At 38.9% G+C, this 144179-nt stretch overlaps 6 protein-coding genes across 8 annotated transcripts in view; 2 read left to right on the plus strand and 4 right to left on the minus strand.

The window, feature by feature from the left end:
• Positions 1–19697: 19697 nt before the first annotated feature.
• Positions 19698–91768, minus strand: LOC135461840 (mucin-like protein). Of its 2 annotated transcripts, none has more exons than XM_064739087.1 (34): positions 90758–91768; positions 75177–75203; positions 71716–71826; positions 66839–66961; positions 66038–66169; positions 64898–65023; positions 63839–63964; positions 63099–63215; positions 60660–60782; positions 59121–59230; positions 55246–55539; positions 52298–52517; positions 51294–51522; positions 50530–50705; positions 49013–49103; positions 48033–48117; positions 46172–46345; positions 44805–44979; positions 42996–43271; positions 41456–41614; positions 40003–40191; positions 38164–38349; positions 36615–36740; positions 36329–36451; positions 34585–34715; positions 33315–33370; positions 31640–31788; positions 28462–28596; positions 27966–28085; positions 27463–27532; positions 26848–26897; positions 26515–26602; positions 23947–24103; positions 19698–21421 (listed from the first exon to the last, which is right to left on the minus strand). In XM_064739087.1, exons 1-34 carry the CDS (start codon positions 91173–91175, stop codon positions 21293–21295), a joined length of 5001 nt encoding a protein of 1666 aa, XP_064595157.1. In that variant the 5' UTR covers positions 91176–91768; the 3' UTR covers positions 19698–21292. The 2 variants fall into 2 exon arrangements, with proteins under 2 accessions (XP_064595157.1, XP_064595156.1); XM_064739086.1 differs by having other exon boundaries at positions 23923–24103; positions 90758–91767.
• Positions 56003–57348, minus strand: LOC135482381 (piggyBac transposable element-derived protein 4-like). The gene has a single exon (XM_064762334.1). It carries the CDS (start codon positions 57332–57334, stop codon positions 56003–56005), a length of 1332 nt encoding a protein of 443 aa, XP_064618404.1. The 5' UTR covers positions 57335–57348.
• An 11718-nt stretch (positions 91769–103486) lies between the features above and the next one.
• Positions 103487–116856, minus strand: LOC135482034 (uncharacterized). The gene is made up of 13 exons (XM_064761856.1): positions 116752–116856; positions 114895–115025; positions 114560–114745; positions 114251–114305; positions 113587–113694; positions 113014–113061; positions 112102–112256; positions 110991–111054; positions 109080–109227; positions 108593–108650; positions 108010–108081; positions 105344–105419; positions 103487–104538 (listed from the first exon to the last, which is right to left on the minus strand). The coding sequence occupies exons 3-13, from the start codon at positions 114639–114641 to the stop codon at positions 104478–104480; spliced, it is 927 nt and encodes a 308-aa protein (XP_064617926.1). The 5' UTR covers positions 114642–114745; positions 114895–115025; positions 116752–116856; the 3' UTR covers positions 103487–104477.
• A 198-nt stretch (positions 116857–117054) lies between these two features.
• Positions 117055–122037, plus strand: LOC135461392 (uncharacterized). 2 transcript variants are annotated; one of them, XM_064738461.1, is made up of 4 exons: positions 117101–117146; positions 117557–117615; positions 118020–118158; positions 120494–122037. In XM_064738461.1, the coding sequence occupies exons 3-4, from the start codon at positions 118029–118031 to the stop codon at positions 120616–120618; spliced, it is 255 nt and encodes an 84-aa protein (XP_064594531.1). In that variant the 5' UTR covers positions 117101–117146; positions 117557–117615; positions 118020–118028; the 3' UTR covers positions 120619–122037. The 2 variants fall into 2 exon arrangements, with proteins under 2 accessions (XP_064594530.1, XP_064594531.1); XM_064738460.1 differs by lacking the exon at positions 117557–117615 and having other exon boundaries at positions 117055–117146; positions 120494–122035.
• A 447-nt stretch (positions 122038–122484) lies between these two features.
• On the minus strand, positions 122485–138174 carry LOC135461843 (uncharacterized). Its single transcript, XM_064739088.1, is given in 12 exon segments — positions 122485–126328; positions 127034–127147; positions 129176–129400; positions 129587–129755; positions 130256–130389; positions 131236–131339; positions 131645–131872; positions 133170–133272; positions 134088–134943; positions 134946–135396; positions 135658–135942; positions 137905–138174. Coding segments are annotated over 11 exon segments (3729 nt in total). The 5' UTR covers positions 135927–135942; positions 137905–138174; the 3' UTR covers positions 122485–125252.
• A 1733-nt stretch (positions 138175–139907) lies between these two features.
• LOC135477193 (WD repeat-containing protein 37-like) overlaps positions 139908–144179 on the plus strand; it is a 22207-nt gene continuing 17935 nt past the window's right edge. The window contains exon 1 of the mRNA XM_064757354.1: positions 139908–140018. The gene's annotated coding sequence lies outside the window, so the exon portion shown is untranslated. The remainder of the gene's footprint in view (positions 140019–144179) is intronic.

Here is a 144179-nt window from a genome sequence, read left to right on the forward strand (position 1 = left end):
ATACCACACATATTCTATTCATTTAGCATAACAATAAATTTTGTTGAATATAATAAAGTACCTGTTTATGCACCACAATGACTCATGAGCCTCTCCAATGTGGTATGCTCTGAGTTCAAGCCCAGCTCATACTGGATTCATCTCCGGTTGTACGTAGGAAAGCCTGTCAGCAACCTGTGGATGGTGGTTGATTTCACCCTGGCACTGCCAAACTTCCTCTCGCAATAATGCTTGACGCTGCCGTATGCGCGAAATTTTTCAGTGTGGTCTAAAACACCAGTCCATGCAATAAGTCAACATGGGATATTTTATTCTATTATTAGATAAATATCTCCAAAAAATTTCTTTTAAATTACATTTTTCAATTTTGTAATCATAAATGATAATGTTGTGATCATATTAGCGTAAAGGCTACAGCTCTCCCTAAAACAACACAGAGAAAACATACATTAATTATAAATGAAACTAAATCTGCTCCAGGAATATTGCTCCTAAGGCTTGGCTAATTACGTGTAGAAATTACATGACATAACTTAATTCAAAATTGTGATGCTAATATTAATTTTCACCCCCTAGCGGGAATAATGACTTATTACACATCAACTTACAGTTGATGTGTAAGAACCATCAGTTGCGAGACGCCTCTTATATTCACAGATGAATCCGGTTTCGTCAAGTCTTAATCTTGTTTTAATCAAACAAACAAACCGTAACAGATAAGTTAATATACACTAACACACGCAACCGGCGTAACCCATGAAATTTGGAGCATTAATCTTGAAACGTAATCGCTAACCGTAGTTATATTTAAGAAACTGTTCTAATCGTAATCGCTAACCGTAGTTATATTTAAGAAACTGTTCTAATCGTAATCGCTAATCGTAGTTATATTTAGGAAACTGTTCTAAACGTAATCGCTAACCGTTGTTATATTTAGGAAACTGTTCTCAACGTAATCGTTAACCGTAGTTATATTTAGGAAACTGTTCTACACGTAATCGCTAACCATAGTTATATTTATTAAACTGTTCTACCTGTAACTCTTCCGATGGCCACATGTAGAACATGTAACAACTGTCAGTCTAACATGAGACAAATACCTCAGCGCCGATAGCAGTTTGTCTGTTGATCCACAGTCCGAGGCTTCATATCCAACGTCAATATTTTCCAGATTAGGAAAAAAACTAATAAAGACTAATATTTGATAGCACTGATCGATAAACAGTGGATGGGACAAATAGCAAGGATCAAAGATCATACCTTAAAATGCTACTGGAAATTCTGAAGACGTTTCCTACCCTTTTTATAAAGTATACACTTTATTATGTTTATTAGGCAGTTTAGCTTGGCAAAATAAACTTATTTCTCCTGACATGTTTTACTCTCATTAGTTTGATTCCACATACAATGTAGTTGTCAACTTACCGCCATGCTGGCAAAACTTATCCAAGCATAAAAAAGTAATCAATGTAGAGCTATTATTTACTAGCCCACTTTAATACCATTGTTGACATTGATATCCATTTTTCAGAAAAAAAAATTACAATGAATTAAAGCACCTTTACCGAAAATATGACAAACTGATATAATCAAGGGTTCTCTACGTGACATGACCAATTTTTTTTTGCGATAAAACTATTTATGAGAGCAAGTTAAATTAATTGTCTCTTTAGAAATGACTCTTTAAAGGTCTTAGGTGTGATCCAACGCAGGACTGACCCTGGATCTACCGCCCCCGAAGCGCACGCTCTACCAACTGACTATCGGAGCAGTACGTATGGTGATCATAATATGAACAACTGTCTATGCAAAAAATTCAAATATTATTGTCCCCTCTCAATACCATTTCTACTGTTTGAGAAACTTGTTTCATTTATTTTCCTTTGGCGTTTCTGGCTGGTCTATCATACGTTATTTAATGATAAATGACAATCAGTTATATCATAAAATATAACACAACTCTGTTTATGACCAGTCTTAAAAATATTCGTTTCCAGGGTGTGTAATGGATGTATTGATTTCATTTATTTCATTATTATCACATCTCGTCCAATGGGGTTATGCATTTGTGAGATTTCTGTTTCCATGAGGACGAGCTGACCTCAATGGCTACCTTACGGTCAGAGCAAGCTGGCCATACATCAGCCCTAGGTCGGTGCCTTAATGAAGACAGTAATTGGATAGAACGTTATTACCCTGCGCCTACGCAGGTATACGAGTTGTGTCCCGGGAATATTCCTTACTTCTCTGCCTGTCAAACCCACTATACTGATTATTTATTTTGTTTCTTAATTTAATTGTTGTTAATCCCATGTTCAAGAATTCCCCACATAAGCGATGAATATTAGTTTTACGAATGAAGGAAGACCGTATTGCCCGACGTGAACCAAACACTATTTACTAAATACTGATGAACTTTCCAACACTTCACTGTTGACTTATTTAAACGTGAACTGAATTTCCTGTCCACCAAAGTTTGACTGAATGTAGAACCAGTACATCCTTAACTCACTGACGAAAACACTGACACAGAATACCGGGTTTCTGGGGTTTACCGGACTGAACGGTGTCCATTTGTGAGATTGATTTGTGCCGCTGTTTGAGACGGGGTATAACAAACACAGTAAAGGTCCAAAGTGTCGCTAACACTGATACTGTAACCGAAAAATGAGGTACTTTGTACAAAGCCCATAGATGTCATAATTCATCATAAACAGAGCAAACTTTTAAGAACTCCAGTGCCAAATCTAGTAACTAGATGATGTTAAAACAAGGTGTATTGTACCCGATTAGTTATCACCGGCTTCGTATTATCACCGTTATTCTTGGCACGCTAGCCGATCGATATGGTAACAGTTGTTTATGCGATCATTGGTGTCCAAACCATATTTTTATTTTTACAACAATAACACTTGTATTTCAGTCATTGACGGAAGATTTTATTTTAATAAAGTATTTTTATTTGAGATACTTTTTTCTGATTTTTCTACATTGCGTAAAAAAGGCGATAGTGAATTGTCATAGCAAGTTGTCATGGAGCATTATATTACGATAAAGCAGCTGTGCAATGAACAAGAGAATGCCACGACCTTTTTTCATACTTGTAACATCACAGTGGCGTTCAGAACCTCGGGGGCTTTTTTAAAAAGTCGAATTCATTTCCTCGTCTTTAAATATGAAACAGTGTGTCCAGGCCTTGTCACCGGTTTATAGATCACTCTATAATCCGTGTAGGGTATATTCTCTCTATTCCATTACAGTTCTTTTGTTTATTACACAGCACAGCGATAGCTCTGGAAATATAGGGTAAAAAACAGATAAGTGTTCTGGAATTGGGAGTGCTCGGAGAATTCACACTTCCTATACCCCAGATGATCTCAAGGATGGGAGATTGTGGTGTGCTTTCAGGACAGTTACAACCCAGCAATATTTGTTAAAGGTCGCCATTAATTCCCATACACGACTTCCGGGGTTCTCTGATTCAAACTCGCGCAGTTATGGAATACATTCCTGTAGTTGTACCATCGTTAAGGTCAAATATAGTTTCAAACATTGATGTCCTACGTCTTGACGAAAAAGTGAAAAAAAGGCATTTTGTAGTATGTAACTCTACTATAGAAACATAGGTGTTTACTAAAATGTTCAATTCAAAATATTTGTGTTGCATGATTTCAGAAAAGAATCGATAATCGTTTCAGATGCTAATCGATAGGAATCGATTACTGATTTCAGATCGGAAATGGATTCGCATCTCTAGTGTACAATACGTTGTGATGGTTTCTGATTTGATAATATTTGACCCGTCCATTGATGGGAAAAAACATGATCAGTTTTTTTGACCTAATGGTTTTATTGGATACGTTTTCCGGTTCTATAATAATACTTTTCTTGCCTAAATGGTCAGTTCGGCTTACACAGTCGAAGTTGTGCGGAGAAAAAGGTTACATCCTCTGTGCGTGAAATCAGCCTTCTGATTTTTGTAGGCGTCAAATGGATTTCAGAACTTAAGGGGCCGTTTTTATACAAAAATCCTCTCCTCTCCTGAAAAGTAGAAGCAGTGTGTTTAACACCATCAGAAATGTCACCGAGTTATAGTCAGCTATAGTTTCAAAGATTGGTGTGCTATGACTGAGACTCCTCAGTTAGCAGTACGTAACCCAACTGTTGATGCACAGGTGTTCGGGTTACACTTTTCCTTCAAAATATTTCGCCTTGTGTGGTTTCAGATACGAATCGATAATCGTTTGAGACTGGAATAGACAATTGATTTTAAACAAAAATTGATAATCGATTTCAAATAGGACTCAACAATCAGCTCAGATAGAAATTGGCAATCGATTCAGATAGGAAACAGATCATTCCTTTGTGAGTATAGCACTTTTCTAATGTAGAACCCGTTTGTGATGGTTTAACCCGTCCGTTGACGGACAAAGTGTCATATTATTACAGAACAGCTGTTGTGCCTCAGTCAGCAGGAGGAGACTGAATTGGTTTTGTTTACCTAATGTGCTGCGTTTTCCGGTCGTACAAAATAGTCAGTATTAATTGCGAACTTTTCCCACAAAAAATGTTCAACTGAGCTTTTGCGAAAAAAAAAAAGGTTACATCATCTATGTACAGAGGTAAAAACGGTATGATAATCTGACAAACCCATGCAGCAAGTGTGCTAACATGTTCATCAGCTGTTCCATCTATTTTAGGAATCGCGAAAGATCATGAAAAAACTGTGCTATTGATGAGAAAAAAATCGCATTATCATCTATCCCATACTTGTAGGCATCAAATGGATCTCAGAACTTAAGTGGCTGTTTTTATACACAAATCATCCCCTCTCCTAAAAACAAGAAAACGTGTGTCGCAATCTTGCAGGAAATCTCACTGATTTAGTGGACAGTATGTAATGTCGTAGTGATTTATGGAACATTCGCTAGAGCAATACACTGGAAACCAAGATAGATGGTTGTTCTCGGCGTAAAGCTCTGCGCGTTATGATGCCTTACTACATAACTATACACCCTTGATAGATCTCATTGCAAAAGTCAACGCCTGCTTTTCAGCAGAGAACCTGAATAATGTATCATTACCAAACTTCTCCACGTAACTCCCAAATGCTGGAAATCATCAGGAAATATGAAATGATGCAGCAGTTGCATAAGCATGCTCCTTGAATTAAAAGTTCACCTTATTTATTTTATTTACTTGTTTGATTGGTGTTTTACATTTTGCGGAACCCGGAGGAAACCCATGACCATCCACAGATTGCTGTCATATCTTCCCACTTATGGCCGGAGAGGAAGCCGGGATGAGTTGGACTTGAACTCACAGCGATCGCATTGGTGAGAGGCTCCTGGGTCATTACGCTACACTGGCGCGTTAAACAACTGAGCTACGAAGGCCACAAGTCCGCCTTAATAGAACACACTAACTTTTTTCCGAGTAATCTTGTCCTGTACAGATCTGGAATACTTGGGTACCATCTGGAATACTTGGGTACCATCTAGAATACTTGGGTGCCAAGTACCATGACACAGTTAACGTTGGTCCTCTTTTTACACAAAACCATTAACGTTGCTTGTAATCCTCATAAATATCGATGTGACCGATAAAGGAGATAAAAATGAACCAAAGGGAACGAATGTTGTTTTCTCATGTGTTTCCGACGTAATTGTCCATATCGGATCTTTTATGCCATACTATGTATACGTTTGTTTACATGGACAATGGCAGTGAAAATTTGCTTATACCTAGCAGGAACTCATCTGAAATTATTCAGGGAGCATTATATAAAACATAGTAGGAGAGCTCTCGCAAACTATGCCATGGACGCGAAAGGGCCACTGTATCAGCTTCCTCTTATTCGTCACAATCAAACGGATCTCAGAATTTCAGGGGCTATTTTTATATTCTCAATTTATTTTCTCTCCTGTGAACATGAAATGTGTATCCACAGATGTGGCGTATTTCGGACAGTCTATAAATCCCGAAAGGATTCATGAAAAATCCAAAACGGCATTAAATTTGAGGACAAGATTATTTAGGCTTTATGTAATGCCGTGAAGGGCAGAATACATTATTGAATACAAAACAACACAAAAAAGGCTTATTTTGTCACATTTTGGGGGATATTTTCACCACTTCGACATTTACCCAAAGTAGTGAAACTTGCTGGTAGAATATTTAATCTACCCATTGCCATGACCTAGTTCACGATGACAATACTTTCCCATAGAAGCCATTAAAGTTCCTTATTCACGACTCCCTAGCTGCCCATTCTCCTCAGTAACTGAGCTGGCACGCGTATAAACATACTGACTTGTGCATCTGTACCCATTCTGCTCATCACATTATGTCCGTGCCTCCCGTCTTTCGCCACATTTCTTCCATCCAACATACATACACCACTCCGGTTATTTCGACTCAGCATAAACCACTTCAGTTATTTCGACTCAGAATACATCCATCCGGTTATTTCGGCTCAACATTCACCATTCCGTTTATTTCCGCCCACATACACCATTCCGGTTTCTTCGAAACAATATAAGCCGCCCGGTGTCTTCCACACAGTATGTTGACCAACATGGTATACATTTGAAAAGAATTTGAAAAGGACGTTGAACGATAATAATAAATTGTGTAGTTTGGAAGGATTTTGTATGATTTTCTTTGGATTTTTGTAAAATTTTGAAAGTGACGTTGAACGATAATAGTGTAGTTTCTTTTATCTAAATGGAGAGGTTTTCTGCAAAATGACACATCATTACCGCACTCGCTGACAATTATTATCTGTTCAATTGATTCTAAAAATTGTCTCTTTTCTGAGTTTCTCCTACATTGCCGTACTTCAAACTCTCAAACTCTTGTGCTCCTCATAGCACAAAAGTGTTTGTGTTTGCATTCGTGATTGATTTTACTCATAGTTCTAAGAACAGTTGTCATGGGGGGGGGGGGATTTATTACAGAATTTCAAGAGTTTATACTGAACACTTAATACTTACACACTATATTTTTGTGCTATCAGCGGATTTGCCTTTAAAAAACGAACACAAATGTCGTTGTGTGTTGTGGTGCCTACGGAGAAGCCTTTCTATGTCGAATGCTTTTATGCTAAGTATAAACGAAATGCTGGGTTTCATCAAAGTCATACCACCAAGAACATGTGACAGGATAATATATGAACCAAAGAGTTCACAGCCATTCTGGTGGGCGTTAGCCATTTAGTAATCATTTAGATTTGTGGCCATATTCTCCTCGGCCACACTCTGTCTCTTGACGACAGGTGAGCTCCGGAAGATGCTCTGATAATGCCCTAGCGACAGGCGTCTTGAGATGTGAGATTTCCGATGTCTCAATCTATTCAGTCGCCATCGACATCTTGTGTATTCCTGCAACAACATTCCTTCCCTGTGTTTACATGTGAGCAGTGATTGTGAGGTGTTTTAATTGTCATATACCTTAAAGTAATGTGAATGAAAAACGATCACCTGTCTTCATCTGACTTAATTCAGCAAACATTTAAGATGTGAACTTTCCTAAAATGTGAGTCTGGCTTAAGCTGCTCCAAAAATATTCTTAAATTTAGACTATTTCTGTGATGTTAGAATATATTCTGTTATTGCAGCTGAGTATTCTGTTAAACATACATGTATCACACACATTCTGTTAATTTAAGTGTTAAGTTAAGTATTAAGTGGATAGTGCAACGACTGGTTGACCCGTATCAGTGTTATACCTTGAGCGGGGCAGGTTACTTGCCTTCGATAAGGAGGACTAGACAAAAGAGCGGTGGAAATCCGTCCTGCAACAAGGAGGCACATTACACGTACATGTACTCTAAGGACTCCTTTGTCGTCATATGACTGAAAAATGGTTAAGTACGACGTTAAACCTCAAGTACTCACCCTTCATTCACGCCATATCAGAGTGCACCACGTACTGGTCAGTCGGGTTTATCATGCCGTGCATGGCGCTCCAGTGTGGCACTGCTGCCAATGTGTCGGGGAGGTACCGATCTGGTGCGAAGAGAGCCTTTACTAATGTCACACAAATAATGATAAAAGCGATGTTAAACAATAATCAATCAAACAAACCGTGACACATAAGTAAATAAGTATATAGACTGAAAGATTACATGAAGGAAAACGTTGCTTACGTCAGTGCCTCTTTTATGAAGTCTACACATTATTGTGCTTGTGAGGTCAGCCATTCAAGGATATAAGGATATAAACTTAGTTTTATCAGGCCTCGTTCTGGTGTAATTTTTAACAAATCTCAAATTCCTGCCAAAATTTACTTGCACAGGTTGATTTCGCTCAATCGTCAACAAATCTCCAGACAACACGGGAATACTTAGCCAATCAGAATAACTGAATCAGTGCAGAGTTATTATTTCCTAGCCCACTGTAATATCACTGTTGACACTGGAATGTCTTTTTAAAGAACAAAATATATTACATTAATTCAGGTTTACTCAAAATATGACATACAATCAAGGGTTCTGTACGCGAGATAATTTCGCCTAACCCCGATGTCCTCTGATAGGTTTCACGATCTGGCAGCCTGTGTGAGATTTTTACGATTCCATGTGAACTAGCTGACCCGGGATGAAACCTTACAGTCTACAAAAGCTCACCATACGTTTCCTTTTACAACTAGACGCCCCAGTCTATGTGTTTCAATTACAAAGCTGTTGTCCAGGGTCTAAAAAAACAAAACATTCCTCACAGTCAGCCATATCGGTCGGGTTAAGCATGCCTGTGTAATGGATGTATTGGTTTTATGTATATAATTAAACATGACTTCTCATCAAAGCGGTTATACGCGAAATAATTTCGCATTACCATGGTGTCTGACAGTTTTCAAGGTTTTCTAGCCGATTTTGTGACATTTCTTCGATTCCATGTGGACTGGGTGACCTTATGGGAAACCTTACGCTTTATGTAAGCTGGCAATACATCAGCTCCTAGAGAATGGTGCCTTAATGAAGACAGTAATTGGATAGTACGTTATTAACCGCGCCTACGTAGAGAGAAAGCAATTACAAGTTGTGTCCTGGGCCGTATTTATTAAAAGTCTTCGGACTTGAGACAAAAAAGTCAAACACAGCTGCAATTAAAATGTTTGTTTAGGAAGTTTAAAATGTATACCCTGATTCTGTTCTGCAAAGTTCTTTCTTTTTTCAGACTTGGGCTTTTCAAGCGCTTGCAATTTATAACTTAAGTGTTAGGCTGATTATAAATACGAGACCAAGACATATTCCTGACTACTGTTAAAAAAACACCATGGTGATGTATTTATTTTGTTTCTTTAGTTAATTATTGTTAACCCCATGCTCAAGAATTCCCCACACATGCGATGAAAATTAGTTTCATGGATGAAGGAAACCGTATTGCCCATTGTGAAGCAAACACCTTCCACAAAATATGCTGACGAACGTTCCCACACGAGACAAAAGTCATATTGTCTACAATCTACAGCGAACTTCATGTATAACAAAAGACAGCACCGTCGACCGCTCTTTGCTAACATAGCCCCAAGAACATTCGAAGCAAGGGTCTTGTCCTCAGCTTGAAATAGCCTTTGCATCCGTATAACAGTGCGATGAGCTTTACGAATTCTATGTAACGGTAAATCTAGGTTCTGGACAGAACAGATATTCTCAGGACAGAGAATGCTTGTGTGAGGCCGAGTATGGGAGTCATCTGGTCGTCTGATTGTTAATGAGTGACACACACAGCTGACAGTTCCTCGGGTATTGACACAGTACACATTCTACCTCAAACAGTTTAGGTGTCAGTATAGTGGACGTACAGGCTTCACGATCAAATTAAGGTACATAGATCACTTAATCCTCCAGTCTGAACACATGTGTCATCCTCTGCGACGGAGAAACACGATTTGTGTCATGCTATACTCGCTCTATTTCTAACGGTGTGAATAAAGCACATAGCTCAGGTAACCAGACATCATAAATAAACACATTTCAAAACAAGGCAATAAAAAACACACACTCACGAAACCATAACATCCCTGGCGACGTCGGTGATCTATTGGCCCACCTTGTTTTTGGATGGTGTACATGCAGAACGCCACTTTTGTAGGCTATGGTATGGTGTGATTTATCGATATTCATAGATATGGTTTATGAATGTCGATTATTCCTGATTAAATGTTAATTTTACTCACCACTCCCGTGGGCGTTCTCAAAATAAAAATCCAAAGAAATTCTCTTCATAACATTTACTGTTGGTTACCCCTGAAACCTCCCCATAAATAACAGATACGCAAGAGCAATCTACAGCTAGAGATGCTTGGACACGTTTCAGGAAGTATACGTTAAGCGCGTCTGGCGTATCTTCCACGACATCACATTTTGAACACATACACTACCACGGTCAGTGTGCTTGAAGAAATGTTTAAACTTGTAGAACTTGCAGAACTATGGGCGAGCCCTTGCCACCTAAGTATTACCGACACAGAAGTATCATGCCGAAGGCTCCAGACAACTCATCCAGTCACATCATAATGGCACCGGGCCAACCAGTCATGTTTCCTCGCTCCAACCTTTCAGTGCTGAGCGCCAAACGAGGCAGCAATATGTACCATTTTTAAAGTCCTTGGTATGACATGACCCGGGTTTGATCCCAGTTTTACCGACATCGAGTCTTCGCAAATAAAAAGCTAGACAATTTTTCTGCATGAACTACTTATATTCCTTTAGAGCGTGTAAACGGTATCGAAAATGTTTAGACGACGTTGTCTATAATGTACAGTAACTGTTTACACGACGTTATCCAGGAACTAAGTAAACTGTTGAGACGACGTTGTCCAGAAAAAATAGGAACTGTTTAGACGACGTTATCCAGAAAGTACAGGAACTGCATGTTCAGACAACGTTATCTAGAAAGTATTAAAGCTGTTTAGACGATGTTATCCGGAAAGTAATGGAACTGTTATGACAACGTAACCCAGAAACTATATGAACTGTTTAGACGACGTTATCCAGAAATTATATGAACTGTTTAGACGATGTTATCCAAAAACTATTGGAAATGCTCAGACAATATTGTCCGGAAACTTTAGGAAGTGTTGACACTACCTATATCAGCCGACTCTAAGGCCAGAAACACCAGTCAAATAAACAAATGACACATTCAAAACGCAGAAAGGCAGACTGTAGATAGATTCGAACAGTTTCATAAAGCAAATGTTGCAACACTCAAAGAGCTACTTTTGTTACTCTTGTATACTCTTGCGTTTTCGTCAAGATTATTGGTATTGTTATGTACGCGGAAATTGTGTAACAAGTTCTTATTTCCAGACATAGAAATGGTATCTTGAACGTTTTAAACTGCCTCCCTGTGGCAGTGTAGACACAAAGTTTTACATGATATATCATTAACAGGAAAATTTCCCCTGAGACTGCTGAGGTTCATCAACAAGACGGAGTGAAATTGTTTTGTCACTACCTACATATGTCAAACCACACTACATGGTCAATTTGCTCTTCTGCCTGAAATCATTTGGCAACACAATTTCATGTCACCGAACAGACGGTATCTAGCGACGAGAAACGGTCAGCTGGGCCGATGGCTCCAGAACTGTTACCCACCAGCTTCACTGATCGATACACAGTCAAATTTATACAGACATTTGCACAATGTAATACCTTGGCGAAAGATTATTTATTGGTCTGTGTTTGGTGTGTTTTGTATTACACCTTAACCAGAAAGCAATTTAAACATTACGGTGGTGTTTTCAGCCCTTACCACACAACACAGCCTTTACAACACAACACAGCCCTTAATACACAACCCAGAAAGGAAAACGACGCGGTCAAAATTATTTCATCTAGAGTTATATAGTAAAAAAAATCTTGCTTATGGTGATGAAGTATTGTAGCAATTCTTTTTTACACTTTTTGCGGAATTCTTCAAAATAAAACAAGCTGTCACGGTAACAAGACAGGGAGTCTAACCAAAACGTGAAAATTTTTTATTAACAAATGCTGATTAAATAGTTCCACGTCAGGACACAAGTGGTGAGGCTAAACCTAAACATGCCTACGTGCGTCACACAGGCTCGAAAGGTCAAGTTTGACTAGAGGTAGCAGGACTGTAAGGCGAACGAAGCGAACGACGCATGCCCAGTAGCTCATTAATTTGGCAAGTTCATTCTGACGTCATGAATTCTTGTCTTGGCCCAGAAAACAGGAAGTCCTTTCATACGAACGGATCGATTCAGCGTTTATGCTACAAAGGGTGGGACAACAAATTGTCGTGTGTAGACTTTCGTGATATACGTCTTCACGTCTCCGGCCATATTTCAACGCGTCTCTATTCATCTTCAAAGCTCCACGACAGAGTAATACAACAATCCAAGAGTGCGAATGAGCATCCGACAAAAAGGCGCCTACATAGCACTCAGGCTTTCCATTCCACGTGTTCCGATCCCAGCGTAGGTCATATCCACATAATAGCCAACTGTCGGGCTTGGCACCAGATATACCAGTAGTCTTGAATTATTTGTGAGGGAAGCTATCAATCACAAAAAAGAAGACATTTTACAAATGAAAGCCGCTCAGCCTCCGATTATACATTTGGAAATGAGAAACAAAAAGTGTGTAATCCTGTGTACTATGCTGTCCATGTCTTGTTAGTCTTCTATATTAAGCTTTTTTAATGAGGTAGGTTAAGATGTAAATTTTCCTCAAACTTCCGGCGTAAACTAGTAAGACAAGTGTTCATGGCGTCCTGTGCAATGCTCTTGTTTTTACATGTAAATACTACATGTGTTTTCCTTGTCTTTGCTAAATGTAGAATGAGTGAATGATTGGGGATTAACTCGGCACTAGTATCTTGCAGTCGTATCGTGGAGAAAATGTAAGTGCCGGTCATAAGTCCTCTACACTTATTCGATGAACACAAACATTTGAGTTTCACGTTCGACCACATTTTAGCTAACTTATTTTAAGGATTCTGTGATGCATGATATGTTTCTCTGTAAATTGTTTGTTTTTTGATTGATCTTTCACGCCATGGTCAAGAATATATAGCTCATACGATGACGGCTAGCATTATTATGTTAGGAAACCGGGCAGAGCTCAGGGGAATCACACTACCATCCGTAGGTTGCTGATAGAGCTTACCACATGAGTTTTCGGTTTTTTTATTGATTATTTATTTGATTGGTGTTTTACGCCGTGCTGAAGAAAAATTCACTTATACGACGACGGCCAGCATTATGGTGGGAGGAAACCCCCGACCATCCGAAGGTTGTTGTCAGATCTTCCCACGTACGGCCGGAGGTGAGGCCAGCATGAGCTGCACATGAACTCACAGCGACCGCATTGGGCTAAATGAATTTTTAAGCGCGGCGTGGAACGCCAATCAGTAATTTGATATTATGATACGAAGTGAACGAGCGTACTACACGTTTCGGGCAGTTTTATTCCGTTAACTAAACGTACACCTGTTTTGTACACCTGCGGATGGTCGTGGGTTTTCCCTCTGGCTCTACCCGGTCTCTACGGTCTTCCCACCGTAATTCTGGCCACCGTCGTATAAGTGAAATATTCTTTATGTACGGCGTAAACACCAATCAAATAAGCTTCACAAGGTTCACAAGTTTTATACATGCCCGTCACACTGGGTGTTAACAATCAAACAGAGCTTATCTCCGAAGTCTGTCTGATTCCTTCAGCATTAGTACAATCCACAATCCATCATCATTTCAGACCCCAGATAAAATCTCTTTCATGACACGGACCACATACGTCATAGTGTAATTCCAACTGATTGAGTGGGTATATATAGGCAGAAATGTCCTTCACAAGATTCGCAATATACATGTCCAGCGGACACAATAGCTCAATGTGTTATACATCAGACAGGAGTACGGTATGAGAATAAGACAGAAAAGCTAGATTTATCAAAAAGATGTTAGATTTAACAAAAAGTCAGTTAATTCTATTATTGCAACAGATTATTCTGTTGAATATATCACACAATTTCTGTTAAATCATCATAGAAATTGTATTAGACTCTATCAGGATATTATGTTGAATATTACACAGTATTATGTTATCGTAACAGGATACATTCTAGCATCACTCAGAAAACAGACTTTCTGTTAAAATTAATAGATTATTTTTTTAGTGTATACACGTCGTACTTTAGTGATTACTCTCAGAAAACATGTGCATTTACGTTCCGAACACGTACCGTGAAAAGAAGCGGAATAAGTACACCAGTACACGGTTTTAAAGAGACTTACCAGACAAGCAAGGCCCTGTTACACAAATACGTCACAAGATGACTGCCCATTAGCGCACAGTGCGTTTACGTGACAGTACGCAATGAGCTTGGTCTACATGCTCCACCGATAAAGCTTACCACAGATCGAACTGAAGACTTTAATACAGATGCTACATATTAGCGGCACCACCTGTGCTTTCATTGGAATCGAATCCGACCGTAGCTTAGATTAACCTACCAAAATATTCGCAAATGCTGTACCGTCTTACTTATGCAACCATGCGAGTTACACTCAAGCTGGGTGCATCATGAATTGTTATAGATCGAAAGATTTATATTCATCAACGTTAATTGACGTTATTTCATAAACAACAAAATTTTTTTGACAATTCGTCATTCTCAGACAATCCTAATCTTTAAATGTTTTGTCCTACGTCTGTTCCGTGTTCAACAAAATAGCGGAGAACTGGACTGTAAAATGTCTATTGGCAGTATACATATGGAAGGAGATGAACAGGATCTTTGCGCACATGTTGGATTTGTATAATGAAAACTGGACCTGGTAATTTCAAAGACTCGCCACTTACAGCTGACAACACGGTAATAACCGACCATCAGTTATTAACGCCATTAACATGATATTTGTGATCGCAAGATTTTAGATCCTTTCAATTATGACCAATATTCAGCTGGCTCTGGTCAGAGGTAGTAAGTAATATTTCACCACAAACTATGTCCTATAATAGGCCTGCCAGATGCCTTGCATAAATACCTGCATTACCTGGAGAAACACGTCCAGGCTACAATAAGTGTAAATTACCCATGTAATAGCTGCCACGGAACACTCACGTTATAAATGTTCTTCTCGTGAATCAAAGCGATAGGCATGTAATTTGTTTTAACTTCATGCAATTTTAATATATAGACCTAAAACATATTTCACCCAAATCTACAGCTCGCCTTTCCAACAGTCTTCTCAACGAAACTGTCAAGCTTCGTCATGGAAAGCCAATGGAAACCATTAAACTCATAGAGGGGAAAAACACTCGCTCTTCACTCTGAAATTTTGTAAATCGTTTACTGACCCCAAAGAAACAATTGAAATTCCCTTGAACCCAAACTAATGACCAGACCTTAAAGAAAAACATTCAAGTTTGTCACGGTAGAATATAAATCGTCAGGAAACTGAACAAACTCCCAGAGAACCAGTTACCAGCAGCTTCTCTAAGAAACTTTACAAAGCAACGCGCCAAAAGGATACAACCCAACTTTATCGCTAAACAAAATAAACCGTTAAGAAAACAATGCGTTGCTAAATCTTAACAAATATTAAAGGCCTAACAAAAAATGTTCACAAATGCCTGAAAAAAAATGCTACTCAAATTTGGTTACAGAACCTTTAAATTACCACACCCTTCAAAAACCATCCAACTGCGTCACGAAACCATACAAACCACCAGCCCTAAATCTTACAATCCACCACAACCTTAAGAAATCATCCAACGTCGTCAACAAGTTGCATTGTGTGGGTCTAATATTTGATCTAGTGTCTGGAGAAACCTATCACAATTCTCCCGATTATCATTACGTCTTGCAGACTAAACCACTTTGGTGCGTCCTTTCGCAAAAATAGGCTAATTGGATTGTTTTGTGTCTGATTTATCTTGTAACAATTAAGCCCTGGATATCTATAAAAACTCGCCAGTTTATTTATTCACATTCGCGGTTGCTGTGACATGTATACAGTTTTTCCCTCAACCAATTACGAACAAGTTCTCAACGTTTCAGACACTAATTTTAACATTTTACATGTAATCTGAAAGTCCTGGTCTGCAAGTTGAAACAAGTTTGAATTTGAATGAACGGGTTCATTCGAAGGGAGATGAAAGAAATTTAAGTGGAAATCTGGAGGTATAGGAAAGAATATTTAAAAGTTCAGCCTGGACACATCTGACAGACGCGTGTTTAGGAATAAAACCAATTTCAAAACATTCAGCAGACTGAACGAAAAAAACGAGAGCTTAATGGTTACCCGATACAAGGGCAATAACTGCGTCGTGATATCGATTCCACAAAACAATTTCCACTACAAAACATTCACAATTTCGCCTGCACGCTTTTGTTCTTCATCCGCGTATTGTGCCCGATGATGTCGTGCCACGAATAGCCTGTAACAGGGGCCTCCCCATGGAATTGCGGTTGAAATTCACAGAATTATAGCGACTTGGGCTGCTCACCTAGTGTGTCAATTTAAGGCTGTATCACGCTCTACGGATGTACTCTGTATCGTGAGGTGTGTAAAACACATTCTGTTAAAACACCCATTCATTAGGATTACTCGGCATAAGACAACGTTAAGTGTGTTCTGGATCATCAAATCTTGTTTTGGCCAAGTAAACGAATAAGATATATTCAGGTGATAAAATTCACACCAGGAAACCCAAAACACTAACAGTTGCTGAGATCAAGATATGACATACGCAGGCCAATAGGTCAGAACACTACTTACGTGCCAGGAATGAGTTTATCATGTTCGCCTCATAAACCTCACTTAGTTGCTCATGTACTCCGCCATTTATTCACCAACGAAAGGAAAGTTATGATCATGAGGAGAGGAAACTGCAAGGTCAGGGAATAAAAGGGAGAAGACGTCGTACTTAACAATTTTTCAGTCACATGACGTCGAAGACGTCCTTGTCGAAGAAGCGCATGTGCGTGTAAGGTGCCTCCTTGTTGCAGGACGGATCTCAAACTCTTTTATCTGTTGCTGCTTCACTGAAACGACTTACCGAAGGCAAGTGGCCTCAGATCCCCATTAACTTTCCATAAATGACAATGTTAACGTTTAACGTCTCAAACATTCCATGGCCAATGAGTTTTGGTGCATAACTGACCCAGCCTGTGAAAAAGCAGTCACAAAAATCTGGACATAGTTTGACCATCAAAATCTGGACCTTTCTATACGGGCAGTTGGGAAGGGTGCATAGCAACGCCAAGGGGACGTCACTCGCAGCCTCATCACCTATCTCCGTGTGTCCTCTCGCCGTGAATTTCAAACTTTCATCATTATCACTCATACCTGCCTAAAGCGGAGACAATTTCCACCATTTTGATACCAAGCATGCACCTGTACATCAAAATGGCAGACTTTACACCAGAAAATACACAGAATTACGAGATATGGAAGTGTTAATTTGGTCCCGATTCCTGTCAGGTCCCAATCCTTCCTATTCTTATCCTTCCTTTTTTAAGATCTTAAGTGTGACCCGACCCAGGATTGATCCTCGACCGACTACGAAGCGGACGCTATTGTCCTGTGGTTAGAGGAAACAGTTTTAAGAGTAGCGGAAACAGTTTTAAGAGTAGAGGAAAGCAGGTGAGGAGAAGAGGAAATTGCTCATGGAGTAGAGGAACCGATCAGGGGAAAGAGAAAATCGGACAGGAAAGAGAAGAAAACTATTTAAGGAATAGAGGAAATCAGCCAGGGAGACTAGGAAACTGGTAAGGTGGAAGAAGAAATCGTCCAGGAAAGATTGGTTTAGGAGAAGAGGAAAATCGGCCAACAAGAAAGTCAGTAAGGAAGAAGAAGAAGAAATCAACAAAGGCACTGACAGAAATCGGTCAGATAGTAGAGGAAACCGACCATGGAGAAGATATTGGCCAGGGAAAAGAGAAAACCCGTCAGATTAGAAGAAATCACAGGTCTTCTGCAAGTATAGAATAAATCTGTTGCAGCCAAGTCATATATGGCCTTCAATGGTCAAAAGACATCCTGATCCTGGATGGCAAGAGATTGAGGTGGGTTCGCTGGCTCAGATGGTTAAACACTGGTTAGGTATTAGAGCCAGGCCTTTGCTAACTGAGGTCGTATGTTCACAGCTCACTCTCATGTGTAGCATTTTCAGCACAGTCATGTATGAACACAACAAAAAAAAAGGAAAAATCTAAATCTGACATTAAAAATGTAAGTCTGACATAAAAAATTTAAGTCTGACATAAAAAATGTTTGTTTATTGAAACAAAAACAAAAATATATATATATATATATATACGTAGATATATCACACAGATGAAAAACAAACCAAAATCATCATTCATATTGTGATTATAAATGTAATGTACCTTTAACAAATCTGTTAAATCAAAGATAAATCGAATGTTGTCAGTGTAAATAATATACCTATTGGTAGAACTTAACATTCTATTATGAACTGTTAACTGAAAAGACGAATCTAAACAATCTGACGACATACAAAGCAACCCAGTTATCTGCCATTCATTCACACCGTTTTGTGCGCGAGCTGTATGTCTGTTAAAGAGAACTGGGAATTTACGCAAGGTACACCTTTATTCACACTATTTTTGACATTTACCTTATTTAACAAAATATTTCCATCAGAAAAAGAAACTGCTCCTTTGATGACATTATCAGTCTGGTTTTGCTTTCCATTTTGGCGCACCAGAACATTCACAGTCAAAGGAAAGTCAATTTACAGCTTACCTGGAACACATTTCCAATAATGTCTGACAAAAGAACACTGGCTATGAGCCATACGAAGTTCATTAACGAAATGGGCTCAAACACAGCAAATAATAAAGGCCTAATAAAACCTACAGAGCTGATCAACAAAATTCCAAATGACACGCTATAAATCATAGACCTTAGATCTACAACAATCTATTTACACATAAAGAATTATAAAAGTTTACCTGTTGTATTTTGCATGACTGCATCATTTTTTACACTATTTAGTGGTGATAATATGGCACTAAAAATATAACTTGCTTTTCCGTGTTATCCAAATAAAATGACACATTAGCAAGTATACACGAAAGTGTAGATTTCAATTACACAGGCCCTATAACCTTTAAAATATGTTTCCTTTGAAGACATCTCTGCACTGCACAAAAATATTATGAAAACAAATTTTTTTATAGAAATCACTAAAGAAAATGTGCTGCTATTGATGAAGACATATCAGAGCCTGTTCAGCATTTGCCTTCAAAACTGGAAACTGACATAAGCAAATACTGACATCAAACCCTGCATAGCCATTACTGTTAGATCTTGACAATGTCTAAGTATTTAATCAAGCTGTAGCATCTATTATGTACAATATATACAGAAATCTTTGTATCCACAAAGACAACAAAATCAAATGGATCATAGAAGTTTATCCTAGTCATGTCCAGGTTTGTGGGCAAGGGGATGGTGTATGAAAGTTCGACTAATTATTACACATGATCATAGGCTGACCATCACAGCATTTTTTCATCTTCTGACCCAACTGCACACTAGATTTCTTACACAAAGAACTGCAGTGTACAGTGTACAACATATGACAGAAGAATGCATGCCTTGTAATAAATCCATATAGAAATATGCACTGGTTAACATATATATATATATATATATATATATATATATATATATATATAGTGAGTAATAAGTTAATGCTGTTATTAAGCACAATGTACAAACCCTGTGCGCACACAAGCCACAAACCCTGTGTATTACTCCTAACATTTATACAGTGTATTGTAATTCAACCTTTTTAACAGCTAAAGCCCTTTTTTTCATCGGAATTTATGCACACAGTTATTATGAAAATGACCCCAAAATTGATCTGCTGTCAAGTACATGTCAGACTTCACTTTTCTTCTGCATTGCATGTCACACTTCAGTTTCCTTCTGCATTACATGTCAAACTTTAGTTTCCTTCTGCATTAAATGTCACTTCAGTTTCCTTTTGTATTACATGCCACACTTCCACTTTCTTCTGTATTATGTGTCACACTTCAGTTTCCTTCTGTATTACATGTCCATGTCACACTTCACTTTCCTTCTGTATTACAGGTTACACTTCAGTTTCCTTCTATTTTTAAGGTCACAAAAGTTTCCTTTTGTTTTACATTTGACACATCAGTTTCCTTCTGTATTATGCGTCAGGCTTCAGTTTTCTCCTGTGTTACACATAACCATTTAGTTTCCCTTTGTATTACATGTCACACTTCACTTTCCTTCTGCATTAGAGGTTACACTTCGGTTTCCATTGCATTACATGTGACACTTCCCTTTTCATTTATATAATGGGTCATACTTCAGTTTCCATACAGTGTTTGTTTTCACACTGCCCCACATGAATATGGGTAAGTGGGATCGAGCTACTTCAAAAAACAAGTATCTTTTTACATTCTATTTAAATCAGTCACATTATTCGTACATGTAAAATGTACACATAATTAATTTGAAACTAAAACGAAAATACAGATTAAAAACAACATAAAAACTAATTTACTACCTGTCTGGTTCTGTCAGATGTAACAAGGTGGAACAGTTATAAAATCATTAACTTCATACACAATCCAAGACCTAACTCAATCAAGTCAGTCATTACAGTACAATACTAACTTGTACCATGCATGCTCTGTCGGGCAGGTGAAAACAAAACATAAAAAAAGTTCGCATAAATTCATCAATACTTCAGTACTTATTATTCCTGTATTTACTGACATTCCACTCTTGGTAATGGACAATTCAAACCACTCTGGGAGGAAGAATTCAACTTCACATACTGGAATGTAAAAGGAAGCTTTTGGAGATCTCAATCAATGTATGTATGTAAATACTAGTTTCTATGCAAACAATTCACCAGAATTTGTATTTTTGTACTGCATTAAATTTGTATTCTTTTACGACTTGTGTTACAATAAAGGCACATTTACATTGCTAGACAAGGCACAAGGCAGTCTGGTATAACGAAACTATTCAGTATAGAGTCTAGGTTACTGGTTTTCTCCAACAGCACTGTATTATTATGTTTTTGAAAAAAAGTTTTGCACCACGAAAAATAAATCTTGTACAACAAAAAATAAAAGACAAATTCAATAAAAAATGGAACGCTCAAGTGTCTAATATATCAATTACCAATATATACATGTGTACACATGTATCAGAAAATCAGAAATCTGTTTTCTTCAATCACAGGTTGATTTCAATAAACAAACTGGGATACAGGGTGTAGACCATGAAAAAAATGTTAGAAATACTCGTTGGTACGGCCAGGTTTTGGCTGACCTCCATCTTGGCCTCCAGCAAATGAGGGGTTCTCATGGCCGGTCACATCCGGTGCCCTGAAGGCTGTTAGGGGCTTACTAGGATCATCCATCTGTAACAGATCAGATCAACAACATGTACAACTGTCTGGGTTTATTCCATTATTTGTATAATTTGTGTTTAATACTAAATGTACAGCTGCACTAAAACAAATTTGGTTCAACACAAAGAACTATGTCTTCTAGGTTGTATAGTTGAGATTCATTTCATTCCAAAAAAAATAGAACAGGACTTCAGTTGAACCCAATATGTGCCAAAACCTATATTCCTATTTACACAGTAGACAGGGGAAAGATAGTGGCAGTCAGTTTACCAAACCAACCTTAGCGAAAGGCTTCACACATCATCACCTCTATATCTATATGTATGTATCGACCAAGAAAAAAAAAAGAAACAGTGTATACAGAACAAATGGGAGTTGGAATATGACTGGAAGTCTGAGCTACAACAATGTATATATTGGACATAGAGAAATTGATAACCTGGTTACCATGGCAACTACAGAAATTGACAAATTTGAGGCTCGACGGATCTTCATTTCTACATGCAAACCAACTGGAGTTGTAGCCTGGATACCAAGTTGTACCTTTTATATAGCAGATAATGTGAAATCATGGCTATCTGGCTACCATAGCAAGTGTGAAATTGGAACCAGAACAACACATCACTGCTGCAAATGTAAGGCACACAACATTGTCATTTCTGTATGAATCCACCAAAAATTAAAACTACACATGCAGAACAACTACAGTTGTAGCCCTAACATGAAGTCATACCTATTTGCATAGTGGATATACGCAAATGACATTTTGATTACCATGGCAACTGCAGAAATCTATGTATCCACAAAACATTAAAGGTGGAGAAAATGTTAAAATTAGATGAAAGAGTGTGAAAAGTTAGTTGTAACTGTGGCCTTCAATATGTTTTCATCGATTTTTCTTTAAAGAGAAAAAGACGCTTGAAAACAACTTTTGTATGGTGGGTGTTTGAGACCACCTTTTGGTACATATAGTCTTAAGGTAATAATGTTATAAATGATTATGTAACACATGTTTAATAAACATTTTTGCACTAGAATTTATTCTTTTCAGCTAATAAATGTGTTCATACTGGGTTTTTGATCATATTCATATTTTTAATATATTCATAAATGTTATCACAATTAAGATTATATACACACATGTATGTTTGGATATAAAGACTAATTTACTTTGTATCACATTCTTATTGAGAATATCATTATACAACAAGGATAAATACCAAAAGGTGGTCCCAAATACCCACCATACAAAAATATTTTGAAATAGCCCTTTTTCTTGAGAAAAAAAAATTGAAAAACATATTAAAGACCATATTTGCATGTTTTGACCCTCCTTTATCAGATTTTGGCATCATTAGTATGTTTCCTGTTCCTTTAAAACTTCACATGCAAAAAAAAATGGAGATATAACCAGCACCTGACAGACAGATAAACAAAAACCACAATGCCATAACATACTTGGCACAAAGGGGGCATCAGAAAAATATGGAAAGACAGACAGACATGAGACCAGGGTGGTTACACTTGCTGCCATCTAAAGCCACTAGTAGTGATGATAATGACTGGTATGCATAGAGAGTCTGTGTATTGAGACAATGCAAAAATACCACATACATAAAGCTACTTGAAAACCATACTACTGACCCAGACATGTAGTGACATACAACAGACCCAGACATATAGTGACATACAACAGACCCAGACATGCAGTGACATACAACAGACCCAGACATATAGTGACATACAACAGACCCAGACATGTAGTGACATACAACAGACCCCGACATACAGTGACATACAACAGACCCCGACATCCAGTGACATACAACAGACCCGGACATACAGTGACATACAACAGACCCAGACATGCAGTGACATACAACAGAACCCCGACATACAGTGACATACAACAGACCCAGACATGCAGTGACATACAACAGACCCAGACATGTAGTGACACACAACAGACCCAGAAATGCAGTGACATACAACAGACCCAGACATGCAGTGACACACAACAGACCCAGAAATGCAGTGACATACAACAGACCCTGACATGCAGTGACATACAACAGACCCAGACATTCAGTGACATACAACAGACCCAGAAATGCAGTGACATACAACAGACCCCGACATACAGTGACATACAACAGACCCAGAAATGCAGTGAATTCTAGACACATGTATGCCCAAATAATCAGTATAAAAACCAACCACTGAAACCAAGGTCTTCACAGTGGCTGTTCTGTCAAGACTGCTGACAAACACAAAAACAAAAAACAAGCAATGAATCCTTGTATAAAGTTTCACTGAATATGTTCCATTTCTTTAAAGGTTCTTTCATCCATCCAACATTTCACAATAACGGATGGAAAGAGGTAATTACAGGACTAAAACAATACTCTCCGAGCACAGTTGGTTGAGGGGTAACATATGAAGCTAAAAAAAACAAGATTTCGAAAAAAAGAGAGAAAAGAAGCAAACAGAAGACCATGCCTTCCCCTCACCCGCAAATCATCATAATCGCTAACCCCAGTTCTGCTGCCGTTTTCCACCATCTCCAAGCTGTCATTAGGTGTGCGTCTTGGTCGAGGGATCTTCCCGCTCCAGCCCTGATAAACGCTGCTTTCAGCCTCATCCCCAGAGGCCATCGACACACCGCTGTAGGCTTTGCTGGTTTGTCGCATTCTGAAAGCAATAATGATGATCATGTTTAACTCGTTCCACAATGCAGAGGAAAAGTTCTATTAAAGAAATACAATCCAATGACAATGGTAGACTGACTATATATATATTTCAGTACTAATGGCCATTACACTGAACAGAATGCTTTAACACTGGCAACTATTTGGCTGCTAAAGCTCTGACACAGAGGTGAAAACTACAACTATCATCCTGGAACATCCGATGTCAAAGATTTTGACTGATGCTGTAACAAGACCCCACTCCAGAATTTTCAGATGTTCAAGCTTACATAAAGATCACATTACAACAATACTACTTCAGTTTCATCAACTTTAACTATCTCCTTGTCGTTGGACAACCACATAATGTCCATTATTATACTCATAAAGGGTATTAAACATTGAAATAGCTCTCGAATGAATTCTTGGTGGTTCAGTAAAGATTGTGGACCAATGGAGAAGTAAAACTTGACCATTTACATCAATAATTTGGAATGTTCCTTTCACATTTCTTGGAACAAGGGTAAGGTAATAAGAGAAACCATAACATAGGATTTGCAGAAGAGAAGGGAAACTGTAGATAAGGAAAGCGTTTCCTGCTGTGAGGTTATTTTTCCCTTTCCTTGTAGAGTTCATTTTCACCCCAAAACTTCATATCTGCTGTTCTTTTTCCCAACATTATAAAATTCCTCTTACACAGAACAACAAAAGAGAAGTTGTTCATATTTTTCTTCCAAAAACTTGCCCGGCCTATTTACAACATTATTTAAACTAGTGAGATTTTGAGTAAAACAACAAGCGGTACATGTACTTGTAGGTATCAAACATCTTTTCAGCATCTTCATTGAATATACTTATAACTGTTACTGTCTGGTACATTATAACCTTAATATCAATGACTAAATTGCTTGGGGAAGAGGGTAAATAGTTGTGGGTAGAATGTGGGCTTGCAGTCAATGGTCTGGAAGGCACATCACAATGAGGCTCCTAGTCACACTGGCTTGTGCTGTTTTAATGAATGAAGCCTTTAAGTGTCTGCTGGATAAAGCCTTTATGTGTCTGCTGGATGAAGCCTTCATGTGTCTGCTGGATGAAGCCTCAATGTGTTTGCTGGATGAAATCGGCAGGTGTCCTGGATGAAGCTTTCAGGAGGGTAGAGTTCTTACCTCGACATTTCAAAGCTCTCTGTGTTTTTCAAAGAGCCACTTTCGAGAAGAGAAGCGAAACTTGGCGAAGAATAGTCCGTTTTTTTGCGCCTGTGATATTGTTATACAAGCAAATTTTAAACAATACACAAAAGCTGATCTCAATACGGTTTGTTTGTTTGGGGTTTAACACTGATTATTTCGGTCACATCACAGCACTGTCTCATTATGGCACGCAACATAAATGTGTGGTAGTGCTTACTCACTGAAATACTATGCCACAGACACCAGACAGTAGCCCTCAGGTATAGGGACACCAATATCACCAATGCTTTGCCAGTCTCATTTACAATACAAATGTAAAACCTCTCAGTTAACACCGGGCAAATTTGAATAAATTAATCTAAACCAAACGGGAACGAGAACACAGATATGTGCTCACAAAAGTATCACAGCAGTTCAACCGAGTTGGCTTGCTTTCGCCTGGACTTTCTCCAACCCTCAACACTGTGATATGGAATGTCACTGGTTCAACATTAAAGTCGATTGATCAGTTTACCGTCAGTTGTTGCCATGGGAGCACACAATTTAGTTTCTGTAAATTCAGTTGGACTGGGTTCTCAAGGACTTATCGCTTGTTTTTCAGGAAAAATGATTTGTTAAAGAGTCCCTTCAACACAGAAATTTTTCAAACCTCACATTTTAATTTCATACATCATCAATATCCATAATAAAGCATTTCGTGAAGAACAATTCTGAACCAAAGGCTGAAACTTGCCTCAATCACTAGAGACCACTTGGTAGCACATAAAGGCATTGCACATGCGAACCTTTCAAATTGTGTTTAATCAAGCAAGTGTTGATTATGCCACGGATGATATACTGATGACCATGAATGCCACATAATAAACATAGCCCATCTCTATAATACCCTGCGTTCAGGTTAAACCAAATGGTAAATCATATTGCGCTTGTGCACATTAAAGGGAAACAACTCTTGCAACAACCAAGGGGAGATAATTTACACTTGGCAATATTAAACTGCCACACACGTTTTTATAGACCAAATCTCTATGGAAAATGGATCTGTAATATATAACAGACTCAATAAAGTTCTGTCTCTTTAACTACATACAAACAACAGTTTCACCTGTTTAATTTTTACCACTGAAAATTGAAACTCAACTTGATTTCAAAGAGCACAATTTGTGAAAAAAAATTGGGAAGAGTTTGCCAAAATGATAAAAACTTACAAAAACAGATCACTTACCTACAGCAACAGATCAAAATGACTAAGAGGGCTATTAAACAAAGACTTCCAAGCACAGATGCCACAATGATTAGTGTCTTTTTCCAATCTGAAAGGGACAAAGTAAAAATGAAACGATTCAGACTTCAATAACACAGAAATACATGCATTACAATATGTAACTTCACTTCCTATTTAACTCCCAAGTGGCACTGAGTTACAATCATTTATTCATTCATTCATATTAATGTTCAGTAAAGGTACATGCATCTTAAAATGAATGACCATTATCACAGTTTGCTAGATAATGCTAGCGTATCTGATAAAGTGTCAAGATATAATTAAAAATCTTACGATCTGCTTTCTCTTCTTCACAAGTTGGACCCGTCCAGTCTTCAGAACACCTGCACAAGGGAGATAATCAGAAATACTTCTGTTAAATCAATGCCCACAGAATGTCATAGTTTTGTCAGAATCATACGAAATGGTTATGTTGGTTATGACATTCACCTTGCTTTCAACATTATTCTGGTTGTATCACAGTGTCTCTAAGCAACACTGTTGTTCAAAGTTCTGAATCACAGAAACATGAAAGTTAAAGACATCAAATCTGACACTCTTTCCGATTCCGTATACATCCAAGGTGCTGGCAAGACCTTGCACTTTTCCTGATAAACAGAATGATAAATGCTTGTCTCACATAAACCCATACATATATAGCAACTGAAGGCAATTTTGTCATTAGGAGTTGTTTGACATAAGGGAAAAACAATCCTGTATTAAACAATGTACTCCTGAGCAAGGACTTGGCTGCTTTAATATTTCACTTTGCTAAGTATATTCCTGAAGGACTTCATTTTAATACATGTCAGCACAACACAATGTCCTTTTAATGTGCATACAGATATTGTTTGTCAGAGAAGTGAATAAGCAGTGCTGACATAATTCATAGCACTATATGACACTTACTTGCAGGCAAAGGTGTCACCAACAGCTAAACAGCTGCCACCATTCTTACAGGGCTTATTGTGACATTTATCTAAAAAGAAATTCACAAATTTCAATTCAGTGAAATAAGAATGTACACACAGACAAAAGCCATAGTTATTCAAGAAAAAAATAATTCAGAGGAAAGTGTTAAGCTCCACTTTCACAAAACTTACATTTTTCAGGGAAGACATATCAAATTTCATAACTCAGATTATGCCATGTACCCAAAATATTCCAAAAAAAAATTGCATTCATGAAATTTCCAAGTATGTCCAACCTTAAGACAATTCAGACAATGGCAGATATTTCAGCGAATATATAGACATTAATTTTTGGTAACCTACCAGTTGTAATCAAGCATTTCTTTGCTGCACTGGAACATGAATCTCCAGAAATTTAATAAAATCAGACATTTATGAGAATCATCTTGAATATAGGTTCAGGCATGTATGTCAATAAGACGGTGTTGTACTTCCACTCACCAACACACTGCTTATCTTCAAACACCTTTCCATTCTCACAGTGACAAGTGAAAGTGCCAACGCTGTTCACACAGGTTGCTGTCCCACAGTCATTCTTATTGGTCGCACATTCGTCAATATCTGCCAACAACAATCACAATCCTTTAATTCAGAGATGCATTATTACATCACTAAAAGCTTAAACTTTTTTCTACAATCAACACTTAACACAATCATTCACATGAACTGTCACTACATTAAGCAAAAGCTAAACCAGCCATTTGTTAAATTAAACCCAATGAAGCCAAATTAAGCTTAACCAAATCAACATATTTAGTTAGAACCTTTACATAAGAATAACAAATAAGTTCACAAAGGTTGATTTCATTTGCTAAACCTTGCGCTACTGCCTGATCAAACATATCTTTCCTCCTTATTCCTCCAAGTATACACACATAGTTTTTCACCGTTTATAGGATCAGCTTGTCTCTCTTGAATAAAGGATTTCCCCACTCACCATCACAGCGACTGCTGGAGAACTTTGATGGTTTATATCCCTCTCTACATTCACACCGGAAAGTTCCATTAAAACTGTGACACTTGGTGGACGTCACATGGCAGTCGTTGAGGGATTCCAGGCAGAAGTCTCTGTCTACAAAGTGAAATATGCCCCTATGATATATTTATTTGACAGTAGTTTAATGCCTTTCTCCAGAATTTCATACCAATGAAAAAGATTTATTGTTATCTAAAGAGGAAATGTCAGGATTTCCTTCACTGATACATATGATATTTTCACTCAGTTAGATATCACTTTTGTTATTACATTTTCAACCTTTCACAAGAAAAATATTTATGGTATTCAACCTTCACCACGTAATATTCTATTTATTACATGGACATGTACGTAAAATGTCAGGAATTCCTTCAATGACAGATATTACCTTTGTTATTACATATCGTATCAACCACAAAAAGAATGTCAAAAAGACATTTTGTTTTATCATGTTCCCATCTCAGCTCAATGGGGGTGAAATCAAAATATAAGTTTAGTCAACTTCCTGTACGTGGAATAAGAAATGACGTCTTATAAGAGGTCATGTACAACATCATGCTATATACATGTCTGTGAAGGACTGCAGTGAAAACATTCAACATTAAAAGTACAAAAAATCATCATATTATCAAAATAGATAGTATGTATATTATTTATTTATTCCATTTGTGTTTTACTCCGTACTCAAGAATATTTCACTTATACAAAGACGGCCAGCATTATGGTAGAAGGAAACCGAACAGAGCCCGGGGGGAAATCCACGACCATCCGCAGGTTGCTGGCAGACCTTCCCACATACGGCTGGAGAGGAAGCCAGCATGAGCTGGTGTATATTATAAAATAATAAATAGAATAATGCACACTGAAGGCTGAATACCATAAATATTGCTCTTAAATTCTTGTTAAAGGTGGAAATGCTTTCTCTTCTTCACAAGTTGGACCCGTCCAGTCTTCAGCATTTGCATTTCGTGAGTTATTTCCACTTCTCCTACGAGCAATACTCATGGTATTCCACCTTACCTGTGCAATGTTCTCTATATCAAGACGAGGACTTGCTACATGTAAGTACTGATCTGTCTCGCTTATATCACAACATTGCCGAATCCATGCATTAGACCAACCCGCTGCATGCTTTTCCAGAATTAGCATGATTTCCATGGTATGACTTAATCTATAATTACCCCTAAGTGTACACCTTTAATTAGTACCCTGAAAACCATGTAAGTAAAACAGTTTTGCAACAAATATTTTGAAAGACACCAGGGTTGTTTTAGATCTTTGAAAAGTGTATACAGCATAGTGACTGGGTGATACGATGACCTATTTTTTCTCACATAATGGCCACTGTAGATGACACAAACACAGTCCCATCTGGTCTGTCTGCCATGAACTGGACATGGTTGTACACATGGAGAATTTGGCATGGTTTCAAAGTCCACAGCCTGTAAATTTTTATAGCCAAGTCAAGCAATTCCGATTGCCACACGAGGATCCATGCTGTCAGACCAGCGGATTGTGAGTTGTTATGACGAACTAGAAAAGTGTGTTGCTCAACACTGGTGAAAGTAATGATTAAGTTAATGAACAGGAAGGCCACCCTGTAGCCTCATGGACATTATAGGGCAAAGGCTAGAGGCTTCCTACAGTTCGTGTCACTGTCTGCCGTTCCAAAGAAGCAAGTAACTAAACACCTTCTGCATTCCGGGGGTGAAAATCCCAACTTTTTCTTTCCTCTTCATCTGGTTTTTTGAGGGGGATATCAGCCTTGTCCTTTGGCCTTTTCTTTTAGTAAAGGCATGGTAGAATTGGCAAGTCTCAACCATGTACGACTACGATCAATCTGCTCCATATTTTCTAAATTTTTGGCACTTTTAGGCCAGGTATGTAACCTTACAGTATCCTGCGTTGTGTTACTGCAGTCACAAGCCACATTTGGGCATGGAATACTCTCAAAATTAGCTGTAAAAGTATAGCGATTGTCTCCCACGGAATTTCTGCCAGCAACCTGCGGATGGTCATAGGTTCCCCCGGGCTGTGGTAGTAAGTTTATGGGTGCGAGAATATTAAAGCAGATTGCCAAGGGTGAACAAAAGATCAGCAAGTTACTTGCAAGCTTTGCTACATGTGTGACTTGTGCAGCATAAGGAAGACAATACATCTTCAAAGACTACAACTAAGCAGGTTTTCAGTTTTTCCTTTCTATAATAACAAGACAAAAGAAGCCACATTACAAATAACTTTTATACTGATAATTCCTGTGTGAATTTACTCACTCAAATGGTTCAACTTCTCAATGACAGTGAACTAGACTGATTGATTTGTGTTTAATGCCGAACTGAAGAATTTTTACTGGTAATGGTACGAGGAAAATGGCGCACTCTTGCAAACCAAACCTTAATACCGACCTTTGTCAAGTACCTGATAAACATCTTGACTTTAAAGCGCAGAGCAAAGCAGAAAGTACTGCTTTCTGAAAACCCAACCTCACTGCTAAACGCCATGATGGTTGCAGTGTGCAGCTCTACAAAATCTGACCCAGCAAGGTCCCTCACCAGCAAGAGGACTGCCAACAATTCTGCCATTTAATACAATAAGAAACAACCATAATGGTATTGCATGAAACCAACTTCTATTAATCTGCATGAGAGAAAATTAATTCACTTAAAGTAGGCCTATAATAGCATTGTAGCTTTTGTTATTCAATGCGCAGTATAACTGTTCAGAAAGGCAAATATTTACCGAACATGGCAACTGCTGTAATCTAGTTTAGTATTAAATAAGCTATTTACTTAATATGACAAGTGAGAAATGAATCTAGTTCAGCATGAGGTAAGTGTTCACCAAAGTGACAACTGACCAGTATTTACCAACTGATATGATGTTTATCAACCAGGTTATTGTGCTTGAGCAGCACAACGATTCAGGACCCTCTCACCACCAGGAGCCAGGAGGTGGCTCCTGTGAGCTCAAGTAAAGCTAATGGGGAAGGTGTGCCAGCAACTTGTGAGTGATCTTGGGTTTCCCCCTGGTTCTGCCCACCACATCAAATATGGGAAATATTCTTTTGAGTACAAATGAAATAAATAATGAAATGAATAAAAAAAGCCGCACATTGGGTTCAACAAAAATACAGACATACCTGTTACCGTTATATTCTCTATTATCAGGTTGTCAACTAAACAATTCTTGGAGCAGCCATTAAGGTAATTTTCTATAGCCTGATTAATGTCTTCTTCCGAGACTTGTCTCCTATAGCCGGCCACAGTATTGGCAATAATACTTCCATGCCTGGGGGAAAACAAAGAAAATTGTCTTCTGATAACACCATTACACATTCATCTTTTTGTTCATTTTAGTGTTATGGTGAGAAAAAATACAAAGCCTTCAGCTTTAAAACAAGTATCTGTAGGCATAGATCAGTTTAAAAACCTGTCGAAGTAGATGTGTTTATTGACAAATTTCTTTGGTTTTGTCTTTGGTTTTGTTTGACAGATACATGTACTAAAAATAATCAATGCCAGGTGACGTTCTTATTTTCATATATCTGATTGGGGCTTAACACTGCAGGGTTTATGTGTGGAGGGCAGTGAACAAAGCCAAGAGAAAACCAACACCCTTTGCCTGGCACATGCATGTATTTGAAAACACCCGAGTTAACAGTTGAAGATAATAACTGCAGTGGAAGATTGTCCTGAGCAAAAGGCCTCATTCACCAATTTCCCACTTGCTAAGGCAAGAGCAACACCTATGAAAACTGGTCACACAAGGCCCTATTGTTATAATTTTCTCTCTTTCTTCTGTAGAAACCATAAGGCATTTGTTTGGACTGGCCATGACTTGAGGTCCTACTCAAGAATATTTCACTTTCATGTTTTGTGAGGTTTCTGGACGAAAGACAGTAATAGGGCAGGAAACAGTCCTTCACCAGGTCCTTGTCAACCTTATAACATACACCACTGACAGATGGGCTCAAACACATGGACACATTGTACAAAGGTTAACTAAGTTCTGGCTTTGTTCAGCTGTTGGTATCCTTGGTCAGCAATTCACCATCATTTCCAAAATTAGTGAGTGGACAAACAGCCATAAACTTCACAAGACTTGAGTTAATAAAATAACTACATGAAAACACAAGACAACTACACAAAAGACTCCTCTGGAAGACTGACAAATGTACTCAAAACATTTACATTTACTCAAAAGACTACACACAAAGAATGACAAATCTACAACACATTTACACAAAAGACTCCACACAAAGAATGACAAATCTACAACACATTTACACAAAAGACTCCACACAATGAATGACAAATCTACAACACATTTACACAGACTCCACACAACGAATGACAAATCTACAACACATTTACACAAAAGACTCCACACAAAGACTGACAAATCTACAAGACATTTACTCAAAAGACTCCACACAAAGACTGACAAATCTACAAGACATTTACACAAAAGATGCCACAAAAAGGAATGACAAATCTAGAAGATAGTATTCAAAAGATTCCACACAAAGACCGATAAATCACTAAGACACTATCCAAAAGACCCCACAAAAAACTCGCAAATCTATAAGATACTACTCAAAAGACTCCACAAAAAATTACAAATCTATATGATACTACACAAAAATTCCACACAAAGATTCCACACAAAGACCAATAAATCAGTAAGACATTTACTCAAAAGACTCCACATAAAGACTGACAAACCTACAAGACATCTACATAAAGACTTCATACAAAAACTGACAAATCTACACAACATTTTCTCAAAGACGGACAAATGTGCAAGACACTTACTCAAAAGATTCCACTCGGACACTGACGAATTCACTAATATTGACCAATTTGCCCACCTGAAACATGAAGATGTCCAGCATATAAAGGATATAAAAAAAGATTTCTTAAACCTGTGATGTAAATTTCACTTGTGAGTTTCGATATGTGTGAAAAGGTTGGGACTGAAATACACCTTCCACAAAATATAGTTCTTGAAAACATTAGGGAAATCTATGATTTCTGTGAAACATAACGCAATTCATTAGTGTGAAAGGTGACGAGCTTTAAATTCCTCTGAAAATATCAGCATATATACCCTCTCATTTGTCGAAACATTTGGCTCCAAAAGAGAGACCTAAATCTAGGTCATATCTCTATGACGTTGCGCAATGACTTGCAGGGTGCTAGGGGCGGCGGGGTTGAAAATCATACCGAATGAAACATTCAAATTTAGGCCTTTAGTGTGAACAATTCACCTCAAAACTTATTTGCTGGTCTTATGAACTTCGAGAATGCAACAAAACAGTGTCTACGATATTTCAAAAGGCTTTTTGGTTCTGTTTTGGGCTTTCCATATGAGTGGGGCCAATTAAAATGTTCAATGTGGAAAATAGAATTGACTAGATCTAAGAATAATCTTGAGGTACACCAGTGGCAGACGAGTTCATACACACAAGACAACCCCTTGGAGCTCTACAAAGTGGCAAAGTAAGCTTGTTATATCACTGGCATGGGCAAATTATGGGATAAACATATGTATATATACAGTATATAAATGTAATGGCAAATCTTGGTACATTAACAAAATGTTTTCTATTGTCAAACCACAAAAATGCATTTTAAAAAAATTTTTTTTTTCTCTCAATAATTAATGACTAAAATCAAAAGAAATTAAAAAAATTAATTCAGGTAATAAAAGTATCGTTTTATGCCATATATCAAATTGACACATATTACACATTACATATGAATGAATTTATGAATAAAAATTCTAATGTCAAAATAATCTGACATGTCCAAGCTGATATGAAAAGAATCACAACAGTTGAATACACGCATGGACTAGCCCTGCACAGTAGATTTACCATGTTCCTTTGGTTCGTAAACAGATATACATAAATATGTACAATTAACAGTAAATAAGTTAGCCAGTGTGAACAAGAGACTTAACACAGACATTTAAAAAGATTATCTACCATACAAAGGACAAAAATACAGATAATTGCACAAGTCAACTTTACCATATAAAAAACTGTCCATGAAAAGGATTAAAAAGGAAACTTTTACTCACTGCTTCAATAACAGGTTTCTCCAGTTGAGAAAACTCCTTGGAATTTCGGTCCTTAAGCTTGTCACTGTACTTAATCCCTGCTCCTGTCTCCTTCATGCGCACTTTGATGTTGTATTCATGGATATTCTCATCTGTAATTCATAAAATCCACACCAATTATTGATTTATTTGTTTGAAGAAGAATCTATCCATCAAAGCACAGGTGATACATGCACAGATACACACCTCAGTATCCTCATGGAGAATCTATCCATCAAAGAACAGGTGATACACACAGGTACACACCTCAGTATCTCATGGAGAATCTATCCATCAAAGAACAGGTGATACACACAGGTACACCCCTCAGTATCCTCATGGAGAATCTATCCATCAAAGAACAGGTGATACACACAGGTACACCCCTCAGTATCCTCATGGAGAATCTATCCATCAAAGAACAGGTGATACACACAGCTACACACCTCAGTATCCTCATGGAGAATCTATCCATCAAAGCACAGGTGATACATGCACAGATACACACCTCAGTATCCTCATGGAGAATCTATCCATCAAAGAACAGGTGATACACACACACAGATACACACCTCAGTATCCTCATGGAGAATCTATCCATCAAAGCACAGGTGATACACACAGCTACACACCTCAGTATCCTCATGGAGAATCTATCCATCAAAGCACAGGTGATACACTCACAGATACATAACTCAGTATTCTCATGGAGAATCTATCCATCAAAGCACAGGTGATACATGCACAGATACACACCTCAGTATCCTCATGGAGAATCTATCCATCAAAGCACAGGTGATACACTCACAGATACACACCTCAGTATCCTCATGGAGAATCTATCCATCAAAGCACAGGTGATACACTCACAGATACACAACTCAGTATCCTCAAGGAGAATCTATCCATCAAAGCACAGGTGATACACTCACAGATACATGTCTCAGTATCCTCATGGAGAATCTATCCATCAAAGCACAGGTGACACATGCACAGCTACACACCTCAGTATCCTCATGGAGAATCTATCCATCAAAGCACAGGTGATACATGCACAGATACACACTTCAGTATCCTCATGGAGAATCTATCCATCAAAGCACAGGTGATACATGCACAGATACACACCTCAGTATCCTCATGGAGAATCTATCCAACAAAGCACAGGTGATACATGCACAGATACACACCTCAATATCCTCATGGAGAATCTATCCATCAAAGCACAGGTGATACACACAGCTACACACCTCAGCATCCTCACGGAGAATCTATCCATCAAAGCACAGGTGATACACACACAGATACACACCTCAGTATCCTCATGGAGAATCTATCCAACAAAGCACAGGTGACACATGCACAGATACACACTTCAGTATCCTCACGGAGAATCTATCCATCAAAGCACAGGTGATACATGCACAGATACACACCTCAGTATCCTCATGGAGAATCTATCCATCAAAGCACAGGTGATACACACACAGATACACACCTCAGTATCCTCATGGAGAATCTATCCAACAAAGCACAGGTGATACACACACAGATACACACCTCAGTATCCTCATGGAGAATCTATCCATCAAAGAGCAGGTGATACACACACAGCTACACACCTCAGTATCCTCATGGAGAATCTATCCATCATAGTACAGGTGATACACGCACAGGTACACACCTCAGTATCCTCATGGAGAATCCTCTTATAGTTAAAACATACCTTTTTCACACCTGCCAGTGCGATTGAAGTATCCAGGTTTACATTTGCACTCATAACCGCCTTCCAGGTTATCACAGTATTCACCAAATTGACACGGCGATTTCGGCAAGCATTCATCATCGTCTGAAACCAAAAAATATCATAAATTGTTTGACTGATTGATTGATTATTGTTTAAGACCATACTCAAAATTTGCTGATTTACATGATGATGTTGCTTCAAAAAGGTAAACTTTTAGGTGAAACTGTAGTATTCTATATGTCATTTAGCATGTGTCCAGTCTTACCAGTGCAGTTTTTCTTGTTTTCATCCAGAGTGAAGCCTGGCCTACACCCACAGCTGTAACTACCTGGCAAATTTCTACACATCTCCTCATGTTCACAATCATTGGCAGTCAGACATTCATTTACATCTGCAAGTAGAACACAAGACAAGTTAGTCTAAGATTGTCAGTACCAATGCCCTGTGACCCTCTCTTGATAAACGCACAGTATATCACACCTATCCATGTATAATGAGATTAAATTTTGAATGTCTTACAGACCAAACATATCTACCAATCAAAAGCATCTCACATACTCTATATGTAGGTAACCTCTAAATATTAGTGTTATCATTCATTAGTAAGTTTTACGCGAATTTCAGAGAATTCTTATCTCACACTAAATATATCAAAATTATGTCTTGATCAAGTTGGCTGTCAAATTTGTGACAATATCTGCTGCAAATTTTATCAAAATCAGTCAATATTACTAAATAATCACAGCATGTAACCAACATTCAATCACATTCAAAGAAATCACATGCTTTTGAAACTGATGTGAGCTGACAAAAAACTAACAAAAAAACTTGCAGAGTAAGTATTATCAAATTTGGACCCGGGGCAGTTATTTCACAGGAACCAATGACCAATCAGAATGAAAGAAATCATTAAACATACAACACTTTTGCACAGATTTATCAATCTTTCAAACTTTAATAATTAGTGTGAAGTTAACACAACATGAGCCTGCTTAAAGCTAAATTTTATACGAAATTTAACAATATTTAAAGCAGTTGTTGCAATGACAAACTGAAGTTTTCAAACCTAATCTGAGGTTTCACACACTCAATGTAATGTGTGAGTTTCATTGTTTTCCTCAGGTTAGCTTTCAACATTTCACACAGCCTGACTGGCTAGCCCACACAACCAGAGAGAAATAGCCACAATATAACCCTATCCCCAGCACCTTTATAGAGGGGGAGGGGTAAAATCACCCCATTTGAAATAAGCAGCTGTTGCCTATATTCCCATTGCATTTATTTACATAGATTACTTGCTCCTAAGTTTCTGCCCACTATAATGTTGGCTGTCGTCATATCAGTGAAATATTCTGGAGTACAGCGTAAAAAACATAAATTAAATATATAAATAAATTGCTCTTGAAATGTCCAAATGATTTGGTAAGTTTTTTATTTATTTATATGACAAATAAATACAAGTTTATGCTGTTGGGAGGAACACTTCACATACGAATAGTGGAAAGCATTATGGTTGGATGAAACCAGAGTGCAGGGGAAAGCCATGACAATTCGCCAGTCACTGGCCAGAGAGGAAGCTATCACGAGCTGGGCTGATCTCCCAGTGACTTCATTGGTGAAAGTCAGTGTGAGTCCAGACAGTTCAATCTAGGTGTCAAGGCTTGTACACCAGCGGTCAACCAACGGGGATGGAAAGACACAGAAATGTCCGAGGTGAACAAACTGAACCAGTATCCGAATCTTGTACCATGCTACTATATACACTGTACATGTAAGTTGTCAATATAGTCAAATAATGTAGATCGTATACTGACCGTAACATATGCTCCCATTCCCACTCAAGCCTTCTGGGCATGGTCCACATTCAAACTGACCAACCCCTGTGGTACAGTTAACCCCTGGGTAACAGGGCTTCTCAATCGCACACACATCATACGTCTCCATGCAGAAATCCCCACGGTACCCCAGCTGGCAATTACAGTTATTCAAATAATAACGCTCTGAAATGTAATCAAAACTTTCAGATATCAGCAAAAAACTAAACATGAAAAATGTTTGCACCAGATATCAACAGTGAGCCGGGAATGTTGACACTTCTCAGTAACCACCCCCTCCCAGATATCTACAGTGAGCCGGGAATGTTGGTACCACTCAGTAACCACACCCTCCCAGGTATCGACAGTGAGTCTGGAATGTTGGTATCACTCAGTAATGACCCCCTCCCAGATATCGACAGTGAGCCGGGAATGTTGGTATCACTCAGTAATGACCCCCTCCCAGATATCGACAGTGAGCCGGGAATGTTGGTATCACTCAGTAATGACCCCCTCCCAGGTATCTACAGTGAGCCTGGAATGTTGGCACTACTCAGTAATGACCCCCTCCCAGATATCAACAGCGAACCTGGAGTCTTGGTACCACTCAGTAACCACACCCTCCCAGGTATCGACAGTGAGCCGGGAATGTTGGTATCACTCAGTAATGACCCCCTCCCAGATATCAACAGTGAACCTGGAATGTTGGTACCACTCAGTAACCACACCCTCCCAGGTATCAACAGTGAGTATGGAATGTTGGTATCACTCAGTAATGACCCCCTCCCAGATATCAACAGCGAACCTGGAGTCTTGGTACCACTCAGTAACCACACCCTCCCAGGTATCGACAGTGAGCCGGGAATGTTGGTATCACTCAGTAATGACCCCCTCCGAGATATCAACAGTGAACCTGGAATGTTGGTACCACTCAGTAACCACACCCTCCCAGGTATCAACAGTGAGCCGGGAATGTTGGTATCACTCAGTAATGACCCCCTCCCAGATATCTACAGTGAGCCTGGAATGTTGGCACTACTCAGTAACCACACCCTCCCAGGTATCAACAGTGAACCTGGAATGTTGGCACTACTCAGTAACCACACCCTCCCAGGTATCAACAGTGAACCTGGAATGTTGGCACTACTCAGTAATGACCCCCTCCCAGATATCAACAATGAACCTGGAATGTTGGCACTACTTAGTAACCACCCCCTCCCAGATATCAACAGCGAACCTGGAGTCTTGGGCTATGCAGTAACCACACAGTTAACAGTTAAGTTGGAATGATCAAAGCTCACATTCAGCTCTTTCTCTAATACATCCTTAATAGCAAAAGATGACAGGACAAATTTCAGCAAATTAATACTTGCACAATATTTACCACCATCGATCTACCAAAATGAGAGCTTTATGATACTGATATCATAGAGTGGAAATACACAACCATTCTGCTAGTATTGTTAAGCATATAGATAAGATACATGTACCTATATCAACAGCCTATACCCTCTTTACAAAATACAACATAAAACTCATTTTAGTTATCAGGACTGAAGTGATTTGCCTAATACAACTGTTGACATTTTTTTTGATGATTTTTTATCATTAAATAACCCACCTTGGAGACTGCATTTACAACAATTCATTTGTAATTTCATGTTGGATTATAATTTCACATTACAACTTTAATTCAGTTATAATTTCTTACATTCTCATTATTACGTCCTTATTAAAAGGCACCTCCATCCCAACCCACCCCATCCTGCCAAATCCCAAAGCCAAACCCGGCCTCTCTCAAGTCTTACAATTACAATTATCATAGTCAATGTTCCTCACCTGCATTATTGTCACGGTTGTCAATGACAGGTAAGCATTCAGCCTTGTCACGACATGCACATACATGGATCTCTGGCCAGTAGATGTCTGCCCCACCACGGCCATCCTCAGCTATCAGCTTCAACACGATGCTAGTGTTACGAGACAGAGCATGGGGAGTCAGTTTTATGTAAGTCTGCCCATCCGTCTCTGTAATAAGGTAGACAGACCAAGTGAAAGAACTTACATGGTACACATGCAAAACTCATACATGAAATCAGCCTGTTTTGAACTTAGATTGAGTAAGCGCTTGGAGTTTAACGTCGTACTTAACAACTGTTCAGTCAAATGACACCGAAGGCGTCCTTAAGAGTCCAGGCATGTATGTACAGTGTGCCTCCTTGTTGCGAGACGGATTTCCACCACTCTTTCATCTAGTTCTGCATACTGAGACGACTTACCAAAGGCACGTAAGCCACCCTGCTCAAGCCATTACACAGATAGGGGTCAATGAGTCATTGCACTATCCCCTTAATGCTACAACTTCCTCTTTTTTAAGGTTTTAGTTGTGACCCGACCCTGGATTGACCCTGGATCAACCAACCCAGACACTCTACCAACTGTTCTGTACGGGCCTGCGTGTTGTTTTGAACTTGATCTGAGGGACAATGGAGCTATTTTACATGTTTTCAAACTCAGAATCAGCTGTTATTGTATGGAAACTGATGACCAAGTAGAAGGAAGGAATCATTCAGTGTGCAAAACTTACGCACACTTATGCAGGTTGCTGGCAGACCTTCCCACTTACGGCCGGAGAGGAAGCCAGCATGAGCTGGACTTGAACTCACAGCGACCGCATTGGTGAGAGGCTTCTGGGTCATTACGTTGCGCTAGTGCACTAACCGACTGAGTCACGGAGGCCCCTTGCTTAATGTAAACTACATACTTAGAAGAGAGTTCTAGTATGATCAATAGTAACCACGGAGAAGTAGAATCATCAGAGAAATGTTTTGATTCCATAATTATCCTCCTGACATTAACACTCTCAGTAATGTTCGTGAAGAAAGTAGTCATCAAAGCCAATAACTAAAAAAAAACATTCATTAATGGTCATAACTGAAGTAAACAGTCATTCATGTTAATAACTGAAGAAAATAGCCATTAATGGTCACAGTGGAAGAAAAAGAGTCAACAATAAAACACAGCCAGATAACATGCATCTTCGGATCACAGCCAGATAACATGCATCTTCGGATCACAGCCAGATAACATGCATCTTCGGATCACAGCCAGATAACATGCATCTTCGGACATATTTACTGAAATGATCTCCTAAAGCAATACGGAATTTAAGGGAAATAATAAAGGTAACAAGTAAAACCATCATGAGTATTTGTACAAACTTATCATTAACACTACCTTACTGTACTGGTAATGGGAATCATGAATCTTCACCATTATTTAACCATATTACCATTCTTGACTGCTTCTATCGGCAATACAGCTTGTGTAAACAAGAATGCCACACTGTCCTCTGTGTCATTGTCATAAGCATTAATGGCCACTTCTAGCTCCTCTCCAATCACAAGATTGATGGGGTCAGGCATGTTGAAAAATACAGGAGGCATGTTCTCTGTGAAAAACAACATTACAAAACTGATCACACATCACCTTCTGCATAAAGTGTAACAACTACTGGCACAATCTGCCTCTAAGCCCACACAAAAGCTGAATAAGTACACAGGGATTAATATTTATTCGCTTGATTGTTGTTGGATTTATTTTGTTTATTTATTTGATTGGTGTTTTATGCCGTACTCAAGAATATTTCATTTATCTATGGCGGCCAGCATTATGGTGGGAGGAAACCCGGTTGAAACCCACGACCATCTGCAGGTTGCTGGAAAACTTTGCCATGTAGGGCCAGAGAGGAAGCCAGCAAGAGGTGGACTTGAACTCACAGCAACCACATTGGTGAGAGGCTCCTGGGTCATTATGCTACACTAGCGTGCTAACTAACTGAGGATTGTTGTTTGAAGCCATATTCGAATTCGGATGAGTTTTTCAGATTAATATACGATGGCGGTCAATTTTATGGGTGGAGGAAACCGGAATGCCTGGGGTAAACCCTGCAGTGTCCACGGGTAAGATACTGGTCAGCAAGTTTCCAAACTGCGACATACAGATATGAACAATATAAGCCCCAGCTATACCTCAGATATACCTCAGGAACTGAAAGCAATTTTTGAATATGAGATAATGTACATGTCCCTCAAATACACATCAGTAACTTTGGAAAAAATGAAAATCAACACCTCAGGTACACCTAAGAAACTATGACAGTTTTTGAATATAATAAAGTGATCATGTCCCTCAAGTACACCTCAGACAAAGTCTTCAACAAATGTATTAAGACTGTGCAAACAGCCATTTGAGCATTATCACCACCAAGGCCCCTGGAACAGTGAGGGCCGTCTAGAAATGGCCTGGTTTAAACAGACACCTCATACATGTACATCTGAGAAACTCCAACGAAAGCACTTTAATTTGGATTCCCATGACAAAGAAGTGCCATAGTTGCCTACTTTCAAACTTTTTCATATTGGAAGAGTATATCTCTCCTGAAACTGGTTCTTTATTTCAGTTACCACTGAAACATTATACAATAGTATGTACAATTGTATTGGATTTCTGATTTCATATGCCACCAATATGATTATCCAACTTCACTTCTCTGCATAACAGAAACAATTCAATATATTTCAAGCTAATTAAAATTCTTATCCATTAAACTCGTGCTAAACAAAATATATTTGTTTTGTCTCGTACTTGTATTCGCAGTCTAGAACTGACATACTGCCTTTAATTATTCATTTATTCATACACATCCATTACATCAGCTGCATACTTTTGCCAAGCCCATTAAACTACAGAAAAGTTATTATTAAAGATAAAATTTATCTGAAAACTTCCATGAAAATGGCTTGTTCTGTGACAAAAAACAAACCACGTACTGATCATGCTGGCAACCTCCTCGGCTTCAGCCTGTTGTTGTTTGGTCTTATTCGCCAGGGCAATGTTGCCTGTAGCTGCAAAGTCCACCAGACAGGCTGTGTTGTTGCCACACAATGCTTGGGCCTCAGCCCTCACCGTGTCATTAGGGAAGAGTTCCTCAATACCCATCTCTCTGTAAAACGTGGGCATGAAGTCTTTGGGGTTGAAGTCCACATGGCTCTCGGGAAAATCAAGGCTGTAGTTAAATAAGGAATCCGATTCGTTGAAAACTTGCCCTAGAGTTTACAAATGACAAAACACATTTATTTGTTGGATGACTTATCACATGACAAAGTCCGTGTTTTTATACTGGCTGGAAAATAAAGTGTGGTAGAAGTTTTTCTGATTGGATTATTTATCATATATCATATTGCAAATTTGACAGGTTGGAGTTTTGGTCATATAATAGTGGAAGTTCTACAGGTTGGATGACTGGTCCAACAACATTGTACAAATTTTACAGGTCGGAGGTTGGGTCACATAACAGTGCAAGTTCTACAGGTGGGATGACTGGTCCAATAACATTGTACAAATTTTACAGGTCGGAGGTTGGGTCATATAACAGTGCAAGTTCTACAGGTTGGATGACTGGTCCACCAACATTGTACAAATTTTACAGGTTGGAGGTTGGGTCATATAACAGTACAAGTTCTACAGGTTGGATGACTGGTCCACCAACATTGTACAAATTTTACAGGTTGGAGGTTGGGTCATATAACAGTGCAAGTTTTACAGGTGGGATGACTGGTCCAATAACATTGTACAAATTTTACAGGTCGGAGGTTGGGTCATATAACAGTGCAAGTTGTACAGGTTGGATGACTGGTCCACCAACATTGTACAAATTTTACAGGTTGGAGGTTTGGTCATATAACAGTGCAAGTTTTACAGGTGGGATGACTGGTCCAATAACATTGTACAAATTTTACAGGTCGGAGGTTTGGTCATATAACAGTGCAAGTTTTACAGGTTGGATGACTGGTCCAATAACATTGTACAAATTTTACAGGTCGGAGGTTGGGTCATATAACAGTGCAAGATGGATGATCATTAGTGATTGCATGGTTGATCAAGAAAAAGTACATGCATTTTACCACCGGTGTTGCCTATCTAAAATCTTTGTCCAATAAGCAAGTGTGATAATGTCAGGTACATAAAATACAATTACGCAGTCAATCACAGTTTTTGACTGCTAATAAATTCAACCTGTGGCATGCATCAAATGAACCTGCCACACGCCTTCTACATGTATACATGTATCCCTTGCCCAGGTAATCACCTATAAAAACACCTGCTGGGGATGCAGTATGTACTATACTTTATCACTACTACAGTCTGGTTAGAGAATTGAGCCAGACAGATAACCCAGGGTTATCTTTAAATACAAAGAACATTAACTGAAGTATACAACAAATCAAAGACCATTAAACACTATCCAGAAATATACATGTGGTTTTGATACCTTTCTTTTTCTACCTAGTGAAATGAATTTGAAACTTAGAATTCTGGTGGACTTTTCTGACCATATTGTATATCAGTGACACCACTTAACATACATACACTGTACACAAATTTCATCATTCCCAACGCAATGACACATACATGTTGGCCCCATATGTGAAAATATAGAAATACATTTGCTGACAAGGAAACAGACTATTTCAAGCTAAAAATAAGGATGTGACATCACTGACACCCTTTGAGACACCAAGAATCATCATAAAATAGTTAAATATGTTAACGAACCCTTATTCTCAGGTGTCACTTACATGAAGTACCAAACAGGTACAAACTCTCTTCTGAAGAATCCATTGGAAGAAGGGTTCCATTTCTCATTCGGAAATGCTTGCTGTCTGTCATTGCCATCAACCCTGAAGCCTGCCCGTTGTTCATGGCAGTGGGGATGGAGGCAAAGATTCCCAGATTTTGGATACCTTTGGTCACCTGGGTCAGAAACACAGGAATTAAAATATTTCACCTTTTCAAGCTTTTTCAAGTTGTACTGTTGATTTCATGAATGCAACATTTCAAGGATGATGGCTGATAGGTAGAAAACAGTAACAATTAAATATGTCTAATTTTACCATGAAAAAGGCATTTACAGAGTTACCTAGTACAACCAATATGAAAAATTCTTCAATATGACGCTAAACAAAAATAAACAACACAAAAGAGGCATAGGTAAATGATATGAAGTCCCTTGTTCTTAATATATCTGGTGCATGCATGTCGTGTCATTTTAGTTTTCCAGCAGGGGCCTCCGTTGCCCAGGTGATTAGCATGTCAGCGTGGCGCAATGACCCAGAAGCCTCCAACCAATGCGGAGTTCAAATTCTGCTTACGCTGGCTTCCTCCACGGCCATATGTAGGAAGGTCTGCCAGAAGCCTACGAATGGTCGTGGGTTTCTCCCGGGCTCTGCCCAGTTTCCTCCCACCATAATGACGGACACCGTTGTATAAGTGAAATATTCTTGAGTATGGCATGAAACATCAATCAAATGAATAAATATATTCTAGCGGACCTTAAAATCTGAGGGCAGTAATCAATCTCACTCCCTCCACTTCAGCTTAAGTTAGATTAATGATAATAAATGTTTCTATGCATAGTTTTAATTAAACTGCTTGTTATATGTACATAATGACTAAGTTTTTACATCGCCACTTTGCCTGATGAGCAAGACTTGCACCAACACGGAGAAGAAACAGGCCAGTAGATAAAGTAAAAGAACCTTCACCAGAGTGGGCTGGATTGGTTTAATAACTTGGTGAATGTAATTAGCTAAAAAATTAAACCACCTCCCGAGGTTGTCACCAACTGATTAGAATCCATTACCTTATTTAAATTGTTTACAGACTAATTAATATGCTAAATTTGAAATATATTTGTTCTATTGGGCTGCTGCGTGCTATGTACATGTGACAAAAGTGACAAAAGTGACAAAACCTAAGAAAAATGGAGTTTACCAAAAGTTTAAAGGTCAATGGGGTATATGCATACACGGACAGACGGGAGAGATGCCAGATCACATCCACCAACCAATAAAACATGAGCACAATATTATCTTAAATATATCAAAAATCAATAAAACAAACATATTGTTGACCAAAGACACTATAATAATCATTTATTTTATACCTTGAAATTCACTCCTGAGGCAAATGCGATGCGAATAAATGCATTCTCCTTGATTACGATGACTTGTGACGAATGATGACATTCATCATGTCTACATACTTTGCCATCAACAGCAATTTCCATGGGATGTGAAGCATTCTTGTATCGGACTTCTATATTTGATGAGTCATCTGCCTATGTAAAAAATAAATAAAATTGGAATCAATTGTACATTACTTTTGAAGGATTTATAAAAATGATTCACACTCAAACAAATTAAAACACAACCTAAATCACATGTCCGGTCATAAGTGAGAGGGTCTTGCAACAACCTGCGGATGGTCGTGACTTTTCCTGAGCCCTGCCCTGTTTCCTCCCACCATAACACTGGCCGCTCTCATGTACATGAAACATTCTTGAGTATGTCATAAAACACCAATCAAATAAATAAATAAAACACATAAATCACAAGTTACGTGTTTATTTAGCTTTGTGTAAGCTTTACTGGTCAACCGTTAAATACTGTATTTCACCTGTTTAGCTCTTGTTCATGTCAGACTTTTTTGTTGATTCTGATCCCACCACAGTACTGAGTCACTTTTATAATAGTTTGTTTTTGTTTTTTGAGAAGGCTGATTAAATTCCCATAAGAAAAACTTAAGTGTTGGCATTAAAAGTATCATTTTATGGAATTTATGTGCTTCTGGAAATGCATTTTTATAGGCCAATCTTTAAGTGTAATACAGTGTTTTAGGCACACATATATAATGATGGTGTGTACTTGCAGCAGTTCAAATATTCTCATATCCAAATGTGCACCACTGAGATGCTGTATTCAAAAAAAGTGAAACTCGGCCTCTAAAATGTGTCTTCCTGTGGGCTCACCTGCACGAACTAACTTTCCTTCCCGCTAAATATTGCATATTACATTCAGGAGACATTTTAATTCATATAATACAAGTAGTTACCCCATTGTTCTAATTTTTGGGACATCTAGTCTCCTCTTTTTAGCCAATATGCATGTAATTGTAACAGCCATCAATACATAGCTTTTGTTTTCTCACAGTTAGTCCAACTAACAAACCCATCAAAACAACAGAAGTGAGACAGAAGTGTAATTATTTCTTTTCAGATCTATTATTAAATGTCCTATAAATTAGAAGAAAAAAACTATTAAGACCACATACATTAAGAGAATAATGGACTCTCTTCAGTCAAATTAAAAATACATACTTGAATATGTACTGCCTATTATAGGCCTACACGTCTCTGCAAAAAATAATCTACTTTAATTTCTTAACCTTTTCGCATATGAAAGAGCAACTTTCAGTGCAATTCATGCACATTTATAATTAGAGTGAGTGAGTGCTTGGGGTTTAACGTCGTACTCAACAATTTTTCAGTCATATGACGACGAAGGAATCATTAGGGTGCATGTACGTGTAATGTGCCTCCTTGTTGCAGGACGAATTTCCACCGCTCTTTTATTTAGTGCTGCTTCACTGAGACGACTTACCGAAGGCAAGTAAGCCGCCCCGCCCGAGCCATTATACTGATACGGGTCAACCAGTCGTTGCACTATCCCCTTCATGCTGAACGCCAAGCAAGGAAGTTACAACTTCCTCTTTTAAAGTCTTAGGTGTGACTTGATCAAGGATTGATCCTGGTTCCACCGGTCCCGAAGTGGATGCTCTACCACATATAATTAGATTTTGGAGACAAAACTACATTGGTTGGAATGGCCACATTCAGGGCTTCACAAAAAGTATAATTTAAGCATACTTCACAGAATAATACATTCAGAATATGTTTGAATAAGCACCTTGCCAACAAGCTAAATGGCTGAGTTATCACAGTATATCATACAGGAACAGGAGTTTACCTTCATGGCAAACGCTACATATTCTGTGGCGTTCACATCACTTGATCCCTGAGCTCTCGCTGTCCTGCACTGGATTTCCAATGAACTGTGAGAAAAGACGAAAGGAATATGCTAGGGTAGGAGTCATAATCAAGCACCTATCACATACATTTAAGTTATCATTAAGGATTTCTTTAATTTTACCCATCTTGCTTTATCTAAATCTAAGTCCACATGTAGTACAGGATCATAAAGAAAGAGATATACACGTACTTCAACTAAGAACACCTACATGTAGTTTGACATATTATCCAGGGTGTTACCCAGTCATTTATTTCATCGATGATTCATGTAAAACTGCAGATTTCACTCATATCATTGGTATTATGTCTGAAAAACCTGAATGAAAATACCTAGCATACTCAACGCATTACCCATCACCTAACCATGGCAGAACAAAGGTGTTATTAAGGGAAGCATGAAAACCACCTAGAAAATGAAGAGTATGGTTTAAAAGGAAGAAAAGCTATGAAAAATGAAATGGCAAAATAACTTTATTTAACATCCCCTGTATTTCATGCATAATGCTTGTTAACGGTCGGAAATGACATCACTGATTGAGAATGAAAAGGAGTGCAAGATCAGATTGGTATCCCCAATCCCCAAATCATGTTTCTTCCCTCACAGACTTGTCTTCACAGCTATCACTGTGTAAGTCACAACTACAGGCCATATAATCAAAACAAATGACTGCTGAAGCCTTAAAATAACTTAAGTTTAAAGCCATTTGTCCACTGAGAACTTTTATGAACTTTTGTATGTTGAGGCACTGACACTGATTTGCATATTAATAAAACCAATCATTTCACGCATCACTGAAGACATTACCTGGACTATGTATTGCCTAAATCATGTTCTACATCATGATTATTACCAACACAACAGCATAAATAAAACAAACAATACACTTTCGTACCAATACATCACATGACTACACTCACTCAGTTTTCCACAGGACAAATTCCCCCAAGCCATTAAATGTGTACTCCGTCCCGTGAAACGTTGTTACATGTGGGTCTCCCCAGGAAATACCTACAGCATGAAAAAAAACATCCCATGAAATACATGAACCACTTTCATAAGTAAGGAACAATTATTGACTTATCTGATTGTTGTCTGACCCCATGCTCAAGAATTTTCTAATTACATGTTGTTGGTCAGTTGTGTGAGTGCAGAAAACTGGAGTACCCACAGTAAACTTTGTAAGAGATCACCTTTGCAAGTTAGAGATCAAGTTCTAGGTCTGATTTACCAAATACATGTACGAATAAGCCTACACCATTTTTTGTGGAGGGCAAGTGGTCTTCACTGAACATGACAGATAGCTACATGTAAGTCAAATGGTCAAACCAACATCATAGATTGCAAAATTTTCACCATGGCCCCTCAGTGACAGTAGGGAATCAGAAATGGCATGACAAAAAAGGTTCACCACCAACCCACAGTGACAGAGGGGAATCAGAAATGGCATGACAAAAAGGGTTCACCACCAACCCACAGTGACAGTGGGGAATCAGAAATGGCATGACAAAAAAAGGTTCACCACGGACCCACAGTGACAGAGGGGAATCAGAAATGGCATGACAAAAAAGGTTTACCACAGACCCACAGTGACAGTGGGGAATCAGAAATGGCATGACAAAAAAGGTTCACCACGGACCCACAGTGACAGTGGGGAATCAGAAATAGCATGACAAAAAAGGTTCACCACAGACCCACAGTAACAGTGGGGCATGGGAAATGGCATGACAAAAAAGGTTCACCACAGACCCACAGTGACAGTGGGGTATGAGAAATGGTTTGACAAAAAATGTTCAGCAAAGCACTATCCTGACCTTCATGTGATGAAGCATATGCAGTTCATGCCATAAATCAACAAATAAGTATAAACTGTTCTTATATTCCCTTTTGGTCATATGTGGGAAGGTCCGTCAACAACATGTGGCTGGTTGTGGGTTTCCCCCAGGCTCCACTTAGCTTCCTTTCGCCATAATACTGGCCGGCGTCGCATAAGTTAAATATTTTTAATAAATCAAATAAATAAATATATTCCATTTCATATTGAAAGTCTGACCCAGGAGCCTCCTTTCAATGCACTCACTGTGAGTTCAAGCCCAGTTCATACCGGCTTCCTCTCTGGCTGCACCTGAGAAGGTCTGGCAGCAACCTGCTGATGTTTGTAGGTTTCCCTTGGGCTCTGCCCCGGTTTCTCCCAACATAATACTGGCTGCTGCCGTATAAGTGAACTATTCTGGAGTATAGTGTAAAATACCCATCAAATAAATAATAAACAAATAAATATTTAAAGTCATGAATCAAAATTCCTGTCAAAAAAAAGGGATGTTAAAAACACAATTACACAGGAAGGAAGAGTTACTTCCCCTTTACAGTGGGCACATAGATACCTATTTAAATCTTAATGTTTCTGGTAGAGTATAACAGTTTGGACTAGACTTACCCTGAGTCGGAGGCTGATAACCTGAGCAGTCATCAGATGGGAAAACTTCATAAAACTTATGACACGTATGTGAATCTTCACAGCAGGCAGCCCAGCCCTCTGCCTGGTTCACAGATGACAGGGAAATGTTAGGGTAGCCTCCCCCTGGATAACCTTTCTCCAAGAAAAAGGCAGCACTAAAAGGTAGGAACAACAAAGGTACTTAGTATTAGGAGTGAACTTCATTCCAGTTAGCATCAAGTCTTCCACAAATCAATTAAGAAAGTATAAGCAATTTATACACCTGGCATTACTTTTGATGACCATCAAATCTTATTTTCCAAATAATTCAGCACCCTTTACTCAGCAGAATGGTGATAGATGGGTCTCAGCTGAACAACGACCACTGTTCTTTTTGCAATGAATGAGTACCAGTTTGTCAACATAAGCTGATCGAAAAAACAGGATTGGACAATACACTACGCAGTTTTGTTCAGATCTTTCAAGCAAGGCCTATACTTCAGATGACATGAATTACATTTATATGCTTTCTTTCCAGTGAGAATGTACACTGACCATACAATTTTTGGACGGGATATAAATAGGTGTTATTTAGTTATCTGATTTTTTCCATCGAAAAAAAATGTCACATTCAGATAACCTACATACATGTCCATTCTCTAATGTCTATATACATGCAGAACTGCTAAAGTGTAACTGAAAGTACACAATGTATTCACTATTCAGATCTAAAATGTGAGTGAAATGTTGTTCCATGAACACACCTGTCATATTTACAATGCTGTTTCGGTTCAAACCATGGATGGGCTGTGTTGGTGTTTTTGTCATAGTAGAAGTTACCATCTAGTCGAGCTTGTTCCCTAGTGCAAGGGCAGGCCGGAAGTTTACTGATCTCCTCTTTTATCTGTGTCATGTTAAGACTAAAGTACCAGCTCAGACATGCCCCATTCTCAGAAACAGGTGGACCATCGATCACAAACCTCCCTACCTCACCTACAACAAAATATAAACACATGAATGTCACGGGTAAGCTTTTGAAACAAAACCTGGGTCTTTATATTTCGTAACCGAAAAAGCTGTACAGGTCAACCTGTAGAATCCCTAAAAGACACACAAGCAAATACACAGACAGGCCAAACAGATGGACACAGGCAAATAGACCAGAGACAGGCAAAACGGACGGCACACAGAAGTTTTTCTGAACAAACCATTTAATACTGAGTGTCATGTGTTTGAACAAACCATTTAATGATGAGTATCATATCTCTGAACAAACCATTTGATCCTGAGTATCATAAGTCTGAACAAACCATTAAAATTGACTTTCATAGGTCTGAACAAACCCTTTAATAGTGAGTTTCATATGTCTGAACAAACCATTTTAATACTTAGTTTCATATGTGTGAACAAACCTGAAACCAATTTAATACTGAGTTTCATGTGTCTGAACAAACAATTTAATACTAAGTTTCTTGTGTCTGAACAAACCATTTAATACTGAGTTTCATGTGTCTGAACAAACCATTTAATACTGAGTTTCATGTGTCTGAACAAACCATTTAATACTGAGTGTCACATGTCTGAAAAAAACATTTAATACTGAGTGTCATGTGTCTGAACAAACCATTTAATACCAAGGATCACACATCTGAATAACAATTTAATCTTGACTATCATATCTGAACAAATCTCTGAATACCGAGTTTCATCTGTCTGAACAAACCATTTAACATAGAGCTTGAAAATGTAGTAACATAACACCAGGTACCTTTGTTTCCTTTGGTCTTGTCAATATTGTACGCAGACTTAAATTCTGCCTGGACAGGATTCACTGCAAAAGTATCAAAACCTGCTCCTGACCTAGAATGGCCCACCAAAATCGTCCTGTTTTCACTCTTTTCATTCCAGGTAAGATTGCCAATGTCATAGTTATAAATAACCCATGACTTCTTCAAATTGGTGACAACCACAACCTGGAAGGTGACCACCTGCAACAAAAACCAGTCGTGCCACACACACAAAAACATTAGAATTGGTTAAAGTCTGGACCAGGGTTTCATTAGTGTTTCATGTATATGTATAAGACTAATATATGAAGGACTGTGTGCCATTACTGCATGAACTAAAGCTATAACACAACATCTAAGAGCAACTGGCACTAGATCTTTAATAATGACACTAATTCACATTATATGTGCCTATTCGTCTAACTCATTAATGTTTTTCCATATCTATTGCATTCTGCGGATAAAAATATAGGGTGTTTAAGCCAATATATATATATATATTCATTCAAAATGAAGGCATCATCCAAAATCCAACCATCATCAATTCATGATCTTCCAATCCTGCCTGATAATCTCTGATCAGGCTGCAAAAAGTGTTTGTGCATTTTGACATAAGGCAATTTGGTTTGTGTTGTAGGTGGTTTAATTAGGTCTACATGGCCTTAACATCATTACATTACTGATTGAGAGAATTACTGCATAATCATCCTTTAACCTATTTAACACAAAAGTTTACTTTTCAAAATATCCAGAAACCGCAAACACAGTACAGTAACTAACCAGCGACAAGTCTTACTCAAGAATATTTAACAAATATGTGCATGATGGTGGCCACTTTACTGTGGGTGGAGGAAACTTCAGCCTCCAGTCTAAACTACTGACATTTGGCAAGTTCTACTGGCCAACTCTTCCATACTGGTGTAAGGCAAGTGACATCTAGTGACCTTCCAGTAAGGCTACATATGAGAGAACTGCCTCTAACACCTAATTCCTGACCACAAGTCGTACTGTAACAGTCTCTAACACCTAATTCCTGACCATAAATCGTACCGTAACAGCCTCTAACACCTAATTCCTGACCACAAATAGTACTGTAACAGCCTCTAACACCTAATTCCTGACCACAAGTCGTACTGTAACAGTCTCTAACACCTAATTCCTGACCACAAGTCGTACTGTAACAGTCTCTAATACCTAATTCCTGATCACAAGTCGTACTGTAACAGTCTCTAACACCTAATTCCTGACAACACAAGTCGTACTGTAACAGCTTCTAACACCTAATTCCTGACCACAAGTTGTACCGTAACAGCCTCTAACACCTAATTCCTGACCACAAGTCGTACCGTAACAACCTCTAACACCTAATTCCTGACCACAAATCGTACCGTAACAGTCTCTAACACCTAATTCCTGACCACAAGTCGTATCGTAACAGTCTCTAACACCTAATTCCTGACCACAAGTCGTACCGTAACAGTCTCTAACACCTAATTCCTGACCACAAGTCGTACCGTAACAGCCTCTAACACCTAATTCCTGACCACAAGTCGAACCGTAACAGCCTCTAACACCTAATTCCTGATCACAAGTCGTACCGTAACAGCCTCTAACACCTAATTCCTGATCACAAGTCGTACAGTAACAGCCTCTAACACCTAATTCCTGACCACAAGTCGTACCGTAACAGCCTCTAACACCTAATTCTTGATCACAAGTCGTACTGTAACAGCCTCTAACGCCTAATTCCTGATCACAAGTCATATCGTAACAGCCTCTAACGCCTAATTCCTGATCACAAGTCGTACAGTAACAGCCTCTAACACCTAATTCCTGACCACAAGTCGTACTGTAACAGTCTCTAACACCTAATTCCTGACCACAAGTTGTACCGTAACAGCCTCTAACACCTAATTCCTGACCACAAGTCGTACCGTAACAACCTCTAACACCTAATTCCTGACCACAAATCGTACCGTAACAGTCTCTAACACCTAATTCCTGACCACAAGTCGTATCGTAACAGTCTCTAACACCTAATTCCTGACCACAAGTCGTACCGTAACAGTCTCTAACACCTAATCCCTGACCACAAGTCGTACCGTAACAGTCTCTAACACCTAATTCCTGACCACAAGTCGTACCGTAACAGTCTCTAACACCTAATTCCTGACCACAAGTCGTACTGTAACAGCCTCTAACACCTAATTCCTGATCACAAGTCGTACAGTAACAGCCTCTAACACCTAATTCCTGACCACAAGTCGTACCGTAACAGCCTCTAACACCTAATTCCTGACCACAAGTCGTACCGTAACAGCCTCTAACACCTAATTCCTGACCACAAGTCGTACTGTAACAGTCTCTAACACCTAATTCCTGACCACAAGTCGTACTGTAACAGCCTCTAACACCTAATTCCTGACCACAAAAAGGATGCAAAACTGCTGGCTGAACGTACTCCAGTCAGAGAATCCCTATCCCACTATAGTCCAAGTACAATGAAGAAATGCATGCATGTATGGTTGGCTGTTTACATCATATGTAACAATTTTTCAGTCCTATGAAGGTGTCATTAGGTGGTTGCACATATACTGTGTGTTCTTGTGGCTTGGCAAGTCAATGCAGTTGTCAGTGAAGTATCATGCTGAAGAGACCAGACATGTCATCCCACCCAGTCACATTATACTGGGCCAATGAGTCCAGTTTCCTTACTCTAGTTGTTTCCAGCAGCAAGTACCAATTATGAAGTGTCTGGTATGATCCGACATACGTTTAGTCTTCTGACTTTGAGGCGGACGCTCTAATGATTAGGCCACCAAACGGTGTGATAACTAAATGTGACAAGTAATCAGCCAAGTTACATGCAACTGTAAGATACTGTAAGAATCAAATATGTGTATACATGTCTAGGAATACATTAAATTACCTCTTTTTCCATGTAGGATGTAGCTGGCAGAGGGCTGACCTTGTGCCATGTGGCCATCACCCCTGACCTCAGAGGAGAGCCAGTCACATTCACTGCCAATCCGATGTTGTCGAGCAAGGATCGATCTGACTGGTCATTCAGTAGACTTATGAGTAATTTCCCAGACCCTGCACTGGTGTCGATACTGGACCAAAATGGGGCATACACATTGGCTAGGCTTTTCAGCTCGTCTTGGGAGGGAGGATACTGGGGCACCAATCCACTGCCGATCACAAGATAGCCATTCATGTGTACCTGTTCATCAAAAACAGTAAAAATAAACATAACAGTGTATTTCTCTCCAGATCGTAATTTCAGATGTCTTCCTATTTTTAGTTATAGATTCATGTTAACCCTTTCCATGCGTAATTCCATATTACATAACATATAGCCCTTGCGTAATTAATTTCGGCTTTTTTGATCAAATTGCTATCCTTGCTCTTGCTATGGTTTTTATAGAGTCAAGTGTATAATTTTAGCCAAGAACTGAGAGGGAATTAATTATCCTCTATTTCTCTTCTTTTGAAACACCCACAGTGCGGTACCCATTCACAGGGATGCCCATTGGGAAGGGCAAAAAGGGCACTATATGCTATGTAGATATGAATTTTCAAAAAAACAATGTATATACAGCTACAAAAATCCACAAAAAATAAAACTGATGGTGATGAAATCTCATTTATTTATGAATCCTATGAATTCCAGGGTCTATTTGGCACTAGTAATTTTTTTTAGTGTGGTACAAGCCAAAACAGGGGGCTGGGTGGAGGGCTGGGTGGGAGCCGCATGTACTACAATAATGAACTGATTCTGATCTATTGCCTTTCGCACTGCAAACAACACATTTTCTCTGTTTACCATCATCAATTTTGCCTAGTACATGCAACCTTCCATCCAGTCTCTCTAATGGGGCATCTTGCATGGGTCTACCCCTTTTGGGGGGTGGGGGTGAGTGGTCATCATACACAGGGAGTGACACTAGGCCAGTTACAAGCTGTTTTCGGAATACCAGCAAGGTAAGTTTCTTCTTAGGAATAGGGGGATTTCTTGATAACTTATAGAGAATATAGCTGTTTATTGCACATAACTCAATTAGCCAAAAAAACACTTTCTTGTACCACTTCAAAGAACGGCGTGCAAATGAATAATACTGGTTTAGCTGGTCACACTTGTCGACACCGCCCATATAGCAATTGTACTTTTCTACGACATTAGGTTTTACAACAGGGGTATCTCTACCCTTTATTTGTTTTTCCACAGTCTCATTGCCATTATAACATGTTGATATCAAGGTCACACAGCGCTTGTCCACCCAGTTCGTTACCATCACATTGTCACACCGCAAAGCTTTCCTGTCACCCCGCTTCCATCGCTTACCTTTTAGTTCATTTGGTATTCCTTTTCTATTCAGTAGAATTGTACCAGTAAGGTATGTGTTGCGGTTATACAAAGCTTTGGCTAATTCTACAGAATTATAAAGTCTGTCAGCAAATATGTGATAGCCCTTGTCTAAGTATGGCTCAATAAGTTTCATAACAGATCTTGAAGTTTTTGTCAAATTGTCATCTGGTTCTGCTTCACCATCGCGACCATAGTAAATGTTTATATTACACATGTAACCCGTTTCACCATCCGCTAAAGTCCTTGCTAAAATTCCCCACTTGACTGGCTTTTTGGGGACATATTGACGAAAAATAACCCTGCCTTTGAAACCAATCATACTCTCATCTGCAGAAATGTTTTTGTATGGAACAAAGTAATGTTGAAATTTGTTTACGAGTTTCGTAACTAGTGGCTGTATCTTATCGCCTCTTGTTCTGTGATTAGGGTCTGTGCTACATACATGCAGCATTGTATGGTATAGCAAAAGAAACCTGTCCCTGTTCATAGCTTTTGCAAAAAACGGTACATGCGAAGTCCACTCTGTACTCCAATATGACTGGACTGATGGCAGTTGCACAATACCCATATTCAACAGGATACCGATAAACGTGTACACTTCTTTATTATCTGTATCCTTCCACGAACGCAGACGAGAACGCCGTTTCATATCTGGAGTGTTTGCAATCTTCTCAGCTGCATATCTGTTTATTTCCGTGACAAGGTCATTCACAATCTCCTCACAAAAAAGAAGTTTGAAAAATTCAACTGGGCCAGCATTATTGTCCAAAAGTTGGTCGATATTACGAGGCCCAGGGTCTTTATCAGGTACAAATGGAATTGGTCTTGACCCTGGATCATCATTTGTAACGTCAGTCCATTGTACAGGGTCAGGATTTGCCCTACCCGCCCCACTCCTGCGCCTGTTATTCCCCTGGCCACCTCGAACCGGCGGTCTGTCACGAGTAGGCCTACACGCATGTAGCCTTGCTCTACCCCTGGGCCTTCCCCTCACACCACCAGCCTGTGTTTCCATAACGGTATTATCGTCGGCATTGTCACCAGAACTGTTGTGAGACCCATTATCAGTCGTGTGTTCGCCAAAACTTGTGTTGTTGTCTGCATCTGACTCGTCACTTGTGTGTTGAGAACTGTCACCGCCCGAATGATCGTCATCAAACTGGTCTTCTACTTCAAAATCACTTCCGTGATCACTATTTGCACTGTCATTGCTTCCTAGGCTATCTTCCGAATCATATTCGTCATCGTCCAACCAGTCACTGATAATGCTACGAGCTTGTTCAGCGGAATATCGCTGACGTTTTCTTCCCTCACATGCGGCTTGCATGGGCGCCGCCATTTTGTTGGCCTCTCGCCTTCTAAACAAAGTCTGACCTAGTTTTACCCAACAGTCCTAGTCGGGATAAATGAAAACGAGGCTAGATCGCTCTAAATTTAGGCTTTAGTTAAGGGGGAATCCCTTACAGGTCACCAGAATAGCCTACCCTCGTTCTCAGAAAAACTACGTCACGGAACTCCCTACCTACATAAATTACGCGTTAACGCGTCTAACGCAAGCTGATGTGGTCTACAGAAAACGCGTATACGCGTCAAACGCATGGAAAGGGTTAAACTGTATTAACGTTAACATTTATTTCCATATTTTGTTGGATGGAAACTGCAGGCTTGGAATCTGTTTCAGATATGTTTGATTCATTTGCTTGGTACTTTATGCCATGTAATAAGGCAGATCTGTAAAAAATCTATCAATCTGAAGATTAATAAAACTTGTACTTGCACTTGATGAACAAAAAGAAAATCTTCCAACACACTATAAATTTTGTCAGCTATTCCATGCCTTCAGCACTCAGAAGTGTTAAAAACAGGGTGTGGTATCAGTGTGTTCTGTTGAAGTCTCCAAGCCTACTTCCACATATTGCTCAAAATTATCGTAGATGATATGATTTACAATAAGAGTTAGGCAAAACTGATTTTGTGAATGTAGGCCACCTCCCTTGTTTTTTCTTACATATAATTGTTCAGCTCAACACTATACTGTAATTCGTCTACCTTTTCGCATGTTTGCAAGATGTTTATTCAAGCATATTCTGAAGGCATTTCACTGTGTAAACTGATACAATTATACTTCTTGTGAAGCCCTGGAAAGTTGTTCTTTCATGAGCAAATAGGTTGAGCACTTAGGGTACTTGTACTTAAATCATTAAGACATTTCATCTCTGTTGAGAATAGTTAAGTCACAAAGAACAGACATAAATACACACACGTATATAGGTATGTAGTTTAGCAACTCTTATCATTCTCCTTGATATACCACACACAAGGACTTGTGAAAGACAAGTGCTAACAATCAGCTGACCTGATACAAAAGGACAACATCTTAAGCCATGAAATACAAAATAGTGTATCATATCAGCAAAATTGTATGTCAAACTCACAAAGATGTCGTCCCTTATGCCCTCTATTTGGAATGGCCCATATACTGAGGTCACAGTTCCCATAGCTTTCTCCTCTGTAGCATCAGATTTATCTTCAAACAACATCAACTCTGCAAGGAAAAATACACAACTATGCTTTAAATGTTATATATATTCGTATGTATTATGTATTATTTAAATATTTGAATGTGTCTTTTCACTCCGATGTAGGGTGAACAATAAATAAGCCACACCAGAGTCTCAGGCTGTACTGGCTGTTCCATCCACCACACTCCCTCGTACAGGAGGGGTAATAAGCCACACCAGAGTCTCAGGCTGTACTGGCTGTTCCATCCACCACACTTCCTTGTACAGGAAGGGTAATAAGCCACACCAGAGTCTCAGGCTGTACTGGCTGTTCCATCCACCACACTTCTGTGTACAGGAAGAGTAATAAACTAGACCAGAGTCTCAAGTTGTACTGGCTGTTCCATCCACCACACTCCCTTGTACAGGAGGGGTAATAAGCCAGGCCAGAGTCTCAGGCTGTACTGGCTGTTCCATCCACCACACTCCCTTGTACAGGAAGGGTAATAAGCCACACCAGAGTCTCAGGCTGTACTGGCTGTTCCATCCACCACACTTCTGTGTACAGGAAGAGTAATAAACTAGACCAGAGTCTCAAGTTGTACTGGCTGTTCCATCCACCACACTCCCTTGTACAGGAGGGGTAATAAAACACACCAGAGTCTCAGGCTGTACTGGCTGTTCCATCCACCACACCCTACTACAGGATGGATAATAAGCTAGACAAGAGTCTCAGGCTGTACTGGCTGTTCCATCCACCACACTCCCTTGTACAGGAGGGGTAATAAGCCACACCAGAGTCTCAGGCTGTACTGGCTGTTCCATCCACCACACTTCTGTGTACAGGAAGAGTAATAAACTAGACCAGAGTCTCAAGTTGTACTGGCTGTTCCATCCACCACACTCCCTCGTACAGGAGGGGTAATAAAACACACCAGAGTCTCAGGCTGTACTGGCTGTTCCATCCGCCACACTCCCTCGTACAGGATGGATAATAAGCTAGACAAGAGTCTCAGGCTGTACTGGCTGTTCCATCCACCACACCCTACTACAGGATGGATAATAAGTCACACCAGAGTCTCTGGATGTACTGGCTGTTCCATCCACCACACTTCTGTGTAACGGAAAAGTAATAAACTAGACCCGAGTTTCAGGCTGTCCTGGCTGTTCAATCCACCACACTTCCTTGTACAGGAGGGATAATAAGCCAGGCCAGAGTCTCTGGATGTACTGGCTGTTCCATCCACCACACTCCCGTGTACCGGAAGGACAATAAGCTAGACCAGAGTTTCAGGCTTTACTGGCTGTTCTATCCACCACACCCTACTACAGGATGGGTAATAAGCCAGACAAGCCTGTTAGGATGTGGTGGCTGTTCCATTCACCATACTCCCTTGTACAGAAGAGGTAATAAGCCAGACAAATATTGATATATGATTCTAAAATATCTAGAGCAAAATGTAAGTCACTGACTGGTACACTTTTGTCCATCGCCATGGTAACCACGATGACAAGTACAGCTGTGCGATCCATTCAGGTTCTTGCAGTCAGCATTCTCAGAGCAGTCATGGGTGGTATCTTTACATTCGTCAATGTCTGAAAAAACCAACAGTCTATCATTTTCAGCACTATCATAACTGGGCAAGCAGGAGTAGGAGAAACTAAAAGATACCTATTAACTTGAAAATTGTTTAGCATTTGTTCCATTCTATACACCGCCCCCCCCCCCTTCAAAGTGTGCTTTTTCCTCTCCATGTACAATGTGCCATTCTGTACACCTCCTAAAGTGTGCTTTTTCCTCTCCATGTACAATGTGCCATTCTGTACACCTCCTAAAGTGTGCTTTTTCCTCTGTGTGTACAATGTGCCATTCTGTACACCTCCTAAAGTGTGATTTTTCCTCTGTGTATACAATGTGCCATCATGTACACCCCCCACAGCGTACTTTTTCCTCTGCGTGTACAATGTGCCAATCTGTACACCTCCTACAGTGTACTTTTTCTCTGCAAGTACAATGTTCCATTCTGTACACCCACCCACCCACAAAGTGTGCTTTTTCCTCTCCATGTACAATGTTCCATTCTGTACACCCCCCAAAGTGTGCTTTTTCCTCTGCGTGTACAATGTGTCATTCTGTACACTCTCTAAATTGTGCTTTTTCCTCTGTGTGTACAATGTACCATTCTGTACACCCCCTAAAGTGTGCTTTTCCCTCTGTGTGTACAATGTGCCATTCTGTACACCCCACCCCAGTGTACTTTTTCCTCTGCGTGTACAATGTTCCATTCTGTACCCCCCCCCCCCCACACACACACAAAGTGTGCTTTTTCCTCAGTGAGTACAATGTGCCATTTTGTACACCCCTGAAGTGTTTATTTATTTATTTATTTGATTGGTGTTTTACACCGTACTCAAGAAAATTTCATTTATGTGACAACGGCCAGCATTATGGTGGGAGGAAACCGGGCACAGCCCGGGGGAAACTCACGACCATCCGCAGGCTGCTGACAGACCTTCCCACGTACGGCCGGAGAGGCAGCAAGCATGAGCTGGACTTGAACTCACAGCGACCACATTGGTGAGAGACTCATTACGCTGCGCTAGTGCGCTAACCAACTGAGCCACCGAGGGAACCCCCCCCCCCCACACACACACACAAAGTGTGCTTTTTCCTCTGAATGTACAATGTTCCATTCTGTACACCCCCAAAGTGTGCTTTTTCCTCTGCGTGTATAATGTGCCATTCTGTACACCTCCGAAAGTGTGCTTTTTCCTCTGTATGTATAATGTGCCATTCTATACACCCACTAAAGTGTGCTTTTTCCTCTATGTTTACAATGTGCCATTCTGTACACGCACCCAAGTTGTGCCTTTTCCTCTGTGTGTTGTAATGTGCCATTCTGTACACCCCTAAAGTGCACTTTTTCCTCTATGTTTACAATGTTCCACTCTGTACACTCCCTCACAGTGTACTTTTCCCTCTGCTTCATTCTGTACATCCCCCCTGCCCCCCACCCCCCGCCCAAAGTGTGCTTCTTCCTCTGCGTGTACAATGTGTAATCTATAGAGCATAAGGATTTATTCATCTGATTTGTGTTTCACACCGTACTCAAGAATATTTCTCTCATACGACAGCAGCCAGCATTATGGTGGGGGGAAACCTATGACCATCTGCAGGCCATTTCCACACATGCATCGGTGAGAGGTTTCTGGGTCATTACACCCTGCTAGCACACTTCAGACACAGAGGCCCATCAGAGCGTAGTGAAGTGGTTAAATAGTGACTGCTCCTGTTATTTGCTGATGAAATCATTTAATTTCATTAAAAATGTAAACATAAATTTGTTCACTGTAGATCAATTTACTTGCAACATTTGATCTTTCTCTGTTAATATATCATTGCACTTAACATTGGCCACGTTCATGTGCAGGGTCATTTTTCTCCCCGCAAAAGCCTATAGTGTTCATGTGTTTTCAAAAGTCTGTCCTCCAATATCTGTAGCCCACTTTCCAGCAAATATTTGTCTGCCTGATTTATAAATTGTTTCTCCTCAATTGTGACTATAATCATGCATAGAACACACACAAATCATTTCCCCCTCGCATGTCAAAATGAAAGCATCCATAAATCATCTTCTCCCACAAATATCACTAGTAAAACATTTCATAAATCAATTTCCCTCATAACTGTCTGCAGCACACATACTGTCGGTGCTAGCTGACTCAAATACTATGCTTTGTACACCAAATGCGATGCCTCACTCTTATTTCACCAAGTGTACAAGTGTGGAAGTTGAAGCCATACTGGAGATTGAACCACACTCTTTTTACATGAAATGTATCTGTTCATAAATAACTAAATTACATGTGAGACACTCACCAGTTTCACAAAATTACATGTGAGCCACTCACCAGTTTCACAAACTCCACCTCTCCAGCCAGCAGGACATATACACTTAAAATGCCCTGCTTTAGAATTTCCACAGGTTCCTTCATTCTTACAAGGGTTAGGGGTGCAATCATCTACATCTGCAAAAACAAACAAAAGTCAAAGACTGATTTTATCTGTAATATATGTCTTGAACAAAGACAAAAGATGACTTGAGCTTCATGTAGATTAAATATTTGCTTGTTTCTCTAATTACTCATCATGTCTCAACGCACATGTCTGGGACTGCATGTCTGCAAAAATGACAAACTGCAAATTTAACAAATCCAGTCTTAAAAACAAATCCACGTACATACAGGTATTACAATGTGTAAATTTGCAAATCCTTGAGTATGTCTCAGCTAATTATCCATGAAATAGTCCACAGTGCACCCAGTGTCACCAAGCAAATCAGGGGCCTGTTACAGCCCATGCAACTGAAAACACCTATGCAAATTGTATTTCTGAACACAATCTGAGTGAATGACTATCTTGTCAAAAACAAAGAATTTATAAACTATCAGAGAACAGTGAAAAACCAAATGATGGCCTGAATACATCCAGATCATAGAGCCACTACTAAATGCATATAATAAAGCTTCACCCCTTAAAATTACTTGAAGGCTATGATTGTGACTGGGCACTGTCTTTCAAACACCAGAATACACTTTAACAGAACTTAACATTGCAGCATGACAGTCACTGGGTATGAGGCAGTGCTTACCAATACAATTGTGCCCATCTCCGGAGAAGCCAGCCTTACACTGACAGGTAAAGTTACCAGGATTGTTAGTACAGTTCGCAAATCTGTGACAGTCATTAAGGGTGGCAGTCTCGCATTCATTTATATCTGAAACACAAATGTATGTTCTCATTCCTACTGGCATAAGTAGTACGCAGATAAATGTGATAAAATGACTCAAAACTCTATTCACCTTAGTAAACTGTTTTCAGGCTTAGGTGAAAGGTAGGATGTTACTCTACTGAAAAATTCTGTGTCATAAAAGTCATATTTTATGACACTCATTTGTCTCTCAAAAATGTACTTTTGGAGGCAAAAGTTTAGGTCATGTACAGTAGTGAGTGACAGTCCTATTAGCGAAAATCATGTAATATCAGCTTCTGCAGTTATACCCACACTGTCACCATGGGTGATCAAAGCTCCTTCTCCCTGTTAAGGTCAAGCTGATTGATATTTATACCCTGGTATTATGAATTTATCACAATGAAGAGCTTTCTGGACAACTTTTCCTGAATGAATAACTGTGCTTCAGCCAACGCATGTTGTGTTTTCGCATATGATCAGCAGCTGAAACCAATGTCCTGGTTAACATAACGAGAAAAAGAACATACATGTAGGACTCAGCTTGGAAAATTGGTAGAGCTGAAAGAATACTTGCCCACTTCGTCATTACTGACTCAATTTGCAATTTAAACGTCTGAAAAACATGTTATGAGAAGTTCTCCACATGTTGATGTAAAATGCTCAATCATTAGAACTCTTTTGAAAATGAAGGGAAGAAAACTTATTGACCAGGACATGTTCACTGTTGACATCCAGGGACATGGTCAATACGTGTGTCCCTGATGTGTGGGAATACAGAAAAATCTCCAACATGTGAAGCTGTATTTCTTGCCTGTTAGGCAAATCCGCAGCTTATCCAAGGCGAATTGACAAATCAGACGCTTAGAATCTAAATTGTGATAATATATAATGTAGAACAAGATGAAGAAACCAATGTACGTGTTTGTTCTTATTTGATAATACACTAAAAATACATACCTTCACAAAGGTCACCTTTCTTTACATATCCAGTTATGCATTTGCACGTATAATTTTTTACAGTGTTTTCACATTCAGAGAATTCTGGACAATCAAACAGTGTCTCATTCTGACATTCATTTATGTCTGAAATCAAACAAAAAAGGTTAGATTATACACACTAGGTGAACAACATGTGTCACATATAATTTAAGGGTCCATGTCAGTTACTGGTTTGTTATGTCTCTCATTCATCTGAGGATGTTTATCCACAAACCTTTCACCCACAGAATAATGCTCCTCCACAGAATAATGCTCCTCCTCAGGAGAACTTCCCTCCACAAGAGAACGCTCCTCCTCAGGAGAACTTTCCTCCACATAAGAGTGCTTCTTCACAAGAGAATAATCCTCCACAGGAGACATTTCTTCCAGAGAAGAGCTTTCTCCCACAGAAGAATCTCCTCCAAAGAAGAACGCTCCTCTGCAGCAAAGCATTCCTGCACAGGATGATGCTTGTCTACAGAAGAAAGCTCCTTCTCGAGAAAACTTTCCTCCACAGCCAAACATTCCTCCATAGGACAATGCTCCTCCAAAGAATAAAGCTCCTCCACAGCAAAACACTCCTCTACACGATAATGCTTCTTCACAAGGGAATGCTCCTCCACAGAAGAACTTTCCTTCAGAGAAGAATGCTTCACAGAAGAGAGCTCCTTCATAGCAGAACAGTTTTGCAAAGCAGAATACTCCTCCATGTGAAAACACTCTTTCACAAAAGAATACTCCTTCAAAGGAGAACTCTCTTCTGCAAAGTAGTGCTCCTCCATGGAAGGACGTTCTTCTAAAGAATGCTCCACTAAATACACTTCCTCACCTCTGCAGCAGAAGGAGAAATCCTCCTTTATATTGGAACCAGTGTTCCATTAATAGAATGTCTCCATTATGTATTAATATGACTTCATAAAGGAACCACCACACTTTGCCATGTGCCTGACAAATCCATCCGCAGGTGGCTGCAGATCTTTTTACATACAGGATTTGCATTGTAAGCATCGTACATAACAGCTTCATTGTTAGACAGGATTTTTCATTTCACTTTGATAGGATGATATCCAATATATGTACATGTTGCGAAATGAACTCTCCAGTTTAATAAATTCTTACCTTCACAGATTTTCATATCTTGATTCAACTGAGTACCTTGCTGACAGTCACATTCAAAGCTTCCATTTGTATTTCTACAGTCACTATATTTCCCACAGGTGTTCAGAGTATCATTTATGCATTCATTAACATCTGTGAAAAAAAATCAAAGTAAACATCTCATCAAAGTTTCTTTGTCAATAAATCTCCTAACTTTACCATGTTCAGTGGACACATTTAACTATGGAAGACCTGAATGTGTCTGGCCATTCTTGTAACACTGACAGACAACTTGCAAGTTTTTGCCGAACCATTAGGAAAGGTTACCTCTCCATTAACAACACATTCTTGAAGCACTGACAGAGTGAGAGTCTGACAGATTTAGCTACAAAAATATACAGTACTAAAGTAAATGTGAAGGTTTGTAATAGGAATGTATGTTTGTAGCAAGCTGAAAGTCCATGAGCGCTTAGTGAACTCTGTATTTTAGTAGCACCCGGCGATCTTCATGCACCAACCTGCCGACATACTGTACGGGATGCTTCACCTAAGGCTTGGTTTAACATAATAAATTCCAACTTGCAGGTATTTCCTGCATGTCCTGGAGACTTGAATGAGCATTGATCATTTCGTTCTATTGGAACCATCCATCATCTGGTTTACACCAGCAACCTGAAAATGGTCGTGGCTTTTTTCCCAGCCTCTGTCTGATTTCCTCCTAATATAATGCTGGCAATCATTGTAGAAGTGAAATTTTATTGAGTACAGTGTATTAAAAACATCAATGAAATAACATAAAATACACAATGTCATCGTTCTCACCTTCACATTCATCCATCCCATCTCCTTTGAACCCAGAACTACATAAACACTCATAACCACCATCTGTGTTGCTGCATTGTGCAAATTCAGCACATATCGACGTGTCATTGCATTCGTTTACATCTGAAATAAATGAACAGAATTGCAGCAAATAAAGGTTTTACAAAATACCTGTAAATACATTGATATAACATCACATACATTTTTCCAGCAACGTTTCTTCATTTATCTGTAGGACAACTATAAAAATTATAGTAAATGAATTTATAGTTTACATGATGACATTCCTGATCAATGGCCACTTCTAATGGATGAATCTATAAAAGTGTGAAAATTAAGGAGGAAAGAATTAAGGGGAAATATGATAGTAAATGAGCAGATGACCCTGTTCATCCTAGTCAAGTCGCATGATTGTGACAGCAAATTTATAACCATCCTGCTCTTCCTGGTCAAGTCGCATGATTGTGACAGCAAATCAATAACCATCCTGCTCTTCCTGGTCAAGTCGCATGATTGTGACAGCAAATCTATAACCATCCTGCTCTTCCTGGTCAAGTCGCATGATTGTGACAGCAAATCTAAAACAGCCCTGCTCATCCTGGTCAAGTCACATGATTGTGACAGCAAATCTATAACCATCCTGCTCTTCCTGGTCAAGTCGCATGATTGTGACAGCAAATCTATAACCATCCTGCTCTTCCTGGTCAAGTCGCATGATTGTGACAGCAAATCTATAACCATCCTGCTCTTCCTGGTCAAGTCGCATGATTGTGACAGCAAATCTAAAACAGCCCTGTTCATCCTGGTCAAGTCGCATGATTGTGACAGCAAATCTATAACCATCTTGCTCTTCCTGGTCAAGTCGCATGATTGTGACAGCAAATCTAAATCGGCCCTGCTCATCTTGGTCAAGTCACATGACTGTGACAGCAAATCTAAATCGGCCCTGCTCATCTTGGTCAAGTCGCATGATTGTGACAGCAAATCTAAATCGGCCCTGTTCATCCTGGTCAAGTCGCATGATTGTGACAGCAAATCTATACTGACTCTGCTCATCCTGGTCAAGTTGCATGATTGTGACAGCAAATCTGTATTGACCCTGCTCATCCTGGTCAAGTTGCATGATTGTAACAGCAAATTTAAAACGGCCCTGCTCTTCCTGGTCAAGTCATATGATTGTGACAGCAAATCTATTACGACCCTGTTCATCCTGGTTAAGTCGCATGATTGTGACAGCAATTTTATAACGACCCTGTTCATCCTGGTCAAGTCGCATGGTTATGATAGCAAATCTGTAACGACCCTGTTCATCCTGGTGAAGTCGCATGATTGTGACAGCAAATCTATATTGACTCTGCTCACCCTGGTCAAGTCGCATGATTGTGACAGCAAATCTATATTGACCCTGCTCATCCTGGTCAAGTCGCATGATTGTGACAGCAAATCTATAACAACCATGTTCTTCCTGGTCAAGTCGCATGATTGTGACAGCAAATCTATATCGGCCCTGCTCATCTTGGTCAAGTCACGATTGTGACAGCAAATCTATAACCGCCCTGTTCATCCTGGTCAAGTCGAATGATTGTGACAGCAAATCTATATTGACCCTGCTCATCCTGGTCAAGTCGAATGATTGTGATAGCAAAATCCATATTGACCCTGCTCATCTTGGTCAAGTTGCATGATTGTGACAGCAAATCTACAATGACCCTGTTCATCCTGGTCAAGTTGCATGATTGTGACAGCAAATCTATAACGACCCTGTTCATCCTGAAAGTTGGAAACCCATCTCAGTAAGATACACACAAATCCATAAGTTAAGCATCCCTTATTCATAAGGTGAAGTTTAACTTAGATTGTATGTACATGCAGTCATACAACACTGAGGGGTATCATGAGAATGATATGCGCATGCCTGTGTTTACAGTCCATGGGTTGAAAGGGCAACCTATGGCCTATGTCCCCACACCCCCCCCCCCTCCAAATATTCATCACATACATTTGTAAACCCCCTGTATCAACAGGTATGTATAATTACATAGAATCCAAGTCAAACTTCACCTTCTAAATAAGGTTTACTAACTTTTAGATTCTATTATGTCTTACCATTGAGGGATACAATGAGACTTCAAAGCCTCTGTGATTGAAACTCAAGAAAAAAAAACACCAGAACTGAATCATAATTTCAGTCTTTGCTTGTATTTATTTAGACATAGTATTAATACAACCAATGTTCATTCTCTTGCTTACAGTTTTACAATTACGTGAACACAGCATTGGCATTTTCTGTGGTGTCTTTCTTCATGGTTTTGTTATAGTACTTTACAGAGGTACACTCTGACGACCAACCCCTGGTTTCCAGAATTCCAGAAGGTACAAAAGTTGCACAAGTTGGCCTTTGAAACAGAGGTTGCCCTCACAAAATGGGGCTTATATTTAGTAACATCTATTCCAGACTCAACCAGGCAAATTTTCAACCACCTATTAATTGTATCTATACTTACTTCAAAATGAGGTTTAATATAATTGATGAATAGTTTGGCTTCACTCTTTCTAAGACTTTTGGTGTACTTAATATATTCTGCCAGTGTGATACATACACAAAGTCTCCCATCTGCTAGATAGGCCTTAACTCTCATATTTGGAGGATAATATCCAGGTCTGCTCTGCTTCAGGTTCGAAACAGTAAAACTAAAAGTGAGCGCACCAGTGCTTGTGTGCATACTACTTATGTCTAACAAATGAAGGGTCTGATCTCTAACCGCAGTCATCAGAGCAATCAACATTGCCGTCTTAATGGTGAGATCTTTGAGGGAAATAAATTTAACTGGCGATAAAGTTTTAATTAACGATAGCACTTAACTGACATCCCATATTTCTTAATATCTTGGGCTAAGAGGCCGAACATTGAAAATGGCCTTCATAAATGTTATTACAAAAGGATGTGCTCTGGCTGTGTGTCCTGTGTTACCCGCAGACTCACATTCCATTTTTGCAAGCTTAATACATATCTGAGTAATGCAAATTCCTGCTTTAGCCAGACAAGACTGCATTGCTAGAAGCTTGCTATCCATTATTTGAGTGGCAGGTTTGAGAATGTCCCATACTATTTGGTTTTTAAATAGACACCGTGCAAGCATTTACAATTTTCTGGTCTCAAGATGGGTTTAGTTAAGTCTTTATAATGGTCATCCTCCATTCCATTTTGAAATAATCCACTGACAAGCTTCGCCTGAGTTTCATCTATATTTGAATCGCCTTGTTCTTTGTTTTTGGTAAACTTATTGTGTACGTGTTTGAACAAAGATGGCTGCCGCTCGGTCAGTGCTGGGGTAACTGGGTCTACCAGCACATGGTCAGACTGGTCATGGAATTTTCCTCCTCAACATCACTGGTCTGCTTACCCATGGCTGAGAGTCAGAGTCTCGTGGTAATCATGATCATAGTCAGATCACATGGTGGCCGCTTTACAGCCCATTTCTTTGTGACTAGTGAAAATCTCAGTCAACATTTTTCTAATTTCAGCACTGTCCTCCTCGTTTTGCTTCTTAAGTCGTTTTCCCTTTTCTGTGGAAGGTTTAGATTTCCGTTCACAATGTTTTTGCACTGTAGCTGAACTACCACAAGGTTCAGGAGTGAGTGAGTGAGCGCTTGGGGTTTAACGTCGTGCTCAACAACATTTCAGTCATATGACAAAGTAGTCAGAGTGTATGTAATGTGCCTCCTTGTTGCATGACGGATTTCCACCGCTCTTTTATCTAGTGCTGCTTCACTGAGACGACTTACCGGAGGCAAGTAAGCCGACCCACCTGAGCCATGAAATGGGATACCTCAGTTGTATGACGTAATAGAATTAATCATTAACATTTAACAATTTACACCTGGACACTCAGATCAGCTTTATTTTACTCTCACCTGTTTCACACTTGAGGCCAGTCCAAGTAGAGGGGACAGGTACAGCATAGCAATACTACAATTTAAACCTGGACACCCTGATCAGGCCTGTTTCACACCTGAGGCCATTCCAGGTAGAGGCAAAGGTACAGCCTAACAACACTACAATTTACACCAGGACACTCAGGTCTATCTTACACTCACCTGTTTCACACCTGAGACCATTCCAGGTAAAGGCAAAGGTACAGCCTAACAACACTACAATTTACACCAGGACACTCAGTTCTATCTTACACTCACTGGCTTCACACCTGAGGCCATTCCAGGTAAAGGCAAAGGTACAGCCTAACAACACCACAATTTACACCTGGATACTCAGTTCTATCTTACACTCACTGGCTTCACACCTGAGGCCATTCCAGGTAGAGGCAAAGGTAAAGCCTAACAACACCACAATTTACACCTGGACACTCAGTTCTATCTTACACTCACTGGCTTCACACCTGAGGCCATTCCAGGTAAAGGCAAAGGTACAGCCTAACAACACCACAATTTACACCTGGACACTCAGATCAGGTCTATCCTACACTCACCTGTTTCACACCCAAGGTCACTCCAGGTAGAGGCAAAGGTACAGCCTAACAACACCACAATTTACACCTGGACACTCAGTTCTATCTTACACTCACTGGCTTCACACCTGAGGCCATTCTAGGTAGAGGGAAAGATACAGCCTAACACCACCACAATTTACACCTGAACACTCAGATCAGGTCTATCTTACACTTGCTCGTTTCACACCTGAGGCCAGTCCAGGTAGAGGCAAAGGTACAGCCTAACACCACCACAATTTACACCTGAACACTCAGGTCAGGTCTATCTTACACTCACCTTTTTCACACCTGAGGCTAGTCCTGGTAGCAGGACAGGTATAGCCAAACAATACAATTTACACCTGGACACTCAGGCTATATAACACTCACCTGTTTCACAACTGAGGCCTGTCCAGGTAGAGGGACAGCTACAATTAAAAGATTCTCCTTCATCTGTACAGTTTCCGCCATTCTGACAAGGACCTGATGCACATCCTGAAACTGACATAATGCAGGTAAAAATTATTTATGAATAGAAACTATATCTGACTTCACTACCAGTGTATCATACTGTACCAGTTTGCAAGTAAACTAAAGACTGGGTTTGGGACCGGAAAAAACTGGACAGAGCATGTGAAACACAGGTACAGTACATCCAGATCCTAATCCTACACCCACTGTGGCCGGAGGATACGCTGACGGTTGGTCTATGGTCAGCATACGATACACTGCCCATGCACCTTCATACGTGCACCGTGACGCCATCCTTTGGCCATCGCACACGGACATTCGGATAACCCTTCACTCATAATCCCCAAATGTTTCAGTGTTAAATACGAGCCAATTTCCTGTAAACCATCTTGTCTTATGAACACAGTGATGGCTAGCAGCATATTTATTTGCGCACAAATTTCAAACAAAATTCAAGTTATAATGGCTTACTGTTTGGGACACATGTTTTGGTCAACCCGTATACACAATTCTCTTGAGGACAGAGTATTCATGATTGTACCGATCATCCCTAGTAACGTCAGTTACTAGTACTTCACTAATTATTAATAATAATAATAATTATTAATATGTGCCAACAAATATATGTATTTGCAACACCTTGCTTTCTCTGAAGTCCGCCATGCTGTACATGACGGCTCTATACAACCATGGTGGTGTTTCAGAATTTGGAAACGGACTTGAGTTCTTTGTCTTGTCAGTTTGTTAATTTACCACAGTTTCACATTGGATACAAAATAACACAGGAATGTTTGACTTTGGTGTGTGTTATGTGTGTTCGCCTGTGTGTTCATACCCAATAAAAGGTTTTGGGCTATACTGTACATATACTATACATGTACATCTAACTCAGTACTGGAGCACATGGTATAAAGATGCAAATGAATGGAAGTGTGCTGGACTTAGATATGTACAGTACAGCCAGATCCTAACCCTCACTATACACAGACTGCCCGGACACAGATCAAACACGCCGTCTTGTTCTGCCTCCCATTCGTGAAGGGTTAGCGTAGGGTCGGCCAACAGTCTGCTGACAGTCCGTGAATGGTGGCACCATGGTCATCATCTCATTTTACGACATTCATTTTACTTGCTGGAGTTTGATTTAACGGCATCAGATATTACACTGTACACCTTGTATTATTCGCAAGATTTTCCTAATACATTTTAAGAACTTACTGATTTTGTACATAATATATGCACAGACAAGGCTGCTATTTTGTGAAAGGTAACTATTTGGGCTATTCTACAGTAACAGTAAAAATTGGATTGGAATTGCGAATAGATTTCTTTTTACCAGTACCAAAAATCTCTGGTTTTGAATTTTACTTTCTTTGGTATATTTTCATAATATATACATGAATAAGTAGATGAATATTCTCAAAATATGTAATATATTTTACAGTTTGATTTTATTCAAGTTTTAGGATGCATGCATATATTTATATAAATTCAACATATATTTAGTTTGATTTTATTCAAGATTTAGGATGCATGCATTTATTCATATAAATATATGCATGCATCCTAAATCTTGGATAAAATCAAACTAAATATATGCATGCGTAATTTTGTATCCAAAATGTAACAGTGAGAAAGTTACTGTTAAGCCAATGAACTTGAGTCTGTTTCCAAATTCTGAAACATTACCACAGTTATAAAGAGCCATCTTGAACAGTGTGGACTTGAAAAAGTAAAGTGTTGCAGAGGCATATATTTGTCGGCACATAACTGCTCTCTAAGTAGGCTTGTAATTTAATAATTAGTGAAGTAATTTATATCAGAATAAAATATCATACACTCGAGACGCTTGATACAAACTTAAATCCCCTCTCCTCAAGAGAATGGTGTATAAGGGGGGCAAACTAAAACAGTTTGGGTCCCAAACAGTAAGTTATTAAAACTCGAATTTTGTGCAAAATTTGTGCGCAAGTAAGTATGCTTTGAGCCATCATGATGTTCATAACAGACAAGACAGTTTACAGAAAATTGGTCCATATTTAGCGATGATCATGGGCTGATCATGGGCAGGAGGATTGCATCACGCTACGCATATGAAGGTGCTCTGACCGTGGGCCAGCGTACCCTCAGCTGACCATGGGCCGACCGTCAGTATATTCCCCAGCCACAATGGGCGTATGTGGTCATGAATTCAAAAAAATGAAGTGCAGCACTGCAGACCAACTGGCAATACAGTTTTACTCTGGTAATCCACAGTGTCTGTTAATGACATCATTAAAAATATAAAATTGACCTCTCTTTTTAAAATTTTCTGATGTGATTGAAAATTATGGTTCAAGGCACACAAAAAAATGATATGTTGTTGGATTCAAAACTTGCAGTTGTGCTTGCCCCGCAGTTGTGAACAAGCACATACGGCCACAAACATTTGGCATACTTATATGCGAAATACAAAACTCTCCATCAGGCTATATGTGATGCAGTTCTGGTCCAGCCAATTTTTTGGCAAAGCTCTTATCTCAATCAGAACATTGTTGCTCACAACAACAAGGAAGTTGGTTTAAGATTCTTTTCATTTCAAAATATCTCAGTGTCTGAGATGTTTTATTCAAATCCATCACATGTCCAGATCATACTAGCCTCAAACCCTGACATCCTGTAACAATACACCAAAACCCTGACCGAGTGAATTAAATGCTTATCTCAGCAATGTGACCACGCCCAAGTCTGTCCACCCTTTGTCACATATATACATACAATCTCTGACTTCGCATAGTTTAATTCTATCTGAGCACAATTTGACTTTGAAGACCTTTTCAGTGCAAAAGGCTGCATTTCAAATGATGACCTTTGTAGCGCATTCCAACACTGTGGAGCTCATCTGTTTCAGTTTGACCTGAACGCACATGTGCACTCGACCAGTAAGTAACACTTCCACCTAATTAATTCTGAATAATTGACAGAATTAAATAAATTTCTGTCAGGGTCGTATCATGGAGTAATAGGCAGAATTAAATGAATTTCATTTTATGACTGAAATTAAGACTACAAAGCTTCAAATTCAGTGCTCTACAAGGCTTAAAATCAGTGCTCTAAAGGGCTCCAAATTCAACCATTATAAGAGAATTTAACTGGACACGCATACCATAATGATTTAAGCTTACATGTATGTTATACACTGATAACTATCACCAGTGGATGGAGGCAACTGGTTTTATATTTGCTACAAATTCAGATCTTAACATATACTGAACAAGAAAAGAAGTTTCACATTTGGAGAATTATATTGAAAATGGGTAGTGCAAGATAGCTGACATGGGCACAAAGTAAGACATGAAGTTTCTCTTTTGTTCAGAACATCATTTTGAGGGAGTACTTACCAAGCGTGGGAGATGCACTTGATGTAGCTGAAATTGAACAAAAACAAACTTAGTTCTGAATGAATGAATGGTAATGGTTTAAATTCCATTTCAACAACATGGCAGCCACATTGTGTTGAGTCCATGTTTAAACCAGATGAGACGTAATTAATTTTGAGGATTCAGGTCACCAGATTGACCAATGAAGCAATTAACTCATGTAAATTTAATTAAAATATAACCTGTACATGTTGATCTGGGGTTAAATTACGCCACACTTTTATTAGATGCAAGCTCTGTATGGTGTGATTATCAATCACCCATTATAACAGGCACAAACTGTATCAGCTACAAACTAAATCTGCCACAAACTGTTAAACTGCAAACTGCATCAGCCGCAAACTGCATCAGCCACAAACTGTTAAACTGCCAACTGCATCAGCCACAAACTGTTAAACTGCCAACTGCATCAGCCACAAACTGTAAAACTGCAAACTGCATCAGCCACAAACTGTTAAACTGCAAACTGCATCAGCCACAAACTGCATCAGCCACAAACTGTTAAACTGCCAACTGCATCAGCCACAAACTGTTAAACTGCCAACTGCATCAGCCACAAACTGTTAAACTGCCAACTGCATCAGCCACAAACTGTTAAACTGCCAACTGCATCAGCCACAAACTGTAAAACTGCCAACTGTATCAGCCACAAACTGTCAAACTGCCAACTGCATCAGCCACAAACTGTCAAACTGCCAACTGCATCAGCCACAAACTGTTAAACTGCAAACTGCATCAGCCACAAACTGTTAAACTGCTAACTGCATCAGCCACAAACTGTAAAACTGCCAACTGTATCAGCCACAAACTGTTAAACTGCCAACTGCATCAGCCACAAACTGTTAAACTGCCAACTGCATCAGCCACAAACTGTAAAAACTGCCAACTGTATCAGCCACAAACTGTTAAACTGCAAACTGCATCAGCCACAAACTGTTAAACTGCCAACTGCATCAGCCACAAACTGTAAAACTGCAAACTGCATCAGCCACAAACTGTTAAACTGCAAACTGCATCAGCCACAAACTGCATCAGCCACAAACTGTTAAACTGCCAACTGCATCAGCCACAAACTGTTAAACTGCCAACTGCATCAGCCACAAACTGCATCAGCCACAAACTGTTAAACTGCCAACTGCATCAGCCACAAACTGTTAAACTGCCAACTGCATCAGCCACAAACTGTTAAACTGCCAACTGTATCAGCCACAAACTGTTAAACTGCAAACTGCATCAGCCACAAACTGTTAAACTGCCAACTGCATCAGCCACAAACTGTAAAACTGCAAACTGCATCAGCCACAAACTGTTAAACTGCAAACTGCATCAGCCACAAACTGCATCAGCCACAAACTGTTAAACTGCAAACTGCATCAGCCACAAACTGTTAAACTGCCAACTGCATCAGCCACAAACTGTTAAACTGCCAACTGCATCAGCCACAAACTGTTAAACTGCCAACTGCATCAGCCACAAACTGTAAAACTGCCAACTGTATCAGCCACAAACTGTTAAACTGCCAACTGCATCAGCCACAAACTGTTAAACTGCCAACTGCATCAGCCACAAACTGTTAAACTGCAAACTGCATCAGCCACAAACTGTTAAACTGCTAACTGCATCAGCCACAAACTGTAAAACTGCCAACTGTATCAGCCACAAACTGTTAAACTGCCAACTGCATCAGCCACAAACTGTTAAACTGCCAACTGCATCAGCCACAAACTGTAAAACTGCCAACTGTATCAGCCACAAACTGTTAAACTGCAAACTGCATCAGCCACAAACTGTTAAACTGCCAACTGCATCAGCCACAAACTGTAAAACTGCAAACTGCATCAGCCACAAACTGTTAAACTGCAAACTGCATCAGCCACAAACTGTAAAACTGCCAAATGTATCAGCCACAATTTACATCAGCTACAAACTGTATCAGCCAGTAATATTACCATACCATAATGTAAGAGACCAAGTCTTGAATTTTGTACTTTATAGTACCTGTAATTAATATGGACACAAAGCATCCACAATGACAAAATATTGAGTTTTACATTTATATCCAAAATATGAGACATCCTGAACATTTATCTTAACAATGCCCTGGATGTTACTGGATGCTATTTATGACATAAGCAACATCTGTAAATTGTTAAGGCAAGCTAAAACAGTGAAACTTATTTTTACATGCCATAAATGAAGAAAAGATTACAGAAAAACATATTTTATAAACACTCGGAAGCCACATACATGGCCTACAAATTCTAGATATTTTACAGCCCACTACAAACCCCACTTTGACAGGCTTGGACATCTCCATAAAGATGAAAGGAAAACAAATGATTGATTCCATGACAACAGAGCTCTATGCATGTCCCAAGCTACAGAATTAGTAACCTTACTAGGTCAACATCGACAGACACAGATGTATTATAAGTCTGATGCTATATGTCAAAGAAAATTGAGGCTTTCACAGTAACTGGCATTGATACTGAATACACGCATAATTTACAACCACCAATATTCCACAAACTATGAAGCATTTTGTCAAAAATAAAGCTGACAAAAACACATCCTATTAAATTATTCAAAAACTAAAAGTAATCTAATAAACCCTGCCTATATTGTTAACCACATACCCATTTGATTTTGTGGACTGGTTCTATCAACATGTCATCAGTGGGAAAGGCCTAACAAAACGATTATTCAAAATCAAGAAACAAAATAACTCAGGAGTACTGTCCAATGCTTCAGTGTTCAGTCACAGACTGGCGAGTACCCACAGTTACCACCTTTGTCACGGTGTTAATTCAACAATCTGGTGAGTACCCACAGTTACCACCTTTGTCACGGTGTTAAGTCAACAGACTGGTGAGTACCCACAGCTACCACCTTTTTCCTTGTGTTATGTTAACTGACTGTTGAGTACCCACAAAATAAGCCAGGAGTACTGTCCAATACTTCAGTGTTCAGTCACAGTGTTAAGTCAACAGACTGGCGAGTACCCACAGTTACCACCTTTGTCATGGTGTTAAGTCAACAGACTGGTGAGTACCCACAGTTACCACCTTTGTCACAGTGTTAATTCAACAATCTGGTGAGTACCCACAGTTACCACCTTTGTCACGGTGTTAAGTCAACAGACTGGTGAGTACCCACAGCTACCACCTTTTTCCTTGTGTTATGTTAACTGACTGTTGAGTACCCACAGCTACCACCTTTGTCACGGTGTTAATTCAACAGACTGGTGAGTACCCACAGTTACCACCTTTGTCCTTGTGTTGAGTCAACAATCTGGTGAGTATCCACAGTTACCACCTTTGTCCTTGTGTTAAGTCAACAGATTGGTGAGTACCCACAGTTACCACCTTTGTCACCGTGTTATGTTAACAGACTGTTGAGTACCCACAGTTGCCAACTTTGTCATGGTGTTAAGTCAACAGACTGGTGAGTACCCACAGTTACCACCTTTGTCACGGTGTTAAGTCAACAAACTGGTGAGTACCCCCAGTTACCACCTTTGTCACGGTGTTAAGTCAACAGACTGGTGAGTACCCACAGTTACCACCTTTGTCCTTGTGTTAAGTCAACAGACTGGTGAGTACCCACAGTTACCACCTTTGTCACGGTGTTAAGTCAACAGACTGGTGAGTACCCACAGTCACCACCTTTCTCTCATCATATTTGCTCTAAAAGGGCAATGCAGGTGAAAAGCAATGACCACAGGTCATTGTCCTCAAAATGCCCTTCAGTGAAAGTTTATCTGAGCTTTGTGGAGATGAAGTCATGGTAGCTTTAATACCTGACCATCTGTTTTATACCTTCCCAGTTAAATGAATTACCATGCAACTGTATACAGGTCCATCATCAGGTATAAATCACTGTATGGCTTACTGTAATTCACATAACGAATTCATGTTGGCTTGCTTATATTATTTGGGAATTTACTTCTTGAAATGAAAACAATAAAGACATATAAATCTGCTCATAAATTGTCTTCATTTTGGTTGCAATTACAAGACAACACATTTTCATTATGCAAGAAAACAATCAATCAGTGAGCTAATTCATGATGCTGACACTTCAGTCGGATGATAAGACAGGATGTGCTGTGTTAGATTTATACATATGGCAAGTCGAAAGTTCTACGCACATTTTCAAAGGAAGTGTGCCACATGGCATACTGAGCAATCAATATCGCAGCCAGCTGGCACATTTCCCACAATGCCACCAGGCAAGCTGCACGCTCGTGACCATCACAAGTGCACCCACACAAAGTCTAATTTACTGTAGCTTGAAATGTTGAAATTAAGTCTTCCATTACCCAGCCAGGTATGCTTTGTGTTTTAAATCAAACGGCAAGGTTCTGATAAAAATCAGTTCCTGGTTAACCACACGTAACTTCTGTTCTAAAGGGAACTTTATACCCCTTAGTGTACTGGGATGTAATCGGAGCCGAGCACCTAAACTGGGAATTTATGCATCTATTGACTTCATTTATCGAGGGCTGATGACTGCTTGTGTAAATAACTGACAATGTACGTCAATGACTCAATTCTATCAAACAGGTGGGAATTCATCACCAAAATAACTTCACAATGACAACCCAGGATAGCTGGTAACACTCTCTTTATATCCATAGGACAATACTTTGTCTGGAATCTTAACATCACAACATCAAAATATTTGTACGTATTTAGAAGCTTATAGCATAATGAAGGACCAATATAAAATGGGTGGAGAAAGAACACTTCCCGGAGCAAACCACCAAGATTGGACATGTTATAATTGTAAGCTTTACCACAGGTCGCAGAGGTGGCACATTGGTGGAAATTAGCAATAACCTAAGAACAAAAGAAGCAGGGCAATCTTGAAAATTACAATGTCTGTGTTACATACTAAACCCACAGCTCACCCATGGCTATTACCTGCATACAGGTAAGTAGATGTATATGTATTATCTACCAGTACATGCACTTGTAGTAAACCGTGATACATCAAAGTGCTAGCGTGTCAGATAAAACTGCAAATCAGGAAGTAAGCTGTACACCAGTCATTATCCTGAACTAAGCCAGGTCAACAAGCTGGTGTGTATTACAGAATACGCGGTTATTCTGTCCTCTCTCAACATGCAATGAAACATTTAATACGTTACAGACAAAACACACTAATGATAAAAGGTATCTACACCTATGGGGATTGCCTTGTAAATACCGCATACCCCTCCACCAGGTTGGTCACCTCAATGAAAAACAACTAAATCCTTCCTAAGCCATTCATCATGAGTTCATTTGCACACTGTAAGTGTATGTAGCCTACAGCTGCATCTGAAATATCTGTAGAGCCTTGTTGAAACAGCACTATTTGTTAGTAACATTAACTAGCATACTATTGTACAATCACCTGAAAACAGGACATATTCCAGTCAAACAAAACTGTAGCATTTGGGGACAATTCCACAAAATCATTTCTGACTTTTGTGTAAAGGTACAATGAGGATTTCCTATCTACCAACTGTGTAAGTGTACAGTGAGGTTGTCCTATCTGTAAAATGTGTAAGTGCACAGTAAAAATGTCCTATCGGTCAACTGTGTAAGTGCACAGCAAGAACGACGTATCTGCCAAATGTGTAAGTGTAGAGTTAGCTTGTCCTGTCTGCCAACTGTGTAAGGGTACTGTGAGGATGTCCTATCTGTCAACTGTGTAAGTGTACAGTGAGGGTGTTCTATCTGTCAACTGTGTAAATGTACAGTGAGGATGTCCTATCTGTCAACTGTGTAAGTGCACAGTGAAAATGTCCTATCTGTCAACTGTGTAAGTGCACAGTAAGAATGACGTATCTGCCAAATGTGTAAGCGTACAGTGAGATTGTCCTATCTGCCAAATACATAAGTGTACAGTGAGGTTGTCCTATCTGCCAAATGCATAAGTGTACAGTGAGGTTGTCCTATATGCCAAATGCATAAGTGTACAGTGAGGATGTCCTATCTGTCAACTGTGTAAGTGTACAGTGAGAATGTCCTATCTGTTAACTGTGTAAGTGTACAGTGAGGATGTCCTATCTGTCAACTGTGTAAGTGCACAGTGAAAATGTCCTATCTGCCAAATGTGTAAGAGTACAGTGAGGATGTCCTATCTGCCAAATGCCTAAGTGTACAGTGAGGATGTCCAATCTGTCAACTCTGCAAGTGTACTGTGAGGAGGTTCAATCTATCAACTCTGCAAGTGTACAGGATGTGTGAGGATGACGTATCTGCCAAATGTGTAAGTGTACAGTGAGATTGTCCTATCTGCCAAATGCATAAGTGTACAGTGAGGTTGTCCTATCTGTCAAATGCATAAGTGTACAGTGAGGGTGTCCTATCTGTCAACTGTGTAAGTGGACTGTGAGGGTGTCTTATCCGTCAACTGTGTAAGTGTACAGTGAGGATGTCCTATCTGTCAACTGTGTAAGCATACAGTGGGGATGTCCTATCTGTCAACTGTGTAAAAGTACAGTGAGGATGTCCTATCTGTCAACTGTGTAAGTGTACAGTGAAAATGTCCTATCTGTCAACTGTGTAAATGTACAAAGAGGATTTCCTATCGGTCAACTGTGTAAGTGCACAGCAAGAACGACGTATCTGCCAAATGTGTAAGCGTACTGTGAGGATGTCCTATCTGTCAACTGTGTGAGCATACTGCGGGGGTGTCCTATCTGTCAACTGTGTAAAAGTACAGTGGGGATGTCCTATCCGTCAACTGTGTAAAAGTACAGTGAGGATGTCCTATCTGTCAACTGTGTAAATGTACAATGAGGATTTCCTATCTGTCAACTGTGTAAGTGCACAGCAAGAACGACGTATCTGCCAAATGTGTAAGTGTACAGTGAGGATGTCCTATCTGTCAACTGTGTAAGCATACTGCAGGGGTGTCCTATCTGTCAACTGTGTAAAAGTACAGTGGGGATGTCCTATCTGTCAACTGTGTAAAAGTACAGTGAGGATGTCCTATCCGTCAACTGTGTAAGTGCACAGTGAAAATGTCCTATCTGTCAACTGTGTAAATGTACAATGAGGATGTCCTATCTGTCAACTGTGTAAGCATACTGTGAGGATATCCTATCTGTCAACTGTGTAAATGTACAGTGAGGATGTCCTATCTGTCAACTGTGTAGGTGTACAGTGAGGATGTTCTATCTGTCAACTGTGTAAGTGCACAGTAAGAATGACGTATCTGCCAAATGTGTAAGTGTACAGTGAGGATGACGTATCTGCCAAATGTGTAAGTGTACAGTGAGGATGTCCTATCTGTCAACTGTGTAAATGCACAGTAAGAATGACTCATCTGCCAAATCTGTAAGTGCACGGTGAGGTTGTCCTGTCAACTGTGTAAATGTACAGTGAGGATGTCCTATCTGTCAACTGTGTAAGTGTACAGTGAGGATGTCCTACCTGTCAACTGTATAAATATACAGTGAGGATGTCCTATGTGTCAAATGTGTAAGTGTACAGTGAGGATGTCCTATGTGTCAACTGTGTAAGTGGACTGTGAGGGTGTCTTATCCGTCAACTGTGTAAGTGTACAGTGAGGATGTCCTATCTGTCAACTGTGTAAGCATACAGTGGGGATGTCCTATCTGTCAACTGTGTAAAAGTACAGTGAGGATGTCCTATCTGTCAACTGTGTAAGTGTACAGTGAAAATGTCCTATCTGTCAACTGTGTAAATGTACAAAGAGGATTTCCTATCGGTCAACTGTGTAAGTGCACAGCAAGAACGACGTATCTGCCAAATGTGTAAGCGTACTGTGAGGATGTCCTATCTGTCAACTGTGTGAGCATACTGCGGGGGTGTCCTATCTGTCAACTGTGTAAAAGTACAGTGGGGATGTCCTATCCGTCAACTGTGTAAAAGTACAGTGAGGATGTCCTATCTGTCAAATGTGTAAAAGTACAGTGGGGATGTCCTATCTGTCAACTGTGTAAAAGTACAGTGAGGATGTCCTATCTGTCAACTGTGTAAATGTACAATGAGGATTTCCTATCTGTCAACTGTGTAAGTGCACAGCAAGAACGACGTATCTGCCAAATGTGTAAGTGTACAGTGAGGATGTCCTATCTGTCAACTGTGTAAGCATACTGCAGGGGTGTCCTATCTGTCAACTGTGTAAAAGTACAGTGGGGATGTCCTATCTGTCAACTGTGTAAAAGTACAGTGAGGATGTCCTATCCGTCAACTGTGTAAGTGCACAGTGAAAATGTCCTATCTGTCAACTGTGTAAATGTACAATGAGGATGTCCTATCTGTCAACTGTGTAAGCATACTGTGAGGATATCCTATCTGTCAACTGTGTAAATGTACAGTGAGGATGTCATATCTGTCAACTGTGTAGGTGTACAGTGAGGATGTTCTATCTGTCAACTGTGTAAGTGCACAGTAAGAATGACGTATCTGCCAAATGTGTAAGTGTACAGTGAGGATGACGTATCTGCCAAATGTGTAAGTGTACAGTGAGGATGTCCTATCTGTCAACTGTGTAAATGCACAGTAAGAATGACTCATCTGCCAAATCTGTAAGTGCACGGTGAGGTTGTCCTGTCAACTGTGTAAATGTACAGTGAGGATGTCCTATCTGTCAACTGTGTAAGTGTACAGTGAGGATGTCCTACCTGTCAACTGTATAAATATACAGTGAGGATGTCCTATGTGTCAAATGTGTAAGTGTACAGTGAGGATGTCCTATGTGTCAACTGTGTAAGCATACTGCAAGGGGATCCTATCTGTCAACTGTGTAAGTGTACAGTGAGGATGTCCTATCTGTCAACTGTGTAAGTGTACAGTGAGGATGTCCTATCTGTCAACTGTATAAGTGTACAGTGAGGATGTCCTATGTGCCAACTGTGTAAGTGTACAGTGAGGATGTCCTATCTGTCAACTGTGTAAGTGTACAGTGAGGATGTCCTATCTGTCAACTGTGTAAGTGTACAGTGAGGATGTCCTATCTGTCAACTGTATAAGTGTACTGTGAGGATGTCGTATCTGTCAACTGTGTAAGTGTACAGTGAGGATGTCCTATCTGTCAACTGTATAAGTGTACAGTGAGGATGTCCTATCCGTCAACTGTGTAAGTGTACAGTGAGGATGTCCTATCTGTCAACTGTATAAGTGTACAGTGAGGATGTCCTATGTGCCAACTGTGTAAATGTACAGTGAGGATGTCCTATCTGTCAACTGTGTAAGTGTACAGTGAGGATGTCCTATCTGTCAACTGTGTAATTGTAGAAGTGAGGATGTCCTATCTGTCAACTGTGTAATTGTAGAAGTGAGGATGTCCTATGTGCCAACTGTGTAAGTGTACAGTGAGGATGTCCTATCTGTCAACTGTGTAAATGTACAGTGAGGATGTCCTATCTGTCAACTGTGTAAGCATACTGCGGGGGTGTCCTATTTGTCAACTGTGTAAATGTACTGTGAGGATGTCTTACTTGTGAGTATGTAAATTTAGACCTACAGTAAACATGTCACAATTGTGAACTTTCTGAATTTAATAAAGTGTTTTATATCATCTTCCACATTCGGTGGAGTTGCACAACATGGCAAAATGTCTATCATGGTTTATCTGTTGATACCAGGAAGGTCAACCTTTAATTCTGAGCTAGCTTGACATTAAGGCCATTCATATCAAGGTTTGGATTAAAATCTCCAAACAAATACATGCTCACAGGTTTGGACAGGTCCTGTCAAAAAGCGTTTTATCTTAGGGAGTGCTGTGTGAAAATCTGACCCATTTTACAGGTAGTCCATTGTTCATTTCAATGAAGGGATACAGATACCACTGACCATGACATTTGAAGACTCTGATTCAGGAAAGGGTGAAAATGAGGTAGAAATTGACGCCAGCAGCACTGCTTCAGCTGGTGTATATGCAGTGTCTGACTGTGATCATGATGGCCAATGTCCAGAAAGTGCACAACCTTCACCAGCTGCCACGTCTTTTCAATTAACTGAAGTTTAGCCCATCAGTACCATCCACAATGTGAAGGAGTTTACCTGGGTATTGGTGACATATGGCAACTGGTGCAAAAGACCATTTGTTATCTTTACTGAGAATGTGTACAACCATAGACGATGACCTGGAAGAGCCTTTTCTTAGGCGCAAAGGCCTCAAGAAAAATTGTTATCCCAACCAGCATCACAAGGCACTCATAGATATTTACCAAATTTTTGCACACTAAAAGATCCAGAAAAACTTTGATGGAAACTTCTGACATTTCTCAATAGATGCAACTACTACACTGTATATATGGCCCATTTAATTACAATGTGTGATGTCAGGATCGATCTTTTGTCCCAGGTCTTTTGCTTCACAAGTACATTTTTAAGTCTGAATAATTTTCTTCTTGCTACAACACCTTGTCAAGTCATCTGCTGAATTATCACACAGGTTTTATGAAAATAAACTGAAAAAAATGACAGAAAAAAAAAACTGGGAGAAGCTGTGTTTCCAATGGTTTATGTAATGATTATATGTGGACAATGTGAGCCGCAAGCATGGGGTGTGTTCAAAAACTGGTTTGTCAAGGGTACTCCATCGAACGCCTTCATTCTAAGTTTGTCAAATTTTACAATGAATATAACACCCTCGTTGGCAGGTATGGACAGAGTGTTCAGAATCTTTGGTGATCTGCTTTGTGATCAACCTCATAGACGGCGCTCTTATCCCTATGTACATATCTATCGCGTACATGGTATTTAACAACATAGATGGCGCTGGTTGCCGAGTGTAACCGTCTATCTTATAGACAGCTTTTGTACTGACCAGCATGTCATGTGTAAGATCTTAGATGGCGCCTCTTGTAGTAGGAGATCCTTACATATTAACGGGAAAGTTGTAATCGTCCGTTACTTTTGAATCACAATCTGTTCGGTGAAGGTCTGTAACGCTCGTCATTTTCGAACTGTATCTAATACCACTTAACCTGGGGCTAGGGGCCATAAAGGTAGCCATGCTCATTACATCTGCATGATGCCTTTATGAACAGTTGCACTCAAAGCACAACTGAGATACCTGTTTCATTGTTATTTGACCTGGAACTCATTCATGGACTACGAATTTGGACTTTGATATGCAATTCATGCCTGGAATATCCACTGTCTGCCCAGCATCATTGAAAACTGATGACCACTTCTCTCTTGTGCTTTATTTCTTATTTGTATAATTTCTTACATACCTTTGTCTTTGGAAGCTAGGGTTAAACGTTGTTTTGGAAATGGATCTTGCGATTATCGACTGGGAACACCCTTTACAGACTATGAATGGTATATGAATGTCGGACATGACGCTTATATTCAGACAATATTTAGATAAATATTTAGCTCTTATTAGGTAGGTTTAGTAAGCAAAAACGGCCTCTACTAACTAAATAGTTTGCGAATTAGTTAAACCTACTGCACAGAGAACTTTTGAATATCATTATCAAAAATCCGAAAATTCATCCGCATTCACCCCCGTTTTACAGTACATATTTAGTCCATACCACCAATCAACTATAGCCAGTGGTGTTAGAACCAGTGGCATGGCCGTACCACTTTTCATGACATTCAAAACATATTTATCTTCCCTGGGCAGTGTCAAAAGGGTCAAGTAATTACACTGGTTGATATATTCTGAAAACAGGAGACATGTGATCAATGGCCATCTTATCCAGGTAGAATTTCTCACATGTTCGAACACATGGAAGCAGAATTTCCCTTTCCAACAATCTGATGTCACAAATTACAAGCGGCCAATGCTTTGAAATTCTCTTATTCTGTTTCAATCATGTCCTTTGAGTAGAATTTCAAAATCTTTCCATATGGATGTGGACAGGACGCAATTTCACAAATACACCATTTCACTATATACTTCTGCAGCTAAACAAACTTGTATAAAATTGTACAACATGAAAAATGTGTAGTGTAAACATTGCCCCGTTGAAGCTGAACAGTCAATACCCTCGGGGGATGTGTGTTCCAATATCCCTGAGTACACCCATCAATAAAGAGAATGTTCTTTTCTAGTCCTCTTACCTATGGCCTCACCCAGACTACACATTGATTTCATCCCCTCCCCACAACCTTCCATATTCCTTACTAAGCCCTGAAAAGCACAAAGCTAGCTCACAAAAGTTAGGCTTGACAATTCAGTCTGCGCCACACACCTATGCCGGATTCAGTCTGCAGTCAAGATTAAGGATCCTTGTCATGATGAAATCATGTCAAGTTTCACACAAGTCTTGCCACTTTATGTCTCCTGCTTAAACACTCATTAAGAAAAGCCTGAGTTTTTCTTGCTGGCAGAATAAAGGTAAAGCCTTGGCGTTTTAACAAAGAGGAGGTTTTCCTCATGGCAGTGCTGTGAGCCCACTACTTCCAGCCCACTTCAGTGAAGCCTGCGTACCCTGCATCCCCAAGCATAGCTCAGGTCACTGGTGTATTAACAAATTACAATTTTCTCCTCCAAACATAACTCAGGTGTGTTAACAATTCAGCACAGTTTTCTCCTCCCTGGAAATCTGATTTTTGTAAACAAAGTATAGTTTTCTCCACCAGACATAATCCTAGAGTTTCAATTTGGAGATCTATCTTTCTTTCAGACACAGATGTAGCATGATACATGTTTGCTCTTCCAAAGTATTGTTATGTTGTCCTGCCCCATTTTCACACAAAACCAGGTTGAAGATATCATTTTTCAGAACTAAAAACCTAACAAACCTAAGAACATATGGCCTGTGCATGGAGGAAAAGTGAGAAATTCACACATTTTTGTTCACTTCAAGAAACTAAACTTCAACATGTTAATCTAAATTCTTCTAAGATGGTAAATGTTGTTGACTTATACTGTTTTCTTGAAGGCTTGTTTTGTCTCTGTGTTTTTCTAGCACTGTGGTTGTGGTGGAAACTAGTCTTTGCCAACAAACAAATTTCACTTAAATGTCGGAATTTAATTCACACCTGCACACAAGAGGACTTATAATCTGACCACTAATGCAGTGCTATCACCTGTCCCAAGGGCCTCCCTTAAACAACCTCTAAACATGTGTAAACTAATGCACGAGATTTCAAACAATCAATATTATATAAGAGAGCATCATAACATTGTTGTTCAGGACACAAGGCCCTGCAGGCACGTGGAGGTGACCTTAGCCACAGTCTCACAGTGATCTGAGTTTGTCTTCAACATCTGGTGCATACACACATGTACCTATTCAGCTAAATACACAAGTGAAACACAGTAAGGGTGACAGTTATCTTTCAGTCCTTTCAGTCATTTTCAAACATGAAATCATACACTGGGTGTCAGCCCTCTATACCTATCTTCGCCTGTGTGAGGCCCATTTTACAGAACGCACAGATTTTTTATCAACTGGCTTCTAGTGCCTTATATATCAGTTACAGGTAGGTGTTTAACACCCCAACACCAGAGGTATAAGTTACTGGGGTGTATCTTACATTTCAACAAAAGAGGTGTCAGTTACTGGAGTGTATCTTACATTTAAACACCAGAGTTGTCAGTTACTCTTATATTTCACCGGCCCATATAGCACAGTTGGTAGAGCATCCGCTTCAGGAGCGGTAGATCCAGGATCAGTCCTGGGTCAAGTCACACCTAAGACTTTAAAAGAAGGAGTTGTAACTTCATCGCTAGGCATTCAGAAGGAAGGGGATAGTGCAACGACTGGTTGACCCATATCAGTATAATGGCTAGGGTGGGGCGGCTTACTTGCCTTCGGTAAGTCGTCTCAGTGAAGCAGCACTAGATAAAAAGAGCGGTGGAAATCCGTCCTGCAACAAGGAGGTACATAACATACACCCTAAGGATTCCTTCGTCGTCATATGACTGAAAAGTTGTTGAGAACGACGTTAAAACCCAAGCACTCACTCACTCTTACATTTCAACAACAGAGCTGTCAGTTACTGAGGTGCATCTTACATTTCAAGAACAGAGCTTTCAGTTACTGGGGTGTATCTTACATTTCAACAACAGAGTTATCAGTTACCAACTAATAAGAAGCGTCTTGCCTCCTGACAATACTTAGTTCCATCACAAACACAGATTTGTCATTCCTCAACCAAATGGGAGGGGTGACCGGTAGACTTGCCAGCTACTAAGAAGTTATATCTGTTTTATTTGTGGACAATATAAAGAAAAACAGTAGAATTGTCAAAAAGTATTTGACATCACTGTTTTCATGATAACTAATGGCTAACTAAGATTTTTACCTTGATAGCAAAACAAAGAACTGTAATTCTTTAACCTGTTTAGATCAACAATCTAAACTCATCCAAACACATTTCAACATTTCACTTCAGCAAAAATGCCACCTGTTGGTGAAAATTCTCTTTTTTTTATTCTGGGTAAGTAATGACAAAAGATACAAATTTTAAAGAAATTAACACAGACAAAAAAAAATTCTATCACAATTCCAGCAAAAATTTGACAGTAGGGCCATTTTAAGGGATCATTCAGGTTTACACTCAACAAACCTAGTTTTAATGATGGCCTAACTATCATTCTCTGGCTAGCTGAGCTGTGACGCATTAAACTCTGCACGATTTCAGGATTGTTAACAGCCCTACATCAATCAAAATGTATGAAATTCTATGTATCAAAATAGTAATATATCAAGAAGATCTGATAATTTCATGAGGAAAAGAAGCGATTCATACATCACTGTATACCTGCATAAATCTAAGAATATGTGAAATATTGCTTACTATACAGACACAATCAAGATTTTTTTGTTAAAATCATAATTAGTTCAAAATAGAACTTTTTCTTATTGAATCCCTACAAGAAACATACTGACATGAGAATTACATCCCTACTCATGGAGAGCACATTTAGTGACAAATCCTAACATTTAACCTGACATTAGGTATCCATACCTGGACATTTCAATATAAGCATACCACTATCACCATGATACATATCTAACTTTCACAGATGTATCTGTCATGTGAAAAACTGTTCATAGTGTATTGATACGGTATTATAAGATTACATTCTTAAAATGTCGCCACGATATGGCTGAAATATTGCCGATGTGGCGTAAAGCCATAATCATTCATTCATTCATTCTTAAAATGATGTGGTCTGCTTGAAGAAAACAATTTGTAATTAAGCTATGCAGCCTTTGCATTATAAAGTGGACCTACTAACAAACACTGAACAACCATAGATATGATCTTATAGATTGTGGATTTATGAAGACAGTCAGACAATAATTCTAGTACAAAAGTTTATACTGCATTCCGAAATTCAATCAGTGCAAAACATTGTTGATATAGTTTTTAAACACAATGGTCAGGATTTTTGTACAACTTAGTTTCAAATTTCTGAAATATTGTAATGTTGCTTTGCTTTGATAAATACCTATTTGCTATATTTTTGTTCTACTTTTGTTTTTTTCTTTTGTTTGTTGTTAGTTATTTCATTAGATTTTCGTTGTTTTTTATTTTTGTTTGTCTTTCACAAATAATAGTCACTAGAAATATTAATGAAATTATAATAAACATACTTACCAATTTCTGGCATGGCAGGTGAGGAAGTGATGGTTTCCGAAGATGACATTATCACTGTGGTAGATGTCATAAAGTTTCTCTGTGCAGAACTTGGTAAAGGGGAAATGACATTGTCACTGGGTGATGAATCAACAACAGTAGATGATGGCTCCATATAAGGGGTAGGCCTAATGCTTGAGTCCATCGCCAGGTTTGGGTTCAAACTGGGTTCTGGGCTTGGTGTGTAGCTGGGTGTATGATCGAGAGTCGAACTGGGTGTAAGGTTTGGTGTCCCCATGTCTGAGGCAAATGCCAGGGAAGCCGTGCTGTTGGCCATCACCGAGGGTGTTTGACCTAGACTGAGAAACAGTATCAAAAACAGGGTAACAGTTGGTGGCAACAATGCCCCCAGCGAGGGCATTTCCCGCCGGCCACACATCACGCCAGCAAAATAAACTAACTCACTACAGACTAATACTGTACTCCAGAATTCGTGTCCGTTTGACGTAGATATTTCCAAGAATTTCCGCACCGTGGAATCCTGTCAGCTGGTTGTGAGAGGATATCCTCCTGCTCTACCTCAGCAGTGTATTGGCCGCTCACCGCGTGGCCTTAGCACACAACTGTAGTCCCCTTTGTTGGTATCCTTTCAAGTCAAGACGCTCTACAACAAGGATATTAATCTCTTTCTCTTAAAACTGACACCTTACCAGAAATGCCAGGTGATTTCACCTGAAGTCTCTTCACGTGTGTTAGTAAGGCCAAAGAGCATAGCACACAAGTTTCTGTCTGTGGTAGGAGTATCGGCGTATGAAGTCCTTCCCATGTCCCGTACGTTGTGCATGTGGGACCAGCCCGTTGGCTAATGTGTGTCACTTTGTTTATCGATCGGATAAGAACCTGGTTCAGCCTATTTCAGGAAATAGGTATTACAGTCACCGCTGAGCTACCGAGCTCTTTACCTGTGCCGGTAGAATAAAATATAATATAATTACATACAACACCTGTTGATTGCCAAGGCTATAGAGGGAGGTGCTGTCTGTTTTGAACACAGAGTTACAGATGATGAGATAAGAATGAAACGGAATCGGATATGCCCTGTAGGCTCATTAAGATGACATATCCTGAAGCAGTCCCCGCTGGGTAAACCTACACAGAATTAATCATGTTCCGGTATTGGACATAAGGTGCTGACAGGCGTAAAAGTTGTATTTTACACAGTTTGAATGAGTTTTTCGTAAACCTGATGCTACTGAATTACACATATAGGTACATGTGACATCTACACCTTAACATACCGGTACTTGGCATCCAGCATTACATTATACACGTATCTAGAATTTAGTTAATTAAAATGCCCCTCCCCTGCTCCCCCCTCCTCCCTCCACTATACCCGACTCCTCCACACACAATCTCTAACTTCCCATCCCCACCCTCCCCTTCAGTAAAGATAGAAGCCCGCATCAGTTATCTCTGGCGCGTCGACAGAGACGAACAACGCCTATAGATAATGCCAGTATATTTGTACATATGGTGATAAATGTCTGTCGGAGGAGTCGGTATAGCTGTGATATCTGGGACACTAGTGAATACCGCTCATTACTAAGGTGTGCAATATATTTTGCAGTATGTAAAACAAAAACTGTTGTTGTCACAGCCGGTACAGAATCTAGAATGTTCAACAATAACAAACTCCATATACGTGTTCACCACTCCCAGAAAATAAAATAAATAAGTAGTAAAGGGTTTATATATGTACCTATATAGTGGCGCGAAAAGGGTACACTATGCATCGTATCAATTCATAGTCACACACAACGTTGGTGACTGGTTAAAGACCCTGACATATACACGGTTTATTTATAAACTTAAAATCGTACATATATTTGTTGTCTAAACAGTGACTCACAAACAAATGCTGTATACCGATACCGGTATCGACCACAAAGAAAAGCATTTGGACCGCGATTTAACGGCATGATTCCACGCCTTGCACAAAAATTGCCGCATATGTCGAGGGGAACTGTCCGTGCAAATCTGTAAGGTTTAGCATTTGTTATAAATGTACATGCATATACAAAAGTATATACCAGTGGATAAAGTGTTTATTATACATGCATTTTATTTGTACATTAAAATGACTGTTTTCATATATTGCCGATTGAGTGATTGAGTATTGTTTTTTACATAACTGGTTAATTACATTATCTCATTATGTATACACACGTAATGATTCCTCGTCGTCATATCACTGTACGTATGTTAAATTGACATACCGCCGACGTCGAAAAACTTGGGCTGTTACTTTTGACATCATCTGCACAAAGCTGAGACTTCCAGATGTCTACTGACAGAGTGAGCAATCGCATGTTTAGCTTAATTCAGGCTTACCAGATGGCCTCCGTGGCCCAGTTGGTTAATGCGCTAGCACAGCGTAATCACCCATGAGCCTCTTACCAATGTGGTAGCTGTGAGTTCAAGTCCAACCGATGTTGGCTTCTTTTACGGCCCTACGTCTTTCACCAACCTGCAGATGGTTGTGTGTTTCTACCGGGCTCTGCCCCGTTTCCTGCCAATACAGCATTGTCGGAATCTTTGCGCAGCTTCATTTGCATGTTGGGATTTATCTCGTCGGACGGAAAGTTTAGACCAGTGACGAATTTCCCCTTATAATTCTATTGACTGACATTTTTCGGAAAATATAGACCCAGCTAGTGAGGAGTCAATGCAACTCATTTTTGCATTTAGCTGAACCAACTCAAAATTTCTGTATTTTGGTATGTCCCATTAAACACCAAGCATAGGCTACTAGCTGCAGTTTAGCTAATCATCAGTTGAAGAAATGGTGCTCATTCGTAATTACGATGTTCGTTTATAACAGCCGGGTGTCACGAAAGCTAGTGGAACTGTTCAATCAAGGTGGTGCTGCCACTAAAGATGTATTTTGAAAAGAACGCGGAAGTAAAGAAAAGCTGAGAAAAATATTATATATAGTCTTGTAAGATATATGCGTGGCTTTTGCCCATATAAATTCTTGTATGAACACATTGCCACGAAGTTGTGTTACTCAGAAATAACCAAAAGAGATTTAAAGGGATAATTGACGTTGACAAGTGCAGGGCGCAACGTCTTCGCCCAAGCTGGTCCAGGTGAATACGCTCAACATAAAAAAGGAGGAAATAGAGAACGTTATCAGCAAGATGTTTAGGCTAAGTGTAATTCATTTCAAGAAATATAATGAGAATGACAAATTTATGTGTGTTATGGAGTGTATTTAGACCACAATACGGAACGTTGCCCACACAGCAAGGGCTATAGGAAGCTCGGGTTAAGGAAGTGGGAATCAGTATTGACTTGGTTGCGGTTAGCAATTTTCTAACACTCTGTTGCAATGTTACCTGACCACACCCGTGTCAGCTATGAAATAAATCGCCAGAGATAAGCTCATGAGGACATAGGGCCTATTGTCCAACGATTTGTTCCGCAATTGTAAAAGTGTATAATAATTTGCATGAAGGGTATCTGTTCTATTTGAAGACAAATTCTTGACGGTCAGTGGTCAAATTTTTCATATTCCTTGAGTATTGGAATTTTCTCTTTCAGACTCAAACTGAGGTCAAATAGGCCTATATACGAACGAAAAGGAAATCAAGAAAACAGCCCAAAGATAAACATCACTATCACTAAGAAAAGGCGTACAAAATTATTCCGTTATTAAAAGGCACTTTTGCCCTTTGCAAACACTGGTGTGTTATCCAGTGTATTGATGCTTTTACACTAAATTTTTCATCCATCGTCGTCTTATAAAAAAAATTGTGTTTCGTCTGTTAGGCACATTATGACTTAGAACTGCACAGCGACCGGAAAGCTTTCAGTTAACCCTTGTCTTGCAAAGCTATTGTCTTTCTGGGTAGATTGAATTGACAGTATCCATGGAGTCTTCGTCTGTCTAAATAAGATCTAAGTGGGACATTCTTCGTTTTCATTTATCACGGTGCAATGTAGGACAATCCATACATGCACGACTGCGGCATAGTGTGACGATGTACTAGTACAACATGCCTGGGTTCGTACACTATAAGTATCATTATACTGAAACATATGTGGTGTGTGGGGTTAGGCACCTATATAGTGTGAGGCAGTGGTTTACCCCCAAGAAATTTGGTCAGATGTGCAACAAAAACATTCGTATCCTCAAAAATACATACTTATATCGTACATATGGTGGACTCCTATTTGGTTGTATGATCTGTTTGTAGATCATCGCATGCAAGTCAATGTCGTTATTTAAGAAAACTTAATTCAATATATACTGGACTGTGACACTCCCTATGCTCTGGGATATTTTAGTGGTATTTTAAAACTTTTTATTTCCGTTACAGTAGTCGTATTTTATATATTAGTATTTTTTTAGTTCCACAACCAATCCATTGCTATTTTTCACATTTCTGTTCTTTATCCCATACCTTAAGTTTATACTTGGTTTATATTTTGGTTGTATGCGTCATGACTCATACATACAAACACGTTTAAGGTCCTGGGTAAGCAATTAGACAGACAACATATATTTAAACAGATCCAACATGTATAGGACTGCGTGCAGTGAAACGCCCATCCGTTTCGCTATCAGTCGTTATAGTTTTGGGTAATATGGCTCTTACGTTTTGATCAACTTTCTTGGACAATTTGTCTTGGACGATTTTTCCCTGGCACGATTTCGCCTGTGGCCACATGTACGACCTCACAAGGTATATATATGTATCATCATCAAACAGATGTGCAGCTCGTCCTGCTCGGGTCAGACAGAATATAGTGTTAACCACCGTCGGATTATTGTCACAATTATTTGTCACGAACGTGTGGTGAAATAGGACTGAAGCAGGAAATTCGAATTTCCTGCATGTGCGTCTTTTGAAAAAGAGGAAGTTACTCTTAGATTGACTATCCCCCTCCCCCTCAAAAAAGCAAACAGCGCCTGTATATTGATACGTAATTAGGAAAGTATTCGTTCCTCTCAGAGCTACGTGTTGACATATTTTCGAATCTGGCACAAGGGACACATTATCACGTAGTGATGTGTCATCGTGCCCACCGTATAGTACGTAATATTACACAGAATTTGATTATGTCTAAGGTAACCATGGGTCTCCACACGGAAGATAAATGGCTCCATTGTCGTCTCCATTTTCCAGAAGTATTCTTAACAGAAAGATCGAAAGACTGAAAATTAAGGTTTGTGTAAAAACATAAAAACTCTGGGTCAAAAATAAATAAACCATTCTTGAATTAAAGAACATATCACCTTTAAATGATATACGCGTCATTTAAAAGACCATTTCGAGGCAATTCTTAAGCATGGCTTTCGTAATTTGTTTTGTTTACGGTTAATTATAAAGTACTGAGGCTTTTTGATGGACTTATTTTTTTGTTATCATACTGAATAAGCGGAACAATCATCGTCAACACCTGTAGTGCTAGGTCTATATATGTATTTAATGAGGAAAAAAACAGTTTGAGTAAAACAGAAGCAGCAACGACAGTGTAATAGTTGTGTGCAGGTTACAAGTAATCGGTGAAATCGCTAGGTTATATGTCATAGGCCCGACAGTGTAATGTGCATCGGTTAATTAGTTAATGTACCGACAGTTATGATTTTGACACATATATAAGGCAGCTTTGTGCACGGGGATGGCTTTCTTTATAAAGGCCTTAAATTTTGAATCCTTTAAAGTATGTAAATATATTCACCAATCCAAATCATCTGCGCGGCGGTGAGACTAATACCAGCTTTACAGGTCATTACTGCGAATAAATGAGACAAACTATTTAGAGAAGTGTTTAACTTTAGAGATTGTGTAAGGTGTATCCACGTAGGCCTATATACAGATGGTTGTATGCTGTGTAGATGTAATACTTGTCGACGCCTGAGATGATTACGGAGGCAAACAGTTGCTACGGGATGGCACACACACATACACCCAGACAGCACACAGGATTCTGTGTGTTAAAGGCACAGTCACACTTAAGTAATAATTTCCCATCACCTAAACTCTTTTCTGCACATATACGCTGCAACCAAGTGTGTGAATAGTTATGTAGAGGAAGGAATACTAATACATATGTTCTTGAAATTGCCATTCTTCACACTACAGATTTTTAAAAAAATGTTTGCCCTGTTTTGTTAAGATCAGTAAGAAAAGCACACTGCTGGAGGACGTATTAGGCCAACACACCAGTTTGTAAAGAATTGACTTGGAAAGGGGTCTTTATACAAAGGGTCGTGTAAAACTAGGCGTGAATCGTGGGCTGCAATATGATGAGATCTGGGACCTTACATTTACCCTCTTCCCCTTATTTGAATTACACCTAGATTATATGCATACCAGCACCCTCTTCGGGTAACAAAGGGTGCAAGCCTTCAGGTATTTGTTCTGGGCGTCTATAACACCACCCAATAGCCGCGTTACATTACTAAGCGCTAAAAAGAGGACTGGGAAAAACAAGATAATAAAGAACACGTTTCCAGAGGTGCTATTTCTTCGTCACTAGATGATTCTTGGTACATAAATCTGTGATTTTACAAGAATTAGTAGTTGCTTGCATAAAACCTATTTCTTCATTGTGTCAATGATTGTACATCGCGTACGTTCAGCATACACTTCAGTACCAAACAAATATGAAGTATGCGGATGTTTTCGAGTTGTGAAGGCGCTTCACGCCTGGTGGACAGAAGTTAACAGTGATACGCTTATACCTGGTGGCAAGTACACAGTGTGGACCTGTATATATAGCCTGTATATATGACTCTACACACTATGCTGTGGATTTCCTCACCTGAATATGATTCTGCTTACTGTAAAATATTGTTATCCACAATACAATATGGTTCTTCACATCGGAATTAGTATCTGTGCGCTAAAATGTGGCTATGCCCTCTGTAGTGTGGTCCACTATACAGTAGAATATATGTGCAAGGCTACTCACACCAGGATAGGGCTCTGGTCACACCTTAGACCTACAAAGAGGAAGTTGTAGCCTCCTCGCTCCTCGCAGCGTTAAGGGAATAGCGCCACAACTCTTAGTGAAGCAGCACATAAAAAAGCGGTGGAAATCCGTCCTGCAACAAAGAGGCACATTACACGTACATGCACTCTAAGGACTCCTTAGTCGCCATATGACTAAACAATTGTTAAGTACGACGTTAAACCTCCAAGAACTCACTCACTCTGCTCACCAAAATATGGTTAAATATAGTGTATAATGTGGCTCTCTGGAGATACCGCTTCACACCGAAATACGACTTTTCACGCTAGAATATGGTTCTGCGCACTGGAATACATGTTTCACAACATGCAGAGTAAGACTTTTCGAACTGCACAACAGAATAAGACTCGCCACACGAGCATATGCCTATTCATGAAGAAAAAACCTGTTCATAAGAAATGGATAGTTCTACTCATCCGAATGTACTATTCACTGTTTTTCATGGTGTATGATTATTTTGCTGGACATAGTTAAGCAATTAAAAAGAACTGACTTCAAACACGAGTCCATCAACCATCTAAGATCAATGAGAACATGCATGTATGCTTTTTTTTAAAATATCGCGACAGTTAGAATTTCGGAATAGGGTAGTAAGGTAAAATCACACGTATATAAACGGTAAATGTGAACTTTTTACTCCATGCTAAAGATCTTCATGAAGTTGGAAGGTGTCACCGTTTTAATCATTTTGCTAGGAACATCATTGGATTAAGTCGTTTCAAGCAGCTACTATATACCATACAACCAAATCTTGTTGCAACATGAAACTGTATGGTATGTGCCATTGACAGAGAATGGATGAAGTTATTCATTCATTAACTTGATAAGTGTTAAATGGCGTTTTCAAGAAGTTTTCGATTATGTATGACCGCGATCCGATTTATGGGTGGATGAGTAAACCACCGCTCTTCGGCAGGCACCTGATACGTCCTCTGACTTAAAGTCGCAGCCAAAAATGCAAGAGCTGGATTTGAACACGCGACCTCAATGGACAAGGCCAAGTTATATTTTAAGAACAGTTTGGTTTCACCAGACACACATTTATTATATAGTGGTGAGCGTTTTAAGTTAATAGCAGATATATAATGAAAAGATGAGCCCGTAGAGCCGAGTGAAAAGGTCATGGACTCTTTATTTTATAGGCATTAAGTAAAGTCATTCAAGTTTTACAATCGTGAGATAAATATCTAGAGATGGCAGTCTACTGTGTCCAAATACCAAGTAAACCATGCAAAGAAGAATGTAACCAGTATATTACCAAGATACCTGATTTATGGAATCGCTGAAGAACGTTTTGCTACAGTGTGAGGATATTCGTTTATACATGTGTAGACATCCTCAGAAGTTCCGTACCAAGAAGGCGCAGAGATGTAAACTTCAAACATAGCCTTTCGTGGGTGGGCATATATGAGCTTGTCTATATAGATTGAAAGATAAAGGGTTCCAAAAAAGAAACTCATACGTACATTTTCACATAATTCTGCTTTTAAAAAAAAGGATAATTAATTTAATAAGTTCTATTTTCAGTAAAGTTACACAACCAGAATTTGAGAATGTTAAAATAAGCGGCAGAAGTTCATTCAGCGATGGCACCTCGTCACAAGGCGGCGTTCATCACAGCTACTTGTGTCATGTCAATTTTGCGTTCCTTTTTTGGTAGAGTATTAGAGTTGGTTGCTGCATGTGTAGGATACCTTATCAGCTTACACAATTTGGGGCCACTTGACGCTATATCTGGCACTAAAGTAGATCGCGATTGCGAAACATACCATATTTTAAGTCCAAAGGTATGAGTCATTTACGGTCTCATTTACACGATTACACAATGTTTAAAAATAGTTAAACTGATACAATTGTGATTAAACTTGGTCGGTTAACTGAAATTTGTAAACTGCACTGAACCGTTCGGTTGCACTAATCTGAAGCATAGCGGTTTGACGAACATCCACGTCCATTTGTACTCAAACTGCGACCTGTATATCTGTGTACATCATATCAGAAGAACATTTATATTAATATTCTTCTGACTCTCCAGACTTCCAAGGAAATGCACCTGTCCTTCTGGATTATATCCAGGGAAACGAATCTTTGCCTTCAAAATAAGCTGGAATATTTTCTACTAGCTGACCTTCATGAGTAAAATGATTAGTTTCGGCCATTTTGTCCAAAGATTAGATAACTTGAAAATAATAATTTTCCGTAAAATCAGCTGATATCATATGATCAGCTGTAATTGATTGTCTTCAGGTTTAATTCCCCGAGGGCCATGTCCGTTGATCAGCGCGAAGAACAGCCACCATCAATCTACCAGGGTTATACGTAGTTTCAGAAATTAGCCCTGTAACTGCAGTAATTGTATAAAAGGCACTACAAATTATATTTTACTCCCTATTGAATGGCAGCATGTTTGCCAAGATATCCACTTGTGACATTATTGAGTTAGGGCGCGCATTATCATTTAATGGGCAAGGTCAACGTGATACTGTTCAAGCTTAAAAACAAGTTGTTACAGGACATAAAGGCAAATTTTGCAGCTATTCATATTATTAAAAAGTTTGAATGTTATTTACATTTCAGCCTTGGCCTGTGACAAACAGCTTGCTTCCTGATTACAGGTATTAACAAACTCTGTAATGTGATCATTCAGTTCATCTGAATAACACATTAGCTTCAGGCGAGTCCTTAACAGGCTGGTATTAAATCCTCAGAGCAAGTCACAAATTTGTCACGCAATGTTTATCCCTCTGGACTTACTCGACTGCTGTATCTGTGAAGAAAACATTACAATTGTCCTGTTTACTCTGCGGACATTAAGCCTACTGAACTATAGGATGTACCCGTAGCATACACATATCCATTTTCATGTAAAAGGATAACAGGCAAACCACGAGCCTGTTTTAATGAACTAACCGCTGATTCGCGATCATTAACCGAGCAAGGGAGAAACTTTTCTTTCGTTCATTGAATTTCTTAAAAGCCGAGGAAAGAAAACCGTCACGAACGTTGACGAACAATACTGGCTGCACAGATACACATACGCCCTTGTGACTAAATCCTTGGTAAAATTAGATAACAATTTTATTTTTGTTTTGAAGAACGAAGGTAACTGTTCTCTTTAATTGGTGCAATGATTCCCTCCGATTGGTTTACCGAAGGCCAAGCAGGTGTTTATTACACGTCAACGTGTGAACATCGTTGGATGCTTCCTAAAGGAATTTAGACCAATTCGTGGCTGTTTCTCTCTACTAAAAATAGGAGAGCTGTATGTAGCATTCGGTTGTAATAGATTCAAGTTTAATCATGCAGTTATCCATTATCTCTTTTTAGTGTGTGCTATAGTGTTCCGCATACAAATGCATAACAGACTGAGGGTTGTGTCGTTTTGACCAGGTGATAAGTCCATGTTATCTAGGTAGTCTGGACACACCCATTCATAAAGTTGTTTGATCTGTACCAGATAACGGGAGCTATACCTGCGCAAATGTAGGTCGTGGACGCAAATCTGGGAGTTAACAGTGGGAGACATGGAGCAATGTTTACCTGAAAAGAGTTCACGTATAAGATCAGATTAAACCGTATAAGTAACGGATCGATGTAGTGCTATCAGTCCTACACACACAGAAGTGCACAGAAATCTCACGCTCAGCTTGGACCGCTTGAATAATCAATCGGTAAATAACGTAAAACGAGGACAGGCGCGCGCGCTTGCATAATATTCCCGCTCATGTTTTTCAGATGAGTACATAATCTAAACATTACAATGACCTGTTTGTTTTTGGTTTATTTCATGCAATAACCTTATCAGCGATGACACTCAAGGTTCATTTCCAAACACCACAGCTATTTCACAATGTGCATTGTACAGTCATTTATTGTTTGTTCTCCCCCCAGACATGTCAAAACTTGTGAATAAAGGCGTTGTCCTTTACCAGTGCACCCTCTCACCATTGAACTCGTGACTTTGAATCAGTGACTATTTGTGACTAATAACTTCCACGCGGACTGACAGGTTCACGCTTGGCTATATACTGTGACTCTTTGTCAAGTACTAGAGAAACATCCTGATCTAAAATCGTAGATCAACCAGCGATGAACAGTTTTGATTGAATGATTGATTGATTGCTGTTTACACTTGTGTGGAACAATATTTCATTAACATGATGGTGGTATGGTTTACGGGTAGTGGAAACAAGAGTGCCGGAAGTAAACCACCAGCCTTCAAGAAACAAAACTCCTGACTTGAAGTTGCATCCAAACCAGCGACAGCTTAACCGGATTTGTGAAGTGCCTGATATTTGCAGCAATCCTGCGCTTCCGTCAGCAAGGCCCCAAAGCTCGATTAGAGCATGGGTCATTGGTCAGGGCCAATCGGCTGGCACAAGACCAACGTTTCAGTCGAATGATGGTCCCTTTGTAAAAACACATGACCAGTGATTTAGTAATGTTGTGCACATTTGTCAACAAGAGTATTCTACTCATTGTTAACTGGAAGAAACTGAAGAAAGTGAAGGCATTGGAGTGAAAATTAATACGGTACATTTTTCTAACTAATCAGGTGACTCCAGTTTTATCTTGTGTTTTTACCGGTGGGGAGGGGGGAGGGAGGGATAGTGTGGTGCACTATCAAGAAACAAAATAGAAGCCAAACTTGTTTGTCTCATCTATGTGTTTTTATGATTTTCCACTTTTTCCTGGCTTTGCGATCATGTATATATGTCTTCAAGAGGAAAACTTGCAAGGATAATCCACATTTCCACAAAATAGACGATTTTCAATTTTTTTTCATTTTATACCCCCCTCACACAAAAAAAACGATTTAAACAACAGCTAAAATTGGTGTGGCCTAAGTTGTGAAGTAAGTCATCATAAAATATCTTTAACTAAATGTAGTCAGATATTTCTATTATAGGATGAGTATTTCTTGACCACAGCTTGGACGTCTGACTATGGCGGTATTCAAACGTTTGAAGGAAAGACATTAAAATTCAATCTGAAAAATCTATAGCATGTATTCTATAAACCAAAAGACACAATTAAATACATTACTGTTTTATAACTGAATGTCCTTGGATGAATACTTTTCACAGAAACCTCTATACATATTTATTTATTTATTATTTGATTGGTGTTTTACACTGCACTCAAGAATATTTCACTTATATGATGGCAGCCAGCATTGTGGTGGGAGGAAACGGGCAAAGCCCGGGAGACACCCACAATCCTCCGCAGGTTGCTGGCAGACCTTCCCATGCACGGCCGGAGAGGGAGCCAGCATGAGCTAGACATGAACTCACCATGACCGCATTGGTGAGAGGTTCCTGGATGATTAATTGTGCCGCGCTGTCGCCTCGGCCATGGATGCCCCCTAAAGGCATATCACGTGTACCAGAGAAACCTACCATTACAAACATTTGGGAGGTAATATTCAAGATAATATTTGTTCAAACCTTAAAAAAAGTCTAATGTAGAAAAAAAAATTATTACTTATTCCTCACAAAACCTCTTAACTTGTTGACAAGTATTCAGCTGACTTCAGAGTGAAGTAATCCGTTAGTAATAATTCAATGCCAGACATAATTTTGCAGGTGTTAAGTTCAAAAAGTTCAAAACTTACTTTCCGCATACCTCAGTAAAAGTGAATGGGGCCAAGTGGAAGATATGAATCCACATATAAGCACACTTTAAATCAGTCTTAGTAAAAGAAAATATTTTATGATCTACAAGGAAGTTTACTTACATGAATCAGTACAAAATTACTATAAATTCTGATAGGCTATGTCAACAAACAATGTTCTCAATGTCATCAAGGTACATATACGACCGACTACCACCCAAATACATCAGAATTTGACATAATGGCACAGAAACATGGACGGAATGTCGGAATACATTTACACATATAAATAGACAGATATCCATTCAGCACTTTCAAACACAGACCTTCATGGAAAAAATGTTCAGCAAATAATAAATAATGCATTTCCATTATTTTCATGATAACTGATAGATAATGGAATTGTTGTCAGTAAATAATGTGATTCCCGTCTGTATTCACATCTTTTCCATATCAGCTCCTCTGTTCTGAAGTACATGGACATACATATATGGTGTTCCAGGTTTTAATATCTACAACTCATTACATTCAAACATCTTTGTTACAGCTCCATCCAAGGCCTGCTTCACACTCTATAAAATGACACATAATGTCGCATATCACGGAGACGTACAAATATTTTGTATCAGTATACATAAGCTTCAGGCATGAACATGTGGGTCAAACAGTCCAATAATTCCAGTCACTCTGAGATCTTCCAATTACACAGTGGCAGATGCGGACTAATACATGTACCACCCAACTGATTCTTATTTATTTATTGATTGGTGTTTTACACTGTGCTCAAGAACATTTCACTTATACGCCAGCAGCCAGCATTGTGGCAGCAGGAAACCGGGCAGGGCCCAAGGGAAACCCACTACCATCCGCAGGCTAATGTCAGACTTTCCCATGTACGGCTGGAGAGGAACTTCTGGATCATAGTACATCATGCTGGTGTGGCATGTCCAAATGAATCAAGACCAAATGGAGCAAATTCAAAATCAAGTACACCTGACTCAGCATTTTGGTTAAAAATGACACTTGGTTTGCCTCTACCAATCACGGCCTCGAATTAGTCAAGGGTGATGAAAACTTTCACTTTCAATTAGACTGATCTTCTTCATCCTCCTCACTGGATGAATCCTCAGAGTCAGAATGCTCACTGAAACACAGAAAAGTTCCTAAAAATGAACATTTGATCTATTTGACTGTTGTTTTATTGTCATACCTGATACAATGGCAGTCAGTTTTCTGGGTGGAGAAAAGTGCCCATTCTTTAGCTAAACCAGCGTTAGTCTGAAAGAACTCCATGCTTACTGTCCGCAAAGCTCCACACAATGAGAATGGGGTAATCTACAAATTCCCTGCGCAAGGCCAAGTTTGAACCGCCACCTCCTGTTTCCTAGCCAATGAAAGGCAAGTACCACTCACCAAGAGCCCGCTCCCCCAACAATGAAGAGTACCTCCAGTAAACACATTGTTATTTAGTGCCTTCACATCAGACACTGTACAGTAGTTATATGAACACAATCATGGTTTGAAAGTAATACACTCTATCACTGATTACTGATACAAAAACTCTGGAGATTATGATCAGTGATCAAACTCATATTATTTATAAGATAGCTTGTGATTTCAGTCAAAGCCAAATATATTTCACTTGTATAGCAATAGTCAGGCTTCTGGGCGAAGGAAACTGGGCAGAACCAAGACAGAAAGCAATGTTCTTTCCCAGGTACATGACAAATCTACCAACTCAGGACAGCATGATACTAAGGAAGTCTAGGTAGCAAGGTTAAATCATTACATTTATTTATTTGATTGGTGTTTTATGCCTTTCTCAAGAATTATTTATTTATATGATGATGGTCAGCATTATAGTGGGAATAAACCAGGCAGGGCCACAACCATCTGCAGGGTGTCTTGCCAGTATTTACAATAAAATCAAAATAAAATTTCCATCTCACCTGTTGCTATCATCATCGTCATGTTCATCTTCATCATCATCTTCATCAGATTCACCCTCACTATTATTATCTTCTTCTACAACAACCATTATAGCAAACCCTCAATATTATCAAAATGATGAATGTGTGCATTAAAATCCATGTCATTCAATAAAAATCAATTATTCTGCTTTTGTGGCAGGATCTTAAGAATCGGATTTCACAGACTATGTTTAAGGGACACACAGCCGAAAGAATTCTGAATGCACATCTCACGTATGGTGTGAGGGGTGAGTCATGTCAAAAAGCTTCAGTGAGCAACGAAATGTTAGCACTAGTACCATCTCTACATATTCTCTACCAGAATGCATGTGAGAGTATGACATGCCAAAACACCTGGATTGACGTTAGACGGTGGACGGGAAACAAATAGGCCAACACTGATAAGCATGAGGTCTTTCAAAACATCACAGAATACATGTCTAGTGTACTGTATATAAATACCCATATGTGTTTTAGAAGCACATATAAATACAACACTTCACTGCTCTGATTAGGCTGCAAATTAGGCTCAGTTTTACAGGTTTGTCCTTGTTGGAGTCAGAATAAGAACCCGTAATCACACCTTATCAGTGTAGGCCTTCATAATTTAACAATAGCATTCATTCTATGGAAATTTGGGCGGAGGAGGTGCCAAACTATAACCTATTGAGTATTCACGTGTAAACGGCTGAGTTGTATTGATATCATGGCTAATCCCTGCCTTTCGCACAGCTCTAGGTATAGTCTTTAAGTTTCAATATAGTCTAGGAGACCCGTAAATCACAGGAGGGATCTGATCTGACCACCTAATGTTTTGGCAATTGTCTTTAATTCTACTCGCTGTAAATGGGTTACATGTGTTGCGTAAACCACTGAAACACATGACTACATGGCTTTACTGAAATGGTTTAGTAGCAAAGTCCATAGTGGCCTCACGAAAAATTACTGTACATGCATTTTACTCGGCACGTGACAGTATGTAAATTAATGGACCTCCATCTGCTAGTCTTGACTCGGTGGGAGATTTCACAACAGAGACTATTCCAAGGGGGCAGGTCAATGAAAATAAATGCATCTAATTGGTCAGTGTTGAACCACATTAGGCACACGTGACTCTGAGTTCTCAGTCCTGTGCATAGCAATTGGCTGTCACAACAATGCAAAAATGAGGTTAGAACATATGGTATATTTAGTTTCGGAAACTTTGTTGAAATGTGTGTTGAACTGAAGGTACCCAATTTGAAAAGGAGGAAAAATAGAATTCTTCTCAAATGTGAGGACAGTCTTGATTGTAACAAAATAACAGGTGCCCCCAACTTAGACTGTGCGGAAGTAACCTATGGAGGAAATTTTATATCATTTTCCAGAAATTATTTCACAGGTCAAAAAAATTTTTTTTCTACGACAGACAGACCCAACTTTTAGAAAAAGTCAATGGCTTGTTACGTGCCACAAACAACGTTTCAATCAGCATATAGGGGGTCCAGGCATACCCCATGTGACGAGCACCAGCAGTCAGACTGTCAGTGGGAACTACTGCACAGCTGGGGGCTGATCAGTCTCCTCTGTCAGTTTCTCTGGCAACTCCAATCGGCTAAACTTTACAGTCAGAAATTTTCAGTTAAAGTCTACGTGATTTACAGTATGCTCACGGATCACACATTAAACAATACCATACACTGAAAGTAAATGATAAGTCTAGTAAACCAAATATAATCTTCCTTTCTATCGATAATACGTGGTAGACCACATAATTACAACACAATACAGTGTCCAACATTTCAAGTTCCCTGAACACCTCACATTGTCTAGATCACAGCTGCTAAAGCGTCCGCTTCAGAAGCGGTAGATCCAGGGTCAAAAGGTGTCAAGTCACACCTAAGACTTTAAAAGAGGAAGTTGAAACTTCCTCACTTGGCGATCAGCATGAAGGGGATAGTGCAACAACTGGTTGACCCATATCAGTATAATGGTTCGAGTGGGGCGGTTTACTTGCGTTCGGTAAGTCGTCTCAGTGATGCAGCACAAGATAAAAGAGCGGTGGAAATCCGCCCTGCAACAAAGAGGCACATTACATGCACTTTAAGGATTCCTTCGTCGTCATATGACAGAAAAATTTTTAAGTATGACGATAAACCCCAAGCACTCACTCACTCACATTGTCTAGACCACAAGGGGAGGTAACTAATTAAAAAAAACAGGCTTTCTAAATACGGTGATTTGAGTGAGTTGATGGTCGATGGGAAACCCCACATAAAAGTGAACATTCGATTGTTCACTCAAAGTCAGATACGTGTCAGTAGGCATCTGAAAGTTTCAACTTGATACAGGCAGCGCAATTTTTTTGACGTTGGTAGTATGTCCCTGCAAATTGGACTTCATTGTGTACAATTTTTCAGATTCTGAGACCATACAAATTGTATCTGAAGTTGTCCACTAGAGTGTCAAAAGATATATAAATAAGAAATTTCACAGACCAGCCTTGATTAGACCTGTTACAGATCTCTCCATTTGCTGTACCTTGAAACAGTCTCACATACACTAAATCACCCACTGTTCATAAAGCAGAGAGATTACTTGGTGAAATATTTCAATGAAATTATAGGTGATATATTTCTGAATAACACTACAGATAGCAGACTAACCTTGCTGAAGTTTTTCTTGTATAAGTGGCTGGAACTTTAAAGCTTCTGGGTGTTCCGGCTCATACAGTAAGACTGGGAAAGTAAAAACATAGCTGTAACCTATAATATCCAGCCCACATTTCCTCACCCAAGTGTTCATCTAACATGTGAAAAGAAACTCTAACATGAAGACAGATTTTTTAGGGTAGAGAAAAGACTTTTTTTTCCTGGATTTTCCATTTTTGAGGCATATTTTAATTTCTTTATCAGTCCCTCTATCTTAGGCATATTTTCCGTCATTAATCAGAAATGTTTGTACAACACATTATCTGGATCTTCTCCTTTCCCATCCCCTGCTAGCCTTTGAGAAATGCTTTGACAACTATCACTGTTCACACCAACACTGCTGCTTAATGTCTGGATTGACCACTGGGGATTTTTCTTTTCAGAACAAATATCTTTTTTTTTTTGAACTTTTATATGTCCAGACCTATTATTCCATGTATGAGACCAAAGGGTTTTAGGGTTGGCTCAACTTAGCAAACACAAATATCATGACCATGTCGGCACCATTTGAGCATTGTCTTTACATGTCAATACTTACTCATTTTGCACAGTTTCTCAGCATTTTTGTAGTCTTTTTCCATCAAGCATCCCAAAAACTGAAAAAAGAATTGTGTGAGTTGCATATACTGTATCAAGCATACTTGTAATGCTTAGCTGTAAAGACACAGTGGAGGACACAACTTATGGTGATGTGAAGTGAGTGTTACTATCAGGGTTAAGTTTTCCATGAGATGCACCCATGAGCGCTGAGTATTATTCAACAACAACATTTGATACTAGTGATTGGCCTTGTACACAACCACGGTTCCTCATACATTCTCTGTACAAAGTGGAGACTTCTGTTTTCAACTATTTATAAATTAACAGTACATGACAAATTGTTGTTTTGTATTCTTGTTAATACCAAAGAGTAACTGAGCGTTTGATCTGTACCATTGAAAGCACTGTGTGACACCTATGTCTGATGATGTACTGATATCCTTTTACAAAAAGGATGTATACAAAAGTGAAATTGAATACCTCACCTCCATTAGTAACTGACTTGGGGCCTTATTTCTATCCTCCCTCTCATCACCATCTTCATCATCATCATCATCGCTGTCTTCCTCTTCTTTATCATCAGCATCATCATCAGGGTTCACCTGATCACTTCTGTGACTTTTGAGCTCATCTCTGCAAAGCAACAAGAAACATACGTGGCAATAATGTCAGTTTTACAAAAAATGGCAAAAAGGAAGAATGATACTGTTGATTACCTAATTTACCAAAACCTTTCCTAAAATTCAAATGCTCTGTGCAAAGCGTCAAAATGGATAAAAGGCAAGGTAAAATTACCGAAATCTGAAGGCTGTAATAAAAAACATGACTGAGTGTAGTTGGGGACTTCTTTGTTAAACAGAGGGCAAAGAAAGGAAACAGATATGCCAGTCCTCGATTTGCTTGTACTAGGGTATGGTGAGAGAAACAAAGAAACAGTAGAGAAGTGGGAATCGTTGCAAAAAGGCGAAAAATATGGTACCGTAACACAAAGACAGACTTCAGACTGCTTCATGAGAAAATGAAACAGAGTATACATGGACAATGTACAAGTACTTTGTTACAGATGGGCAAGGTGGTATGAGAAAGCATATAGTGTGCACCTTTGGAGCACTTTGTTACAGGTGGGAAATGTGGAATGAGAGAGCAGATAGTGTGCATCTTTGGAGCACTTTGTTACAGGTGGGGAAGGTGGAATGAGAAAGCAGACAGTGTGCATCTTTGAAGCACTTTGTTACAGTTGGGAAAGGAGGTATGAAAGAACAGACAATATGCATTTTTGAAGCACTTTGTTACAGGTGGGACAAGGCCTTAAGACAGAACAGAGATTATTACCCCTCAGATTGATTTGTTACTTTAAGCATATGTTAACAAAATTAACTAGAATTTGTAGGAAAATGATTTATTTTGCAGATAGGGAAACACATGTATGGCAACTGCAGAATTCATGCATTCACTAGGAATGAAAGAAAGTTGAGTGCATGCTTGAAACATATCAATTCCTGTATGAAGTACGTCAAGGAAGAAACTCCTTACATAGCAAAATGTACCAGAAGAAAAATAATGAAGTCTGAATAATAATGAAGTCTGGAACATTTCTTTACTGGTGGCAGACATGGTTAGAGAGCAAATAAATGCATGAATGCAGCTTTGTATGCTATGTTATCATTCACAGTAGATCACAGATCTGTTTCAATCTTCCCAGTTTAGCTTTCAGAAATACAGATCTGTACTCTTCCCTTTACTAATCTGGAACTTGGTTATTCTGTGTGCGCTGTCCTCAAAGCTGTATGAGCTGTCAAAGCTGTATGATACAAAAACATGTTTTCTGTACCCCTTCAGTAATTCTTCATATCACTTAGGTATTCATGAATAATAAAGACCATAACATCACAATCAACACAAATGTATCTGTTACATCGGCAGCAAGCCAAACTTCGCTAACCACCAGTTTCAATTATAGTCGGCCGCACTCGGTATCATCCAGAAAAAGATAAACTCGTGTAATGATTTCATTGTAACTAATGAGATAAATACCATCTAAAAGGGTGATTGACTTTAATTTGTGTGTTACTAATGAACAGAAATGAACTATAATACATTATATTGAGAAAAAAGTTAATTCTAATCTTGGGGAATGGGTGTGTCGGTAACATTTGTGTTATTTGCAATGTTATGGTCTTTATTATTTCCACATAATGAGGTGATATGAATTCAGAATTACTTTAAGATTACAGGACATCTCTTTTTGTGGCTTATAGCGTTGACACTTTGGAGACAGCACACATGACAGGATCTAGTTCCTGGTTAGTGAATGTGAATGGTTCACAGCACTTAATGTGAAAGTTAAGCTGGGAACATGGCCAACTGATCTTAGAGCTACCATCACAGTAACATACCTTGGTTTGTTTTGATCCAGTTCAGTAGGTGGAAGATCAGAGTCAGCTGGTCCGGAATTATTCTCTGGAATAGAAGTACATGTACATGTATGTATGTGTATACAGACAGGCATCATCCACCCACAAATAGCCCACTGGGAATGGGCACTGTTTCAATACAGCGTCAAAAACTGAATTTACATGTATATGTTATGTCTAAAATGGGTTACAACACATTGTATTTTTTTTTTTTTTTTTTTTTGATTGGTGCTTTACGCCGTACTCAAGAATATTTCACTTATACGACGGCGGCCAGCATTATGGTGGGTGGAAACCGGGCAGAGCCCGGCGGAAACCCACGACCATCCGCAGGTTGCTGGCAGACCTTCCCACGTACGGCCGGAGAGGAAGCCAGCATGAGCTGGTCTTGAACTCAACACATTGTAAGCCACTTACATATTTATACAAATGTGAAATGCAAGTCACATTTTTTTAAGTTGCTTACTGTCACACTTTTATTACGCAGCTGGATACAATGACCCTTGGCTAATTATATTCCGCGTTATACAGGCAAATCTGTTCATATATTTTTTTTTTCCGAGTGGTCTTTCACTTATATAACGGCAGCCAGTACTATGGTGGGAGGAAACTTGTTCATATAAGTAAATAACAGAAAATGCGTACAGTCCAGTATGACCACAATAAAATCCACAAATTTATTCATTTATTTCATTGGTGTTTTATGCTGTATGCAATTATATTTCACTTATACAGCTGTGGCCAGCATAATTGCAAGAGGAAACCAGACAGAAACCAAGGGAAACCCACAAAGACCTGCAGGTTGCTGCAGGACCAAATATATTATGTATCATAAAGCTAAACTTAAACATAGAGCTAACATCTTAAATATATGTATGTTGTTTTCCTTACATCTGTGCATTACTGAGTGTGAAGTGAACTATAATTCACTATCTGACTGCACCATTTTGAACCAAAACTCTTCTCTGTCTGGGCTGTAACTGGATAACTTGTGTCGTAACAACATTGATTCTCGGAGAAATATCGCATTTCATTCAATCTACACTGATGTATTGTTCTTTTTTTACCTCAATACATCTATGTTCACACTTACTGTTTGAACACAGGGGGTAACCGTCTGCATTGCATCTTGCAGTGTGAGTTCTGCCAGAGTGGTCTCCCCTGTTTGCGACTTGTTTCACTTCTTCCGGGTGTGGCTTGTTGAGTTTTGACGTCACAGACTGAACATCTCCATAGAAACCATTAAGCCTGAATAGTAATATTACAAAGTTAGAAAATGTTAGGGCACTGCAACATGTAAGAAATGTACAGTACATGTGTAACATAAATACGGATTTGAGCATCAAGTAAGTTTAAAATAAATCAGTAGTCCCTATATCTTTACCTGTAGATGGTTGTTTTTAATTATGGGATTAAAGGGATAGAGAATCGATTCTAATTGGCTGGTGTGAGAGACAGTTAAGTCCAGGCTATGCCTTGTCTATGCTGAATGTTAGGTATGGTACGTCTATTCAAGCATGACTTGCCCTCGGGCCGTTCATGGGAAGGTCTGCCAGCAAATTGGCAGATGGTCGTGGGTTTCCTCCAACCATACTGATGGCTACCCTTGTACATGTGATTATGACGTAAAACAAGAAACCCTATCTCTTATCTCAGCTAATCAGCATCGATTCTTTATAACTTTAAGCGCAACTACGGTAACAATCTGAAAGGTGTATGCCTCATCAGGATCTGTGAGCCTAGCTCAGTGTGACAATGATGTTTCACACAAAGGGACAGAGAAACTTTGTTGTCAGTTAACTATTGGTGACAACTACCACAGTTATTTCTGGCCTTCACACAAAGGAAGGTAAACACTAATATAGACTCATCACCTTAGCTTTACATATGTCTTCATATCAATAAAACAGTACCACAATAAATGAAGAACCCTGGAAATCCCTAACTTTTGCCAAGTTATTTCTGTGTGATGAAAAGAACGTTGATCAAGAATTTCATGCCTTACCTCCTGGAAGCCTGACTGAACCCGCTATCTGGTCTCTCCTCAGTCTCTCTGCCAATGAAATTAAATTACCGATCAACAATGCATTAACACAAATCAAATTTATGAAGCAAAACTTCAACAACAAATTTTAAAACCCATTAGCAAACTTATTTTCCTTGTTATTTGTAAAATATATAAACAACAAAAGATTTTGATACATATTCGTCATCATTTTACAAAAGACAACAGAAAATAAAGATCCCAAAACATAATAGATTGTAATATTGTACCTCCATGTTGTAAAACACAACATGCATACATGTGCAGTTAACACATAAAAGACTCCAGGAACTTCTTGCACAAAGCAATTGCAGTTTAAGTTGACTAACAACCATGGTGACACATGTTAAATACATATGTTGCCATACATAGTTACGGTCAATTTAGCCTACAATCGCTTTGTGCAAGAGGCCCCAAACCTTGATTTTACGATTAAAGTGGTCGATCAAAAAAAGAAATACTTATACAATAAAAACCAGTAATTTACAATGAATATTTCCTTGAATTAACTTGACCAGTGTGTTAATGACTTACACGCCATCCTTGCGCCGCACTGTTGTGAGGAAGACTTGTTTGGTAGGGGTTGGAGTTCTTTGTGACAAACCTGAATCTAACCTGCCAACTCGGCTGCCTATCGATTGCCTGTTGTAAAATCAAAACAAGGACACGCAAGCTGAGTGCAGCTGTCTTTTTTTCTTCATTTTCTCTTACATCATAGAATTCTGTACTCACTAAAATGGAGCTCTGATACCTGCAGTTATCTCTTCTCAAAGGGATACAGAATCAATGGTTGACAGTGGGGATAGCATTTTCCGGGTTCCTTACATACCTACTTTATCCCTACATTAAACCTGTCAATGAAATTACTTATGAACAACAAATTTATCTACCCTAATTCTTCAACCTTTTCTCATATGAAAGTGCAACTTTCAGAGCAAAATGTACACTTATAATTTAATTTTGGAGACAAAACTACGTTGGTCGGATTGGCCATTTTCTGAATATGCTTGGATAAACATCGTGAAAACATTGAAGAAATACAGTATGTATTTATCTACATTATACCAGAGTAAACATGAAGCATTCTAATCAAACTGGTGCGTGTGCTACTTATTCATAATCAATAGGTGGTACAAGAATGTTGAATAAGTTGATAGACATATTTCATTCTTTACAGCCTTGACTGTTACACTTGTACCTCGATGATGGTCTGTAAACCATCTCCTGACTACTCTGTGAGCGCTCTACCACACCTAAAAAACAGAAACATATACAATATTCAAATGGCAGTTAATTTATCTCTCCTCAGACAAAACAATTCCTAAAACAAATCTTACTGTGGTATATCTTTAAAAAAAACAAATATCTGAGAAAAATAATGATAAAGCAATAAAAATTAGATAAAGAAAGGCATAAAAGAGCTCCTAAACACAAGATATGTAGTCACACAAGAATATCTGGAAACTGACACAGATTACTAGCAATCAATAAGTCATTCAGTAGATACCTGTTGACAAAAGACTGCCAGTGTTGTCATCTGCTTCTAACGTCATCAACGTGTTTGGTGTCCTCACTTGTCCACTAGCCATCTTCACAATTGTATGAAATATGAGGATCGCTAGTAAAACCACTAAATGTGAAGTGTCAACTTGACACGGCAATAGTGTCCCCCTATATCATTGAGATAATTAGCCTGTAGAACAAAAAAAAAAGTCCTAAAAAAGCATGTACATCAGATTCGTCAGCATCCTAAGAAAATCAGCTTAAAAGAGAAAGAAAACAAAAACTGTATTTCATGAGCATGGAATAGGTTTGGCAAATTGTTTACAATTTCATACTTACATATAATGACACACTGATTTCTGTGCGAAGTTGGTAGACTCCAGGATCACACCCAGGTTGGGTAATACCAAACACTTTAAAAATGGTACTTGCTGCTGCCTTGCGGGAGCAATTTACAGCATGGACTTGCCCTGCCACAAGAAGACACAATATATGTACAAACACCTAATGACTCCTTGCAGACATATGACTGAAAAACTGTTAAGTACAACCTTAAACCTCAAGCATATATGCACACCCTATTTCTCCTAATTTTGGGACACCTGGTCTGCTCCTTTTAGCCAATATATATGTATCTGTAGCAGAAATATTGAGTTTCTCACATGGTTACACCATCTAAATGAACAACATACTCATATCTTTACTTTTCCAAAAGGCTGGCACAGAAGTGTAATATTCTACTTTCAACACCCCTGATATCTGTGACAAAATTTAGAAGAATTAGGGTACATACTGATTCTGTGGTCAAACAATTCAATCAAATAAGCAAAGTGTGCAAGACTAAAGAACATATTTCCAAAATGAAGATAAAATGATCACAACATTTTTGGTGGGTTTTGGAGACAGTGTCACACATGTGTATAGGCATCAGCAGCTCACTGAAAATTGCAAAAGATTGACGATTTAGTAGTTGTTCTCATTGAAAAGAGCTTGAAGTTTTGTGATTAAGTCTATGGGAAGTATCTGATTGTCATTAGAGCAATGAAAGCACCAGCTGGTAATCTCTGCCTGAGTTGAGTGTCAAGTTCCCATTACATACACTGCAGAGGGTCAGATCAATCCCGAACCTACTTTTCACATAGGTCAATTAAATTACTAAAACATCAATAACAGGCTAACAGATGGTCGAATATATAATCACAATCAACATTAAATTTTCTTAAACTGACAACTGACATCAGCCACAGATTTAGATATAGTCTGAGATTGGCATTCGGCTTGGCAAAATTTGGTTTGGACAAGGATGGCCCCAAACTAACGTCAGAGCGCTCTTCATTTAAAACCCTGATGCAGTTATTTGCCCTTGTCAAATATGTTGAGGCTGTCAGAACAGGTGTTCACTCATGTCACCTAGAAAATAACATATCGATGCTGTGTTTATGATAAATCAACAGACAAAGAGATAAGGAACATACCAGTAAGCGTCTGCAAACTTAAAGCAGTGGAAATGTATTTGATAAATAAGTTTTGTCTCAAACGCCGTGACATATTACCAAAGCAACTGCATCAGGTTTTTAAATGGAGGGCGCTCTGACGTTGGTTTTGGGCCATCCATGGCCAAACAAAATTTTGCCAAACTTGACGTCTAGATATGTCTTTATTTAGTTGTGGAATGAACCTGCCTGAACTAATGTGTCGGATCCATGGCTATGGAAAATATACCACATCTGCGAAGATCCCTAGATGTCAACTGAGTGGTTCCCATAAACAACTAACTTGCTGAAGTCTCGACCAACTAAAAACGATCCTTGACAACCGCACAAATTCACAAAATAAATACATTTTCGGACAGTACACAAAAGGAAACTTTTGTCGTACCGGTACATGTTACGGTAAGTTAAAAGTTAAACAGTCGCCTTTGATGATATGACAGTTCTCCACCGGTTTCCCAATAAAGTTCAGGGTCGTCCCAAAGACCGAAATGACGGACCGCACAAGTGTAAAGACCGGACGCCCGACGCAACTGTATCTCGGTTTTTACGCCACTCCAGTCCGTTATTCCGGAATTTGGGCCGGACCCTAAGTCCGCCTGTCTAATTCTTAACGACGTTTTTGGCTGAAACTAAACAGTAAAATATCTTGAAATACACATACCACATACATATAAAATAACTAAACTAAATGAGCATCACGCACCAGGGATATCAGTTAACGTTGGCTTCCCTGTTAGCTACGAACTTATCAAAACAAACTCTCCATTTCACCTCATCAGTTTTCGTTTTCCTCCATGTTGTTTTGGCGTCCTTGGATTTGGTATCAGTGTTTATTCCTAGCCGTGTTTCGTAAAATAATATGACAAGAAAACTACATACCGTTTATTAGGTATATTTGTATATATACGTATAAATGGGTTTGCTTACTGAGCTTTTCAAATATATATCTAAGATAAGTTTCATTTGGATCTGTTTGTACCATCACGCGGCTACGTGATATGATTATGTCCCTTGAACAACGTGCATCTGTCCATGTGCAGACATTACTGTCAACAGCAGCTGATTGATATAAGGCTGAGGGCAGAGGAAATCGAAAGTGTAATCACTCCCACTGTTTAACAATACAGAGCATGTGCCAGTAGACTTTGCAAATAACCAGCTCATTGATATTGATAACGACGGGGGCCTGTGATGAGAATTCATTCTGTTTCTATTTTTTGGTTCAAATCCAGACAGTTGATTTTGTAAATAACCACTGTGTGTAGAATGGCTCTTTCTTAATGAGCATGTGATCAACATCTCCTGATCTTATTTTGTTCAGCATCATAATTCTTGGTTTCCACTTGTCATGAGACGGCCACATGATATTCCCCCAAACATTATGTGTGACCTGTTTTTTGTGTCAGATTATGGACATAACGTCTGAATTACTTGAGTTACTTAGAATTCAGTACGAAATTGTGGCCTAACATTTACTATTATTATCATTCTCATAATGATTTTTTCAGGTGTACACATGCTGTGCATGATTTTGGCCGAAGTTGTTGTGACAGTCTAATCAGTGCCTGTAACTGTCTTTTTCTCTGAAATGGAACCTTGTCCATCAGAGTCTATTTTAAAAGATAATATGGTGCAAAGATCTGCCTGTTTCTCCAAAGGGTTCACTTTCACATTTCCAGGACATATATGACATCTCCTGTAAAATATCCAGAGGCCCGGCCCCCTCCCAGCATGATGCTGACTGCTGTCGCATAAGTGTGTCGAGATATTCTTGAGTATGGCGTAAAACACCAATAAAATAAATAAATAAACATCTTCTGAGAGAAAAATGATATCATTGCAGAAATCATTTTCTTGTAAAATATAAGTTTTTTTTTCTGGTAGTGGTAATTTATGAAAAATTATATCTGTAAATATGTACTTTAATGTTTATAATAGGTTTCTCATGCTGTGTGTAAATTTGTTGTGCAGACTGTGAAGATGAGGAAGACCGGCATGTCCAAGGCTCGCTTCTATGACCGCCTCCACAAAGTGACTGTCTCTGGACTGATGGGGTTAACCCTGGTTGGCTGCTCTCTGTTGGTCTATAGGTTTTACAGATATTTTACAGGTACAAATACATGTAAATGTTGTTGACTTGCTGAAATTCAGCCACAAGATTATTTAGAGCTGAATTCAGCAGTTTCAGATTGCACTGACATTGGACATGCCAGAGCGTGCTGCATTTTGAAACCTGATGCAGTCATTTCCCCTTGTCAAATACATATACATATATGTTAGAGGATTGCAGTATAACTGGTCACCTTGAGCATATATACATGCATCCTTTGAAATAACTGATCCACTTTGTACTTGTGGTACGGTAAATAGACAGACAAAAAAGTAAAGAACATATAAACCTGCATGCAAAGCCATTGCTGTGGAGACATGTGAAATGTAATTTTCGTCTTGAATGCCTTCAGCTTTCCTCTCACCACTATGCTGACTGATGTCGTATAAATGAATAAGATTTTTAAATGGAGCTTGCTTTCCATCTATGGATAAGCAAAATTTTACCAAACGTAATGAAAGAGCAATCTCAGACTATGAATATAACAACTCTTTCCCACCTCCAAGCCCACATTACTCAGGCCACATTACTCAGGCCACATTACTCAGCCCACACATACTCAGGCCACATTACTCAGGCTACATTACTCAGCCCACATTACTCAGGCTACATTACTCAGCCCACATTACTAAGGCCACATTACTCAGCCCACATGGGGGGCCTCTGTGGCTCAGTGGGTTAGCGCTCTAGCACAGCGTAATGACCCAGGAGCCTCTCACCAATGTGGTCGCTGTGAGTTCAAGTCCAGCTAATGCTGGCTTGCTCTCCGGCCGTACGTGGGAAGGTCTGTCAGCAACCTGCGGATGGTCGTGGGTTTCCCCTGGGCTGTGCCCGGTTTCCTCCCACCATAATGCTGGCCGCCCGTATAAGTGAAATATTCTTGAGTACGGCGTAAAACACCAATCAAATAAATAAATAAATACTCAGGCCACATTACTAGGTCCACATGGCCTTGTTGTATGCTAATTGTATCGTGTGGTTTACATGTGCATGCCCATGAAAAGGGAGATAACAGTTTGTATAGTCAATGGACCGTCCACCAAATCTTCATAACAATAACATTTAGGATGTGATAATTGTGCTCTTTTCATGAAATCAAGGACAATGAAGCCTGACTTGTTATGATTCATAGTTGGTGAGGTTGCTCTCTCTATTGAGGTTGTTTGAGGAATTTCAGTTTAACTCTGGCTACATTATGACTTACCTCTGGAAGTCAGAGGAATAGCAGGAGTCAAATCACAGCACTTAATTACATACTAATTGTTTAAGGAACGGTTTTTATAGTTCCTATTTGATACCTTTTTGTTTCACTTTGATGTGGTCAACAGCATTTGTGGGGCTTTTATTAAATCGGTGGTTTACTGCGAGTATTCTGATTTCCTCCACCCATAGAACCGATCACTATCATATAAGTGAAAAAAGTGAATCCTGAGTATGATATTATAGAGGTAGTGCATGTTGTGAGGTGGGACATCAGGAATTGTCAGCTCAAGAGAGGTGATAGTCAATAAGGGCGAAGCCTGAGCTGAATATAACATGTCGAAAACTGACAATTCCTGATGTCCCTTTTCGAGTTGTACATTAAATCACAGAATTGGTACGTCGATAAGGGAGCTATAACCACCGTTTGGCTGTATACTTCACGAGCAAGCAGACACCACAGAGCTCTTGAAGGGAGATAACTGCTGTGGAAGAAACACACATGATCGTTGGATATTAGCACGAGATCGTTGGATATTGCCTCGTGAATGTGGGATAGTACTTTGTTAGCCTGACGTTGCATTCCTTGGTGCGCGTGATCGTTGTACATAATGTTTTGCGGAATATCATGTGGCCATCTCTCGACAAGTGGAAACCAAGAATTACAGTATGATATATAATATACAATAATCCATCATCAAGCAAGCTTTTCCAGTACTAATCACACAATGACTCCATGGGTAATTGACAAATTAGTGAGGTATTGCAGATCCACTGTGAGGCTCATGCCTAGCTATTTTACTTTGGTTATCCCTCTACTAGTTTGTATGCTGATCAGAAAACTGACAGTTAGCATTGGGCAGATTGAATATTGAAGCAATTATGTGTGCATGCTTTTGTATTATCGGATATAGAAGTCAGGTAAGAGTTGATTACAGCATATGGAAGTGCTTGACACAGAGAACAAGATGTCATACTGATTTTAGATTTTGTTTTTTCATTGAACTGCTTTTCTGTTTCTGTTAAATTTCTGGACGTACTTGTCGATGATTTTAAGATTTTGGAAAAGTAAAAGGTGTTGGTGATTACATAGATTGGTGTTGATGATTTCATGGTTTCAATGTTTGTTTTGCAGTGGTGAGACCACGTCAGTTAGAGCAGAAACGGCTGTTGGCAGAGGAAGGGATGACACAAGAGCAGTTAGAGAGAGAAGCCGAGTTACTGAGGAGACAGAGAGAGGCAGAAACTCTTAAATCTTAGGACTTTTCTTAGTTTATACACACAGAATCGAGGAAGGAATGTATATGATCATTGCATGTGTGAAACACATGTAGCAGACCTGTCACATAATGGAGTGAGATAATGGAAGTATTGGCTGTCATCAAAAGCCCTCTAGATGTGTATATTCTGTGTGCAGTGTCCAAATTCTTACATGTGATGTAGGATTTAATGGGATGTGTGTTGATATGCCATCACAATCCATCTGTCTTGACACTAGTACGATATTCCAGTCAATCAACTTTGCACCCAGTGCATCAGATATGCCAATGTCATGGAGGTTGATACATGAATAGCATGAAGTTTATTTTTGATTTAGAAAGGATACGTGAAATGCTTAGTTCTTATTCTTTACTATGGAGTATAGGATGTGGTCTAACATCGAAAAGGACAAAAAACTCTTCTCTATGAGGTGTGAAATGGCTTTAATCCACAGTTTTCCTAAAGCCCCAGCGGTCAGTCTGGAAATTAAGTAGCCTGCTGTGGTGACGACTCAATGTTGATAGCTGTCAATACAACTTTGTTGGTGATAAGCAGGTACAGCATTTTCAGTATGTTCATTGATGACATCATTTCTGAATATTGCCAACCATTGATGGAAAATATGCATAAGATAATAAATGTGAAATATGGCTGAAAAATTTTTTTTTAATTTTTTGTGGCATATGTTTCATCATTTTCCTTAAAACCACACTCTTCATTTTAGAGAGCGTTTTCATGTATCCTGTAATAAAGATATTTAACGTGAAACTTCTAAAAGCGCATTTTATATATAAAAGGTATATATTCGCAGAAGGCTGTATTTCCCTGTTAATTTGATCCTTTACACATTTGTAGAAGTAAAACTATACATGTATACCCTAAATGACCAAAAATTTCACCCATAAGAGTGCAGTTTTAAGAGGCAAATTAATGTCACAAAATATTATATTTGGCGCTGAAATTTACAATTTTCCAGTAGAGTTTTCCGGTCATCTCATCTTCCAAAACCTCAAAACACCTTTCTAAAATCAATAGAACTCTTAGACTCAGGGAAAAATGTCCAAGTTTGTCATGAATGAAATTTGTTATTGGACAAATCAACAAATATTCTAATTTTTGTCTGTATATTGTGAACATGCAGGCACTCTGTGTTAGTGCCTGTGCCAAGTACAATGACATTGGGGGCTTGTATAGTGACGGTTTTGGTTTCGAGTTGATGTGTACACCAGACATAATACGGGTGGAGAGGATATCGATATCCGGCATGTCTGGTCAACTGTTTCAGATAAACATATAATGGTGTATATCTTTTTATCAATTGTCTTGCAATGCTTTTAATCTCCTGATGTATTATTCTGTAATATGCAGTCAAGACAGGATTCATCCTAGAAACAGCAACACTTTCTTTTGAATGGTGTTGGAGCATAAGGAACACAGTGGAGTAATGCATGGCCTGCAGAGAAATCTGAGCAAGCCGAGATGCTGCAGAAATACTAGGATTGGTTATAACGAATGGCTGATTTCCACTGGACACCACAGTGAACATTATCAGTGCCATTTCACTACAACAATACTTTATGATGTTGTTCAATTTCCATCTAAAACGAGAAAGAAATTCATCAAGTTGACTCGTTTTTGTCACTGTCTACACACCTTTTCAACCCAGTCCAGGTAAAGGGCACTGTAGTACATGTACATTAAAGGGTGATTATGCACAAACCAATTGTTACACCAGGGACTATTATATACAGTAGTCCCTAGTTACACTAATTCTACATGTGTATCATTTATGTCAGTCTGCACGCTTACATTTCAGATTTAACCCAACCTGTTGAGAGTAACACAGATGACAGCAGAAATGCTCTTGTCGAGGTATGACCATGGTTTATTTACAATGTCAACTGACAGTGTGACATAATTACAGATGATATAGTTTAATAGCAACAAGGGAGATAATTTCTTTCAGTATGTACATCTTGCTTATACATAATTATATACTCTGCCTTGTGTAGAAAAATGGAGGCATAAATTCTTACTTACAAAAATCATACATATCCACAAGCAATTTGAAATCACAAGCGTGATTGTTTTTACTGCTCGGTCTTCCTTAGAACAAAACCTAGCTTCCATTCACACATACACCAATACAGAATACAATATGTCAAAATAACACAAACAAGTCACTTTGAAAATAACGATTATTAAACAACAAATTGCACTGAATTTTCTCCCAAGGGGATTTATCATTTCACAATAACAAGTTTTAAGTTAGCATGATAAAGATAACTCCGAGTGATTTTATCACCAATTGGAGTTCATGTATCAACTGGGCAAACAAGTTAATTCTCATCCTCCCATTCAATATGAAGTAACACCCAGAACAGATTTTCAGCTAAATTTCTCCCATGATCATACTTCTGCAGTTTTAAGGACTGAAAAAAAAATCATGCCAATCTTCATGATTATGCTTCTAGAAGCAATTGGTTAAGGATATGGGTTAATTGGGCTTAATTGGAATGAATGCAAATTTTACATGATTAGATATAATTAGATTGGAGTTGGCAATAAACTGCTCAAAGCAGCTCACAAAGAAAAGTTCCTAAAACTTAACAAGGTACTACAATACACAAACATGTAGCAGTAAATAGGTTATCAAAGTTTAGGGCAATGGTAAAATATCTGAAAGCATGGTACAGACTGGGTAAACAAAAGCTTGAAAAAATATGTGCAGTATATAGTAAAAAAAAAAAAAAAAAATTCAGATACAAATAAGCTGTTTCCTCCTTTCATTTAGTACATGTTGCTGACTATTGGCACATCTTAAACAGAACATTGTAAACAGTGGAAGGCAAGTAGTCCATGTGTCCTCTGCCATCCAGAATCTGTTTAAAACTAACAAACATAAATGCCTGATCTGTTCAAAACAATCAATTTTACCAATATAAGAGAACTTCTACAGTGAGATCAGCCAACTTAAATGGCAAAATAAGCCCTAAGATAAATATCTTGCTTTTTTACTGGAAGGGATAGATCAGAACAACCATACATATTTTTCACAAAAAAAGTTTGTCGTGTTTGTGGAACATTACCATCATTGATGTCTAATTCCAGATGAAAGAGAATACTGTCAAAACTATCACAATCTTTTTAATGAAGAGCAAAAGTAATATGTGCAGATTTGCGGGTGTTATATGGACTTAATGATATGTATCCAGAATATAAAGTTACACTTTCATTATCCCCCACAAGGAAGTGCTTCAGGGCTTTCATTGCATGTTCTGGTGTACTCGCACCAGATATCAGTTTACAAGTCTAGCACCAACACCTAACCATAACCTACCAAGTACCAAAGAACAGAACATCAAACAAGCTTTAAATTTATCACCATTAGTCAAATCCACCAGACTATTACATTTGACTTATATGTATATCTCAGCAAGTACTTTTTGAAGTTCATAAAAATGCAAACAACTATCAACTCAGATGGGAGTGCCAATGAATGACTGAAAAGACAAACGATGAAAAATATACTTCTCTTGACTGCTTTCTTAAATACTCCTCCTTTTTTTTTTTTACATTTTCAAAAACTTGTATGATACATTAACCACTGACAAATTTGATTCAATTGACCGAAGACCACGTAAATCCTGAGCAAATCACCTATGCACAATAGTAACACTGAATAATGAATGGAGGAACAAATTTGCTGAAGGCTAGAGCCAATAAAAAATCCAGAATATAACTGAATTAGAATACAAATTTGCTATGTTTGCAAAAAGCTATTTGAAGTATGTTTTATTCATTTGTCAGTATTACTGAAGTTACTTCAAATTTATTCAAACTGCGATGACTTTACATACATTTCTTCTTAAAAATAGAGAAAGATAAATGCGATAATTTTGAGAATTTTTTTTTTCAAGCCACACAAACATTCATGTAATAACTTTAAAGTCAAGGAACACAGATAAGACCTTCCAAGATGATTATGAAGAGCACCTAAAAAGTCTATTAAACATCATTTACAATATTCTGCAAGACAACAGAATGTCATCAAAAGCAGAAATTCTTATATTAAATTTAGAGATTCAAAGTACATAACGTAGCTGCAGCTCTTCACTTGCCCTACCATAATTTCACATCCATTGTACTTTAAAATCACTGTGCTGTTGAAGTTCCTACTGGACACTAGCATTCTGTTTTACCTGTTTATTGCTGAACTTGACACGCATGTAGAAGTAGCCAAGTTACAAGCATTGAAATAAAAAAGGGGTTAAGTGAAATACATACTCTGACCACTAAATTTAAACGTATTATGCTTGAACAGATACCGGTAATTTTTCAATTCATTTATGAGTTTCACTTTTGTTTTTTGTGTCATCATACACCATAGTTAGATACTATCTTGACTTCCGGAGAGTACATGGCAAAAGGCTTCCTCTACCTACTTATCGGAAACATTTTTAGTGGGTCACTATAGTTTCATGTCAACATTCATGCAGCAGGTAAGTGGGTCAGACCAATAGTATCTCTGAACTATGACTAATGCAGAAATACTTTATATATAGAAAATCTGTGCTGCCTTTTAGCCTGAGACGAAACTGGTGTAAACAGCTCCCCACCTTCCAGTGCCTGGGTCACGTGATCTTTGTGCCACTGGAATTTCCTTTGTCAAAGCCTGATTTTGGGGGCTGACTTACAGGCACCCCTATGGAATGTGGTACAGCAAGGTAATGAGGAGAGTCTACCTTCACCTGAGGGCTCACAGGGAACTTCATAGATCCTGGGGGTACATGGTAGCTGTATGTACCTGTGTGGTTGAGAGGAAACCCGTTGTGATAGCCAGCGTAGACTGGAGCAGAACCACTTGTGCCAGAGTTTAACTGAGCAGGAGACCAGGCAGCATGACTGTTTGTCATGGGCGACTGCATGGGCGAAGGAGTTTGAATAGGGGAGTGTACACTGAGGGGTACTGGGGAAGCCATAGAGACCACTGGACTACTGTGATGTCCTGGACTGGAGGAGGCAGGAGAACCTGCCGCCAAATGTAGGTGGCGCTGGATTGCCAAGGAGGACTGTGGAACGGTGACAGACAACTGCTGACGCAGAGTGCAGTTCTGGTTATTATGGTACTCAGTCTGGTCTATGGGCAGACCGTGAACAAGAAGCCTGTCCCCTGCCTGCACAGCAGACTGGTGCGTTGAGTATGGCACGTATGTTTGTGAATTCACAGCAGGCATGTCAGCCACCACAGGTAAATGGGCCTGAGTGAACTGTTTTGATGGGTAAATAGCCTGGGAGCTTGTGCCCACTGCTGGCTGCGTGTAGCCGGACACTGGTTGCTGATCACTGTACAGCATATGAGGAGTGGGCGGGTCTGTGACCAGATGTGGCACGTCACCAGCAGCTTTGATATGGCCTGTGATCAAGTGTGGTCCATCCTGGGCAGCTTCTCTAGGGGCAGATGTCACACATTCAGGAACTCCACCAGCTAACAGATTCCCTGAGATAGCTGATGAGTCCAGTTCAGCAGAGTTTAGCGTATGACCCAGTAGAGTAGCTGTTAGATGTTTGGTTAAATCCTCAGGAGTCATGCACTGAGAGAGTTTCTCCAGAGTTTCTTTAGCTTCCTTAACGTCCTTGGAGGCTTCAGCCAAAGCCCTCTCTAAAGCTTCTGTTTCCTCTCTAGATGGCTCCTCTTCGCCATTCCGACCTTCAACACAATTTATTTTAAAATTTTAAGTTCGAGAACGCTTTATTAAATACAATTCTATTCCATGATCAAGATCAATGATCGTATCAAAGAATAAAAAAGTACAAGAAGTTTGTTTCTGACATCGAAGGACAAGAACTACCCTAATTCTTTGAATTTTTGGGACAGATATTAGTAGTGTTGAAAGCAGAATATAGCATTTCCTTACCAGCCTCTCAGAAAAGTGAATATATAAGTATGATGTTCATTAGATGGTCTAACCATGTAAGAAAAAAGAAACTCCACATTCCTGCTATACATATTGTATATATATTGGCTAAAATGAGCAGAGCAGATGTCCCAAAAATTAGAAGAAATAGGGTAAATTTGCAAAGACCTCAGATTATAAAGCAGCTGAATATAGCTTCATGTGGGATGATAATAACCAGCATTTCATTAGTTGAAGCACAGCAAAGCTACACTACAATGTATAACACACATCTGAGAAGGTTAGATCTGAAAAAAACACAGATTTACTTGGCTGAGTATCTTGGCAATATCCTATGACCTGAATACAGAGATGATGTGAAAAAAAACTAAGAACACAAATACACTTCGTTGAGAAAATTAATTTAGCCATTAGTCCACAGACTTCAATTTACAGAGATGGTGTAAGAAATTACTATAACATTCACAGAATTACAGAAATTAGTCATTAAATGTTACCTCCGAAGATATCAAAGGCATCATCAGGTAATTTGAAGACGTCATGAAGATCCTGTTCCTCAAGAAGGCGTGATGCCTGCTCCAGAGGCAACTCAAACGACTTCTCCATCACATCTGGAAAATATATGAAGTCATTTATTTTAATATTTTTTTTTAAATCTCAAAATATGAATATAGCTGCCAAAGCAGCGATGCTGGGGTTCAAGCTGGTAATTCCAGTCTATGCGGTGTCACTTCCGGTTGCTTGATTGGTGTTGATAAAAAACCAACTTACTTAGAAAGCCTATATTCTTCATAGCCATTAGTGCACTGTATAGCATGTATTTGTAGATGTGCCAAACGTTGTAAATGAACCAATGGACAATTTTTAAAGGAGTGCATGTACTCCCTTTTTTTAACACAGCTTAACGATTTTCAGCATATGTACAGTAGATATATTGCCCTTTTCACACAGCCATTTCCAGCTTTACAGCTGTAACAGTTTTCTTAACTTTGCAAGATAAAAAAAGACCGAGTTTGTAATCAGGACGTCAAATTACATCAGATAGCTTATAATATTCGTACATAATTGGATTAAAAATGTATTGTTTAACAAAGAGGTCCAGAAGTCCCAAATACAGTAAATCGGCCTTTGGATAATTTTGAAAACACTGCAAGTCCTGCATTTATTATCTCACTTCAGTTTTGCCACACATACAGTATATGCATAGCCCTTTGCACTCAGCCATTTACAGCTTTTCTGTCACTTGACCTACAAATAAGGGGGAAACTGCACTTTTTTGGACTTTTATCGTACTTGAGACAAAACTATAAAAGCACAGAGAAGAAAAAAGGCCAGATTTGTGAGCACATCAAACTATGTCAGGTAGAATAATGAAAATATTTAAATTCAGAAAATACTGATCACGTGACAAATTTGGTAATTACTGCATTTCCAGCTTTCATGATAAATAATAGATTTTTTCACACTTCATTTACACAACGTGCTTTATCTGCTATTTAAATTTCAGCTCAATCGCATAAAACCTTCTCAAGAAAATGGCATGTAAATACTTTCTGTCAACTGCAATATGGCCGCAAAAGAAGGTTAATTGAATGGTGTCTTTGCATACATGTAAATAATGAACATAATTAGAAAGTCCACATTCTTCATAACCATCAATGCATTGTATGTACACTATATAATACATATACATAAATGTGTTGAATGTAGTCAATCGACTTGTGGACAATATTTGAAGGAGTCAATGTTCTGTGTTTTTTTAACACAGCTCAACGATTTCCAGCATACAAGCAATTTTCAGCTTTACAGTTTTCTGCCACATGACCAGCAAGTATGAGGGAAATTCGCTTCTTTCGCAGTTCGATCACAATTTACGACAAAAGTATACACGTCAGGAAAGAAAATAAGTCATGACCGGATTCATGATCAAGTCATCAAACTATGTCAGGAGGCATACTTACAATATTTCTACATTCATCCCAGACACTAATAGATTGTGTAAGCATTATATAACATACACTTGTAAATGTGTCAAAATATAGTAACTCAGCCTTTTTTGAAATGTTGACGCCCTGAACATCCTGTATTTATTAAGACAGCTCAAAGATTTCCAGCATACATACAGTACATATATAGTCCCTTCCACACAGCAATTTTGAACATTACAACTGTATCAGTTTTCAGTCATGTGATACAAATATAGGGGGAAAAATGCAAATTTGCGATTTTTGACCACAATTTGAGACATATATACACCTTACAGGAAAAACATAAGACCTGATTGGTGATCAGGGCGTCAAACTATGTCAGGCAGCATATTTTAAATATCGCACCCCCCCCCCCCCCCTTCCCCATAACATGTTATAGTACTTCAGCTGTATCAGCTAAATTGTAATTTGCATAAACATTGTATTCTTTCTTCCAAATAGTCTCCAGGGGACGCTTGTTATGTGTGCTAAACAGTCATAACCCTCCACCGTTTTGGTATTACATATGAAGACGATAAAGCCCGAGGAAACCCAGAAGCATCGACTTGACCTCACAGTAACCAAATTGGTGAGAGTCTCTGGGGCAATGTGCTGCGTTTGCACGTACATTACCATGCCACTTAGGCCGCAATAAAATTCCACTGCCCATACCTGGAAACTCCAGAACAGATGATGTTAAATCGGCCTCGAACGGTTTTATCACATTCTTTATCACTCCCATGCTAGGTGCTGGCAGCTGGGGTGTAACAACAGGGGGCAGCTGTTCACTTGGGGGTGACACCGGAGGGGTAGGGGGCAGAGAAGAATCACCATTGCTGGCTGATTCTTTATGATCAGACATCTCGTCTTTAAGGCCTTCAACATCCACAGGCATGTCTGTAAATTATAAGACAATGAACATTTCAAAGTCAGAATGTGAACAAAACTCAAGTTTTTTTTTTTTAATTTTGTCTTCCAAAAAGAAAAAAAAAACAAAAAAACACAAGAGGAGGATAATTATAACTTTGCACAACCTAAGATGGTTTTCCATCTAATGTGATCAAATGTACCAATAGTTCTCACCTGTATTTCCCATAGGTTCTGAAGAAGGGATGGGTTTTTGTGGACGGACATTTCGCCGCTGGTTCCTCTTTTTCTTCCCTTTCTTTGGGGGTTTTGTTAAGGCTGATGGGCGAGTTTTCTTGCGAGGTCGACTTTTTTGCTCTGTCCCCTGAGCCTTATTATAGTTATCCTAGGAATAAATCAATCGCATAGATTACATGCAGATTTATTTATCAGACTCAAGATTATGCCATTCTCAATATTTCACTTACTGAAAGTGGTCTCGTACGGTGGACTGAGATCTGATAAATCAAAAACAGATATTGACTTACCACCCATAAACTTACATGTAAGTTGCAGTCAAACCAGCTGGAACTAGTGTTCAACATGAGACCCCCATTGGGGTAAGTTAACACACAAACCACAGATCTATCACTGCATCCACACATCTACAATTGCAATTACAATTCCACACATCTACAATTGCAAATATCAGATACCAGTTACATGTATGTCAGCTTGGTTACAACAGTTTGTCTACAAATGCTGAAAGTGTTTATGCAAGCAACATTGCTGCATACATCTTTTTTTTTTCTTTTCCTTTATGTTTTGTCTGCATGTGTTTATTTAAGTTTCTTACAACAACATCTTGAATAAATGTTTTCCCAGCAATAATGAGTATGTACTTACAGCTTTGGCAGCATGTTCTGGACACAGGGGGAGCTCGTGTCGGATGTCAAAGACTGGGATACAGCACTGGGTGTTGTCAGCAAACTTAGCTGTACAGTAATCAAACAGCTGCTGGTCAACATTGTACATTATATCTGGTGGCAAAGGTCAAGGAGCAACATCAACATTTAAGACAAGAATTAAAAAGAACAACATATTTCATGTCATACTTTAACATATATATATATGTTTCTTCTCATGGCAGGGCGAGTACATGCAACCAAAGTGCTGCCGTCACAGAAGCGTCATGCTGAAGACACCAGACATGACACCCCACTCAGTCACATTACACAGAGCCAGCAAGTCATGTTTCCTTGTTCTAAACTGCTCTAAGTACCATTTTTAAAGTCTTTGCTATCACCCAACCCAGGGTCTCCAGCCTTTGCGACAGAAGTTTTAACCATTAGGCCACTAGTACATAATACATCATCTTATTTTAAACACTTTTATGGCAATGCGTAGCAGTTTTTCAAATATAGTGTTCACATGGGTAACGAATATATCACAAAATTTTAACTTAATTTTATACCTCTTTAAGTGAAACGTTTTGTAGATCTATATAGTGTTAATGCTAACAAAATCCTCTATGGACGTACGGACAATGTCCTATCACAATATATCCTTCATTTGTACAAAGACTAGACACTTTAAAAGACCTAATCAGTCCTAGTCATTTACATTTCTATGCTACAAGCTGAAGTTTAAAATTTTTAATTTATTTATTTCATTGGATTGGCATTTTACGCTGTTTTCAAGAATATTTCACAGCGGCCAGCATTATGGTGGGAGAAAACCAGGCAGAGCCCAGGGGAAACCCATGACCATCTGCAGGTTGTAAATTTTTAAATGCAATGAACAATCTTGCTTTGTTGGAACCTTGAGTATATGATCATAATTAAAGAACATGATAAACAAAGCGAACAAATTCACAGCAAGGATACGTTTTTGGCAATGATTAGCAAATGGTAAAGCCTTTTGTTCACACTGCATGTCTTCATCATTTTTATGTTTGCAGGTCCTCGCCTTAGTCAGTTTTCTCTTAAATCTAAAAAAACAAAAAAACAGGAAGGGAATCAAACGCATGTACAGCAATCACAGCAAACATAACAGCAGAACCTTGCAAACAATACTGTAGGGTTCTCTTTACAGTTAATTAAAGCATACATGAACAGAGCCTGTTATTTAACCGCAGTCAGTCCATCATATCTTTAAATCTTTGGGACATTAAATTCAAAAAGGAGATTTTATAAATCTGTCACAATTAAGAAATTCACACGTCAGTAACATGCCATTCAAAAATCACACAACATTCAGATTTATAGAATTCCACTCCTCCAGATCTAATCTTGCCTATTAGGGGGTTCCTTAACATGATGAATTTCTCTAATTGTTCTGATCAACGATGCAGCATTTTCTCTTGAAGCCTTGATCATAGCCACAACAGCTTGGTTAAACATCTTATGGGCTGGATCATTGGATTTGTGAGATTTTCTTGATTGAGAGTACTGGCGCCGCAGTCGTGCACGCATCAGTGCCAGCTTTGTTGTTCGTATGTGCAATGCAAGCTCATCATCTGGCCTGTAGAATACAATCAACACAATGCTTACTATGATTAATGATTAATGGGTTACTTAATAGACTCTTAGACAAACTGTAAACCTTGAAGATAAAAACCATCAAACATAGTTGATGCGTCTCTGAATAATTCAATGGGTCATACTGTAGCTTCTTGTTAGGAAGGTGCTAAACGATGCTTCAATTGGGACTGTTTACACGCTGGGTGATTTCTAAAATCATTAGGCCTCTTCATTTACATCATGCTAACACAGTGTAAAAACAAATAAAACAAGAAGAGAGCACATGACCCCGTCAGACTTAAAATACATGCTAACCTCAAAACCAACCAGCCAGATAAACATTTAAATAATACAAGGTTATTGTCTGTCCAACCTTTTCCAGACTGTCATTTTCAAAATCATACATCCACAGCTAGCATAACAGTTAAGATTATGTTAACCATCAAGACATAATGAGACATGAAAGCATAATTGTGTATTCATACAAGGTGGGGATAAGGAGTTCACGTCCTGGAGAATAACGACCGAGCCCTAGCCCACAAGGTTACATTAAACAAGAGGTCACCTGCACAAAAGATCATAAGCCATGATCATGGTCATAGTATTAACTTACAATCAACATCACCTTGCATAAAGGGACTGTAAGCTTTGATGGTCATAATCTACAATCAAATTACAATCAGGCTGACTCTGTTGTAAATATTTACAATGGCCCCAAAATTAACTTCACGTACAAATACTTGCCTTAGATAGACTTAGGTAGACTGTTGCTAAGACTTACAATTAAATTCTCATAAGATGTTATGAGAATATTTTCACATGTTGTTGTTAGCTGCTGAATTACTATCATGTATAGCTCTTTTGAAATGAAGGCAAGAAAAGTTAATGACTAGTATGTTTTTCATTTACACAGACCACATTCAAATCTGGTATATGATCGTGATCATAGCTCCAAAAAGTTATAATCACCACTAGTCATTACACCCTTTTTGTGCAAGCAGCGTAACTTATGTTTTGGTGTACGAACGTGATCATAACCACCTTACAACCCCTTTGTGCACACAATATAACATACCTTAACAATCAATTGTAACCACTGTTGTAGGGCTTATTATCAATTGTGGCTTCGATCTCTTTGTGCATGTGGGCCCCAGAGTTCAAGGCGATATACAGATCATAATTTAAATCAAGCACATGTGCAAGTGATGTTGTCTGAAATGTTCTATCAAAATATGTACATGTGAAAACAAATACTGAAAAAAGAGAAGAATCCATTTTATGATAATTAAACAACGTACTCATCATCTTCTTCATCAGATGAAGCAGAAAACCAGTCTTGCTGCCAGGACAGCAGGTCTTCATCATCACTTTTCTCTTCTTCCTCATCAGACGCTGCCACATCTAGGAATACAAAAAGAGATACTATATCATTCTGGGTGACACTAAAATGGTCGAACTTGAGGTTTTTATTTGCTACATCCAGAAATACAAAACAGCTAATGTATTAAATGACACTAAAATGGTAAAACTTCAAAATTTCACTTGCTACATCCATGCATAGAATATATAGACAGCAATATTGTCACATGACGACACTAAAATTATTATACTTTGGAATTTCATTTGCTACCTGTAAACATATAAGTAGCTACTGTCTTGAATATCTATTGATATATCTAACCTACTTAAGCTCTTTTTACTTCACATTTTGTTATCTAGTTACAAATCAACTGTTTGAAAGTAATTTTTTAAGAAATTTGAAGAAAACAAATTGCTGCAAATTTTACGTGATGCAGCAGCAACATGTAAACGTGTTTAGTCTTATTATTGCTGCATTTACCATAGAACAGTTCTAAAATATTGCTGTATCAATGCATTTCATGATTTTCACCACTGCATTTTCAACTAAATGTAATATTTTCTTCAAAGACTTTTTTTGTTCTTGGAAGTTTCCAGTACAAACACAAAACAAAAAGAATGTAGGTTTTTACATCAAGGTAACAGAAAACTTTTGTATTGGTATTTAAATATATATGCAAATTTCACTTCTGTTGTTACAGTAGCACTCTATCTTTAATATATTACCAAGCAATAAAATTTTCTCCAAAGGGTCAAATCATGTACATTTCTTGTGATAGTTATCAGTAATATGTAAAACATGCATGATAATGTTCACACGCAGCCACTGCACCTTGAGTAAGCCTGGGAAATCTTACCGAATGACAGATAATGATGATTGTGAATCTTGTGATGGACATACAAGGAGTAACAACGTAAAGCAGAGTCTGTTTTCAATTTCGTCCTTGCTTCTTTCTCAGATAGCACATGTTTTGGTCTTCTGGGTAATGTCCTTAATACTGGAATAATAGTTGATAAAAAGCCAGGTGAAGGTTGCCTGACACCCACAGGAAAGCCTTCTGCAGACGGTAAGAATGGGTGCTGACTAGACAAAGTCCGCTGTGAAGCTGGCAGAGGTAACCTATTTGATTTCTTTTCTGGTAAAAAGGACAATAAGGAACTACCATGAAGTAGGCCTGGATAGGGTGGAGGTGGCATCAATTCTGATCGTTCTGATGAATGTGTAGTCAATGAATTCACAGATGACACATTGTCTGGTAACTGTTCCAAATTCTGAAAGCCCAAAAATGGTCGAGGAGGTGGCGGCATGGAGGCCACTGATCCTCCCCCTGATCCACCTGATCGTAATGAAGCACCATCATATGACAAAGGTAAAGATGAAGTTTTAGTATCACGCTTAAGTCTCTCTGTACTAGGTTCTTTAGTTATTGCTGAGCTGACATCCAGCGACACAGGACTGCGCTGAGATGGGGTACAAACTGGTGACCTCTGAGGAGAGGTCACATCCTGATTGTGAGTTTTCTTTAACTTGTCTTTAATCCTATTTTGGGCAATTTTGGTTTGAAGTCGGTTCACAGTGCTCGACCCCTGCGATCTTCCCTTTACCTTACTTTCTAGTCTTGGTTTGACACGTTCCAATTTTTCTGCTAACTCCGGGTATAACTTAGCAATGGAGCTGGCCCCAGAGCTGCCACTGCTTGTACTTGTTGTGGGAGCTGTTGGGGTTGAGCACACTGCCCTGCTGTGGTATGGGCTGGTCCACATGGTCCAGCTTGACCATTATTTGGTCCACTGCCACCTAAAGAGTCTACAGGAGATTTAGAATTGAAAGGGCTGTGTTGTTCTGGGAGAGGTCCTGGATCTACAGGCGAAGGTGACGTCTGGTGGGGTGTCTGAGATTGATTACTGCTTGCTGTGCTAGCGTTTGGTCCGAGAGCACTGTTGGCACTTTCACTGCTGGGCTCTGGGAAAGCATACGGATCGTCCGGGTCTTCAAGCGAGTCCATTGACATATTCTCGACACTCTTTTTGAGATTAAATTTTGATTTAACACGTTCCTCGAAGGACATCCTGCTTTCTGGCGTAAACAATCCATTTTTCTCTGGTCGTATTCTCCTATCCTTTCTTGAAAGCATGCCCTGCTTCGATGAATGTTTGGCTGATGTCCTGTGGAAGACACATACAGAAGTTAACAAACATATAAAATTAACTATATCAACACTAATGACAATGCCACAATAAATTATTTACTAACCTTCTGTGTGTTACAAATGTCTAAAGCTCTCATGATCATCTACCGAGTAGCAATTTGTGTGAACTACACATTAATTACAAAACAATCAAGCACAAACATTTTTCACGTATACTAAATGACATATACAAATATGTCTAAAAGTCCCATAAAGCCAATCACAACACAAAGCTTACTTCTTGCTCTGAAACCTGGGTGCCTTTGCCGGAGGGTGTGTGGTATTGGTGTTAGCTCGTGACCGGAAGGCTGAAGGTGACCCCAGGTGGTTGAGCTCCAGTGTCTCCGCAGCTGGGCTGACGGCAAGACTGCCCACCTCAGCAGCATGCCCATTCAGTCGACTTGGCTTGCATGCTGGTACACCACTGGGATGAGACAGCAACACCTTGTTCTCTACTGGCGACTGCGGGAGTCGATACTCAAACATTTCCACCCCTTCCTGACACATCTGTTGCCATGGAGACCTGTTTCAACAAAAAAATTCAAAACATTTTTGTTAAAAGAGAAACCTAAACGGATTATCTCATATCTGTCAACACAAATGATTTGGACAGGACTTCATTTGTGCGTGACTATAATCTGTTTTCAGCCCACGGAACATCTTTTTATTTAAACTGTATACAAAATATCAGATTATGAGACTATTCCTTACAAGCAAATGAACACTCCTTGCACACTGTACACGTAAGTAGATACAATATATACATGTACTTGTGCTAACTCCTCAAGCCGAATCTTTGATGAAATCAACGTCACAAGCAGTCAAGCAAAGACAGAGAACAACACAACACTACATGCAAGCCTAATACCAGATCAAGTTCACCAACACCTGTTTTGTTACATGTATATGACCATGTCCAACAAATGCAAACTACGCATACAGCTGTCAGGGCACCTATCAAAAGGTGCTTTGATAACTACGATAGATCCTACCTGTGGGCAGTCCAATCATTCTGCAGCTGTTCACAGCATGAAGTAATTTGCACCATTCATATTAAATTTAGTTTACTCCACAACAGGGCTATGTTTTATCAGTACAGGTTCACAAACTATACTGCTTTCTTACTGTCAAAATTGCCCTCTAAAATTTATAACAACACTTGGTCTGAACAATTCAGTTTTGTGTAACACAAAACACAAAAAACTTCCAATACTGAAGTCAACAATCACTACTAATTATGTTGACTTTTATGCTGTGTCAGTACAGGTATCGATAACTTTCACCAAGCTATAATCATTGAATTCAATGTCATAGCTCATAGTAAAAACAGATTTGTAAACGCAAAGAAGAAAATAAAAAGCTAACTCTGCACTGCACATTTCTCTTCAGGAACAGTCATTTAAAGGTGTTCAAAACATGAAATAATTAAATACATGAAGTATGTGATTTCATGGTAGCTGTTATCCTACAGACCCAACTATTCCAGATGTATATTCAGTCTAATAAACATAGAGCAAAATCATGATTTTAGCCATGCTGTCTGGGGAAAACCGATGTGAACTTGTGAGCCTCCTGAAATGCTAATTCAGTTTTAGTATTGGCCTACCGGTACTTTATGGTTGATTTCCTGGTGTTCATATGTTAACAGAAACTAGACTTTACTAAAGGAAGTGAATTATCTTTTCACTTTATTGGTGTTGAGGGTGGCAGCTGAGGTACACAGCTGTATTCAACTGAATTCCACCTTGTCAACAACATGTAGCTTTTATCTTGGAATGTGACATTCAAATTTTAGTGACGAATCTTGCCCAGAAGTGGGTGTGGTCACTCACTTTATAACCAGTGAAAGTTTGTCAAAATGATTTTCTTTTCCAACAGTTGAAATTTACTGTTTATACTAACTAGAATTAATACCTTCCATTAATAAACAACTGTTGTCTCACATCATCAATGCCGTAAATATTTGGAACACCAAAAAACTTGATAGAGAAATTTAGACATCAGTCATAGACAGGACGAAAAATTCCATTCTAACAATGGGTATTTTGAGCCAACATATATTTTACGACATGGGCGAAAGGCCAACTATGACAAAGTGAACGATTAAAAAACCTATTTCTTAAATATTACCAATTATATTGCAAGACAAAATGTTTGTTTACAAATACATGGCGTGGGAAGTATCGAAAACACATACTACATCAACGAAATAGGTCACTCCTTGGCTAGTGTAGTCCACATCAAACCATCTTTGAACTCATTCTTTATCAACACAAAAGCTCCATAAATCAGCAGTTCATCAAATGAGTGATAAGATGATGGAAAATAACCAGATTTTGGGCCAATTATCCAGAAAAATATCGAAAATTGCGTGCGAAAAAAATATTGAAGTGGCATGATTTTCGACTCCTCAGACATCCCTAAGCCAACCTTTCGCTACCTTTCTCTTCAGTGAATTCATTTTGTAACAAATCATTCGTCTTACCTGACAAACTAGGCCCAACCATAGCAAAATATCACATTTATAAATCTTCTTCCGTTAAATGAATGTCTACCAACAAAATGGCGGCGGTAGCTGCGTGTAAAGTATGCAGATTTATTTATTAGTGTGTGACGAGTACACAGCTCTCGGCCGAAGATCCGCGCCGTCCGAGCACCATGAAAACGCTATATTCCAGCTCCCATTTTGGATTTTTTCCTACTGCAAGGCGTATATGTGACTTATTTTCACACAAAGTCTCTTTTAAACATTCTAGAAATGTAATAAAATTGCTGAAAACTTAGTGCGCATCGCTTTTCTGAAGTTTGCGCACACGAATATGACATCCCTCCGCAACAGAAATGATAAAATTCCGAATCCTCCGACCTGACAACATCTAACGTTGCATTGCTTGTGTCATGAACAGCCATATTTACGATCAAATGTTATATTTATGATGCTAACCCACCATAATTTTGGACCCCCGGCATAAAACCATGGTGTTGATAAAGTGTGAAAGCGCTGTCGAGAAGTAGTGCGCGGCCAAGGCAGCGATCGCCCCTGAGCTAGTGTAAGCGACCCCTCATTCGTGGAGCGCTTCAGCCGTGAAAAAGCAAGTCAGGCCATGTTCATACCTGCTCCCTTTTCGCTTAAAATTCACAACGAAAAACAGCTCAGATCATGATTTGCATTTTTACACACATTCTTTAGGAAACAAACATTTGCAAGCTGACTTTATTCTTTAATAATAATGAGCGATTGCATTGTTTTCTTAGTTTAAAATTATTAAAATTTTCTAAACGGGTAAACGTGTATGAGCCATGACAGCGAGACACCCTATGCCGAGATTTGATTGGCTAAAAGGGAATTGATCTAGATTTCCGTCATTTTGATTGGCTGAAAACTCGAAAGTCATGGAAATCGGATGCCGGTTTTGAGCTATATAGGAAGTGAAGGTGATACAATTTGTTTATTTAAAACAACCCTTTACAGGTTATTTGCAAAACATATAGTGCTGTGATGTTGAATTATTGAATATATAAATAAGTGAAAAACATGGCAAAACTTGAATGCCCACTGCATACGTAATGGTCATTAAAAACAGCTGGTTAGTCAATAAAAGTAGACACGTAGGCCTAAAACTTTATAAAACTTCTGACCGTGATCATCAGACAAATAAAAAGCAGTGGTGAAATTGATACAAGTGGCATATTTAACTGTCGAAACATCTATTAGGTAGATCTATTCTTTCAAAGTTTTGTTCAAAATACAACAAAACCATTTTAAAAAAGCAAAAATAAAAATATGAAATGGAAGTGAAAAAAAATGTAAATTTTAGGAGTAAAGTAGATGTAGTAACCTATACATACTTCCTTCGTGTGGCGGTATGAGCAGAAAAAAAAACAAACAACGTAAGATTTGATTCACTGGTACTTGTGTGTAAGTTGCCGACTTAATTAAACGGCCCTAATAGACAAAGCTGTCTATTAGGACCGTGACTGAGACAATTGGATGGAAGCAGTTGACCAAAGTAAATAAGACACAAATTTTTATTTTGGATATGCTTATTACAATATGCTAATGTATTACATCCAAAGTTTTGACAACAGTTGTGCAACGCTACATTTCTGAGCAAGCACCATTTGTGCATATTGATCATTATATTTTAGGTTATTCTATGTATAATTATCAAATAAAGTAAAATACCCAAGGTCAGTTTTAAATGGAGGTTTAAGATTCAGATATTACATATTTGCCATATTTCAACATGCTGCAGTTTTTACTTCAGTTAAAGCTAAACATACTGGTGTTGAAATCATGGGCACTTGTTACTGGCGTTGGTTACACTTTTGACTCATCGTTTTCAGCCTGTATATGACGAGAGTTGTATTTATAAACGGAGAAAACCCAAAGGTTTGATAAACTGCATTCATGAGTATTTTCATAAACAAGCAGTGATGGGCACAGCTGTTGAACGGAATACTAAGCAAGGAAGAGTGTTCTCCCCTGAACCAGTGAAAGGTGCCAAGTGAGAGATGTGACGTGCTGTAAAAATAGTGACAGAACGACTGTCACATTTCTTTCTAAGAACGCAACAAGGAACAGACGTCCAGCTGTTTGTAAGTTGGTGGAGGATATTCATTAGGTAGCTGTAGACTTAGTGTTATTAAAGAAGATCAGACTTCAGGGAAAAGACTGTTTCGTTTTCCGATGTGTCCATTGGATATGTTGTTGTTGTTGTTGTGCAAATGTCTGAGAATGTATGAGAACTGGCACTCGCCAAGAGAATTTACAAAAGTAATGAGGACGCAGATATGTTTTGCAGATCAAATGAAATTTAAAGCATGTTTCTTCAAACTGTATATCAGGTAGTGCTAATTATATTCATAATGCATGTGTAGCTGTGAAGTTAACAGGTATACATGTATATGAATTAAATGAATGTGCAGAGCGCAAGATGTAGTAGATTCACACTAGTTACATTTCCATTTGGGAGTTGTAAAGATTGAGTTGCCGTTTTGGTCAGATGGTAGAGGATACAATTCACTGAAGAATCTGGTACTCACAGTGAACATATGAGAAGCAGGTCAGCGATAAATAATAGAGCGTATGAGAGATAGAAGTTCTCAGGAGTTCCGCATGGGGGTGCTCGCACATACACCGGAAGTTGGGGTTAGAAAACGCTCCATTCGCCCAACGTTCATGCGCCAGGGTTATAGCCCCAACTTCCAGTATATGCACGAGTGCCTCCATGGGGAACTCCTGAGAACTCATATCCCTCAGAGGCCCTACCGCAGCAACATAAGCTAATCTTCCCACCCACTAAGTAAAATATAGTAGGTTTGTACATTATACATTGTATGATTTCAACAATCAATACCCGCCATGACATATACGCTAGGAGGTGTTAAATTGCCAGAATATCAACATACTCACATGTACGTCTTAACTGTGACAAGGACTCCTTTAAATTTGGAAGTTGTCTAGCAAGTTCCTACTATGTGACGGGTATGGCAATATTCCACTGATTTACGACCTCATTAGAGATATATGACAGAGTTGACATCAGAAGGTGGTTAAATGGATGCAAAGAAGGTAAGTAACACCTCACCATCACCATATGTTTGTTTTTTATGACCTGCCTGCCAGGAGTTTCAGTGCTGTGCGTCAACCAGTTGCTGTTTGTAGGTGGGCTACATACATGTAAAGTTTAAGAAGATGCATGTTTATCACTCTTTGCGACTTGTTTTTCTAATGTTACAATTGTAAAGGAGTAAAGAGAAGATGATTACCTTTCCCAACATACCAAAATATCCGGTTTACATCTAAGATTTTTCTTCTGCTGTTTAACATAAATGAAAAGTTTTTATCAGTACCATTCTGGCATTACTGGCCTCATCATCTACAGGAGGCAAGTTTGCATAATACATTACCAGTTGAAGTTTGGCCAGAATACTACATAGCCAAATTACAGTGTCTGCTAAAATATCCAGTAATGTTTTTTTTTTCTTCTTTTTTTGTTGAGGAATTAAAACAAATATACCCTGTTTAATGAAATTACTTCTCGCAGTTGAGGTGTATTTGCCTTAAAAGTACTAGAATGCCTTTGATGCATTGCAAAAATTAGTACCAAGTGATATCAAGTTTGCCACTTATATTGTTTGTGAAATGTAACTGCAGCAGTGATTGCAGTTGAGTTTATTAGCTAGTCCTGGAAATAAAGAACTTAATGAATTTTTTTTTTCTTCATGGGGCATATTTACTATTTTGTTGCTACATTGACTGTTAATTCACATTTTCTGTCAGTACATGCACTCAGGGATTTTTGAAAGTTGTGTCGGATGAGAATCGTTTACATGTACTGAACATCCACTCCAGAATTCTTCCCCTTCTGACAGTTTTTACAAAATACATCACTGGCCTAACTCATTAGCTGTTGGACTGACTGATGAAAGGTGATGAATGGTGATGTTTGGAACCATTTTCAAAGCCTTAAAACAAATGATGAGAGACTTTAATTTGTACTCATAATTGTATGTGTTAGAACTTGCCATAAACTAAGTAATCATTACAATCATTATGTTAGGTTTCATAAATCATTTAACCCTTGACTAATTGTGTTGTCAAAGTATGCCCCTAATTGCCCTCGCCCATGATATAAAAAAACTTGACTACTGCCATGAGAGCCTTCATTCCTTGAATCAAAGCTTGAACTAAGAGCTGAATGCTGGAGGATGACGCAAATGTTGAGAGCAGTAGCCAAGTTTTTTTGAATAGCTGAAAGGCTTTTCATGGGTCACCAGACAGACTTTACATGGTTCAGTTTTTGACAAATGAATGAACTCTTCAGGCCGTTTGTTTTATTTATCACTTCATTACAACTGTTGCTGATTTTACATCCAATTGTATTTTATTTGATTTTTTTGTTTTTTTATTTTAATGTGACGTAGTCAACTATCTTTCTTTGGAGAAGTTAATGAAATCTTTAAGTTTGTTACGGGGCCTACAGTGGCATCCACTTCATGAGCATATGCCATATTTGCAGTGGAATCGAATCAGGATGCATCAAAAAGCTTGAGTCTGGCTTGTGGCTACTCTGTATGCAGTGTGCGGGACCATACAGTCATACAGGAAATAGATACCTCCAAGATTATACCAGTTAATAAATCCAAAGTTGGTATCCATAAGTGATGCCAATATTCTTCTATGACAACCCACCTAAATTCCTCTGAAAGATATTAAGTATGCACATACCTGAATATCAATATGATGAAGGACATTGACTCTGTTGTTTAAATATTCATTAAAGCCTTTTCTTCCATCAGTTAACCTTAACAGTGACTCTTCAAGTTAACAGTTCTCTTTTGAATGGAAAAATGCTTAAAAAAAAAAGAACAATAAATATGATGCGATCTCACAAAAACAGTTTGGCTACTCCCAATATGCTTGAGAAGGTCTTGTGTACTATTGACCAGAATTTTGAGATATTTGTTGAATGTGTCACCGTCAGTCTTGCAAACCCACCCTTGCCCATCATGTGTGATGACAGTGGTCATTTCACTCTCTCTTATACATTGAGCTGAGATAGTTCTTAGAGTGAGCATAGTATGGCGTTCATGTGAGAAAATGGTTATGTGAGATGAAGTGACATTTGTTTTACTTGTAGGATATTGTCAGAGACTGAAATCAATTCATTAGTATGCATTATCATATATATATTTATGTATTAATTGTGACTATTTTTGACTTTCATTTCACTGAATGAATGATATAATTATGTTAAGTACCGTCTGGTAAAACAAACCAATGTACACCATCAGTAAGTCCAACTATTCTGTGTAAAAGAAAAGAAGAAAAGAAAACAAAAGAGATATTTATTTGTTGATATGAAAATGGATGGCATAGTTAGTGATATATTGATGTTTACCTGATGACCTCCATGGCGATCCATCACCTTACGTATACAGTTTACCTTGACTGGATCACCTGACCTAATATGCCTGTGTTTGTAACCTCTTGGAACTCTCAGGACTATCAGCTACATGTATTAGTCCACATCTAATATTTATGAGACTCACTTTCACGAGAACCACTAGAGAAAAGCAAAACTGTTCTGTTGTGTTTACATGTTTGTCTTGGTGCATATATAGGCCTATTGATTTTCATCAAGTCCCTGATAACGATGAAGGCTAATTTTGTATCATGGTAACCAGTGATATTGCCACAAAAGCCAGAACATTTCATACACCATTTTCTATTTAATCTCTCTCTCCATTGTTTTTTTTTTTTTTTTGTTGTTTTTTTTCTTTTTGGTCCTAGTTGTCCTTGATTTTAAGACCCCATGAATCAGATTGTTGAGAACACAACCAGAATTTTCCTAATTCCGCAGCTTTTAATCCTGTGGACAAAAGCAAAACTGTAAATTACTGACTGTATCCTTACAAAAGAGGAAACAAAGATGTAACATATCAAGCTTTTGACTTTGTGGCGTCATATCACACTGCCTCACCTTCTCACTCCAGAAATGATAACTACAGGCAGGCCTTTAATGCAAGCCTCGCATGATCTAGTTCGTATTACTCTGCGGATCTCCAAAGTGGAGAGTAATAAATACATACCTAACATCATGACGTGCCTCTATTTTTAAATTTATTGTGTAAACTTCTTGTTTATATCTCATACACACAAATGTAAGGTTAAATTTTAAATTTTATGTTAAATTTTAAAAAAAAAATTTTAAAAAACTTTGGGGCCTCCGTAGCTCAGTTGGTTAGCGTGCT

The sequence above is a fragment of the Liolophura sinensis genome, chromosome 1 (assembly GCF_032854445.1).
Source record: "Liolophura sinensis isolate JHLJ2023 chromosome 1, CUHK_Ljap_v2, whole genome shotgun sequence".
NCBI lineage: Eukaryota > Metazoa > Mollusca > Polyplacophora > Chitonida > Chitonidae > Liolophura > Liolophura sinensis.

Coding starts and splice junctions, on each gene's coding strand:
- LOC135482034 (XM_064761856.1), bottom strand. CDS start 114,641: ATGGCTAGTGGACAAGTGAGGACACCAAACACGTTGATGACGTTAGAA. Junction 111,055..112,101: donor TTACCCCCTGTGTTCAAACA/GTAAGTGTGAAC, acceptor CTTCTATTCCAG/AGAATAATTCCGGACCAGCT. Junction 105,420..108,009: donor ACAAGAAAAACTTCAGCAAG/GTTAGTCTGCTA, acceptor TGGTTGTTGTAG/AAGAAGATAATAATAGTGAG.
- LOC135461392 (XM_064738460.1), top strand. CDS start 117,081: ATGTGCAGACATTACTGTCAACAGCAGCTGATTGATATAAGGCTGAGG. Junction 117,147..118,019: donor GGGCAGAGGAAATCGAAAGT/GTAATCACTCCC, acceptor TTTGTTGTGCAG/ACTGTGAAGATGAGGAAGAC. Junction 118,159..120,493: donor GTTTTACAGATATTTTACAG/GTACAAATACAT, acceptor TTTGTTTTGCAG/TGGTGAGACCACGTCAGTTA.
- LOC135482381 (XM_064762334.1), bottom strand. CDS start 57,334: ATGAAACGGCGTTCTCGTCTGCGTTCGTGGAAGGATACAGATAATAAA.
- LOC135461840 (XM_064739086.1), bottom strand. CDS start 91,175: ATGTGTGGCCGGCGGGAAATGCCCTCGCTGGGGGCATTGTTGCCACCA. Junction 59,231..60,659: donor CGATGGACAAAAGTGTACCA/GTCAGTGACTTA, acceptor TTTTCCTTGCAG/AGTTGATGTTGTTTGAAGAT. Junction 34,716..36,328: donor CACTGGCAGGTGTGAAAAAG/GTATGTTTTAAC, acceptor TATGAATTACAG/ATGAGAATATCCATGAATAC.